The sequence below is a fragment of the Cyclopterus lumpus genome, chromosome 5 (genome assembly GCF_009769545.1).
Source record: "Cyclopterus lumpus isolate fCycLum1 chromosome 5, fCycLum1.pri, whole genome shotgun sequence".
NCBI lineage: Eukaryota > Metazoa > Chordata > Actinopteri > Perciformes > Cyclopteridae > Cyclopterus > Cyclopterus lumpus.
In genome coordinates, this window is record NC_046970.1 from 16286390 (window position 1) to 16390570 (window position 104181).

A 104181-nucleotide genomic window follows, 5' to 3' on the forward strand; every position below is an offset into this window, starting at 1 on the left:
AGATAATTGTCTTCTCCACTTTGAGAAATGACCCAAAATATATCTTCTGGAAGGGTTGGAGTAAGTAAGATATGGGCATTCCTTGAACTAGACTTGATGAAGTGTAGTCTGACACTATTATCTCTTGTAAGTCCTATCCTGCTTTATTAGAGAGCATTATGCTATCAGTTGTACCAGGCCCCCAAAGGCCCACTACTTATTCTAACAAGAGGATACAGAAGATGTAATAATGTGGTCCATTAATAGTTTTATCTAAAGACAAATGCTTTCACAGATACCGTATATAGCTCTAAAGAGCCTTCTCTGCTCTTGTAAACAATCTTCTCATGTATGACAGCATCTGTGACAGGAAGCCTAGTCAACACTCTTTAATCCAAAATAAACTATCCTCATTTGGAGATACAGTTCAGATATTGTAAATATTGCTTTAAGAAGGTTTACACATGGAGGTGAGAGTTATTGGTTTCTGCAATTTGAGGCTGGTGATGTGGGCCTCTGAATACAGCAGATAGTCGAACCTCATAGTCACTCTCCAGGTGATGTATTATTCAATCAAAATATTAGTTTCTGCCTCATGTGGTGAACTTCTCATTGTGTTTACTTTACATTCACATGGCTTACATTAAACTGGCCAACCTGTGTGGCCAATACAATTAAAGATAATTGTGTAAAAAAACTGTCTGTGATTTAACAAAGTCTTTTTCATGACTTAAACATACATTTAATGTGTTAATTGTTAATTAGTGTCAATATCTGGATTTTCTTCTCTTTGGACAGACCCAGGCTAGCTGTTTCCCCATGTTACCAGTTATCATGTTAAGCTAAGCTAACTGGCTGTCTTAATAATTTATTGTACAAACATGAACGTTATTAGGGATCTTCTCCTCTGATTCTCAGCAACAAAGTAAAAAAGCTTACTTTCCAAAATATCAAACTATTTCTTTGAATGGTCGACTGATGCAGAGGAAATGGAAAGGCAGTTATAACACAAAAAAACAATAGTAGACAAAATGGCTAAATAGAATAAAATGCTGCCTTAGCATGGAACAGTTTGGAGAGGTAACCATGACGGCAGATGCAAGAGCTGGTGCCATGGTGGGTCGGGTCTGAGCAGAGATGATAACCTGTAACCATAGCGTGTCGTCTCCACTCTGGACGCTACGTCTGCGGCTGGATTCCACCCAAATCACTTGGAGATAAGAAGTCTGAGGAGATCAAAACAAAAACCCAGATCAGATCTCTGTCAGGTCTGTCAGCATGACCAGAATGGCCTCAGATAAAGCCAGTCCATCATCCCGTAAAAAGCAACATCACTGAGCGGTCTGTCTGCAGGAGTCTGCTTTACCAGTTCCTCCGCCAGTAAATGAGCAAACAGATGAAAAGGCAGACAGCTTGGAAAGAGAAAAAGAGATGAACATGAACTACATGAACTACATTCACATGTTTGTTTTGTCATCACATTGAAAGCTTTTTTCAAGAGTATCACACTGAAGTTGGTGAGTTTGAGGCTCCCCTCTCGAATGTCCCCAACAATAATAATAACAATATCAACATCTCAGTATGAGAAACTCTGTCAGCATGAAAGAGCCTTGCGTGAAATGAAATCTGGGTGCTCCGAATGTTATCCAGGAGATCTAACTAAAATACCCCTATTCCCTCCATGCAACAACAAAGGGATGCTCTGCTGATAATCTGTATTCCGTGCATTGACAGTGAAAGGGAGTTGAAAGCAGCAGGAGCATCTTTAGCGGCTGTGAGACAATGTTTTTTATTTGAGGGGGGGAGTGACTTTTGTTTGAAGTGGGAGATAAGAAAGGCAGATCAGAGAGAAAAGGGATGAGAGTCCAGCAATAACCATGAAACAAATAGCGTGCAAAGCAATGGCAAAACAGCAATGGCATGTTCATCATAATGCATGAAGGTTAAATCCAGACATTAGACAAAGCCATAGGCTCTTTTCACAGCATCAATTTTGAAATGTCATAGCAGATTAAACGCAAGTGTAACGAATAAAATGTGTTATGGTCCGGTTCTATTAAGTGTCACAGCCATTATAGACAATACCAGGTCTGAGTTCCACCTAAATGAAACTGGCCTAATTGTTTACTAATGTGAGGGAACTTAGGTCATTGATTTAATTTGAGACCATCAGATACACTCACCATTGCAGGCCGTAATCTTAACGGTCGCTAGCTTATATGTTGATTGGAGGCATATTTCAGGAACTGGTGACACATTCATTTGTATTCTAATGAATACATCCTCATGAAAACACAATGTGTGAGGATTAAACAGATGATACATAACATGTCAATTAGTGAGATTTAGTAATGCTGAGCTAATTGGCTGCTGACTGTAGCTTGATATTTTGCTTACAGGTGTGAGAGTAGTATCACTCATTACAATCTCACCAAGTGTCATATCTGCCCTACCTCTCAGGTTATGTTTAGATGTTTAGTTGTTTCTTGTCACCCATTCATTAGTGTTTCCTGTTTTATTTTGATAACCTCTCTTCTCAGATTCCTTCACTTCCTGCCTCAGTGTTTTTCTACCTGTTTTGAACGTCTGCTCTGCCCCAATTAGTTTCACCTGCCCCTCATTAGCTCTGCACTCACCAGACCTCCTGCTCACCTGTTCCCACTTCCCAACTAGTCACTCACTATTGATACCAGCTTAGTGCCTCTCTTCTTTGTCTCTGTCTTTAGATGCAATAGGAGTTTAGTGTACCGTCCAGCTAAGACTGTTTCTTTAAGGAACGTATCTTCATCGTATATGCATGTCTCGGAGTCCGCACATGGCTCTGTCCTGCTCCTTGCACTGAAACACCAAGAAAGTCCAATTCCAAAAGTTGTATTCTTTCTGATTTCAAATATACATATGAAGAGAGCAATAGTTCATGCAAATCATAAGTCCATCACTAATCACTCCATTGTTACTGCCGTTGTTGAGTACTATGTTCCAATATTAAGACCTGACTGATTCTTAATGTACAGTTCCCTCAACATGTTACAATTTTCATCTAATCTAATCTAATGTGAGAAAAGTGGATGTGCTCCAAGTGACACTAAGGTTTTCCACAATATTATCCAGATCCCCATTAAAGCTGAACAACTGCTGCCAGAGACAAGAAAGAGCTAACGCCAAGAGAAAATAAAAGTCACTTTCTTAATGCTTTAAAGTGAAGGAAGGAGGACCTCAGAGCGGAAAGACCTAGAGAGTATTTGAAGAATGGATGCAGGGTCGTGGGAAGTTTCTGTCATCAGAGCAGATACTTTGGGACTTGAAAGTTTTCATGAAATATTGTAGCTGTTACATTGTGCAGATGCAGAAACAGACAAGTTCAAGGGCTCACAGAGAAATATTCTCAGACTTGAGTATTATTAACTTTCACTACTTTGTTTTGATGGGAGACATTCTGACTTCTTTTGAAGAAACACATGGAATCCATATTATTTTCCCCGTGGTAGGGGCGTATAAATCTGACTCATGTTTTGGTATGTTTCCAACTTGCAGGATGCTCTATATTTTATGTCATCATTGAATGGTTTTGGTAAAACAGTAAAATCCGAGGAATCCATATTGGATGATTCTGCACCTCAAAATGTACAGTATGAATTACATGTTCCGATGCCAATGCAGGAAGTAGTGTGTATATTATGTTAATTAAAGCAATAATTGTTTACCATAGATCTTTTATTTTGTCCCCCTACAGACCTAAAAGTGTCTTTTTATTAACCGTAACCACAATCATTACAAACATAAATTGGATAACCTCAACCATAATCTAGTTAATTTGGTATAACGGTGTTCTTTCTCTAACCTTTCTCTAACTACCTAAAAACATTGGCATTGAATGTAAAACGCATAGAATGTATTAGGGGTTTTACAGCATGGTCTGATATCACACACAATTTTAGAATAATATATTGTTCCCAATGTTGTAGCTTCACCTTTGTGTAGTCAGCAAAGTATCAAAGAAGGAAAAGCAGACACGATTTAGATTCATGGCCTTAAAATGTTTTCATGATAACTACAAAGAAAACCCTTTTTTAAATAGTTTTTAAACTTTTGATACAGTTAACACATATTTATCAAGGCCAGTTGAAAATATAAACTAATTGTTATTCAGCGGTTGTAATCCATCATGATTCAGTTTTCTTTCTTCATTCTTTGATGAAGAAGATGTCTAGGCTTCCAATATTGTAAACACAGTGCATGATGACACTAACAGTGGGGATCCCCTCTCAGGATTGGTCAAATGTATTGAAAATGTAGAAATAGCTTATCGATAATTAGAGAGACATGACCCAACATCAAATAACAAAAGAGTTTGTCCACAATTACAAATGAGGCTCCACTGTTCTAGGACCCCACCCCTGATTAAAAAAATCCACGTTGAATGTCCCTGGATGGAAAATTCAATTAGAGCCAGACTGTTAGCCTGAATAATTAATGGTTGTAATTTCTGTGTAGAGGCGTCGACTCACTTATTCTGAGAGGCACCCCTGCAGACAGAGAACTGGTATAGAGCCAATACAACACACACACTCAGAGGATACAAAGAGGATATTGTAATGGAAGCATTGTTCATTCTTCATAAACAGTAAATCATTGCGCTTGCCTTTATAAACACGTCACAAAGTAAACTCGGGGTCATTTTAAATATAAGAGTAATTGTATATCTCCCTCTATGCATTTAAATCAACAGAAGTGAACAAAATAACTTTTTAATTTGGCGTAATGTTTTCTCAGCGGTCATTGTGCTGGTGTTGTTTTGTGCAGTTTTTCTGGGCTCTTATTCAGTTTAACAAATGGGGCCTAAGACAATTGTGGCACTCGCTCAGCCTTGGCCTAGTTTTGCGGCTGCACAGGCTGTATATAATACCACAAGAGGGGATGTCAAAACACCCTGCCATAAAATGGTCGACCACCAGTTTAGTCAGTCTTTATTGGATCTGGCCTCCATTATAAAAGCTTGGTGAAACACATTTTTAAAAAAGACAGCGGCTGACAAGATGCTGGAGCCAAACTCAGGGCCAAATTTTAATTAAATTGTTCAATTGGAGTCGTTTTCTTTTCCAGGAAAATATTCATCTTTCAGTATGAAATGGCATTTGTTCATAATGGCCCACACAAAAGCAACGAGACAAACCATGTGTGTGTGTGTGTGTATCATTCTCTCACTTTGTGTCTTTGCGTTGCATGCCTGGCAACTATCTGTTTGCTTTGGTTGTGGCCCGGCTGTTGTTTCTCTCCCAGCTCACGCTCTGGAGATAAGGACAGGAGAGGAATTGAGATAACGCAGAGGCCCAGACAAACCCCCCTTAATCCCCGGAGAGGCAACACTGTGATAGCCTCATTCCTACCCTGATTTAGTGACTCTGACACTACATAATTACCCCGTAAGCACAGATAATCACAATCTGTATCAATGAGCAATTAGTGTAGACATGGGCTGAAGGCTCCCCTGGGGACGCCAAGTCGGAAGCTTGCAGGGAAGTTTGGACGGATGGTGAGAGAGGACCGGTGCTCTACTGGAGCTCTGACAGACCTTATGATGACATGTTGACACATAATAGAGCAACTCTGTGTCCCTCACATTAGCAGCAGCATCACTGTCCATATCCATTCCCACTGTTTTGATGCTCAAAGTAGTCCAGCAGTGTACTGCAAACAAAGAGGAATCTGGCAGGTTCTCCCAGGCTAATGAACTGCTGTTGAATGTGCTTCTGCAATAAATCCAGTGGCTGTGGCGCAGGGTCTATTTGTTTAGAGGCAGCCACGTCATCTGGAGGAGCATGAGAGTTCAATGGGGAGCAGACACCACTCGCAAGCCCCTCAAAACAAGACTCCTTTACATGTTGGAGGACCAGACATAACCCAATAAGTCTGTTTATTGCAGCGGCCAGAGGACATGTACACACACACAAAATTGGTTTCTGGAAACTGGAGATAGCTCTGAACTTGTGCAAGTGAGCCTGAAGGTCACCGGTGGATTAAAACATGATTTCCTAGAATCACAGTGGAGCTGTCAAAGTTACGAGTCTCTCCAAAGATTTTAATGTTCAAAAAGCTTTTACTTCTGTCTCTTTTGTCTTTGTAGACCAACGTTTCCATTATGTTTTATGGAGAAATCGTGTAAATTATCAAGTTTTGATTTTATTGTGCAAAATATCACATTAACACAAGTATTAGAAACTCTAATAAGGGTGATGATCCCCAAAATAATTAAGACTATAATTAAGATTCTTTATGGGGAAATTACTTTTAGAAAGCTGAATTCTTTGGAGAAGCCGCCTTGACCTCACCACTTGTTCAGCCTGCTAATAATGTGAGAACATGCATCTAATTGAGGCAACACCGAGCCACTTCTATGGAGCTGATGTTTCATGTGGACTGGCCCGAGGCAGAATCTGATCCCCGCAGCCTCTTAAGACAGCATAATGGAGTAGTTAAAAGAGGGCACTATGATAACCTTTGGCTTTATTATCCACATTTTATTTTCCAAGGGCATGTGTCAAGATTTTACCAGGCATTTTCCTTTCACTTGCATTCTATGAAACATTATAGTTTTGCAAAAACAATCTCATAAAGCTCCCCCAAATGTCAAAGTCTGATCAAAAGACGGCTGCAGTAAATTAACATGAGCACTCTTGTTTTGGTGTCATGCCTTTAAGTGCAATGGTTAGAAAGAGAGCCGCTGAAGTGTTTTTCTCCTGAGGTTTAACATTCCCTCCCTTCATCACCTCTTCTCCAGCATGTGTGTCCAAACGGAAAGTGGAGGCCTGTTAGAATCAAGGGCCTTATGCAATCATACTCCAACAGGGGCAAAACAATCACAACTCAGCACGGCAGAGAGTCAAAGTTCAAGAGAGAAATGTTATTCATTTTGAGAGAATACTCCAGGGTCTTCACAGCAACTTTGTTGGGTAGACTTTCTGTCAGGATTGCATGCCTGGCCATCACTGATGATTAGTTGTTGTTTTTCCTCCTGACTCCCCAAGAGAGAGGTTATCACTTCACCCAACCAACCACACATACCTGTAATTTTTGAATAGTTTTGTGACTGCATTGTTTCCAAACTTGTTCATTGTGTTATTCGCTATCTTTTAAAAGATGACAATATTATATATTTCAACAAATCCCTTTGATCCTAACAAGTACTACAAATATAGAATATTGCCAATGTGTTCCTAAACTGGAACTAACTAGCCCAAACTATGAAGTTACCAAATTACCCAAATGTATGAATGTGGACACTTTTGGCCATATACTGTATCATAATTCCCTTTTAATCCAACATTGCTCAGTGATTCCTTTGTATAATGTGAATCTGAATATCTGGCATGTCACTGTAAACATGAACTCGGCTGTATCGGACCTTTGACCTCATGCTGCAGGATGAGCCTCTGATGACACTGCAACAGCTGTGGCTGCTATTCTTTCAGCTCACAGACACTGTGTGACTGGAGCATCGTGTTTGAAGTGTGAGAGGAGAAAGCACGGACAGTATGCGGTGGACTCTGTAATTAGAGACCCTCAGTGCGCAGGGGGAGAAGTCAGTAAAGCTGTAAACACTTCCGACGAATATGCTTCTCCTTTAGACTCCTGCAAGTGCATAAAAAGTGCTACATTTAACATTGCTGCCCCTCTGGTTCCCAACAGGCTTCCAATAAACTTTCATATGTAAGTGCACACATGCTGTGGCGCTGTCTTGGCAGTTTAATCATCTTTAATTCCTGTTTCCTACTTTACACAAAAATGGGTCCATTCTACAAGGAGCTCCATCAACACTCAGTGAAAAGGTATTTGTTTGGATTTCATTCATGTGCAGATTTATGTGTGTGTGTGCCTGGGTCTGTGTCGCAAAGGTTGATTAATTCTGACACAGGTTGACAGTTCTCTTGCAGCGGTGATATATTTTACCACACATGTGCTGGCGATTGGAGAACATTTAAACTGCTCACCTTTCCCCTGTGAAAATATCCTTTCAGCTTGATAGCTGTGAAGCAGGTCTGTCTCTCCTAATCTGTCAGAGCGGCACTGAAACGGCTGTGATTATGGTCTAGTCAGGAGCTTAAATAATAATAACTGGCTGTGCTGAGAAACCCTGCTGGTTTTCCACTATCAAAACAATATGGCTCTTGGTTCACTTCTTGTCTTTTGCAATTACTTAAGGGATACAGCTTTAAATGCAATATTTCAATGTACAATGATTGTGTTTAGTGAGTGGGTGGTATTACAAGTTCCTTCTGTTCTGAATTTACTATGCTTTGTTTTGTTTTATTTTATATTATTCGATTTGATTTTATTGCAATACCGATTTTGGCCCCATCTCTATCAGGAACCAGTCAAGGAAAGCCATCCGACAACAGAATAATATTTTTTGGGGTAACTTTCTGATCACACAACCATGCTTCTATCCCCATGTTTTAATGCACATTTTGAGGTATCGCATTGAAAAAGATCTATTTAAACGGCAACATTTTATAAATCATCAGTTTACACTCGTTTTGATGAGTTTTTGGTCAAAAAAACGTTGATGCACAAAATGGGTTATTGAAACTTTGACGAATAAGTTCTTACCAAGCAAACATTTATCTCACATGACTAATCAATTGTTTCTGCTGTTGGCATCTTCTCCGATGTTCCCATAATTTGATAATGCTTGTCTTTCATCTCCCGACAGCATGAAACATGACCAATACTAGCTGACACAAAAGAACAATTAAAACTTACCCAATCGAAAAAAAATTCCTGAAGACCTCTCTCCATTTTCCTGTCATAGATGGGTTAGGTTGCCATGGGGACTTTGTTTGCAACCACTACTCCTACTACTCTATTTACTCGTGGATTAGCCAAACGCAGCCTAAAACCTTTATGCAGCGATTGGCTTGAAAGGTTGCGGAGAGAGATCGGGGATGCAGCGTTATGCAGCTAGGAGGTGGATTTTCTCCCTTCCTTTCAACATGGCCAAGCTTTTAGACGTGGTAAGGTGACACGTTGTATGTATGACGTAGTATGACGTTTGTTTCAGGCATATTAAACTTATCACATTTGGGAAAAGTTCATGTTGTGCAAGGTCATGATTGATCATTTAATTCATTAGTTGACCCTCCTCATACTGTGTATAGTTTGATTAACTGTGGTACGGTCACATTAAACCACTCTTGGTAGTCCTTCAATTAGCAACTGTGTTACAATTGTGATTGATAAATCAACATTTTTGGAAATTATGGGGCACTGACAGAAGTTAAATATCCATTGAATGAGGGCATCTGAATAATGTACCTACAGTAAGTTATGGTTATTATTCTTAGAATATTATGAACTGCACTATGGGTCACGAAGAGCTATAGGCTAAAGTAAAAAGTGCTCTGCATTGTAGGATCCCAAAGGTCAACAGCCAGCCAGCTCTGAGGTTTAAGCCTCCAGGTGGAGTCGGTGTGGACAGACCATTTATTCTCAAAGGAACACGGGGACTAAGTCCCTATAATCACATTCATCTTTTGTTCTGTGACACCCAGACCAAAGAGAGTAAATAGTAGAACAATGCCGTTGGTGATGTCCTTAAATGCACGAGGCAGCTCATTAGGCTTTGATTGATGGTGTTACTCTCAATGGGACCAAGGAAGAGGAGAGGAGCAGATTTACAGTGACAGCGGCTTGAATTAGTCAGAGTACTCGCTGGTAACACAGCAGCCTGGATGAAAGAGAATAGAAAGTTAAATATATTTCTGTGAGTTCTTAGTTTGGAATGTTTCAAGTCATCGTGAGAGAGACAGGTCATGTCTCCAGATAGAATATTTCCACAATTTATTAATATGATTTTTGTCCATTTTATGCTCCTGAAGTCAGTGCCACTGAACATATTTTAGTATTGAATGCACAGTAAATTAACACTGACAAGCCCGGGTATGCCAACACCACCGCCCGGCTACTCTTCCCCTACCAGGCTGCGTGTTGAATGATCCAGTGGGATTATGGGATGCTAGAAGCACCAAATAAAATGTCATCATGTTGACAGACACGTTAAGCTGTCTACATCTCTTGTGTAGCTGGGCATAAGTATCATATGTGAGGCAATGATTGCTCCTCGCAGGCTGCTGTGCAAAAAAAGGGAAAACACTATTTACAAACAGAAATGAAAGAAAGTATGAAATAAGAAACTGCGATGACCTGTACAGTATCGACACTGCTGCAGCTGTTAAACATGACATAAAGTGTGAACTGTAGAAGATAAAATATTTATAATGCATGAACATTTCAAACAAAAGAATTATGAGACTTTGTCATTATTTTTAAACAGAAATAGTCTAAAATAGTCTAACAGATGTGGATGGGGTGAGTCATTTTCCTCAGCCGTTGCTTATTCCCCTCGAGGTCTTGTGACCTTTACCTGGAGCTTCTTGTTGCAGCGCCTCAGACATTAATTACCGGCAATGCAAAACATGTCACAGAGCCTGAGTGGATCTGGAAAGGAAGAGCGTGCCGTTTAGGAAGTGGAAATCTCCTTACAGTCATCAGTGGTGAACCGTACAGTACGCACACATCTCACAAGCTGCCTGGAGGCTGCTCAACCCTCCACAGAGCAGATGGACTTCCTTTAAGGTGCAGAGGGCAGAGAGTTTATTGAGCGCAAATCCTATGGGTGTCTGACTTACTGAAAAAGGAAGAGTATATTTTACATGTACACACAAACACACGCACACACACACACACACACATACAAACTGGAGTAAACCACAAAGAGTACAGGGGGGGGCTATGGTTTTTAGTGTTGTGGCCATTGCACCTGGGGTCTGTCATCCCGGTTTGGAGGAGGGCCTCCATTTCACAGATGGTGAAATGGAGGCCGTGGGTTTTTGATTACATGACCTGGTTTCAGTGCTTGAGAAAGGTGTGGAATGGGCAAAACAGTCACTGTGACAATGTGCAGCTGGTTTTAAAAACAATGAATCAATTATCTCTGCCAGTGAATTAAAACATGTGACTGTAGTAACATAAAGCACAATTTTAACTGAGAATTATCAATTAATGAAGAGGATATTAGCTCATATATTTATAAGCATATGTTGACTGCAGCATTATCTGCTGGAGTGTAAGTGAATAATGACATCTTCATCGTTATTTAAAGTATAGGATTTTTTTATGTCAGAGATCTAATTCTGCAAGTTCAGATCATATAAACCGACCGCAGTGAGACGTACAGACTGGATGAGGAACTTTGTAATCAATTCAGCGTTTTTTTGGACATATACTCCGGAGGCCACTAGATTAACATGTGTGGCCTTATTCCATTAATGTACTTCACGAATCTACTCCCACATGTTATTGTTGACACTTCTAGATGACAAAATTAATACAGACATGACAAAGTGATTTAAATGGCTAAAAAAATAAACTACATAGTTATTATCATTGTTTCAATGTTGTTGGTATAAAGGATGTAATAAAATACTGCTAATGCAAACACCTTTACGATTTGAGATAATGTCCATCGTTCTTTATAGATGTCTCCTGTGACCAATCAAAAGTTTGAGGTGTTTGCTAGTTGAAAATGCAAAAAGTCTTCAAGGTCATGGGAGTCAGTGAAAATCCTATTTTAGCAGCCAAAGGAGCCATCTGCTTTATCTCCACTGCTAATTGGCTGCAGTTCCCTTCATTTACCCGCCTCTCTGGACACACAGATTTATGATTGATGAGGTCTGGTCACAAATGGAGGTTAGGAATATAATTTACAAATCTGTTTTTGAATGGTATATCTTAACAATTCACCTTTTAGTGAAGTAACTAATGGATACTTAGAACATTTTATTTTCATATTTTTTATTGCTGTGATACAGATGTGTTCGTGTCCACCGTAATAACATATAAGCTGCTTCCCATCACCTGCCCTTACCTTATGCCCCCCCCCCCCCCCCCTCTTTATATGTAAACACACACATTATTCGAAAATAATGATACATACACTCTGCCTCATTAGTGTGCTCGGTCTCCATGGAAACATATAACAGGTGACAGTATTCTAAAAGGGAAGGTTTTGGAAACTGTGTGTATCTTGGAACGTGTGTGTGTGCACGCCTCCCAGCAGCACTTTAGCGCCGTGGCAACCGGAACAGCTTTTCTCTCCATTTAAGTCTGCTGCATCCATCAGTTGACCAGTGGATGGAACAGTGGGACATGTGATGGTGGAGGTTGGGTTGTTTAGCCCCTCACTCAGCGAACCATGCAGGTCCAGCCCAAAGAATCACTACTCTTTTTTATCCAATACCTTGAATATCACAAGTTAATAATGAGCAACCCCAAACATGTTGTCTTGTGTCATTATTTATTGCTTATTCATATGTTCAATTTGTGTATTATTTGTTTATCTAATACTACCCCTTCTGCTCCTGGCTGATGTGCTGTCGCAGGAATATTCCGACTAACACAGCAACGGGTTTCAAATCATGTTAAGAAGACACATGTGTATGCAATGGAGGTTTTTTTGGGGCTGCAACTGCATTTTTCTGTGCACTATTACAATAAATTATACATTATCCCATTGTTTAAAATAAGTTGGGAAGTAAGCAAAGTAAAGTCATCCAACCTGTTGTACGATCATGTGAATGCTTTTTTCAAAAGGGCATTTTTCAAAAGTGCATTTTTCAAGAAAGCATTTTTCAAAAAGTGCATTTTTCAAAAGTGCATCTTTTAAAAGTGCTTCTTTTAAAAGTGCATCTTTTAAAAGTGCATTTTTTAAAAGTGCATCTTTCAAAAGTGCATTTTTCAAAAAGTGCATTTTTCAAAAGTGCATCTTTTAAAAGTGCACTCGCACCCATGAAGTGGACTGGTGACACTAGCTAATTCCAGTTGGTTTAATCCGCCAAGAAGATATTCCGATGTAAAGTCATGCTTGGATGGGATGGCATGACAGCAGGATGAATCCACAGTGGATAAGCCGATCCCTTTGTTATTAGCCCTGTTACCACAACAGATAGGATTGTTTATGCACATAAGGAGAAACAACCAGAGGGTGCTGTGCTGGAGTGGGTGCAGGGATAACCCCAATTCAGAGCATGACCAGTTTAATATGTAGGGCAGCCGTACTGTCATGCCCGTAGGTTGGAGAACAAAAAGGCATGATGTGCTGACGGATTTCATGTGGGGGTGCAGGGTCGGAGTTCATCATGCTGGTTGGGTTAGGAAATGCTGCTACGGTTAGAATGAGGTGGTCCATGAGACGCTGGGCTCACAGGGAAAATGACAGAATCAGTTATTTTCAGCAAATGCCTGAAAATTACCAGTTCAAGTGAGAAAACTCTCTTATGGACAGAGGAATTATGACTCTTGTCCATCTGGAGGAGGAAGTAAAGTGATGACAGTCCATAGGGGAGTTTAGATTGGACGGTAAAAGTTATTATTATTATTACACAGCTTCAAAGATCCCCAAGCCTTAATGAAATAGCCATTTTCACCCAAAATACAATGTTTCCCTAACCTTAACCTTAACCTTAACCATAGGCTTGTCACATCATAAAATAAATGATAAATGATGTGTTGCTTTAAATGGAACATTTTGACAAGTCATAGTAGGCACAGCTGTTATTAACATTAATATTAATAAGCCATGAGAGTGGGTGAGCCCGCTGAAGCAGCTCAATGGAATAAGCGATAAAAGCCAATAGGAAACCGTTTCTGCAGCATAATGACAAAAACTGTTTAATGTGAATCCACTTTATCTCAGTATATGTGCAATCCCGCTGTGCCTGTAGACTTGTTGCAAGAGAGCCATCCCACAGTGTTGTACAGTGCACATCGCCTTGGCAACAGAACACAGTTGGGACTGGAGGGAGGAGAAAAGTAGTCATGCATGTACAGTGGATTCAGATGCCGCTACAGGTGAACACACATCAACCCACATGGGCTCCGCTGCTTTGACATGCAGGGGCTTTTAGCTGCTCCACCGAGGGACGACATACATGCAGGGAGGGTGGAGGAGAGACTTAAAGCATCAGTGTGTCAGTAGCTCTTTCTCTCTCCACGGTGGGCTGTCAGACATGAACGAGGTCTCCCTCCCTTGCTCTCGTTCGCACAGTACGCTGCACTGCAGGTGAGTGTCAGGCTTGAATCTGCTGAAGCTTCATAAATATTACAAAATGAACCCAGCAGCAGGCAGCGTGAACAGCTGTGCCCTGAGAACTAGATGTGGGTGAGGCAGAGGGCTCCTCCTGCTGTGTGAATGGAGAGAATTATCATATGCAAAAGTCTGTGGGAGCTGGAACCAACAAAGTGCTGGTAAAGATGTAGGAATGATCTTTGTAAAGAGCTATAAAGTCTTAAGATAATTACAGAACAGCTAATGGCAGCAACGGTCACATCTAGGACACATCACTTTTTCTTTTCTTTTTTTAATGCCATGCAATAGGAAATACCCATAACTGCAGGATTTATTGCAAGTATTGCAAGTTTCACTGTCGCAGGGTCAGCCAGGTCCCCGTGGATATACAGTAAATGAGAGCCCTCCTCTCTTACCTGACTTCCTGTGTTAATGAGAAGTGACACTAAAGATGTGGCTGATTCCCTACATGGCCCTGGCGGTCGCTTTGCATTAGCAGGAATGACAGATGATGAAAGGGGAGCGGCAGAAAGTGGTATCTCGCTGAGTGACAGTCAAATGAGGGAAACGAGCAAGGCAACAACCTGTGAGAGGCAGGAGCTTCATTACTTGATCGCTCCCTCTCTGTGGCTGCTGTGAGTACATGCAGGCTCCCCGGCAAATGTTAATGAGAAAAAGATGCAGATAGTCAGGCTGAGTATCTATTAGCACTGGGGGGGAGGGAATGAATCTGGCATGTGTTATTATCTACGCAGCAAAGAAAACAACACTTAACACCTCAATCAGGAAAACATGTATCGATTTATTTGCTGTTAGAATTTTATTTATCTTTGTTTTATCTTTGTCATCTACGTTACTGATGTTGCTTGCTTATTTTTTTTAGAGGATACCGCCACAGCTTAATCTTCCTCATTTATTTTGTTTTAATTCCCACAGTTACCTTTAAAATGCAAACCTGTAGAACACAGTATTGACTTAACACACACACTCAGCAAGATCGCTAATTTGTTTCTTTCAGTCTGTAAAATCGCCATTTCCTGACATATGATAGTCTTTGTTTGGATAATAAGGGGATTCCACCAAACCCTTCACCCCCACAAACCTTATTGCTGCCATATTATCAGTCCAGATGGTCTTGGTGCCTCAGGAAGAGCTGTATGTGGGGTTTTCCATGACTGTTTTCAGGAAGGGATTAGTCAATTCATTGTGATAACCGTTGCATTGTCTTCAACTTCTCCTCTTCATCTCTTGTTGTACACAAAGCACCAAGGTCTGCCACTCCTCAGGCGTCTCGGCTCATTTGAATTTAATCCACATTATACTAATAACCTCAACTAATTAATTACCATGTTCCACACAAATGAACATGCCTCACCCAATCTTCAAAACATTTCAAAGGAAAACAACAAAGCATGCACGCCGCTTAACATTTCCCAGACATATCCGTTTACATAACATCGATTAGACAAGTGAGTACTGGAGAGGTGAGGGGTCGTGTCAGAGCCCAGTGACCCAGGTCCTGGGCATCTCAGGAGGGAAATTCCCAGCATGGCGTTCTGTAGTAGCTCATATTGCAAACATGTCTAAAAGTCACAATCCTTCAGAAAAAGTAAGCTAATATCATATCAACTGCTGCACACCTCTGACCCTTCAGTCAATTTGCCGTAGCCTTTAATGTCTTTATTTTCCCTAGTGACCTAATGATGCATGCAAAATACAGATCTGTGTTTCTCATGACACAAAACAACCCAGCAACCAGCTATCCATAGTTGTAATTTGGAGAGTCATAAATTCATTGCTATAGTGTCGTGATGTTTGAATGGTATGTTGCTGCGGCACCCGGACCTCTAAATATGTCAAACTTCTTTTTGGGGATATTTTAGTTGGCTTTGGCACACTAACATGATACGCTGACATTGAGTGGAAGTTAAGCAATTAATGCTTCATTATCCCTTCAAAATATATTGTAGATTGTAGGCTATGTAAAGCTGATAATGTGTTTTACTTTACTTCCTGTGACAATTGTGTTAATATTATAGTGTACTAAATACAAATTGTGTAATACTTCCATTTTGATCACTGTCTGTTAGATTGGTAATATTCATAAACCGAGTAGACAGAAGTCAACAGTCTGGCTCAGATTGCGAGGCTGTGGCTACCTCCTGGAAGCAGTCAGTGCAGACCTTTCAGTTGGCATTTGTTTGTGGTCAAGAGTGATGCTCTCATCAGAAGCCGCTGGGCACGGAGGATGGAGAGGACATCGTCTCATGTCGGTCATGTCTACCCTTGGCCTCTATAACCACGGATGCATCAAGCATGACACATTGCATACCGATAAGACTCCAGCATGGATTCAATGTGGGATACTTCATATGTCTCTGTGAGTTGTCACAAATCAAAATGCCGATGAGGGTTATTAAACACTGACGCATTTCGTAGCGCCCATCCTCAGCTCCGTAAATAGCCCAAATTATTTTCATCTTTTGCCAAAACTATTTTTTCAATTTTACCAGCCCCAGATTTAGATGTAATTCAAATGGACCTTGTATTACGTCGGCCAGCGTGTCAGAGATTGCTGGGAATCCTGATCTGCCGTGAGTAAAGCTAGCACAGCCTTGACTAGCATGCTTGTCAAAGTGAGCCATGCATGGCCGCAGTCCTGGGCATCATGCCACAGGTCTATTGCTGGAGACATGAACTCTTGGGAATGTTGGGATAAACAAGAGGTCACTGTATGATTACAGCGCATGTTCTTGTTCCTGTAAGACAAAAAGACAGAAAAAAAGAGACCGGACAAGGACAAAGGTAGTAGAAGTATACAGTTTGTTAATAGCATTCAAATCAAGTATATATATATTTTTTTCTTCACGATTAAATGTTTGTATTGCTTGTTCAGCATGCATAACACTTTTCTAAACAATAAACAAAGCAAAAAAAACATCACACAATATTACGCCTCATAAATGATTATGCGATGCATAGAAAACAAGGATGGGATACAGGAATATCGATTGACTCTTTGCTATCAACAGGTACTCTTTGGTATAATAGGTTTCATGTTTCAGATCTGATGAGATCTTCTCCATGTGTGTCTATGCCAGCATAGGGTTTCTAAAAAGTATATTCCCTCCTGTTTGAGCTTGTTCCATTGCTAAGGAACACATGTCTCTGATAGATCTGATTTAGATAACAGACTGAATATGGAGACGTAATGATACCAACCTAATGTTGGGCAACCCAGACCGCCCCCATCCACTGATAAACAAAAAATTGTCAGGATCTGTAGTGTTGTTTCGTGTTTCCTGTCTTATTTTGAAGTCCTTGTCTCTCGTGTCCTCTGTTTCTCTTCACTTCCTGTCCCTGTGATTGTCTGCCCTGTTCCTGATTGTTTCCTCCTGTGTCCAATCACCTGCACCAGCCCTCTGTATTTAAGTCCTGTTCATGTCATTCCCCTTTGTCGGTTCGTCTTGTCTAGATCGTGGAAGATCTTGTGTGCATGTTTTGTATCCTGGTTTTTTGGAATCCTGTTTTGGAATCCTGTTTAGCAATAAAAGTTGCTTTTCCATCGTTGACGGCGTTTGGGTCCTGTGTTTCAAGCTGCACATAACAGAACGAACCGACCCCGAATGGACCCAGCCTACAACCCCTTCGAAGGGACCCGCTTGGCCTATGGGGGCCCTCGTAGCCTCCAGAAGGGGAACTACAACCCCCATAGGGTCTCGGCACCAAACCCCTTCGAAGGGACCCGCTTGGCCTATGGGGGCCCTCGTAGCCTCCAGAAGGGGAACTACAACCCCCATAGGGTCTCGGCACCAGACCCCTTCAACGGGACCCGTTTGGCTTATGGGGGGCCTCGTAGCCCCAGGGGCAGAGGTCACCCAGGCCCAGCCCCGGAGTGGGGGGCGCAAACCTCCGGACCGCGTCGGTGGAGGGTTCCGGCTGCCGCCTCTGTGCCGCAGACTACTCCGGTTCCCGCAGTCGCCTCCGTGCTGCAGCCCTCGCCTGTTCCTGTTGCCGCCTCCGTGTTCCGGCCAACCCCAACTTCCTGGGACCTATTGGACTTCCGGCCGGCCCTTGCTTCCTTTGCCTTGTCCCAGGACGCTTTCCGGGACATGATGGAGTCCCTCCAGGCGTTAGACAGGGTCCTGCTTCGGCCGCAGTCCCCGCCGGTTCCTGCCGATGCTGTCCCGTCGTCGCCCCGGCCGACTCCAGCTCCCCGTGTCCCGTCGGCGCCTCAGCCGATCCCAGCTCCTCGTGTCCTGTCGGCGCCCCGGCCGACTCCAGCTCCCCGTGTCCTGTCGGCGCCCCGGCCGACCCCCGCTCCTCGTGTCCTGTCGGCGCCCCGGCCGATCCCAGCTCCTCGTGTCCCGTCGGCGCCCCGGCCGACTCCAGCTCCCCGTGTCCTGTCGGCGCCCCGGCCGACCCCAGCTCCTCGTGTCCCGTCGGCGCCCCGGCCGATCCCAGCTCCTCGTGTCCCGTCGGCGCCCCGGCTGACCCCAGCTCCCTGTGTCCCGTCGGGGCCCCGGCCGACCCCAGCTCCTCGTGTCCCGTCGGCGCCCCGGCCGATCCCAGCTCCTCGTGTCCCGTCGGCGCCCCGGCCGATCCCAGCTCCTCGTGTCCCGTCGGCACCCCGGCCGACCCCAGCTCCTCGTGTCCCGTCGACGACCCGGCCGACCCCAGCTCCTCGTGTCCCGTCGGCGCCCCGGCCGATCCCAGCTCCCCGTGTCCCGTCGGCGCCCCGGCCGATCCCAGCTCCCCGTGTCCCGTCGGCGCCCCGGCCGCCCCCGGTTCCCCGGGTCACGTCGCCGCCCCGGCAGACCCCGGTTCCCCGGGTCACGTCGCCGCCCCGGCCGACTCAGGCTCCCTGTGTTCGGTCGCCACCATGGCCGCTTCCGGCTTCTGTTCCTGGGGTTCCCCCGGAGCCCGTCTGTTCACCTGGTGGTCGCCCTTCTGCCCGTCCCCCGGAGCAGGTCTATCTGCCTGGTGGCAGTCCTTCAGCCCGTCCGCCTGGTGGTCGCCCTTCTGCCCGTTCCCCGGAGCAGGTCTATGTGCCTGGTGGCCATCCTCCTGCCCGTCCCCCGGAGCCCTTCCGTCCGCCTGGTGGCCGTCCTTCAGCCCGTCCCCCAGAGCCCTTCCGTCCGCCTGGTGGTCGCCCTTCTACCCATCCCCCGGAGCAGGTCAGTCCTCCTGGTGGTCGTCCTCCTGCCCGTCCTCCGGAGCAGGTCAGTCCTCCTGGTGGCCGTCCTCCTGCCCGTCCTCCGGAGCAGGTCAGTCCTCCTGGTGGTCGTCCTCCGGCCCGTCCCCCGGACTTCTTCTGCCAGGCTTTTGGTCCCGCCTCCGGCTCCCCTTCACCCACCCTGGGGGACTGTGTTGGGTCGTCTGGAATCCGCCCCTTGAGGGGGGGGTTATGTCAGGATCTGTAGTGTTGTTTCGTGTTTCCTGTCTTATTTTGAAGTCCTTGTCTCTCGTGTCCTCTGTTTCTCTTCACTTCCTGTCCCTGTGATTGTCTGCCCTGTTCCTGATTGTTTCCTCCTGTGTCCAATCACCTGCACCAGCCCTCTGTATTTAAGTCCTGTTCATGTCATTCCCCTTTGTCGGTTCGTCTTGTCTAGATCGTGGAAGATCTTGTGTGCATGTTTTGTATCCTGGTTTTTTGGAATCCTGTTTTGGAATCCTGTTTAGCAATAAAAGTTGCTTTTCCATCGTTGACGGCGTTTGGGTCCTGTGTTTCAAGCTGCACATAACAAAAATATGTTAATTGAAGGAGGGACTTTATAAGAAGATACTCATGGCTCTGTTAACCCAATTAGAGGAGGAGGAATATCCAGTGGTAGCATATTTAAAGTATGTATTCTTCCTTTCAATGAGAGACACAATTTTGACCAGTTTAGCAGTATATTTATATTTTCTAGTATGTCACCATTATGCAGCCTGATATCCAAAGGATAGTCAGAGCTCTGTTTAGGCAATTAATACTGTTAACAGTATAACTTGTGAATAATATTCATATTTATAAGTTATATTGCCATGATTTAGGATTATGGTATTCTCAACCACTTTTAAGGGATAGTTTGTTGGGAAAGGTGCTGATTTGTGTTCTTACACAGAGTTAGATTGATACCACTCTCATCCCTTTATGCTGATATGAAACCTGGTCGCAGTGACTTGGAGTCTCACTGCTCTTGGCCAAATAGTCCTGAAAACAAGCTCCCATGACACCACAAAGTGTTGTTTTAATCATCATAGTATTAATTAGAGATGCAGGGCGAGGCTTCCAGTCGTTATGCTAAGCTTAGCTGACCAGCCATTGGTACCCACTACATTTAGAGAGCCTCATTACGTTAAATGCATCACTTCCTGAACACCTTAACAAAAGATATCCAACTGTGTGTGAGTTGAATAAGTTATACTGTATTTCAATAATAAAGATGGACTGCACACAAAAATGGTGCTGGTCATAACATTTCCTAAATTTTTAGAACCTGTGGGAAGAAAACATTAAGGTTCTAGAAGAGCAATAGCGAATTATTACATCAGGTGTTCACACAATTATAGTGTAGAGTGTTCAGAGAGGGCTTTGAGACTGCAAAACAGCCTGATACACCAGGGAAAAGGTGGAAAGGAAAAGGTCTGCTGTCACCTGCCTTTTGACACAGCAGGTGTGTTTACTCTTTTGGATGTGCTGGTGGCCAGAGGTGAGAGGTTTGATGGAGGCTGCGGGGCACACATACGAGTCTGCTTGGACCCACTTGGTATGCTTTGGGCTCTCAAGGGGCAGAGAGGAAGGACGGGGGGCCGTCTGTCCCTGCTAATCTAGTTGGCAGATGACTGACGTCTCGCTGTCCATCAAAGTGTGACCTGGGGCTCACTTTTAATGAGATCCATTCCACATGACAGGCGCCACCTCTCCCTGGGCTGTCTGTCTCCTCTGTTCCAATCAGATGGCTGACTACATGTGTTGCTGCTTTATGTACAGAGTAGGAGGGACTGTGTGTCAATGTGTCTGTGTGTGTGTGAGTATCGCGTGTGGGTTAGCTGCCCAGTATGTCTGTTACAATGTCTCAGATAAGGTAGTGATGTCGATACCTCTGACAAAAAGTGAATGAACATGTCAAATTTAATGCAAATCAACTGCTTCTGTCAGCCTCCAGCCTTTGAGTGCAATGTTGTTTTCAGGACCAGCTGATTTTACTTTGAAAACTATAGCCAACTTTGTATAGCAGCACACGCTCATGTCCTTCCAGTTAGTACAGAACTCACACACACACTAGAAATGCTGAACAGTTTACATTTTGTGTCTCAGCGAAAAATGTGCCCCACGTTTGTGGAGGCGAGGGTATTTATTCAATAGAATCTGTCAACATGAACCTAGCGTTCATGTGCTAATGTGGAATCTATGTGCACAAGCCAACTTCCATCATACGCCAAGAAGAAGACTGCTGGAGCATCTACGCCTTGGTTGAACTAACGTGGCTTCTTGGTTTGTAACAGGAACATATTGGGAGGTTGTGCAACCTCTGCCTTACATCTTAAATTTATTTAAATCCTCAGATTTAGAGAGACTGAGACAGAAACAATGACATGCTACAAACAGTAGAGAGACAAATGGGAACCCGGCCCCTTCAGTATTGCCCAGCCAATTCTTTTAGGAATTATTACCCAACTTGAAAGCTGGTATCCATGTGGTCGAAGATAATACAATATATGTCTGCTCTATGTGAGTTACAAACAACAACGTGAAGGAACCTCCATTCCACAAAGGACAAATGCATACAAACTCTCACACACACACACACACACACACAGTCACAGTCCACTTTGTTACAGTGGACAACAGCAGCAGGTCAAAGTGTCTTTCTGTCAACATCACACAGAGAGAAAGATGAGGTTAGCTCACTTTGGCTAGCAACTGCTGGCACAACGGCTTTGACTGAGGGCTCTTCTTCATATTGCAGAATTAGGAGCCAGATGTGCCATTTAACGGCAGCTGTTTGAAGCAGGACACTGTCCCAAGAAGTTGACTATTAAACTGACTATTGTATATTTTTGATGTTTTTCTCTGTTTCGCTATCCGTTTCATGAAAACAAAGCCATAATTCAACTAACACTACAACAACCTTGCAAAGCTTGATTGGTAAGTCTGGAGGTGGGGGGAGGGAGGGCTGATGGCCAATCAGAAGGTGATAAGACGGAGGGCCTTTCTTCTGGGATTGAATGGGGAGCCACCCACAGTTGTGACATCCCCCCTACAACATTTTCACAGTTAATTAAATTGAAAACTAAGCCTCAGAGAAAGACATAGTTCAGAATATGCGCTTGATGTGCCGTACTGTCTCCAGACAACTTACAACAGGATATTTTACAACACAACTGCTGCTGGATCTTCTGGCCACAGATATCCAGGGAGATTCTGCAAAGCTGACAACAACTTTTATTTTATGCCATTGATGGAATTTTAATGTTACATAGAAAGTATTTCTTCTTACTATTGCAAAGGCATATTATTCTGGATAGTGTATTCTACTATACTCTTTCAACTAAGCTATACATAGCAGTCATGAATGCATTTGTCTTGTGTAAACCGTCCAATTTGTCATTGCTTCCAGCTCTTCATCTGTGTTACTTTAGAGCCCGGGCTTTGATTCAAGATGGATTTCATTAACTTTAATTCAATTAAGGTGTATTCTGTCAGAAGGCTGACAGTCTTGGCAGAGAGAGAAATCTGAAATAACTGTGAGAGAGAGCTGAAAGAAAAGTGGTAGCAGGCTGTGCAGAAACTTTCAGCAAAAACAACCAACTTCATATTTTGTTATTGTTTTTCTTTCTTCCTATCTCTTTCATGAACACACACGCAACATATTTCTCTGTTTCTTTCTCACACACACACACACACACACACACACACACGCACACACACGCACACAACTGTCTGGTCACCATCCCTCCTATGTCATTTTGAATTCTTGAGCCACCTGTTTCATGCATTTCAGAGCAAGTGATGACAGGAGGATGAGATGGGGGAGTGAGGGGAAGGGTGAAGGACAAGGGACTCAGCATAGTCCAGCTAGAGTTGTTGCAAATGGAAGGTACATTATTGATGCGCATTTTAAGTAATATTCTAGACAGTGTATGTTTTTATGAGAACACACAACCCTGTCCTTGTCAGCTGATTAAAAGCAAAGCTGTACTTGAGCTAAACACTAACATCAGCACGCTAACATGCTCACAGTGACAATGTTAACACGCTGATGCAAGTATAATGTTTACCATGTTCATCTTACTTTTGTGTGTTAACATGCTAATGTTTTCTGGTTAGCAATAGACACAATACAGTATAGGAAACATTTAGATGTGACGGTGACACCAGATGAAGGAAAAAAAGAGATCCCCAAAGTCATTCTAATTCATCCTGAGGGGGACATGAATGTGTGTATCAGATTCCACAGCAATCCCTCCAATATAGTTGTCAAAATCACTCAAAACCACAAACCTCACAGTGGCACTAGAGGAAAAGTCAGGGGATCACCAAAGTGATTAGGATTTATCCTCTGGGAACCAATGTCAATCCAACAGTTGTTGAGATATTTCAGGGGTGGTGGATTTACTGACAGACACTGCCAGCCACGAGCTAATACCTGGTAGAGGCCATTGCACGCTTCTTCTTAGTCTTTCAGTAGCTGAAAACAAACACATTGTTGAAAAATAAGCAAACAACTACTGAAAAGGTTCTCACTCTTTTTAAATAATTAAAGAGCCATGGTAAAAAACACAAAAGTCCCATGTATTCCCCTCAGACCACAGACAATATTACATTAAGTTCCCCTACAAAAGCTGACCACGTTTGAGTGCAGCGTAGAACAAAAAGCACAGTCATTTCCTCTTGCTGTCTTTCCCTCTAGCCAGAGACCTGCGGCTGGATGCTGGTGAAGACTGACACGGACAGAATGGACCCTCAGGAGGCCTGCGCCAACAACGCTGCATGAGAAAACTATTACACAAACCCCCCTCAACCAACTCGGGGCACGTTCAACCACAAAGTCATGCTAAATAGAAAAGCCATTGTTATTGTTTGCAATACAGTTTATTGTGTGGAGAAAAAAAAATACAAGGGCAAAAAAAAGAGCTGATGTAACACAATACATGCTCTCCTCTGGTTGATACTGGTGGAGAGAATCCACCAGACAGGCAGGGGACAGGATCAGACCCTGTGGAGCCTGTTAGGAAACAGCTTTAATTCATACCAAATCATCCCACCACAGCTGCCCTCCTCCTTCCATTTCCCAGGCAGGAGACATGTGAGCCAGATACAATGAGACAAACTTGTGTCATTTAAGAAAAAATGCAGCTGTCCCATTTTTAGCCCCGCAGAGCTCCAGCTGAGTCACAGTCAGCTACTGTGACAAAAGCCTGAGAGACAAAAACAAGCAGGAAAATGACAATCAATCCAAGCACAGGGAGATATGGATGAGAATAATATGCATGAAGAAAAGAGTGCCATTAATCTTGAGTGCAGCTCAAAAATCATGTCATGTGTGAAGACTATACTCATATATAATACATGCACTAAAGAGCATATATGTTTGGCTGATTGCAGATTCACGAGCAAGCAATGACACTGTCCTCTACATTTATTAACAGAGAGGCTATTGTTTTATCTTCACACTGTCTTCAATATTATATTGTTAAAGTCAACATTGCCAGCATCAAATTAGGCCAACATTTAGTTTGGGGTCACTCACAAACTAACAGTAGTCTGAATGGGAATCTCCAAAGTCTCTTCTCCAGGCTTGAATGAATACTAATAGACATTTATTGCTGTATTTGTTCAACAAAAACATAGAATTGTGGCTCTAATATTACAGCAACAATCAGAATCCGTGGAACTGGTTCAACAACAAGAGACTGGTCTCAGCATTTCCGTTTGAGTTTTTACATTCAATTAACTTTTGTATTGTTTAGCTTTTGAGCACATAACTGTGCTATAATAATAAAATAAATGTAACATACAATTTGAGGTTTGCAGCAGTGAATATTTAGACTTTCCTTTAAAACAACATCTTTTTTTTGTAATAATGCATTGTCCAAAGTTGGTTGTAGAATATGAGGTACAAAAGCATAAGTAAAAAAAATCACCCGTAATAAAATGTCACGTTCCACTCTCGGGTGTCTAAAAACAACCAAAGTTTTCAGGCCTGATCAAGTTTTCTTCTCTGTCTGCCAGATTTGTGTTGGAGGTATGACTCTGCGAAGTGCAGCGTTATCTTTTTCCCATTTAAATGCTAATGAGCATGCTGCCGTACTAGTTAAAGCGCTGAAGAAACAGTGTGAATTTTTAATATCTTATCACACCAAAAGGTAACAGTCTCCCGGTTAGGTGAAGGGATGAGTACATGATCCCTCATTAAATTCTTCACAAACTGCGGGCCTTTCTGTGTGTCACGGCATCCTTAGCTCTGTGTGCATGTGTGTTGCTGGTGTAATGTACATGTGGTCAGTTGCGCACACTCACATCTGTCTGTGCCACTTAGATGTGTGCGTGCATGCAGATGTGCGCAGCAGTGTGCTGGTGCACTTGTTTCTTCACCTCATCAGTACTGAACAGCTGTTAATTGCCATCATGTGGTGGAGCCAGCAGACAGAGGTTAAGGTTGTCACAGCCTGTTAATAATTACTTTCTGTGGAGTCATCGGTGACAAAAGGTGAGTGGAAAATTCATTGAATGTAATGAAACTCACATGAGAGAGTGACCTCTGCTCTTATACTGCCTGGATTTGTATTCCTCGCTGCCACCTCCATGAAAACCACCAATGGTCTTCCACGGTGAATGTTAATGTGGTGCATTATTTCCTTGTTATAGAGTTACAGTGGATACATAAATGTGTGTATAAATGATCAACTCTCCGAAGAACTCAAAGAATGATAGCAATATGCAGCATTGCGTTCATATCCTCCAGGAAAATGACAACGTTTTTAAATAGATATGTTCAACTTGGAGTCAAAGTTGCTACGTGGAAACTTGCAGGTTTAGTCTGATAAAAGTGAAGCATTAGAAGTGAAGTGATGTAATATATATATATATATATATATATATATATATATATATATATATATATATATATATATATATATATATTCATCAAACATTAACCTTCTCAAGAGAAAGAAGAATAAAGTCTCTCAGCAGCAGTATTCAAACTCAGATTTACAAACCTGGAATCTCCTCTGCAGAACAAAAAGGATGTAAATTATTTTTTCAGAATTCGTCTAAATGTGTTGCCTCTGTGGTCTGACAGGCGATGGTGATCTTTGGTTTCTCTATTATGTTTCACATTGTACTCGTCAGATAGCTGCTAGAGAAAGCAACGTGAGGGGGAAAAAAGAAAAACATGAGGGACTTTTATGAAGGCGGGCGCTCCTCAAAGCCAGAATTCAATAATTGCTTTCTTCTTGTCTCACGCAAGTGACAGATGGTGAGGCCACCAGAGGCCTAAAGATGGAAATAATATTGTTGATTAAAAAGAAATATAGGAAACAACATGCAGCTGTTGGCTGCAAGACAGAGACAAAAAAATAAAGAGTGAAAAATGGGAATAAAGCTGGGAAAGCAAAAAGAATATTGGTAATGACACAAATAAACTTGGCTGGCCCGGGCACATTTAGATTGGGGATTGTTTGAACTGCTGATATGTGATGTTTTGGAAAAGAGATTTTATTGTTTTACTGAATTATTGTTGGTGGGTGCTGAGGGACTGGGAGTTGTGTTCCAGATATTTATGAAAGTTGTTATTTATTTAGCTCTGCACCGTCTGGTGCTCAGACCACCCTTCAAACACAAACGCCCACCTGCACATGTGAAACTGAGTGAGAAAAAGAGTCTGATGATTTTTCAAGAACGTCCGAGATTCAGATGGACTAAAGCATATCCATATCTTCCACATTGTGTGTGTGAGTTCGTCAGCATGGGGGTAATTTTTTTCCCAGAGCTGTTTGCAAGTATCAGGGGAAATGTAACACTTTTAATGGCAAATGCTCCCTTCCTTCCTTTGCTCTGAGCTTCAAAGCCTGGAGTCACGCTGCTCAGCCTCTTTTGCATCCAAACTAATGAAACGATTGTCTTTCTGACATTATTCAAAGGACAGAAAACTCAAAGTCACAGCCAGAGATCCGATATCTTTTTGTTCCCATTTATCATGAAGGCACCTTTTTGTGATGAATCCAATTTATTCAACACAAATGTTGGATAAAGATAGAAAGTGTCCACGTTTTGGATAAAAATGAATGACAAAATAAACATCCAAAGTCATTCATCGTTAAATTGGTTTCATATGGAGCACACTAGTAAGTTTCAGTAAAATTACCACCCAGTCAGTTTTTACAGTGTTGCAGGTTTTATAGCTTGTCGCTGTAACATAATCTTTCCTGAACTAACACAAAGGAAACAGTAAATCAGCTCCACAGCCACGATTCAATGAAAGAAAGTCATTGTATCCTCCAAATTCATATTTGATTCTATATATTTCCGCTATAGTATATAGTATATAGTATATTTCCAAGACATACATGAAAACTACACTATACAGTATTTATCATTTATGGAATAATAAGCATGCAGACTGGGCGTCAGCTGTGTTGTGCGTTGACTGGATAAGAATCAAAATAAGCCACTGTGATCAGGGGAGGGATGGAGTGAGATTAAAAGATTTAAGGCTCCATTTGCCCATGAATATCTGATGCCTATCTGAGGCGAGAGCCAGTGATCCTCTGTCAGGTCGTCGAGGTGTCAGAATAAATCTACCTTATCTCCATCTGGCCACTTTTCAACTGTTTCGTAAGTGAACGTGTGGCCATATTCCTGTTGTGCCAAACATGCAGAAGCTGTTTTGCATCAAATGTTTCTTCTCATCCAAAATGATTGTCGGCTTGGTTATTCTCTCTTCTCTTTTTGAGTCAAAATATAGTATTCATGTCTCCTTCAGAAAGCAAACCCTGTTCCACACTGTGAGACTGCCAACACCAGGAGATACGGAACAATTGTTTGGCTCAGACCTGGCATCTGAAAGCTTCTCAGCACAACTCAATGTTGGCATCAGCAGGCAAATAAAAATCCGTAGCTGGCAGTCACAGCCTGATCAAGTTGTGAAATGACCTCAGTACTATTTTTGATACTCCAGCTTCTTTCAAAAGAAGTGCAACTAAATGCAGTGCTTTAAACCTCATTGTTGCTAGTTTGGACACAGATTGCATGGCTGGGAATTTGTCTCAGCAAAATATTGCTTCTCTGAGGCAAAATAATGTCTACATCACATTATCACAAGTCCCCATGAGTCCTGTATGACAGCCAGCGTGTGCATTTCACATTGTGTATTCTGCAATAAAGTCATTATGGGGATATTTCAATTTAGCTTTCAAAGTCATTATGATTGTTGATTGAGATTCTACACATATGCCTTTGCTTATTTTTATCTTAATGTATTTTTATTTTGATCTTAATATGTTCTTTTGGTGACAATGACAATTGTGAATGGAAACAAAGGCTTTAGGTTTCATTTCAGTATTTCATTTCAACAGAATCAACTTCAGGGAAACAAATGACAAACTATAACTATCAGCGCTAAAGTAGCTTAAATGCAACTGTGCTCCAACACTTTATAGGATAAAAACTGAATATAAATATATGAGAGATGTGATATGATAATTAGTTACATCAGTGAGAAATGTATGACAATGCAAGCGCAAATATGTTTCTGAATGCTTTTAAAGTAATTAAAACTACATTTAAAAACAAACTCTTTCTTATTTTTCTTCTTCTAATGGAAAGGTATATGCTTTTATTGTAGTATAACGTTTAAAATACCCCCCCTTCCTATGTTAAAGGGAACATCTCCGCCAGCTGCCTAAGTGGGTTATAGTTTGTTCTTCGTCATTTGAAGTGAGTTTACCTCTGTAGCCCCTGTGGAGTGGAAGAGGATGCAGACTTGCTTTGTGCTACATTTTGGGGCGGGGCGGAGCGCAGGGATGCTAAGGTAGGTCCCCGCCCCCATGGGTGTGTCCACTGTGGGGAGACCTCAGCCTATCCACCTGCAGAAGCAGCTTTCCTGCACTCCACACTTGAGCGCCGCTGCGCGTGCTAGACGCTCCTCTCTGCCGCCCTTCTCCGGGAACTCTTTGTTTCGAACCTCCTTCAGTGGAAAATACTGAATGTGTTGATACGATTTAGAGATCACTTCAAGTTAAGGCGGCTGCGTCTAGTTAATTTAAATCCAAGCTTTGTTCGGCTCTGGGGATAATCGTGCAGGATCTGCGGCGGATAGAGTCATACACTCACTCCTGCGTGCGGACAGAGGAGCTCAAAGGATCTGGAGTGGATGGTTTTAAATGTTGACCAGCTTTAACACAATATTCACTGGACGGAACTAGAAGGTATGTCATAATGCAAGTGATGTTTTGATACAAGTCCGATTCATTGTCTGTATTGAGGCAGATGTCCTTATAAAACAGTAGGAAGCCAGGAGTCCAAAAGAATGATGCATGCTTCATGTGCAAAATGTTGGCTGTAATATTTAAAATATATCTTAAATGTTCTGTCAAAATGTCTTATATTTTATGTCTGAATATTGAGAACAGTTTATTTTAAACAACAGACTTCAGTTGACCTATGTTTATGTGTTTGGCGGATCTTCTCTGGCGCGTGGGAGGTAGTTTTTAAATGATCTCAATCCTCTAAAATACACATTTCAAATACTTCAAATAATAGGTGTGCGTGTTTGGTGGACAACGTGCATGAAGCTCTGAAAGTTTTTGGCTGCACGTGATGCTGTATCTTCACAATCTGCTTCATGCTCAGTGATCGAATGTAGTCTAACTAGCACTCAACCTGACTTTTCACTATCTCAAATCCTCTCATAAATGGCACGTGGTTCGTGTCCATGTCCTCATAACTCAAAGCCCAGTCACGCTTTATTTTGGTTAACGGTCGGTCTGCTTTTGAAGTTGTGCCTTCGGGGGCTCAATGTGGAACTTGATCTTAAATCCTGACTGTCAGATTGACCTCAGACTTAAATCCACGTTTACGAGATGCGCGGATAATTGCATGGACAAAACACCTCGCGCTAAACTAGTTTATGTTCTCCAAACGCACGCGGTCAATTCATTGTACACGCTTCTTTTTTTTTTGGTGTTCTACAGTTGTGCCACCTCATCCGCACGCGGATAACGTCTTAAAATCCTTTTTATGAAGATATTATTAACTTCAGCTCCCTTTGTGGCTAATCTACCCGCATGTGCCGCGCACCAGGCTTAACGATGCGTCTGCGTGGTGAAATGCACTTCTTTGTATGTAATAGTGATATTATTTATTGACCAGGTATTTGTCTGCTTTCACAAACACGTTTTGTGTCCATGTGAAAAGTGAGTAGGGAGGTGCACGCAGCTCCTCCTTCTCCAGCTGGAAGGAGACTCCGTTCATCCATTGTGTTTGCTCTTCCAGCACACAGAAGCACACACACAAGAATAACAGCAGAGAAGCATTATTACAATGAGAGATTCATCATAAAACCTAATCATAGGGAACCAATGCTGAACCAGCAGAGTTTCTTTCCAGACTCCTACAACTGTCCGGTGTTATTGTAGAGGTTAAGTTACTTGGTCTATGGCACACCCTAATATAATTAAGATGTTAAGCCTGTATACCATCATTTACAGTACAAGCATGGCACCTATAAAAGGTTACATAACAGATCCCGGTTTTAGCTTTGTGTGTCTGTCCCTGCCTGATGATGTGTGTTGTTGGTGTATGACTTCAGTACCAAAAAGCTTTATTAAGACGACACAATGTAGCTAAGTGGCTGAAATTGGTTGCTGCTGTTGGCTTATTGACCGATGCTCATCGCCGTCTGTCCCTTAGCTCCTGGACTCTTCTTCTGCTCTGTTAACAAACAGAGGGACGATGTTGTGGGACAAACTGTGCTGGCTACTGGCCCTGCTGGCCTTATCGTCCGGGGCAGCGCTGCTCGCCTCCAACGAGCCCCTCTCCGCTCCCAGGGTCTTCCTGTCCTTCAAAGGTAAGGCCCTCCCAATACTTGCTACATCTGTGTTCTGTGCTTCCCTACACAGAGATGTAGATTTAATCACCAGAGTGATGGTTGTTTCTGTCATCAGCCTTTTAGTTCTTGGTCTTGTTGTGGGTAAACTATTGGCACTAGCTGAATTCAGAGCTTGGCAAGCCATGTCATTAATTCCTTTACTGCCTCACAGAGAGTTTGATTGTATGTCGTGAGGAGAAGGATGAGGGGATGTGCTGCTGATTGTCCTGATTATTCAGAACCAGAGAATATGTCTTCATTTAATCGCCTGGCTGCCATTAGTTCCTCAAACAGGCCTTTGTGCGACCTCGGCTCCCTTCTGAAATCAAGTCTGATTTAACACTTGGCTGGGCACACACACTCAGGGCAGATCCAGCATGTTATGAATGTTTACCAGTGCCACATGAGGCCCTGTGTGTGTGTGTGTGTGTGTGTGTGTGTTCGTGTGTGTGTGTGTGTGTGTGTGTGTGTGTGTGTGTGTGTGTGTGTGTGTGTGTGTGTGTGTGTGTGTGTGTGTGTGTGTGTGTGTGTGTGTGTGTGTGTGTGTGTGTGTGTGTGTGTGTGTGTGTGTGTGTGTGTGTGTGTGTGTGTGTGTGTGTGTGTGTGTGTGTGTGTGTGTGTGTGTGTGTGTGTGTGTGTGTGTGTGTGTGTGTGTGTGTGTGTGTGTGTGTGTGTGTGTGTGTGTGTGTGTGTGTGTGTGTGTGTGTGTGTGTGTGTGTGTGTGTGTGTGTGTGTGTGTGTGTGTGTGTGTGTGTGTGTGTGTGTGTGTGTGTGTGTGTGTGTGTGTGTGTGTGTGTGTGTGTGTGTGTGTGTTGAACTGTCCTGTTAAAATAGGTCTCAGTGGTGCGGTCTCCGGTGTTTTGTCATTCCAGCGTCGGTGTAGCCATCGTGTCCACTGTGTCGTTGGAAAGCTCTTGAGGTTTTACAGTAGGCCCACCTCTGAAGTAGATTTTAATAAGGATCCGTCACGAGGTCGCCAAACTGAAGATATCAACTCTGTGTTGAGTTTTAACATAGAAACACTGAATGGGAGCTGCTAATCATGGCATTGAAATCGTATATGTAAAATGTTTTTTTGTTTTTTTTCATGGCATCTACAATCTGTCATGTGTCTCTAGTCATATCTAATCAACACTGGAATAGCAGAAATAACTAACTAGCTTGCATTTGTTTGTTGTGACTTCATGTCATGGTCTTTTGCTAAGCTCTCTTGATCCGGTACATGCTTACCTATTAGTTTTCTTTCTCACCATCTTCTTCTCTCATCAAGATGGATTTCACCCTCCACTGGTCTCACATATACTTGGTAGAAGAGAGTTAATTTATTTTCTGCTTATTTTAATCGAGTTCCTTTTGGTTTTTAATTAGTTTTAGAGGTTACTTTATGCCTCACAGAGCAACTTCAGATAGCTGGAGAATAGAAATACACCTGAGGCTGTGCATTCCCTAATTGTATTGGTTTTGCACCGTACTGCTGGGAATAGCTGCGTAATGTGCTTTTATTAATTTTTTATGTGCAAGTGTACTTAACCAAATACTTGGCTTTAGTTTGTGTGATAACAGTCTAGTGCTGTCACACAGGTTTGCTGTAATAAGGGCCTTCTAATAACATATTCAAAGTACATTTTTAATAAGCATTACAATTTTGATAATAAAACGGATCGAGTAGACGAGCTACAAATGTAGTCTGCCAACTGTAACAGCTAAACGAGTATTTAGTTTCTTTAATTGCGTAGTTTGCTTCTGTCTGTGACCCAGCCTCACATATTTATGGTTATACAGTATCACTTTCATCTGATTATTTGCATTTTATGAAGCTCTTAGACAAGATGTTACTGCTTTTGGATGAAATTCAAAGCTTGTCTTTGCTTTTCAATTATTTGCCCTATATCAAAGAAACAGACAAGGGATTATATGCATGTAGATACACACATTTTCCCCAAGAGAAAAATATAATATCTCCTATGGCAAATACAGTATTATAACTGCATTTTAGTGTGATCATCTGCTATAAACCTTTACCGTAAATTTCCATTCTGCCATTTATGAATCACTACTTTCCATCTGTTTATTTTATACCGTTTGTACAGTTTTTCTGGAACTCTTCATAACTGAAAGCTAAATGATGTTCATGCATAAAAGCCTGAACAAATCAGATGATATGTAACATCACAGTGACACAGGAGGTGAAGAGGGAAATCCTGCACTTTGGTATTTGAATTATTACTTGAACCAGTAGTTATTTTCTATTTTGTACATAGTTGTATTAATATGAATTGTTCAATCATTTGCCCTTATTCAAAAAATAAGATGGAATATACTATAATGTGTTTTGCACTGTAGTTTTCATTGTTATTGTTTGTTAATTATTATTCAACATTTTAATTCCTTGTCTGCAGGATTCTCAAATAAAAAAACAAAAAAGCAACCCAGTAAGTACATTTTCACCACCAGAATACTTAAAACTAAACAACCATAAGCCACCTAAGTAGATACTTGTGTCTTGAGGTTCCTAAATTAGCTACTGAGTGTGTTTGTGATAAGGACGGAGTGAGCAAACAGGCTGAAACCAAAGGAATGTCCATTCAAACCTTGTAGGGATAGATCATCAACCCAGGCTTCAAAAGAGACACGCACACACACACACACACACACACACACACACACACACACACACACACACACACACACACACACACACACACACACACACACACACACGGAAATAAATTACTTTTTAAAATAATATAGCTATTAGATATATAGATCATATTCCATAAACAACCAGTCACCGTTATGTAGGTGTATTCTTCTTTCTCATAAAAGACTGAACGAGGCTGGCTTAGATCAGCTGCTGAGAGCGCCTATATTTACTTTAAAACAAGGTCTATAATCACGTGCTATTTTAGTGCGTGGGGCTCTGCGAGGTTGTGACCCTTCAAACAGAAGCCAGTCACACCCGAGGTTAACTGCCCTCAAACGGTGGGAGAATGGCACCATATTAACAAGTAATAGCTTGTTGCGCTAATCCTCTGGCCCATTTGAAAGTGTTTAACTTTGTTTTTCTCCGGCCTCTTTAGTCCTCAGTGGAACACCTGGGTATAAAGTTAGCTCTGGGAAGAAAGCCAGACAAAGCCAGGCAGTCCCGTGATTCTCAGGGACGATCTTAAGGTTACTCCAGCCTCTGCACTTTCCTCCACGCTCTTTGTTTCCCACGCAATGCGTCAATGATTGTCACGCCGGAACAAAGACTTCACTATCGGCTCATCTCTCCTGACAGTTTTCAGGGTTAACATCAGGAATGGCAAAATGCCCTCCACCAAGTAGGAGCTGCTACTGAGTTTGAACTTGACTGCTTGTTCTCTCCAACAATAGACCTAAGCTTCCACAGATTATGTTCTATAGGCAGATTTATGTGTGTATATATATATATATATATATATATATATATATATATATAGTGCACGAGAGAGGCCCTTTGTCTTCCTAAAGAACTATGAGTGTGGAGTTCCTCCATGTAGGTGGTCCTGTACTGTGGATGGCCTTTTGACTCCTCAGCTGGAATACAAAATATTTGTATTCATAATTTTCCTTGTCGTGCCCTGAGATATTACACCTCTCCAGACTTTAAGAGGTATACCAAAGTGTATCTCCTTGCACCTCACCCAGCCTCCTCACTTCTTATAGACGGTATATATTATTGGAGACGGAGCAAAGTGCCTCAGCCGAGCCTTGCCGCAATCAATGAGCTGCTGAAAGCTTATCCTGCTAGCACATGACCTCTGGCGACCCTGGATGGATCTTTAGTCTGGCCAGTGAAGTCCTGAGTGACAAGGTGCTCACCTGCAACAATCCCACAGATTTACAACAATACAATAAAAGCATTTTTTACAATTTAGACCCGTATCCCTGAGCTGCTTGGATTGTCTTCATCTGAACCAGCTACTGTGATATGCTAATTATCATGAATCATCATAAATTGCTTGTTCTCATAACCCAGACACAAACACTCCTGCTGTTCAGCAACAAAAATTGTGTCATTAATAAGCCATATTATCAGACCACGGTAAACATTACAGTGCATTATATGACATGCATCATCAGATATGTTAAACATAATGAGACATGCATTGCATGGTGAAACTTACTTTGCACTATTGAATCGTTAAATTATGGGTAATACACAATGATAATTAATAAGCAAATACAGTGTGAGATGCTTATGCTATTATGTTGCCTGATGGACATTCATATGCAGTATAGAGGTGGTCAACATGCCCAAACGTTGACATATTGACATGTTCTTTGTAAATGGACATACTGTGATCAGGAAGATGCAATGGGGCTATGGAAGAAAAGTAATGTAACAAATTAAAGCTTTGGGAAATAAAATTTCAAAAAACATTTATTCCAAACAAAATTATAAGTGTGCGTTTATGTTTGAGAAACAAGCCGAAAACCAGCAGCAAAATGGGTGTGTTTTTTCCACAAAAGCAAATAAGCTTTTTGCACTGGCTAAAGTCCATTGTGCACATACGGTGTTATCTAATTCAAATCCTCTGCGCCCCTCTACCTACCAGCTGTCCTTGTTTACTCCTTTCCCAGCAGATAATCATCATAGGTACATCAGTGTAGCACGTTTGTCACACCCTTTTACTGTCTCTCTCCTACATGTGCCATCCATAATGTGAAATTATGGATGGCGGAATGTTTTTTCCTAAATGTCTTTTGGTCACGTTGCCGCTCATTCGTACATGCAGTACTTAGATTCAGTTTGTGCTCTTGCCACGCATCACACACGCAACATTCTACCTGTTGGAAAACTAGTCCAAAGCTGCTTCCCTTCCCTATTATCTCCATTAGAGAATGTCAGGTCACTGCAAAAAATGTTTCCACAGAGTAATGTGTGGTGGCTGTGGCACGCAAGCCCGCAGCAATTATTACAATACTTTTGTACGTTCTCTCCAGAGATGATGCTGCTGATGGAAGAGGGGAGGGGGTGGGCAACCTCTACTCTGCAGGATGCATGCTGTCAAACTATGATTATTCAGGAGAGAAAAACAGAAGGCGACAGCTCCAGTGCTAAATATAGTGTCCTTCCTGTCTGTTTCTTTCTCTTTTTATCTCCCTCTGCCTCATCGTCCTACTCCTCTACCTTCACTCTACACTCACACCTACTCTATTTGCTTGTTGATAAGAGGTTGGCAGTGTGAGGTGAGGGACGAGAGCACCCGGTTTGCCGCCACAGCAGCTGATTTAGTACACTCAAAAGGGGAGAGGGGGGGTCTATAAAGTGCCCAGTTTTTCCTTGAGAGTAGGGCACACCGGTGAGGGGGCAAGGGAATTATAAGGGAGGTGTGGGTGGATACATGCACAGAAAGGTTTTGCCTCTGCAAACGTGCAGTAAGTGCAGTGCTCACCTAAATCAGGCTTGAAAGGAAATAATGTCTCCATTCACTGTGTAGGCCTTTTCTCTCAGTAAATTGCTGTTTCCCCACTCCTTAATGGTGTTGCAGAGCGACATGCACATACAAATCGTTGCTCCCAGTGAAAAGCTCGAGATCGAAATGACTTTTCTGCGATTTGAATATTACTTCTGAGCTGGCAAGCAGAGCCCATGCCTAAGCACTTGTTAATGCTGGAATCTCCCCTTGTGGTGAAAGGAATGCATTACATCTAAATGAAACTACTCATTCAGCCTCTTCAGAATAAACCTTTCTTCCACTGTGGGAGGTGTCTTAATGACTTGATATTGGTTTTTATCACCATGTGCTTCCTTTTATCACAACTCAAGTGACCATGATATACATAGAAGCGGCAGAAGCTTCTTGATTATGATTTTGTTTTAGTTTTTCTTTAGCACTGTAAGCATTCCCATATTGTTTTCTTCTTTTACCCACAATGTTCTTCAACTAGAAGCACAGAAGTCTTGATAATATGCCAACACTACAGTTTATCATATGTTTGAATTATTTCAACGTTGTTTCTAAGAACTAACGTTTCTTTCTTTGGTTTGATCTGGAGAATTAAGCCCGTTGCCATAGTTGCTGATTACATCTAAAATTGAGGCAGAATCAGAAACTAACCTGATCTAAACTGCTGCATGTTTTATCTATTATCTATTATCAACTATTATCATTAGCTTCTGCTTGCTGTTGGTGTTGTGTGCCCAAATTATGAAATGTTTAATTTTTAAAAGATCAGGACTTTTACTTTTATAACATTCTTTGTTAGTAGTTTTTTTTGTCAGATCATCTGTGTACATGATAAGTTACTTACGGGAGATGCTTTGGCAGGCTAAAGAAAATAGCCCTCCCAATCCCTGTCTGCTGTCTAAAGGGGGGCAACGCTCAGCAGGGTGTGACAAACACTATGGCGTGTGATAGACAGTGCATTCTGGTGTGTTTTTGTGTCTCTTCGTTGCAGCCATTTTCTAAGATCGAAATGTGTCAGACAGTATAAAAATAGACTTGAGCCACAGTGGTACATCAGACAGATGTCATTTCTTTCTCATGTTGGAGAAACGTGATTGGCTTGTGCAGTTAAAGTGGTTTTGTGAAGTCTGTGCGACTGTTTTCTGTCAGGCTTGTAACACAGCCCGTAACTGTTGAGGTGTGATTTTAATCATTATTAGAGGCAGATTATTATGCATGCTGTGATCAACCTCAGGAGGCCGGGGGGAGGACAAACGACGTGATGACAGTTGTGGTTAGAGACAGAATTAGAGAGCGAGTAATGGCTTTAAGAGGTGGTTCTCTGCATATTCAAAGTGAGGGGAAAGCGATAGAATCTTTTTATTATTCATGTCAAGTCCATATGGTTATGTCTGCAATGTTTGTGTGTATGCGTGTGCTCACGCGCTTGCAGATCTTCTGTAAAGCGCTACATATGACACACGCTTTGCTTTGGTTGCCATGGCAGGGTCTACCTGTCACTCCTCACAAACCCGAATCGGGTTCAAATGATTCACTCCATCGAGGAGATGCGGGACGTAATCACAGCATTGTGCTTATTTCCCCTGATGTCTGCTGTCTCTTCTTCTCTCAGGAAATCCTGAAGTAAAGCAGCGTGGAGGCTTCCAGGCCGAGTTAAGAAACACTACTAAATCAATTTGCTAAAACAATAGACCGTTATAAAGCTGCGGTGCACTCTTGTGAAAGTGTTGGGGAGGGTTTGAGACTTAAATGAGCGAATAAGTGGTGTTGAGGCTTCGCCCGACTGGACATGCTCTCCAGATGTAGCCTGAAATTAAGGAGACGGCAGGTCAAGGTCACCTCTCCACTTATTACTCAGACAGCTATCAATTATTATCATTTGTCTGTCAGCGTTGGATCCTGTTAATGCAGTGTCATTGACCTTGTTCATATGGTGGCGATTGTGAACACTTGGGTGGTGTGTGTGCGCGTGCGTGTGCGTGTGCGTGCATGTGTGTGTGTGTGCGTTGCAAAGCTACTTTGGTGTTGGCTTGAATCTAATATCTGGTCCAAGGTAATAAGTAGAATCAATGGTCATTTATTTCCATATTACGATATTGGTAGACAGAGAATATAATTGTTTACATATTATTTGCCCTGTCGCCATGAAGAAATGGTGGCATTGTACATTTCTGCAAACAATGGGCATGTTGAATGTTTAGGTTCTTGCATTCGGAGTGACGCATCAATTGTCGGTGACTGCCAAACTGGGTTCTGTCAAATGCAAGTACAAATACTGAATCTCTGATTGTAACTCTTTTAAATATAAAATAACTATTGTTAATTGTGTGGATGACGGTCATTTAGAATTTTCCAGATTTATTCATAAAGACTTCAAGTTACATTAGGTCAGCAGTTCTGAAACAATGTTTTTGGGAAGGCGATTGGATTGTTTCTCAAAGTGGTTTATCAAGTAAAAATGAATTGATGTTTATATCTTTACAAATTAAATACCACTTGGTTGTGAAATGATCAGACAAAACAAGCTGTTTTAGGCGTGTCTGACGTTACATCAGAGCAGACCGGCTGGAGGAGAGCTATTGTGGAGCTATTGTTGGTATCACCTGTCTAAGGGGGGGGTTTTGGCGGCCCCATCACATTAATGTTATCTGAATTGGACATGAGTTACTTGTTATCCTCCCTATAGACATGGACTGACATGTTGAACTCAATGAGCTTGTCTTGTTCCAACTCAGACATCATCCAGGAGGAAAGGAGAAAGGGAAGGAGACGGGGAGACAGTGAGACTCAGATAAGCAGTGCAAGAGTCAAAGTGAGGACTGTCAGGAAGATGGGGTGAGTGGAGGGAAATGTGAAAGGAGCAATAGAGCGGCGTCAGACGGTGCTCTCTGAGAGTGCTAATGGACTACAGGGCATCAGTGTCAGGTTTGCTATCTCAGCCAGAGTGTGGATAGATGGAAGTATTTGAGAAGGGGGAGAGGTGTATGTGTGTGGGTGCACAAAGGCTTACTCAGAACAAATTGTGTGTCTGCTTCCCATTAGCGGTGTATGAGTGTCGGTGGAGATGGTTCACCTCAGCTGGTGCCTGTTCAGCTCCATGCCAAAGCCCCGGCAATAACCTCGCACCGCAAGGTTTGATTTTGGAGTCAATGAAAAGTGCTGACTTTACTCACACTCACATGTTGTCATACAGTTTGTCTCGGCACCTCGGAATATTTGGACAAGCCCAAAGTGCGTTCTGAACCATACACCTATTCATAAACGATACAAAATTATGTCAAGCCAAAGATACAAATATTTCTTTTTGCAGAGTGTTTATACAATCAAAGTGCTGTAGCAGACTCTGTGCCAGTTTGGCAACGTTTTATGGGAAATGCTTCCTTTCTTAAATTAAAAGTCAAAGTAGTTTTTTAGGTAGAAGCTGGGCAACCTCAAACTTAATTTCAGGTGTGGGAGATTGAGACTCATAGTTCATCAAGCCGCTCTGTGTGAACAGTATATGTTGGATGAAGACCAAGGAGCTGTCTATGTGATTATGGGAGAAATTAGGCCTGTGGTTGAGCCTGACCATGATCCTGTGGGAGGGTAGTGGTGTCTCACTATTGGATTTAAGAAGCCAGAACATTCCTCTTCCTCCTCCTGCTCCTGTCAGAGCTGTATTTCATCTTTAGCCCTCTCCGGCTTTCGTACGCTCTTCATACATTCTCTCTACAGGATGCATAATTGGTGAAAACTGAGTACGCAGTCAGATGCTAACATCATTACAAAGCCCACCTTGAATGGTCAAGATGTAAATGCTTGGTAAATAGCAAAGCCTCCCTTGTCAGATTGATCTCGTTTGAATCAGATTTGTATTCCCCACGTTCCATTAGCTGCTGTGGCTTTGGGAAAGTAATGCCTGAGTTTGAAGGTCAGACCTCTGAGTGAGTTCCCTCCAGTGTGGGCGGGAACCCCCCTCATCCAATGCCGTCCTGGAAGAACAAGAGAGCCAACAGCCAAGCGGAGGAGGAGGAAGGGCAGAATGTGGTGGAACATGAGGTTTCCAGCCCTTGTTTTCTGGGTTCATGCACTGATGGGCTTCCTGATAATGTGCTGATTGTGGAAGGGAGGAGATGGCCTTTCATCCCTGATCATTGTGGCGGTTGCATTGACGTGATGCCAAGATTCTCTTTTTCTGTGCCTGCCCCGTTCACGCCCCTTTGCCTCCACGCTTTGTTAATCAGCCCTGTTCTCAGGAACCTTCTCTAGGTGTCCCTAATGGTATGTTGGCAGTGCTGTCCATCGTATCTGTGCCACATGTGTGTCTGTGTGACTGCATACATATGTATGAATGAGAAATAGGAGCAAGGGCCTCCTATGTTGCTGTTGTTATTGTTGTTGTTGGTGTCGACGCCTCACTCATCCCTGTGAATGGACTGCTTGGTCTCAATAGAAGAGGGGCGTTTGTGTGGGCTGGGTCCATCATTCATTTACTTCATTCATGTCCCTGGCGAAGCGGAGGGGGAGTGGCACATTGGCACAGCTTTAACGCTCAAAGCATCCCGGTCCGTCCTCTTCCTCCCTCTGCTCACTCTCTCTTTATGTCTCAACATTCTCGTCTCTCACTTTTCCTCCGCTTGGCACAAATGCTGAAACAGTCATCACTCAAAGCTCGGCTGTGATCCGGGGCTTTCATGTTCTGTAGGATTTCATGTTAGATGAATTGATGTGCTCCTCTGGACCATGTGCTCCGCTGCACTACAATGATGGAAGACCATAGACCGCCACGCAGTGAGCTTATAGGAAGCGGCACCTCCTGGCACATTTTTACTCCACGGCTGACGGATCGAGTTTTAATGTGGTCGACTCGTCTGAGAATCACAGAGGAAACAAAAAGTGTCTTTTGACATTGGGGAAGATCTCCCACCTAAATGATGCTTTGTTCAAGTTTAATCGCATTTAGAAAGTATAAAACACTTGGAATTCATTAGTCTGTGGCTTTTTATTGCACCAATGTCACACACATAAAGAACTGGTGCACAGCGTGAAATGTACCTTTTCACCACTGTGGCCAGATTACACTGTCCTATTAAACCATCTATGCATGATTAATTAGTCACAAGCCATTGTAATGCGTTTCAAGCTAATTGGACCCCAAGAACAGCAGAAACCACACCACACTGTTTGTTGGTATTTAACAGGATTGTTCTGCGTCACTAAAAGCCATATTATTTTTGTGGTAGCAAAGATATTATTATATCTGAAAGTGTGTGCAGTGACGTATGCTCAAGTTCTGCAGATGAGTTGTACTCTTACTTCTTGACCAACTGTCAATATATTCAAGCGTGCAGCATCACTGCACAGCTTTTCCAGGAGCATGAGGTGTGCAGTTCACTGGGTTTGGTGATACAGTTAAATACTCAACCTCTAAACATGTAAAGGCCTCAGCAACTATCGTCATGTCTGAAAGGGCCTCAATTTCTTGTTTAATAAACAAGGCACCAAGTAATTAAAACAGGGTAACGTTGTTGTAAAGGATATTTTCTTTAACTTTTGGGGAAACTAGGTGAGATGTCATCATCGTATTAGACCTATTTAATGCATCATGATTTGGATTGTCCTCGACACACTTTTGGTTTCACCGTAGTCCTGTAATCCAACTGGCATATTCAGTTAAAATAAAAGCCTTGTCGCCACATTTGTATTAATGTTTAATTGCGAGACGATCAACAGATAATTTCTCAGCACTCCCAACTCTTTCTTGTGGGACTGTTATAAAAGATTCACTGGCTCTTAAGATGATCATAAGCAGACGAATGCTGGAAAAGCTACAAGAGAAAATATGGCAAGCTGCAAACAAACAAGCCCCCAGGAGAAATAGAAACTTGTCTTCTGCTCAGATCTGATGAATGAAAAAACAGATAGCGAAGATGGAAGAAGGGAGTGTGAGAGAGAGCAGGAGAGGGCACTCAAAAAGGAACAATCTCTATCTCACTATTTCTGCTGTGGATCAGTCTGTTTGGTTGCCTTATCAGTGCAGAGCGGATGGCTAAGTGCTGATTTATGAGAAGGTATGACGGCGTAAGATAAGAGGGGTTTTAGCCTCCATGTGTCCGTGCAATCACCGGCCTCCTTCAACACCACATGTGAGGACGGATGGAAGGACTGTGACTAAGATTGCTTTCTGTCACGCATGTTGTCTCCTAACTGATGTTTTCTTCCTTTTTCTTTTATATCTCTTTCTCTCTCTCTCTCTCATTCTCCAATCAAAACGGGTACTTCCAGCTAATACACTCTTTTGTCAGAGCTATCTGAGCATCTTCCACCTGGATGTTTAGGTACAGAGGCGTTGCTTTTAGTAGTGCAGTGTAGTGTAATGTGAGCCTGAAGCAAATAGCTACAAATAGCTGGATCCTACTGTAAAGATGTGCTTACAAGACTCTGTCCTGTTGCCCCATGACTTTTTAACTGTTGGAAAAGTCATTTCAACAATTATCTATCTCCTATTGTGTGCATACTAAATCTCCCTGAGCCGAACTGCCAACAATAACGTGCCACAGAAATTACCATTTTAGATTTGCTGGTATTTGACTAGACTGAAATCTGAACACGGTGTCAGTCTTATTTGCCCATTTCATGCCTGGTGTGTAGAAATTGGCATGAAGAGTTTACAAGAACTAGATGCCTTGATGGGATTTTGTGTTGGGCAGACATGTCATATAGTTTTAGGATTTAATCCATATTTTACTATTTCTGCCTCTTCTTCAAAGCTTTTGCAATTTATGCCTCATTTGTCTGCAATACCTCATCATTCAACCCCACAATTACATTTGGGGAAACATATCCTTTATTAATATGAATTTCTTCTAACTAGTGCCATTCAAATATCCTTTCCCCACTGCCTCAAAGCAGCCACACTCTGCATACCGCCCCTTATGGTCACGGGTGAGAAGAAGGTCGCAGGGTCACGGGGTAGGATGTCCCACCTGTCCATCAAACATGAAAGCAGTCAAATCAACAGGCGCTGGTGTTTTAAATGGGAGGGGTGAGAGCGTCAGTCAGCGAAGGGAGTAAAAAGGCCATGGATTACACAGACAGACAGTAATCTATAGGTTTGTCGGCCTGTCAGTCAGCCTGACCTTGGGTAGCTTTGCTTTAATTGCAGGCTGGGATGAGAGAGTGGGGCCCGCCCGTAGCAGACAATTCACATTATCCATTTAAGTTGTAATGGCTGCCAACATGTTTCATCTTGAATGACATTTTTTTGCTTTCAAAGCACATTTTTAACCTATTGGAATGTAAATGGATGTTTTAGCCTGTAATTATTTTCTGTGAAGCCCACTCTAATGCAGGCCAGTCCTGCTGGGAAAGTCCATCACAGGCAACATTCCTCTGGTCACATTTTGAAGTCACTGTTTTAAACTCCAATGCTGATGGTGGTCGAAGCTGACTGCTGCCCTGTGAGATTACTCACTTCTGCACCTGTTTGCTGTTTTCTGCAACTGTGTGATGTACAGCTCCCAGCTCCGAAAAGCCCAGCCTTCACTTTGTCTAGTTATCACAAAGACCCTTCGACCGAGAAACAAGACAGATGGCATATGGTGATGAATTGCAAAAGTAAAAACAACCCATGAAATATGTTTCATCTTGCGAAAGCTCAAAGGCAATCCGAAAATAATTATATAATAATATTATCTTTTTACTGCAGTTATTACAGCTTGAATATGTTCCAAAATCAAACTATTTCCATAACAATGCTCTATAACGTTCTTTTCTGCCACCACTTCCCCCACTTCAGCCCTTTGCTCCAACTCCCTCCATTCCCTCTAACACCATCTCCCCTCATACAGCCACTCTCCCACTTAGAAAAGATGAATGCCCTTGACTGACAGTCATCATCCCCCACTTTGTTTTCTCCACTCGTCTGCCCCCATTTATGTCAAATAGACAGACAGACAGCAAATGGCAAGTTAACATGGACTCTGTCTCACAGCACCCAGGCAGCTTATTCTCACCAGTTGGTCTTCCTTCTCTCTTTTCGTCCTGCAGCTCTCACCAAACTTTCCTGCTGTGTTTGATTGAATGTTTGCATTAAATCTGTGTTTGTGTACATGGGTCCTTTTGTGTGAGTGTATTGGTATCAGGCTGTATTAAATGTCATGCTTTTAAATGTACCAAAATAAGAATATAAAAACAGCTACGGTTGAATGAGGTACTGACAAAAGATGGTTGTAATGAAAAGATCGAGTGTGATGCGGTCAGAATATCAGCTTGCAGTCATTTCTTGCACACCATGAAGCTCATCATGCTGCCAAAAGACTCACTAAAGTAAGACTCAGAAACACACAGATAACACTGCTGCTTGTTATGTGAAGGATTCAGGGATAGATGATACTTAGTATAAGCAGAGCCAGTGCTGGGCCCAAACCCAAAAAGTAAAACACTAGCAAAAACATCTCACATTTGTGGGGCTCAAGCTGCTCTCACCCGGGCTATAAGGAGAAAACATAATATTGTTTCTCGGTTGCTCCAAAGGAATAAGCTCAGAAGTTACCTGTAATAACTAGGCAGAGAATATCGATGTGTTTATTTTTGTTTGAGAATATACTCAAGAATCGTCAGAGTACATTGCTGGTTAATTTATTTTTCTTAGCCAAGCTTGGGATTGCAGAGCTAAAGTGACTGGAAATGCAGAGTTTGTGATCTGAGTGTAATTACCATCAGAATGATCTGCTGAGGTCAATGCCATATTGATCTGCTGGTTCTGCGGTGCACAGTCAGACCCTAATGGAATGGATTACTGGAGGAATTTTATGTTTGATTTGTTTGCAAAGAACTTCTCCTTAGGGAGTATGTTTTGAAAAATGCCTTCTACGTCCATGTAAGCGCCCATTAACAGACAGACTGGCAGACTGAACTAAATATTTATATTTTATTGGATATCTCTACAGTCCTCGTCAAAGACGGTAAAGAAGTAAGTTTAGCCAGAAATGATACCGTACCGTATTGAGAATAAGAAAGTAAGAGTCTGCTGCCATGTTTTCTCTGTGAAGCAAACATCTGCATGCTAACATGCTCACAATGACGGCAACATATCATTATGTTTAGCAGATATAATGTTTACCATGTACATCAACTTAGGCTAGTTACCATGTTAGCAGTCTTAACATTTGCAGATTAGCACTGAACACTAAGTACAGCGGAGGCTGATGAGTGTCACAAGTTTGGCAAGTTTTAGGTCATAAAGCAACGTAGTTTTTGCTACGTCATCCTGAAAGGGACATGAAGGATGTTTTATATTAATCCATTCAATAATTATTTTATTCAATCGGCCCTTTCACTAAAAACCACAAATATAAACCTCATGGTCGCTCTATCACCCTTTGTTCTTTAGTGTACATCCTCTGGGAACCACCAATGTCTGTACAAAATAGTGTGCCAATCCATCCCATAGATGCCGAATTATATTAAAGGGTAAGTAAAGCCTTGCTGATGGTGGTATCAAGAAAAGTCAAGGAATCACTACTTACTAGGATTCATCCTCTTGGGACAGTGAATGTACATACAGAATTTCATTGGGTTCCATCTAATCGTTGTTGAGATATTTTATTCTTGATTCAAGTGGTGGACCAACAACAGTGTTATGGTTATGCACGCCTGTCTCAGTCTTTGGTGCAAAACTCCCACACTTGTTAAGTGAGCACAAAGCCTGTCAGACAAATAAGCAGTTCCTCGCTGCAGGCCCGGACCCCCAACACTCCATCTGAGGACCATGCCACGCTGCTCAACAACCAGCCGCCTGATTGTTGAGCATTATCTGCTTGTCCCCTGCCTGTCATGTGGCATTAGTGCACGAGGCTCGGCCCAGGATCTGTGCTGACACGTACCTGGTTGGGGGTGACCCTGCCTTTTGTCTAGCAGCCTCGTTGGGTCAAGTGGATGTATGCAGCAGAAGAGCATGCAGTATTATTTCGACCGTGCAGAGGCAGATGGGCTTCTGGCGCTTGGCCATTAGCGACTTGTAGTAAGATAACTGCACAGATGCTCACGACCCTGATGCTCGACTAGCTGCCCTGGCTGGCCATTTGGGACAGGGAGAACGTTTATATTAACTTCACAAACGTCTTATTGACTCTCATTTCACTGAAAATATAGAATACATAAAAGGAAGGTCCTGAGAAATGCTATGCATTTCACAAATAATGCCATGTCTTTTATTGGCACATTTAACCTGAATGCTCCAGCTGAGCTACTGAGTGCATTTCCATTCAACTGTTTAATTCAAAAAATAAAGTTTAAAAAATAAAAATTAAAAGACCCCAAAAAGTTGTCTGTTGGCGAAGTTCAAAACATGTGCCCCGTCTCTTCAGGTGGCCTGTTAGTTGAAGAGACACATTACAAAACATCCCCAGTTCAGTTCCAGCAGTGGCCTTTGTTGCGTGTCATCCTGTCGCTGTCTCCAGGGTCGCTGACAAAAACGCCACATGGTGTGTGTGTATGTGTGCGGTCATTCATTTAAATAACATAAATGCTGTCTCATCTAGAAAGCAGAGTTATTGCTCCTTGTTTGAATATGTCCTCGAGTCGCTTCCTCTTCAGTTAATTGCACAACACTAGCTGATGGAACTTCATGACCACAATGATTTTATTTCGTCAACCTTTGAGATATTTGCCTGAAACTGCACATCTTGATGGAAGAATAACTGTTGAATCGCATTAGACGTGTCTCTTAACAACTCTTTCTTCATGCTAAATACTTTTAATGGGTGAATCACTGAACACATCATGCATGCATTTCCCCCATCACCCTGCTTCCTCTACCTGTGGCATAAAGAAGGAGCGTGTTATCTCAATAAGTTGGTATGCAGACGGGGGCTAGTGGTTGCTGGCAGGATCAGACAAGCTGAGGAAAAGGAAAGGTGTCAGAGGGCGATGAGACATTACACAGGCAGAGAGAGGGAGATTCAAGATGGATAGGGATGCTATAATTTTTTGGACAAGTTGCATGCATGACAACATGTTTTTAAGAATCAGTACAATGTTCTGGTTAGTGTGCTGCTGAAAATGGTGGTGAAGCTGGCGGAAATGCTCATAATCGTGCAGAGGTTGATGCAGGACAGGAAAGTGATAAATGATTTTTAAGATATTTGTTTTCTCATATCTCCTCACTGAAAGATAATTCCATTTTATTTTGCAAAACAGAGGAAGTCGCATTTTGGTTATCTGATTTTGTCCATCGCGTGCCGTGAATTGAAAATCCTCCACATGAATGGTTGATTGAGAAAAGGATGAAAATGTTTTTGGCCTGTTTTAATATCAAACATCTTTGGTCTTAACTGCAGTCACATCACACTATCAGATGGTGTTCAGCCTTATCTGGACCAATAGCACTTTGGGATTGAACCCTTGCACATAAAAGCACAGTGGTGTCTCTAGTTACTTACAGTTCCCCTGACACCAACTTTCATAGAGATCATCCTGATTAGCTGCACCTCTGGCTGTAAAAAGAAGTGCACTGCCTCAGACCGCTACTCATTCAAAATAATACGTCTTCCAGATTAAAAAAGGTCTATGCATGACCTTCAGAATGACACATAAGTGTTTTCTCATTGCAACATAATTTATCAGTGCCTTCCAAAATTAAATTAAAATTAAAAATTACCATTGGTGTATAACAGTGTTCTGATCTGAGACTGCTATGGCTAAGGTTAAGTAAGGTTTAGGCACAAAGAAGACTTGGTTAGGGAAACATCTCGGTCATGGTTAGAAGATGTTAACTGTCGACAGGAAACAGGAAAAGAATAGCATTAGTGTCAGAGTCCAACGATTTGTTGACCCATCCATCCACCTCGACTGCCTCCCTCTGTGGACTTTGTGGCTTTATAACATAAACATCTCATAGCATTCTCCTTTACTTAGTCGTAATTCCCATGGCTGGTTTTTGGGCATTTTCTTGGAGGATATTCTATCCAGGGTGTCTACCATAAATGCTCCAAAAGCATTGCACTAGTAAAGCTAACACCCCTAAAACACAGCCAATACACTGTTTGAATATATTCCCAGAGTGTTTAAACCAGCACAACCAAGTTTCTACCCAAAGGCCATTAGATTCCTCAACCCTCATCTAACACTATCATTTGAACAATTTCTTCTCGCCTGCTAGAACATGCCATTCTGCATCTATTGCATTTACAAAAATAAAGAGCCAATAGTGAGCATCTTGTATGTCTTATAGACTAGTGCCTATTTGCTGATTGCCCTATACATGCAGTGAACATGTAGCACATAGCTTCTGGATTGCAGGCATGTGCCATCTATTTAACATGTGAATTTGTCTGTAGATACAATACGCCAAATATCGCTTCCACATTATTCTACCAACCTTCGCTTTTCTGGGGTAAACATGACTTTTGAAAACTTCTCTCTCCTCTCTTTGCCCTCCTGCCCTCTACCTAAGCTGGCAGCTGAGATCTCAATCAGTGTTTTTCGTGTATTTGGGCACACAATCAAGGTGTTTTGTCCTCCAACCCATGATTAGAATACACATTGGAGAGCCTCTCTGTGCCTTTTGTGAGCTGTGTATTTTACCCCTTCAGCAGCAGTTGAGGGGATCTCAGCCTCACTGAGTTGGCTGCACAGAGGAGCACTCTCAGAGTTTGACTCAGAGTTTCCATGGCTCTCTCCTGTCTGCTTTGATAAATGAAAGTTCTTAGGGTTGCTGTCAGGCTCCTCATCCCTCGAGACTCCTCCCTCCATTCTCACTCTTCTACCATGCCATTTGCTGTTGTGGGTGAAAAATGACCTCAGGGAATGTAGTGGATGGGTTGGATCACCCAAAGAGGGTAGAGCTGGCTGTATTCCCCAGTGGACCCTGAGTCAACAGTTGCTGCTAATGGTCTCTCTAAATTTACCTCCTAATTACCCCACTCTTATTGCCCCCAGCTAGCAACACTGTGGCCATGACCTTGATACACGAGGAAGCAAGAGGGCATGCTTAAAATGATGATTCGTTCAGTTCTGGTTAAAGTCAGTGGAACAAGAACTGATTTATCGACATCTTGGCTCAGGAACTATGCAAATGTAACTCTCCCAATCGAATCGAGGATTAGAAGAAATCCATAAATAAGAATGAACAGACTCCTCAGAGAAAGCATTGTGCATCTGGGGGTGTGTTGGTGCAGCTGACAGAGAGGGAGAGTATTTGTTCTGAGTGCCAGGTTAGAGGTCAGCCAGGGAGAGGAGGGTTTTTTACTCATTCACACCAGTGGTGTGAGTTATTCAGCCCTTTCCATAATCCCCCAAACCTGTGTTGTCATCGTTGACCACCTTAGCCGCTCCGACCAGCTCGCTGCAAGCGACCGCACAGCTACAACAACAAACACGGCTTCATCATCATTACAGCAGCTTGCAGCATCTGCACAGCCCCAATGCCACACACCAATACTCGTGCATACAACAGCCAGCCTCGGGCCCAAGCAGCACCTTGGGTAAGGGCATTTTATAAACAAAGGAGCCAACCAGTGTTTTTTATGCTCTCCAGAATCCAGAGATTAGATTATTGTTGTAAAGGAATAGGCAGGGCAAACCTGCACACTGATTTCCTGAATGGTATGGCTTCATAGTATTTACAGCTCTGCATAAAATGGATTTCTCTTGCCACCTGGATGTTTTTTTTCTGTGAAATGTGAAGGTGTGCGTAATAATTATAAATTGTATGCCTATTGAATGTATCCAACTATACTTATTTATGTGTAGGCAAGAAAATGTGATTTGGAAAAACCAGATTAACAGCTTGCTTTGTCTTTTTGTGTAGCAGTGAACGCAAACGTATCGTATCTCAATTGAGCTGCAGTTACAACAGTGTTTCTTCCCCCCTCGCAGACATCTCTAAGGGGAGGGGGGCATTTTTCCATTCTCCCTGTGCTCTCCTCAAACCATCCCATCCCCGTATCCCCAGTATCATGACCACCCTGCTCTCTCCTGACCCAGCTTGGAGCAGGCACCCTGCCTGACCCCTCCAGAGATAATCCTTATTATGCTGAAGTGTGTAAGGAGGCTAGAGATGAGCTTTCACCCAAGACCCCTTGTGTCCTTTAACCTTTCACCTGCGACCCTGCAGCAGGGCTTTTGAGGGCAGCTGTCTGTGGCAGTGTGTGTTAAGGGGAAAGCATTGGTAGTATTCACATGAGACGCCTCAGGCTTTTAGTAGTCATACTGCATTGGTTTTGGCAGGGTCTTTACTGAATATATATCAAAAGGACAATGCACAAGATATGAGTTTTTTTTAAAAATAAATCTATTTGTTATCTTTGTTTCTTGACCGTTATTTTAAAATTAAAGAAGATTCATTTATTATAGTTTATTGTAATTAAATGGCATCTGCGTCCCCTCTCTGCATGCCCAGTACACTGTATCCTATTCTGATGACAATGTACAGCATAGCATGAATTTAATGAAGGTTGGGTTTGCAGACCAGACACACTTGGATAAAGAAACTAAAGTGACCTTTCCTGTCAGTTGAACCGGAGTTCCTCATCTACTCCCTCGTGCTTTAATTAACCTTAACTGTGATCAGAAACAGCAGAAGTAGATTTGTTGTAATCTCTAGTTGCCACTCAGGAAGCGAGCTCACTACGTAAATCAATCTTTCTCTGCTCTTGATTTGTGCAGTGGGAGACAGGTGTCACTGTTTTGATGCGAGGATCAGAGAGCTCTCTATGTACACACACACACACACACACACACACACACACACACACACACACACACACACACACACACACACACACACACACCGTCTATCAGTGGCAGACGAGCGTGAAGAGCATATGAGTGACAGCATCCGGAAGCTCAGAGATAAGACGTAATCTGGTGCCAATTATTTGTCCTTGACAGGCACAGGTAAGCAGCAATCAGCTCCAGTGACATGTGTTCTGAGTCAATAGTCCTGGCCCCAGTGGGTGGTGAGAGGCTGATTATGAGGTGCTGAGCGGAGGCAAACACACAGCTTGGGCTGATAAGGCTTCCCACTGCTGTTCAGCCCCTCTGATATCGGCAATGACCTCCCTCCTGTGCGCTTACTCTTAGAAAGATACACCAGTTACTCTGTGTTCACTTGGGATTTGCAGTGAACACACACTTACTCTCAATCCTTGATTGTGTACAATACAGAAACTGATCCAAATGTCTTCATACCTAAACAACTGCGGAAAGGTCTGCTTGGGTTTAGACAACGTGTGGATACAGTTAGGGGAAGATTATGATTACGGTAAAGTAATACTTTGACATTTTGGGAAATACCAGTCATGTGCTTTAAGTATTAGAGCTAGAGTCCAAATGCTATTGGATTAGTTTAGTATAACAGGAAGCAGTGGGAATCTATCCATTGTTTTTAAAAGATGCCTCAGCACCTCTAAAGCTCCCTGATTACAATGTATCATGTCTTTTAAAAGAAACAGAAAAGGAAAATTGTGTTTTTTAAGAAGAGTTGCATGCTGTAATTTCTTTGCAAAGAGTGGCTCAGTGACTTCCTCCCTATCAAACCACAATTTAGCCCTTTTACACAGTTTTCAGTAAGTTAATTTAGTGAGCTTTAGAGGTGCTGGTTGCTGTATTTCCTTTACTTCTGAGAGACCCAGGATACATCTTTCCTTTTCTTTTCTTTTTTTTTTTCTTTTCCAGTCATTATGCTTTAGCGCCATACTTAATGTACAGCCACAAGAGGGGAATTGATATTCTAATCATGCGATGATATATAAATGCCATTACCAGCACAAACTTTACTTGTTTAACAAATAACCAATGCTGTCTTTATTCTGGTGAAGAAAGTCCTGATATACAGTATAAGCTATGTGCACTCACACTTGATAAAGAAAATCCACATAGAGACACATCCGTGCACACTTGGCTGGAGACAAGCCGCAGCAAGGTGGGTCCACACCCTTTTACTTTATGAGAAGGTGAATATGAGTAGATTGTGGAATTCTGACAACATGCCAGGGATGCCTGCGCAGGTATGTGGGTTTTTCTGCTGCCTGCTTCCTCCGACCCCCCCCCCCCTTATCTTTTCACCCTTAACACACAGTGACGGGAAAGATCTGTGAGGCTGATAATGGCACGTAAAGAAGTGGCAGCGGTGTCCGAGTGCTGCCTCTTTCAACATATCATTACAGATTAAAAACAGAGGTCCCCTAAGTCCCTTTGAGGGTGACCCAGGAAAACTACGCCAAGGTGCAACTCTTGGCTGAAAGGCAACATACCTTGGCTGCAGACCAAAGCAGAAAGTGACAGTGCAAAGGGATCACATCAACAGGTGGACAGGTCCAGTTTACCAGCAGATGTCATTCATATTCTGGCGCAGTCGTAGGAACAGATTGAGTTTTATCCGACAAAAAAAGATTGTCAACAAACCAAAGACAATTTTCACACACACTAAAAAGAGAACGGCAATTTTAGATCTGTCTGCCTGTGTGTCTGGTAGTGATTACAAAGACATTGCTGCAAAACTTGGTGACATACACCATATCCTGAGATCTGTACCCTATGATTTCTGAGTTTACCAACTGGTTATAAAGTCATCCGTTTAACACGCACGGTCAAGGCTGGTTTTTGTTTTGTAACATTTTTCTTGGCTTCCGTGGCATACTCAATTTTGGCAGAGCTGCAACACAGGAATGCTTCTGAGAACATGAATTTGTACAGACAATAGAGGGTATGAAGTGGACTGTTATCATGCCTTACTCCTTATCTCACCACGCCTCAGGCATTATTTCAAAGAAAATGTGTTTTAGCATGTCTCATCTCGCAACGGTGGAGCATTTCTCCTGATTGCCACTTCATTTTCAAAGATCAAAATGGCATGTTGAATAGGGTTTATGTGCAGTAGAACTATAATAGAGTGATTGTACTTCAGAAGGGACATGTAGTATTTATGTAGGCTTTAAATGTACTTTGGAAGGAGTCACATTTGCTTTGGACGCAGTCTATATATGATTATATGTTTTAGGATTATGCACTATGATTTTCTACAATGCAATTTGATGTAGTTGAACTGCATACAAAAAGTATCATATCCCCCACTGACTGTTTTTACACTTTGGCCAGCCTTCGCTCTTTAGATTATCAGTTCATTACATTTTGTCATCAGGGATTTGCAGAAAACATTCCATGAAACATCAAAATGATTAAAGGTTGTCCAAAGAAAAAAAGATGATTATTTTTTAATTCATGTATTAAACACAGTGTATTTGAATATCATTTGTTTTAATAAAATATATATATACTTTTTTTAGCAGTTATGTCATAGATACAAAATATTCTTTCCAAATTGAAAGTACAATATGTTTCTATGCATTCAGTTTGATAAAGAGTTGAGTTTAAACCTCACATGCTTCTGTTTTTCACGAAATGTGGTCTGCTCCAAAAGTAATAGATATTGATCCAGTGATCCTGAATGGAGCTAGACTTGAAGAGAAGGAGAAATATGAAAGGCTGTCAGACAATCATGTGATTTGATGAATGTTTATTTGTAACATAGTAGGTTATCTGTCTAGTCTGTCTAGTCTGTCTAGTCTGTCTCATCTGTCTGTCTCTCGTTGAACTTTTCGGTGACCTAACTGCTGTCGACTTGTGACAGCCAGTCACCACCAGTGGGCTCCCATTCAGATGTCCCCGAGTGTGAATCTGAGTGCAGAGGTGATGAATGTGGGATGTCAGCTGGTGATGTCTGGTGTCCCTGAAGCTCCAGTATCGTCTGCCAGAATAGCTAGCTGGCTTAGTGTGTGGTGGACAAGCAGTTAAGGATGGAAAATGAGACGGGACGTTCATGGAGAAAGAATGGAGATGTACAGTTTTAGGATGTTTTTCTGTGTATGCGTGTGCTGTTTTTGCGCAAACATAGATTTTGACGTAGGACATCCAGGGTCTGTGATTCATCATCTTGTTGTTGTCACTGTCTGCACCTGTGTCCTACTTTAGCGAGCTCATACATGTGCTCGGATCTAGGGCTGGGTGATACGATTCAAATCAATATTAATTAAAGTTATAATCGTTAGAATATCAGTTCTGGTTCATATGGCAATATCCTTCCTTGCCTGATGTTAAAAATATGGCAGTTTAATATTAAGCAAACACTTTTTTGCGATTGTTCTGTCATCCTCCATGACAAATATATTCTATTTCCTAAGACTTTTTCACAATAAAAGTAACACCGTATTTCGCGAGTTGAATGTTTTAATGTAAATGAGCTGCGAGTAAGAGATGTTTGCATTTCCCCGAAAACTTGCCAGGCAGTGGCGAAGTTCATTGATAAATTTCGGGCCACCATGGCAGTGTTCCCAAACTTTAATTTGTGAGTGAACAGTAAACAGCGAGGCTGATGTTAATGAGATACGATTATAAACAGTGTTAGAAGTGGTAGGTTGGTTAAAGTTACACATTCTCCTTTTCCTTAACCATTTTGTACAGGTTTTTTTTTTTGTTCAGACATAATATTAATGGTGTGTGGTTAAGCTTTGGCCAGCATCCTGTCAAAAGTCCTAGAAAGAATCCTGTTGGACAGAATAAATGAGTTCATTCACTCCTCGGATAACCAGTTTGGCTTCAAAGCCAAACATGGCACTGACTTGTGTATATATGCCTTAAAGGAAATTGTCAACAAATATAGAGGTCAAAACTCATCCGTTCTCATGTGTTTTATTGATGCCTCCAAAGCTTTTGACCGTGTTAATCATGGAAAGCTGTTTGTAAAATTGAGTCAAAGAGGTGTCCCCAAACACATTGAGAGAATTCTGTCTTACTGGTATGCCCACCAGACTATGCAAGTTAAATGGGGCCAAAGAGTCTCAGCCTCATATGGGGTCCGACAAGAGGGGGGATCTTGTCCCCAGTTCTTTTTAATCTATATATTGATAATCTGTCCAAGCAGTTGAAGGCCTGTAATACTGGGTGCATGATTGGCAAAACTTTAGTTAATCCTATTATGTATGCAGATGATCTTGTGATTCGTAGCCCATGTAGTGCTGGTCTACAGCAGCTCCTTACTGTATGTACTGTATGGTGTGGAACATGATATCAAATACAATACCAGTAAGAGTGCTATCCTGATCTGTAGAACCAAAGAGGACAAAAGTGTCAAATTCCCTGACTTCAAATTGTCTGATAATTACCTCCGTGTCTGTGAGAAGGTGAAATATCTTGGATATTTTATTACAGCACAGATGACTGATGATGAAGATATCTATAGGCAATGTCGGATGATGTATCAACAAGCAAACATTTTGTCACGCAGGTTTAGTATGTGTACAGATGGAGTGAAGATGTCTCTGTTTAGAGCATATTGTACACCTCTCTACACTGCACACTTAAGTACAAAAAAGCAAGCTTACAGAAACTTCAAGTAGCTTATAATGACGCTATGGGAATATTACTGAAGAGACCGAGATAGTGCCAGTGAAATGTTTGTTGCTACAGGAGTTAATACTTTCTAAACTGTTAAGAAATCTAATGTATACATTTATCTGCCGGGTTAATGACTGAAAAGGAAATAATCATGGTTTTATCAAACATAAAGTTTAGTTCTACGCGCTACCAGTCCCAGCTGTGGAGACAGTTGTCTATTTATAAGGCATTTGTAGTTCTATGTATTTTACTTGTGATTTTGTATGTATTTTATTCTATTTAATGTGTTGTACTATCTGGACCTTGAGTCTGAAATAAAAGTTTGATTGATTGATTGTGTGTTGATGATAGGACATCAAGTGCACATTCTTCCAGTGGAGCTAATGAAATGATTAGGCTCGGCTGTAAGATTCTGAAAGTACAACTCAGGACACATTACAGCTTCACACCTTTCCATCTCCCCTGCAATTACTCTGAGCCGCATGCATGGCAATAAATTACAATATAATAAGTATCTGTTAATAATAAGTAAGTTGTTCCTCCAATACTTATGTTTGACTTGCAGACAAACTGCAAGACTCATGTCTTCTTCACTCATGCTGAAGAACATCCACACCGGCAACTTGTGTGTGGCTGTGACTGTACTGAGAGTTGAAACGAGTATTAAAGCATATGTGTGTTTAGAGGCAACTAATGAGAATGACATTGGTGACAGGCCTGTCTATTCCTATTTACTAACTTATTCACTCCACTGCGTGCGTGATGCTGCAGCGTGACTGCAGCATTTCACAGTTCCTGAAGGAGCTCGGAAACACCAGCAGCTGAGAAGCTTTCTGGCAGAGGATTCAAGTCAGTATTTCAGTGCAGTGCAGGTGAAGAACATCATATTGCCTTTTATTCCCAGGAAATTAACAAGACATTTTGCTTACTCCTGGTCAACAAATGCTGTTTTAGGGAGTCTCAGACTTTGTTGAGGAGAACAGTAGGAGCATTTTTCTGGTCCCATTGACGTGGAACATGAACAGGTCCTCTATCTGGTCCTCTAGTCCCCCCCGTAAATAGAACAGCACAAGTGGAGGCTCAACTTTCTCAAGCTCCACTTTCCCAAGCGTAGTTTTGAAAGAGAGCAAGAGAAAGAGTGTCCTCATATCAGATTCTCTTATAAGCTCAGTAGGTAATGAGACTAGCAGGAGAAAAACTGCTTTCCGTACACCAGATCTCCATTCATCTCCCAGCACACCCTGAATGTAACTTAAACTCGCGCTCACCCACCAGGGATCTGCTCAGAGCAGTATGTGAACCATTTGAGAAGTTTTATGTTGAAATGGTTATATGGAGGAAAGGATGTGGCAATGTGCTATATATGATATGGTGTGAACAAAGCCTGGGAGTAGTCGGCATCTTCTCTGCTGCAGTTGAAATGGAGAATTTGCGAGAAGGGATTATAGTGAAAACTTCTCAACCACAGCTCCATAGAATACAAGACTGCCAGGTCCTGAATATGATCTATTTGGCTTTTTTTAATGGAAGCCATGTTATGTAATGCAGCTCAGGATACCAATAATGACGAAGCATCCTGTGTGGGGGAAAGAACCTGCCAAAACGTATGGTACTTTTTAGTTTTCTTGACACCTTAATGCTGCCATACGTACATCAGTGAGTGATTTATGGTTTGTCTGTTGACATTCAGCTCTGACTCCTGTGAGATTTAATGTTTTCCTCCTTGCTTTTGTCAAACCTGCATAACTAAATTAAGCATGTCCATAACCTCATAATGGCAGGATGTAATTGTAGGAAAAAAAAGGAAAAAAAGAACAGCTTCTGTTAATTTAATTTAGGAGAATCCGAGGGAAATTTTGGCACACCACTATCATACTATCCTGACATCAGCATTCACGCATGTGTGCGGTTTAGATTTGTAAATGAAATGGAGAGAAGATCACCTAAGTGAAAGAATGAAATAACTTTGGCAAACAAAAAATGCGTCTGTGGGCCAAAAGTGAGCCGCCTACACACTTCTCTTGTGGCCATGTCTGGGGTTTCTGTTTCCCAATTGTATTGTATGTTTTTCTACTAGGCACTGCTTGAAGAAAAACAATATTTCTTTCTGTCTCTTTATAGAGTTAAAGTCTACCGGCACAGCTCATCACTTCTCCTTTTTGCTGAACTCGACTGACTATCGCATCCTTCGCATGGATGAGGACCACGACCGCATGTATGTGGGCAGCAAAGATTATATCCTCTCTCTGGACCTGCACGACATCAACAAGGAGCCGCTCATTGTAAGAAATGTCCCACACAAAGAATAATCCTGGCTTAGCTTTGCACAGGTTTATATCTAACCAGCTTGTTGGTCTCTCCCTGTCAGATCCACTGGCCTGTTCCCTCCCAAAGGAAGACTGAATGTGTCCTGTCAGGGAAAGACACCAATGTAAGTATTCAAATAGTGTGATAAAATGGAGTGCTGAAACAATTGATTTATCAATGACTCAGTTAATTATTTTACTTTTGTCCTTTTTCAAAAAATGGCAACATTTCAAGGTTCCTGTTTCTCAACTATATGGATTACATATTATATTAAGGATTTTAGATTTGGATTATTTATTGTTTTACTATTTTCTTAGATATTATGGACTAAACAATGAATCTACTACTAGCCCAAAAATAAATCACATTTTGTAGATTTTCATACATGCTTTTCAAGCAATTCATCAAGACCTGTAAGAGTTAGACCCCCGCCCCCCATGTTTCTCCCACTGATAAAAGCACAGCTGTAAACCCTTGTCCCTTTTTGACCTGCTTCACATGAAACATAATTTTATCTGGTGATACCCTGGTGTTAAAATACAAGTGTTTTTGTGTTGGTGACATTCATGATTTGAATGTGGCACTGGGGTCAGTGGAGGATATTTTAAAGGTCCTTCCAATGTGTGATTTGTTGTGAAGCTCTTATTCACTGTCTCTTCATCCCTGATTGCTGATTGCATACAGCTGCAACCAATTAAGCTTTGGCAGGAACCTGCGACATTCAGTCAGTCATCTCCCTCGAAGGCGGAAAACATTCTACATGCACCTCCCTATATTTCTCGTACTTGTTATACATGCTTCTAATTAATATTTTAACATAATCTAATTTTCTTTTTTTGCACTATAATTATTTTCACCCTGTGTTGTCCAGGCAGGCAGACACAATTAAGCAGCCACTGGAAGCTACAGGCCTGTCTGAAGTGTTAATACGATTCTGACGTTCAAACAAAGCCACCGCCGGTGCAGCCCGCACAAGGAAACTCATATAAAATTCATATAAAAACCAGATCCTTTTCTTTTGATTTTATTCACACATTCGATCCCGAAACACTCGTCTCACACATGTTAGGGGTGCTGGCAGGGGCTTTGGCAGGAGCTCTGGCAGGGGCGCTGGCAGGGGCGGTGGCAGGAGTGCTGGCAGGGGCGGTGAGCACCGACAAGGTGATGAGGCTCTGGCTAATAACCCTACTCTCCCTTGCTGGTCGAGAACACAGGCTGCTGTTTATCCAACTGGAATGTTCATTTATGCGTGTTTGGTGACCCGCGCCTCTCACAGCCTCTGGCTACTTCATATTGACGGTGTGTGTGAGTGTGAGGTGGGTTTGAAATTTCATCACTAAAATAAGAAATACAATTTGCTACCGGGAGACATCTTAGCAAACCTGTCCCAATCTTTAGGGAATGACAGATGATGACAATTCAAAAGCAATTCGGAGGGGATGTCGGTTCAGGCAGGAGGTCAAAGGCAATCATCCCCACTGTGCTCTCTGTGGGGGAGCACAACTGTGCGCTGAATAATACACACAGACCCACATGCGTAAATCCACACACAAAAAACATCCTCTCAAACCTCTGACTTGTGCATCTGTCGTTTTGCAAAGATCTGCCAACATGGCTCATCCCCCATACTGCATACAATCTTTTTTTTAAATTTTTCTTTATGCTTTGTACATCTTTTCTTTTTCGCCACCTGTCACTAGTGTCTGACATGATGGATAAATCTAAACATATATCATTGGCCCGTACATTTCTGTTGTTGAGAGTTTGGATTTGGGTGGATTGAGACCAGGAAGGCAGACAGCTGGTTGGACAAATAAGAGATTAGAAAGCTGCAGACCTCAAAAGCACAGAGCTGTGTTCACCAGCAGCACCTCTTTGTCTGCAGTCGAAAAAGAGAAATTGTCATCTTCTAAATTCACTTACCACTTAGATAATTAAATATAGAAACAAACCACATCAGTGGTGAGATGTTGTTACTTTTCTTTAAAAAAAAAAAGAAAATTGAATTTTAGAATCTTTGTTTTATAATTTTTTTAATTTTTGGTTTAAAAGACTTATTGGGTCGAACCAGAATGTTTTTTTTCAAGTCCGACAGAACGTTTAATTGCGTCTATCCTCAGTCCCCATAGCAAACACATAGCTAAGATGCACTGCTTTTCTTGGTTTCTGCCATACTGTTATATATTGTTTGGGAACATTTTCCCTCCGACAGTGTGGTCCGACACAGAGCCAGGGACAAAAGCTGCCAAACACAAGCCATCCAACAACGGAAAACGATAGCTGTGATGGTTTTAAGCCAGACAGGGAGGTTATTAAACATCAGTAGGACATTATGTATTATGTAACCCTTTTTCCCATTGCATTTTCGTAATCAGAGTACTTTTTTTTTTAACCTAAATCTCTAATCCTGTTTTTGCTCTCCAACAGGGAGAATGTGGAAACTTTATCCGTCTGATTGAGCCGTGGAACCGGACCCACCTGTATGTGTGTGGAACAGGCGCGTACAACCCCATCTGCACCTTCGTGGACCGAGGACGCAGGTCACAGGTAACCAAAGATGCTGCCCGACAGCCGTGGAGACATTTTGACCTTCACTCTCAGGTTCTTTTAAGAACCTATCTGTCAATCAATCTCGGCTCAGAGAATCTCCTCCTGCTCTTGCTCCTCGGTTTCACGGGCTCTGCTTCTCTTTCATGATTTTCTGCTTCTTACTTCACCAATTTGCGTGGTTTCACGGTCTAAAAGGCTCAAATGAAAAAGTTCATGGCCAGTCCTATCTGGATCTCTATTATTGCAAAATTGCTGTTGGTGAGATACCTAACTGCCACCGCTTAGAGATTGTTGAGACACCAATCTTTTCTTACCGCTGGGAATAGCATGTTGACAGTACTGTATATCTGTTGCAAATCCCCTTCCCTGTAGTCCCCTCCTCACCTGTTTTATACACAGCAGAGCCTGTGGCCTGTCTTTCTATCTGGCTGAGAGCTTCTGAAAGGCCATCATTACTGATGGAGCCTCTCATCCATCATCAGCCTTGTAGCTCAACCCTGCGTCCCTCCCTCCCTCCCTCCCTCGCTCACTCCCTCCCTCGCTCCAGCACGGCAGCCATGCAGAGCTGCAGCAGCTGCTGGCCCGGCTTCAGTCCATACACTTTCACATTCACCACTTTGCCTGTTTCGTCTCACTGTTCAAATGGAGGGTTCATATTTCAATGTAAAGGTCAGTCCAGCCTCTTGTCATTCAGCTTCTCCCTTAAGGCCCAAATGCTATGTTACTTCACACTGTAAAGATTTTCAGCCAGCAAGAGGTGTAAACAGAAACCAATTGTTCTGAAATTCTTCCGCTTAGTACACGGAGGAGGGCTTCACGCACTTTCATTTCTCAGTCAACTGCAAACTTTTTTCTTGAACTGCATCAGTCTTCCTGCGTTTTATGCTGTGAGCTCCTTTTGCAGGGTTTGTGTCAACCTGTTGAGTTCTACATTAAAAACCTACACATTTTGTAAAAATGTAAACTAGACTGGTGTGATTCAGTAGTGTAATTTGTTATCGATATTAATGTACCTTTGTTCTATCCTTCACTTTATATAATGTGAAATGTAATGTCCTTTCTTCCCAGTTTGTCTCAGTTCGTTGCATTTGCTTTTCTTTTTTCTTTCCCAGCACTGCATGATTTATGCATGGAGTTTGCAGCTGTGTTTGCGTGACACTGATTCTAATCCAACATGGTTACTAAATGATGAACGTCACCCACCAGGCTCTCGTCACTCTCTACTTCGAGCACTTTATTTCATTTTTCTTTTTTTTTTGTTCTTCGAGCCGACTTGTTTTTTCCGCTCCTTCATTTTTGCACTTTTCTATTTCCGTCTTCTGTTTCTGTCCTGGTCATCGTCAAGTTAAATACACTTTGTTCTGGGCTGTCGAATGTCGTAATGAGATGGCCCACTGTGCCATGTCTCTGTTTTAGGGGTCCCACTACCTACAGGCAGCCCAATCTGGAGGGAGAACAAGTCGGGCAGCAGACTACGGCACTACGTCAGAGCCTTTGGAGGCTAAGGTGGGCTGAAGGGAGTTTTGTAAAGGCTCTTAAGTTTGGTGCCCACCTGGAGTACTTTTTCAGTCTCAGTTGGAGTCATAGAGATGGCACAGCTATCCAAATAGTAACTGGTTTTCACACATCTTACTGCAACAATAACATCAGGCTGAATCTCCAAAAACCTTTCAAAATATGAATGTGACTATATATTTGTTTGCAAAAAAAGAGAAAAAGGATTGCTTCCCTCCAACAGCACTGAACACAAAAGAATGCTTTGTAAAGTTACTATTCTTGTGCTAATCCAGCCTTTTCCATCAGATGTTACTGAGTGATGGGATCCAACATGAATGCAACATTCTCTGCCCATGTCAGAACTATTTTGTTTTTTCACATGAAATATATATATTTTTTTGTCTGTGCTTTTAGTATAACATATGGATATTTTTCACCAAACATTGACTTTTAATGATGCTTGATTTTCCATGACTAATATAATGAAATAACCTCTTTAGAGGTTGATTTGTTTTTTCTAAATGATAGTTTTCCTCCAAACATATTTTTCTTCTGTTATTGAATACCACGGGTCAAAATGAACACAGTTTTGACATTATTCTGCTTTCCCTTACATATTTCCTACCTGTCAGACATCAGCTTTGAAGTACCTGACAAAACCCCATGTAGACACATACCCAGTGTTGGCGCAGATGTTCAAGATGTCCTCTTGCTCTGTGGAATAATTCATTCTTGTTTGAGCCACTAACATCAGACGCATGGTGGATGAGTTTTGGATTACTCTCAGCATTTTCCTCCACCTCCCCGTCTCACAGATAACTGGCTTTTTGTTCCCCTCAGCAGATCCAATATTGTGAGAGAAACTGCTTTTAACATCCAAGTAGACTTCAAAGTGCCTTGTACATGCTGCATTCAAAGAATAACCTTCCCCCACAACACACACCAATGATTCCTTAAACACAATACATCTGTTATCAAATAGAAAAGGAAAAACATAATGAATAATGTTCTTGTTTTTCCTAATGCTTTACTGTTTTATAGGAATATATCTTCCGACTTGAACCTGGTAAAGTGGATTCTGGGAAAGGAAAATGTCCTTATGACCCCAAACTGAACAGCGTCTCTGCTTTGATCAGTAAGTCCCTGCTTGTTTATTTCCCCCTCATGTACAGGCAGCTTTAAATTTAAAAAGAAAGTTCCTAAATATGTCTCTTGTTTTAGTCTGTGAAACTCTGCATTAAAATATTTTCTTTAAAATGTTGTAAGTGTATACTTAGACGATCTCAGTTGGTTGTTACAGTAGCTGCTCATAAGGTAATGCACTCTGATTGAGTTTCTGCACTGATGTACAATGTGGGGTCTGCATCTAATTTCATTATCAATTAATCTGCCCATTATTTTCTCCATCAATCATTTAATTGTTTTGTATATGTAGGGAAATTTAATTATGAAAAAAAAGTAGTATTTTTCTTAACACAATGAGATTTTTGATTTGTTTTTATTTGTTTTTTTGGCCGACTTACTGTAAAAAATACAGTCACTTCACAATTATATGAGAGACAAATCCTCACATCTAGAAAGGTGCACTTATGGTTTCATCAATGTGTTCAGTCAGGCTGATGTGTGTGCCTTCATGTGGATGGGTGGTCTTTTGTTGTCAGCAGCTTACAGGTGGTCAGACATGGCAGTTTATCTGTGACCTCCTGCCCTGCTTGCGGTTGTGCGAGAGTGAAGGATAAAAAGAGAGACCTCGCTATGTCGGCTTAATTCCAGCTGACCTGAACAAAACTGTAACACCAAGAAAATGAGCTACAGGCTGTCCCGCACAGCTGGCAGGGCAGAAACATACCACACAAGAACAACAGAGGAAGCTGGAGTTCCCGGGGTTTAGGCATTTTTACACGTCCTACTTTTCTTACCACCTATGACCTCAAGTCTGATGTCAAACTTGATACAATTGTGTAAATCCAGCTTGTTCTTTGGAATTTCACTGATTGGCCTAATTAATGTAATTGCAATATAATTGAGAGGTCAAAATGTTCAACCCAGACGTGACATTTCTGACACGAGTGGACTGGGTTTGATGAGATTTGTAGTCTGGTACATCTTGGCACTGTACTGTTGTTTATAAAGAAATTATAATTATCATGCAGAGTAAAAACATCTTAACTCTGAATGGCCACAGCTGCTGTTCGTGCCACCAGTCTGATTTTCCTGAAACCTGGAGGGGTTGATACAACTATTTAATTAAGTTTCATACGAGACGTGGCAGGCAACATGTTCGTGTCTGAAACCTGAACATCTTTCATCTGTTGTGGCTTCACCTCTGCAACAACCTTCCGTCTTCCTTTGTGACTGACAGATGGAGAGCTGTATTCAGGAGTCTACATTGATTTCATGGGAACAGACTCCGCTATCTTCCGTACACTGGGGAAGCAGACCGCCATGAGGACTGATCAGTACAACTCCAGATGGTTAAATGGTAATGTCTCAACTCACGGCCTGTTCCGCAGCCGGCATCATTTCTTTCACTCATCTCTTTCCAGACTGTTTCTAATTTATTCCTCGGCTCTTCACTGCTGTAATGATTCTCGCATCTTCCTGTATGTAGCTTCAACACTGCCCTACATATACTGTCCTGTTCCTAGATCTAGGTGGTCTAGGAATGAGATTGGTGATCTTTCCAGCACATGATCATTTGACTGGAAGCATAAATTGTTGACTGCATGCCTGCAGAGCTTGACCACAAGGTCAGTAGTGTAGTAGTAGGGGCAAATTACTGAACGTCAATAATAGCTCAGAGTAGCCTCCGCTCTCTAATGAACCGTGATTGTGACCGCGTTATAAATGCTGTTCGGGAGCTTTCGGTTGATGTTGCCAAATCAATCGCGGCCTCCCCCGGCGTCCCTGGCGTTCAGATTTTCCTCTGACCCTGTTGCCCTGACAACAGTCCCCTGATAATGGTACACTGAATCGGGACACCTGAGTCCTGCTAATCAGCCATGTGGAATCCCTCGGATAGTTCCCCCTCCCCCAAAGCACGGCTCCTGGTTATCCCCCTCCTCCTGGTTTTGGTTTGTCCTCATTTGGGACCCGGGTCAGTCACAGTGAGGGGGGGCACCCAGTGGTGACCCACTAAATCAGCCAGTGGGAGCGTACCGTGATGCCATATTAAGCATTGTCACTAGGAAGAAATAAAAGGCTGGGTTCAGGACAGTTAAAGTGCTATTCTTGGCTCCAGGCTACTATTATTTAGGTTACAGCAGTAATGATTCTCAATAGGCCTCTGCCTAATCCAGTTTCTCTGTGACATATTTACTGTTGTCAAGTTAGTGAGTGTTTGTCCCCAATAGGCTAAAATAAGCTATGAAACAGGACTTAAAACCTCACTTGTTTTCATGAATATGACTTAAAGCTCCTGATCATTTCTTAACGATCTACTTACTGCTTTCAAAGACTCTCAAAAGATAGGTCCACATTTGTTTGTCTTTCTTAAAAGAATAGTCATTGAAACTGTTTTTTGCTGGCTATAATAAGTTATCCTGTTAAGGCTGTCCACCAATTTAAGTGGTGTCAAAATCCAGCGACCTATTTCGGTTTAAACATGCATATCAAAGTTTCAAACAATATGAGGCTTCAGCATTCCGAGTTACTGTTAACTGACAATACTTAACACTAACTTAACAATACAAAACGTAAAAAAAATCTGACTTGGAGGATATTAATTGTACTCTTCTCAGTCAGACAGCTGATCATTTTCACTGGAAGCATGTAAATGGATATTGGACTTGTGTACATGTTTAAGACAGACTTCAAAATGTGAATATATGCTTCTTTTTTTTAAAGGATATATACAATAAAACAAATGGCGCAAGTTGATATGCACAACTTTGATTTCTTTAGTTGGTTGTTATTACATTCCCCCCTCAGCCTCAGCTGGGGATCATCACACAATAGCTGGTCTGGGTTTTATTTCCTTGTTTTTCCATTATTTCCATTTCTTCTCTCTTTTCTACAGATCCCACGTTTGTCCATGCACACCTCATCCCAGACAGCGCTGAGAAGAATGATGACAAGCTCTACTTCTTCTTCCGGGAGAAAGCCTCTGAAATGGGCCAGAGTCCCATGACCCAGTCCAGGATAGGGCGGATCTGCCTGGTGAGTTATCGCACCAGTCAGCAAACCTCATGTCGATCGTCACGACTGAAAGGTTTATATCTCCGTAGTCTGATGCCTGTTTCAAAGTATCTTAGAGGCCCATAAAGAAAGTTCCCCACGATCATCAGTAATTGCTGAGCACGAAACGGTAATGCAAACAAAATACCAATTACACAATCTTTGCTTTTTGCCTCAACAGCTAAGTTTGGAAAGTGTTGTTATTTTCTTTTCCTCTGCACAAAATGTTTGAGTGGCAGAGTTTACTTTCGTCCACATCTGTATACACTCGTATACGTCCACAGAAAGCCAAAGCTGTGTTCACTCAGCGTTGTTTTTTTTAACCGAGGATGTACAGATGAGGACGCTGTGTCCAAAACTTAGAAAGTATTGGGCAAAAATTAATTTTTTACCGGATTATGGTGCGAGATGAAAGATCAGGAAATTCTTTTTTTAATTACAATTTGTCCTCTGGGGTCTATGAATATCTGTACCAAAGTACAAAACTGTCAAGCTCATGATGGCACTAGAGGAAACGTCAGTGGATCACCATAGTCATTATACGACTGAGACTATATAACCGTTAATATCTGTACAACATTTGGGGCCAATCAGTAAAGGAGATGTTGATGTATTTCACTGGCCTGAGTGAAAAGCCTGACCTGCTGGTGGCAATTTCATGCCCATCCACCTGACAGCTGTCAAGGTATTTAACTACAGACCACATATGTCAACCTGCTGGTGGTGCTAGAAGACAACTCAGAGGGATCACCAAAATGAGGTGGTTTATCCTCTGGCCACCATGTGTGTGTGTGTGTGTGTGCATACAAAATGTCACGGTAATCCATCCCGTAGTTGTTCAACAAGTTCAGTCTGGACCAATGTGGTGCACCAACTGACCGACATTGCCACCCTAACAAAATGAATAAACATTTCTATCTGTCTCTGGAATATATTACAACATGTAACCCTTTTACCACAAGAAACTTTGAGAACAGGAATTTTCCCCATGTTATGTTACAGTAGATAAAAAAAGACATCAAATGTATTTCTTCCAGCTTTGCAAATTCTTTGGACTCCATAAAATGTGTTGAGTCCAAGCCCATGAATCATTTCCCAAGTCTCTGAATCTCAACCTCCAGTAGAAGTTGGCTGACTCCTGTGCAGATGGGCCAAGCTGAAAGACAGAGCAGATCTTTATTCATACACGCCCAATAACAACAGACCCAGTGCAATCGGTGTGGAAGGTCGCTTCAAACAGCTGTTAGTCAGACGTTGGGCAGTCTCTTTCCATGGAGGCGGCTGGATGACTACTGTCTTTTCCCTACAGAATGATGACGGTGGACACTGCTGTCTGGTCAACAAGTGGAGCACGTTTCTGAAAGCTCGACTCATTTGCTCAGTGCCTGGAGCTGACGGCAGCGAGACACACTTTGATGAACTAAGTGAGTTATTATTCCCCTGTTTAAGTGTCTCCCTCCATCACTGACCCTTTCAGAGGATCTATGGTGCTTTCTTTTATCTCTATCTCTATAAACCCCTCCCCTTTCCAGGTGTGTCCTGTGTCCATCCCCTGTTGATCATTTAGTCAGTGTTTGTGATCTAATTATTAACTTAAAAAACAAATATTTAAAAATTACAGATCATATTCCACAACTCGGGGACCATAAAATGCATCTGCTTAGAGTTGGTGTGAAGCGCGTAATGAATATGTGGCAGATGGAAAGTGGGAATTCTTACGTGAATGTGTAACTACAATCCAAAATGAGGGTCTCCAGATGGACCTCATTGGCAGACTTGGTATCAACAACTTTCTCATTTACAGAGGTCCCTTCACATTTTCTCCTCCCTTTTGCTTTGCATATTTTCACCGTGATGTTACAGTTTTAAGGCCGTGTGTGTGTGTGTGTGTGTGTGTGTGTGTGTGTGTGTGTGTGTGTGTGTGTGTGTGTGTGTGTGTGTGTGTGTGTGTGTGTGTGTGTGTGTGTGTGTGTGTGTGTGTGTGTGTGTGTGTGTGTGTGTGTGTGTGTGTGTGTGTGTGTGTGTGTGTGTGTGTGTGTGTGTGTGTGTGTGTGTGTGTGTGTGTGTGTGTGTGTGTGTGTGTGTGTGTGTGTGTGTGTGTGTGTGTGTGTGTTAGAAGGACTCACACTCGGCAAACCAGCATTTCCATTCGCATGTGTCTGCTTATGTACAGCAATGCTGGGAAAAATCTCATGGAAGCTGCAGCTTTAGATTAACGTATCACCGACTCATACATGTTAAGCTTGACATGTGTATTCCTTTGAACATCAACATGGCTCCAGTAGGTAACATCCTGAAAGGTAACATCCTTACTGTGATCGCTCTGTGCTCCAGCATCATCCACATGTTTTGTAGAGAATTTAAAGAAATTGAAAATACAAAGCGATTGAAAACCAAATGTACACACGTGCGTACAGAGTAATCAAAGTAGAAAGCAGCTGGCATCAGTCCCCCCCCCCCCCCCCCCCCCCCCCCCCACCCCCTGGATCATCCCGGCCTGTTCATCATTTACATGACTGACGGGATTAACGAGGGATTTGTAGTATCCTTGAATGACTGGTGGTATGAGCAGCAAATCTTTTACTACTTTCCACTGGTTTTATTTTTTTGTAGAAAATGTGCTCACTACACAAAATTCAATGATGGAAAACTTGATTTATTGTGATTTCAACTGCGAGCTTGAACCTCACTTTTCCCGACGAGATGGATTCAAGTTGTTCGTCTGTGGGGCGACTGTGGGTCAGTGGTTAGCATGCCCGTCTTTCAATCAGGGGGTTGGCAGTTCAATCCCCGCCTTAGTCGATGTGTCCTTGAGCAAGACACTTAACCCTGCATTGCTCACATTAGCTGTGTCTACGGTGTATGACTGTATCATGTAAAGTGTCTGAGTATCTAGAAAAGCGCTATATAAATTAAATGTATTATTATTATTATTATTATTATTATTAAACTCGAAAGGATAATGCTCAATCAAGTTGATCTGCAAGTCTTCTGTAAGGCAGCTTTTTAGAAGATGGCAAAAAAATAAAGTACTGTTGGTGCCACTGAATAAAGCTTATATATTAAATATATTTTAGAGTAACTGACTATAATGTCATGCACCTTTCTAAGAATTTTTTCATTAAACATTTTTGTTCAAAATAGAATAACGTTTAGTCATGTAGTATAATGTTGTGGCACTAAATGCTTGTTATGGGACAAATACTAACCACTGCTACAATGTGGTGATTGTCTAGTTCACCTTACTTAAATACAAGTTTAAAAAAAAGGCTAAACAGAGGTTACACCACCCAGAATATTCTTGAATTAGTGTACAAGAATCTTTTAACATGGCCGTGTGGTATGACCATTAAAATTTAAAGGGAAAACGACCGCAGCAGGCATGTACTGAATACCAAAAAGAAAACTCTCGATATAACAAGTGATCGGTCCAATCCATTAAAAAAATCCAACGCTTATTAAATTATGAAATACATAGTCAATCACACATCTTTTAAATTAAAGGTGCACAATTTAAAATTCATAATGCACTGCTCTCATACCGCGATTACAGCTGACGACCGCGTTGTCGCATAACTGTGCATCCCCCACAGTTTTGAGCTAGATGTAGAGTAGCATCTCTTCTTCCTGCTGTGACGAGTTGCAAATGTGTGTTCTGCATTAAGAGCTCTCGGTGTCAGTGACAGAAAAGAGTTGCTGCACTTCTAGTTGTGTCTCCATAGCACAGCAGGTTTTCGTGGTGAGGTCATTGTGAGCCCTGAGGTGCAGCGTAACATCCCACAGCTCTGTGGTCAGTCTTCCCACAACCACAATGTATTCTGTCTCCAGTCCTGCTGGTCCTGATGGAGCCCAGTAGAGGCATCAGAGTGGTTGAATGAGGACACGAGGGAGAGAGTGGAGTCGATTCAGATGGGGGAGGCTGACGGAAGAGAAAGCATTCAGTGTTGTGCCGAAGACGACGAGGAATATAAACGCAGAGGAGAAGACACGCAGACGCTAGAGAGATGAAAATGTCTGCCAGACAAAAATGAGAATGAATGTGTGGGCGATAAAGTTTTAGTGCCTTTTCTGAGATTTAATTATGAGGGCAAACATTGTTTTTTTATGGAGTTCTGTTGCACTGTAGTCCACAAATGCCAAAATCCTTTTCACAGAAATAGGTCCTTTCTGTTATTTCTTTCAGTTTTCTCTGTAATTATTCTTAGTGGACATTTAACCAACATATATTTTGGCAGCACATCCTTGAAGGTGGGCGTCAAGGAGGTAATGATTTACTATCTGTCGGGATTTGACAGTTCATCTTCCAACCCGTGAATATTCCCTGAGTGTATCATACACTTTCTCTTGTTTCTACTTTAACCCTTTTATCCCCTCTCTCCGTGCTCACGGCAACCAGAGATGTTTCTCTGCTAATGTGATGTTGAGACTGTTTCTGATCTCTCACATCAGAAACTAAAGTTGCAATGACGCAACTTGTTCTAGTTCTCTGCTGATTTATTTCTTTTCTCCTTCAATGTGCTCGTTCTGCAGCCAAGAGGTCTGAAAAACTGGCGTTGGATGGGTTATGAATTTCTTCTTTGTCTGCCAAAAGTTAATTTTTGCTTTTAAGTGTGCAGCCATTACCTGCCTTATCATGCCTTGGCATGTAAGGAGGTCTTTTTTTAATTATTATTTCAAACTCGTGATCAAAAGAGTTAGATTTTACGACTTTGCAGAGTCAGAAATGTTGTTTTTACACAAGCCATGGGAATTTAAGCTTGTTTATTTGGTGCACACTAGATAAAGCAAAGGCCATGAGAATCAAATCATGTGTTGGCACATTCCACCCTCAATTCTACATGCATAATTGTGGATTAACATTTAGTTTATTTACTTAATGCTTCTTAAGTTGATTCAGGTGATATTTGAGAGACACGTCTGAGTGGCCGGCTCTACATTCTGACTGATGTCTTGCTTCTAGCTTCATGGATAACCATGAAAAAGATCTCATGGTATAAAAGAGGATGGGGTTGTAGGTCTCTTTATTGTAATTGGTGTTTTCTAATACTTTTGACTATAGGTTATTGTTGTCCTTGTCTTTTCAAGGCATTTTAAACCTTTCCACTAGTTTCCCATGGATGCAGAGCATTACGTGAACTTGTGGGTTCAACTGCGGATGAAGTGTTATTCTACTCAACTTGTCTACTTTAAATGTATTCCAGTTTTCTTCCATATTGTTTTTCCTTGCACTTTTCTCTCGTTAAGCGATCAAGAGGATACGCAGGGTTCACAACAGCCTCACCCCGTAGTCAGTGGATGCATATGGCTCCTATTAAAGTCATGTTTCACAGAGATCTCTATTTCACTTATATTCCCTGCTGAGAGTCAAGAACTGAAGTTTAAGCATCAGAAGAGTTTGGATTCAAGATCTCATTGAGGCTCTGCTAACCGCAAATCATGACGTCTCCCTTATATGTTACAATTAGTATGGGTTGGAACCAGGTGGCATCTGGGAACTAATAACGCCTTGGATGATTGGATACAAGACACAGACCCTAATATTTACATAATACACCATTTTTTCTTTGCGTTTTCTGCTTATTTAAACTTCTACTTCGCTACATTTCAGAGGAATATATTGTGTTTATGACTCCACTATATTTATTTTTACAGCTGTAGTTACTAGTTTCTTTTGATTTTAGAGACAAAAACATATGAAAAGCTTGTTTAATACAATGCATAGTTGCTCAATTAAACCAGTTGCTCTCAGGCTGTTTGCATTATGTTTCAGGCTTGGATGAGAGAGTGATTTCCCCTTTTTTAAATGTCAGTTTTTTTTAAATAATTGTTTGAGGCCCAGAAGAGGTCAAATAATCCAATATTTCACAAAAACAGCAACGATTAGAGAGTAGTTCCAAAATATGTTTTTGAATTGGTTTTTATTTAAATTTTTTTCTCTACCTGTTTTCATCTCACAACCCTTCATATTTATCTTATAGCCTTTTGGTGGGAAACTAAACCACCCAACAGTAAAGTAAATAAATGTAGCTACAAATAACTACCAACAACTGCACTGATTCATCAGTATCCACGATCTAACACTGCCAGGTATAGTAATGTATGCATCACAGGTACAAAGTAGTTATACTTTGTATACTTAAGCAATAATAATAATAATTCTGTTCTTTTATTTAAAGTTACAATGTTGAAGATATCCGTTGTATTCTCTTTGGCAGCACCTATGGCGATGAGCGTTAATTGCAAATGTGTTTTTAGATTTAAGAGATCCAAACAGTGTCTGTCGCCCGTGTGACGTCAGTAGTTTGTGAAGTTTTCATCTGTTGACGGTTTACTCGCAAAGCTATCAGAGACGGGAAGAAAACAGTACAGCGTGTCGCACATGAGTGTGTTGCTCTTGATCTCTCTAGCGACCACCCGCTGCTGGGTGATGGAAAACACATCACAAGCACCGCTCGTCACTACAGACACCCAGTTCGTAATACTGCAACTGCGAGGGCTTTCCCCCGTGGGCCGGAGGCTCTGTCACCATCGTGTTGCCTCATTCGTTCATTAAAATGAGAATCTTAAAGATTATTTAAGTAAGACTTTGAATGCACAGTGTTTACTTTTCTGATTGCTGTCAATGTACTTTCACTTCAGGATCTAAGTACTTCCACCACTGCTTTTCATGGTTTATGACTGGGTCTAATTACTATAAATGATGTCTTTTATCTTTTAGGGGATGTGTATATCCAGCCAACTCAAGACAATAAAAATCCTGTCATCTATGGCGTCTTCTCAGTTTCAGGGTGAGTGACTGACGGCTCTCTCAAACTTTCATGCAGTTTGGAGGAAAAGTGTATTTTGGTTTCCTCCTGCGGCTTTTGTTCATTTTCAGTCAGCCTGAAGGTGTCTGCGCTCCCTCTGATATTGAAATGCCGCGTTGCGTATGGCCTGTCAGATTCAGGGTACAAAGGCTGTGAATCTGGAGCCCAGAGGGAGTCGCGCTCGTCTGAGCGACTGAGTGAGCCTAAAGTTCCTCATAGGTCAGGCTTGATAGCAAGTTGTCATTCAACACACCGCATTAAAATTCAAGGAAATCAACCAGACATAAATTGAGATTCTGTCTGCGCTCAAGCAGGGAGAGGTGCACACCGAGTCATAATAAACATGTCTTGATTAATGTATTTGAGAAACAAATACTGTTATTGTCCCATCCTCCCCTTAGGCACCAGCCACGTTTAAACCCAGCTGATAAAAACACATGCAACGCTAATGATAGATCCCTGTGACAGGAGTTACAAACATGGTACACCCACCACACAGCAGCAAGAGCCTGAGCTCTGGCGATTCACTGCAGCATGTGGGTGTTTGTATGTCAGTGTGTCAGACAGCTTGACTCTGGTTGAGTGTTTGTGCGTCATCATGTTTCTTTTCGTTTGTGTAAGAGGCCAGAGTATGTGGGAAGGAAGTAGATTCTACCAGCCGCAGAGAGCACCCGTAGTAATTATCTCAGAGAGTAAGTTTATCTGTATCCCGCTAGCCACTTTCTCAGTGTGTTAACCCTTTTTTCTCCTACCCTCCTCCAGAGCTGTGTTCAAAGGCTCGGCAGTGTGCGTCTACTCAATGGCTGACATCCGTATGGTCTTCAACGGGCCTTTTGCCCACAAGGAGGGGCCCAACTACCAGTGGGTGGCGTACACTGGGAAGATCCCTTACCCACGACCGGGCACTGTGAGTAATAAACAGTAAACAATCATGAATACACATGCCTCCTCCCACACCACACACAATTGTGTGTCATCCTTTTATAAGAACAGGTTTTCACTGCAATATTGTAAATTGCTGGGCTCTTAGTTCTCTATATATTTATTTGTATTAAATGTGTTCATCAACAGTGTCCTGGAGGCACTTTCACCCCCAACATGAAATCCACAAAGGATTACCCAGATGAGGTGATCAACTTCATGAGAAACCACCCCACCATGCACAATGCCATATACCCTGTGCACAAGCGCCCCCTGGTGGTCAGAACCAACGTGGACTATGAGTTTACCACAATTGCAGTGGACCAAGTGACAGCTGCTGACGGGAACTACGAGGTGCTCTTCCTGGGCACAGGTCGGTGCTCAAAGCCCTTATTTGACATTATGTGTTGATTGTCCTGTGATCTAACAGTCAGTTTTCAGTTCTCTGTCTGTCACATGCAGCACAATCCTGCTTTGCCTTTTAAGCAGAGATGGGTTCAATTTAGGGAGTTCTAAAACCAGTTTTCTGGTCGCCAGACATCTGAATAGATGGATGGAATGAGTGCAACCAAAGTTAAGGTCAACAGTTGAACTCCTATCATGTTTTACAGATCGGGGGACAGTCCAGAAAGTGATTGTCCTGCCTAGAGACGACTTGCAGACAGAGGAGTTGGTCTTAGAGGAAGTGGAGGTCTTCAAGGTCAGTCTTCTGAACTTATTCTATTTACTACTTGTCTCTCCGTCCTCAGTATCTGTCCTCTGCCAGTTTGTGGTCTGAGATATAAAAATAGGACAAAGTATTTCTTGTTTGCTCATTTAAAGCTGTTAACTGTGTCACTGCAGGTTCCCACGGCAATTACCACCATGAAGATTTCCTCAAAACGGGTATGTTGCTTTGATGTGGCTTTTAAACGTGGATTGTTAAAGAAATAAGTAAATTGTTGCACAGCAATCAGACATCTGAGAAAAATAACTCTTATATATCATTAATTCAATGAGAGAATTATATAATGTTGGTGAACATTGTCATAATTTACAACAAAATGTGGGAACGCTTTACTTTTTGTTCTCATAGTTTCAGTGAATTCATAGGTAGGTTATTGGAAAGATGTGTCATTTAGTGCTTATTATATGGAAAATGGACATGGTGTTAAAATTGTAGATTAACAGGTTACCATTTTAGTTCTGCTTTATGGCATTGAGCCGGCCACTCAGACGTATCTCTCAAATATCACCTGAATCAACTTAAGAAGCATTAAGTACATAAACAAAATGTTAAGCCACAATTATGCATGTAGAATTAAGGGTGGAATGTGCCAACACATGATTTGATTCTCATGGCCTTTGCTTTATCTAGTGTGCACCAAATAAACAAGCTTAAATTCACATGGCTTGTGTAAAAACAAGTTGTAAAATCTAACTCTTTTGATCATGAGTTTGAAATAATAATTAAAAAAAGACCTCCTTACATACCCTGGTATGATAAGGCAGGTAATGTGCATACATGTGGAATTTATCTTAAAGTACAAATACTGTACATGTAGCCTGGTAATGTTTCCAATAATGCACTAAATTAATAATTGAGGTTCAAGGAAATTCCTTGGGAAAACAACTACTGCTTATAAATTCAACAAAACTTCTATTACATAGTTCCTTCATTTTTAATCTTTCTAGTAAATCATTAGGAAATTGTAGAACTGTATAGTAAAGTAGTATCCTAACAGTTTATATCTTTTTTTTCTTCTTTTTTTTAATAGCAACAACTGTACGTGGGATCGGTCTTGGGGGTGACCCACCTCGCTCTCCACCGCTGTGACGTGTACGGTGAGGTCTGCGCTGACTGTTGTCTGGCCAGAGACCCGTACTGCGCCTGGGACGGCAAATCCTGCTCCAGATACTCTTCCTCACAGAAGAGGTGATAATTAAGATAGTAAACACTGGCATGCATTGGTTACCCTACTTGTTTGTCTATTTAGAACAATTTACTTTACTTACCTTAGCACGTAATGTTCAAAATATGTTGACGTTATGCTTTTTATTTTGTATTGTTGATCTGACCCCTCTAGACGGAGCCGTCGGCAGGATGTAAAGTACGGCAACCCGATCCGCCAATGCAGAGGTTATAACTCTAACAGTGAGTATCAGGACAACTGTGTGTTAAGCCCAGACACTACACACACACACACACACAATGAAAATATAAATGTTAAATGATTATTTTCCCTCTGGCTGGTTATTTTGGTCATTTTTTTACCATCCATCCATCTATTTCATATATTTTCTCATACATCAAACACATTCTCCATATTGTTTTATAGCCAATAAGAATACTCTGGAGAGTGTTCAGTATGGGGTGGAGGGCAGTACGACGTTCCTGGAGTGCCAGCCCAGGACTCCTCATGTGTCCCTCAAGTGGCACCTGCAGAAGGAAAACAGTGACAGGAGAAAAGAGGTGAGCAAAGCTTAAACTGTAAAGCAGTTATTTCATATGAATGAATGCTGTTCAAATTTCAATTTTCACATTCAAATAAATTACAGTTTTTGAATAACTGCCCTTCTTTACAGATTCGCTCCGACGGCCGCATCCTGAAAACAGAACCAGGTCTTCTGATCCGCTCACTGCAGTCCTCTGACAGCGGCATCTACCAGTGCACATCCACAGAGAAAAACTTCAAACACACGCTCGTCAAACTGCAGCTCGTGGTCCTTTCCAGTCGCACGGTCAACAGCGTGTTGGTGGAAACGGGCAGTCCGGCCCTCCCTCCACTGCAGTCCAGTGCCTGGACTCCGAGCGCCGGTCAGTATAAAGACCTGCTGACCATCCTAAGCCAGCCGGAGATGGGCCTAATCAACCAGTACTGCCAGGATTACTGGCAGCTTGGAGACGTCAGCCTCGGGGACAACAAAGCCAAAAGCCTAAAGGAGCTGAAAGAACAGAAGAAGCCTCGCAACCGTCGGCATCATGATGAGCTAACAACTCCGACTGAGACATGAGAAGCTGGATATACACCTCATCACACACCCCCCCCAGTCTCCCTTCCCCACACCTCCTCCAAAACACTGCAACCAGGGGAATGACTCCAGTTAGAAAGATGAACTGATTTTAATGGACAAGGCAGATACTGCAACTAAAAGCAACGGCATCAAACAGTTTCTATGTAACTGTCGGGGGAAAAACACACAATATTTATTGTAGGTTGTAAAAAGTCATTCTTTGTACCTACCTAGAAAACATGTTTTTTTTTTGTGAATAGGTATATTTGTGCAAATATTGTTGTAATATTGCTAGTGTTATTGTTTATTACAATGTGTTGTTATGTTGAGAATATCTTTGTTTGGTGTTTTTGAGAAACGGCAACAATAACCGGGGACTTTGGGAAAAATCACAGATGGACGTGGACCGATGAACATGTATTCAGAAAACTGTTAGAGGCGACCATGTTGGATCACTTGACTGCTGGCAGTATTCAGTGTCTAAGCTGGAAGTCGAATCGCTGGTTCAGAGAAATTCTCGAACTTCCCTAAACTTCCTCACCAGAACATTCTCCTGTATATCTGACAGTTTTGTTTCACTGCGAGATATGAATGATCCCCGCATTTCTTGGGTCATGGAAGCATAAAAGAAATGCCAACAGACTGCAGCTGTGACAACATATCGGGGTCAAAAAGTGGCATGTTAATGAAAGGCCCTCTGTGGCAGGTAAGACTAATGTCTGTCGCCCGGCCTCAAGTAATGATGTGACATCACCCATCCAAACTCTTCCAAAATCAGTTGCTGCCAAGTGTTTTGTTTATGTGAATAACACATCTCAATGTTGTATCCTTAACAAACGTGATCTCTGTAATAAAGCTGTGTTTTGGGGGGGAAAAGGGTCCTTTAACGGCACAAAAGCTGAAAATATAACATTGCCTTCTCTTGTCTCCTTTTGAGATAAGAAATTCCAGCAGGCAGCTATATGTGAGTGTGTGACAGTTTGTGATTTAAAAAGAAAAAAAAAAAGAAAAACGTAAGACACAAAGCACCTTCTGTTGCCAAATTGGTAATCTTGATAAAACGGTAGATTCTTCACATGTATCTGTGGCATATGCAGTATATTCATATAAAGCAGAGCATGTAGTTTGTATGCTCAAAGGGTTGTTTTGGCTCTCAATGAATCTAAAGGTTGCATTCCTGCCAGTTTCATGCTAAATATTGGTTTCTCTAAGTGAATATGTATCATTAATCATGTAAACAATCTACGCTTCTATTAACTTAAAGCCACAAATGGTTCTGCATCAGCTGGTTAACACCAGTCAGCTACTTTCTTCAATCCAATGCAGTGCTATACTGCTATCACATGTGCCACAGACTTCATATAAAAGTTCCATACAGTAAAACAAAAGTCACAACAACCACTGACACGTTGGTCACCACCAAGCCTGAAGAGAAACATGTACCAAAATCTTCAGAAGGTGGCTCTTCATTGTGCATGGCATGTACAGTGTAATGTATATGGTATTTATCTAAAATGCTACGTTACTGTGGATGTCAGTGAATGTCTTTCTCGTTGTGGGAATATGGAAATACTATCAGTGCAAGAAAGATGCTGAAAGTACAGAAAGGTCAGATTGTGCTTTTAGATTTAAATCTCTCGCTCGCTCTCTGTGTATGTCTCTTGTTTTCCTCCTCTTCTTTTTTTCTCTCTTCTCAGATTTGCATATATTTCCAAGATGTGCATCTATTTTATTTTATCGGTTTGGCAAACTTTGCTCTGGGTCATTGAGGTAAAGTAGTGTATGATATAATGCACAGTTGATGTTATTGTAATGATAAAAAAAAAAAATACCATCTTCCTCATCAATGTTGCTGACTAATAAATTAAAGCTCTATATTTTATAATAAGAGAGGTTCTGTTCTGTTTGCTAGTAGTCTGACGGGTTTGTTATGTGATATGTAACACGCTGACTTCAGTTCTGTGTGTGTTAGTGATCCAGTGTTGGAGGAAGCAAACCAACTACTAAAGTAGAAGTAGCAGTACCACACTAAATATGCCATTACAAGTAAATGTCTTGCATCGTTACTTTATTTAAATAAAAAAATATAATTATGAGCTAAATGTACTTGATTATCAATGGTAAAAGTACACAATAAAGAAAAATGGCCCATTTGAGTGATCTATACATTATCACAAATAAGATAATTATTTATATAATACTATAACCTTCGCTGATCAAGATCAAGTTGTTTTTAAAACGTATATGCATTGTTCTATAACATGTTATGATGTTTTATAAGATCATCTGTTTTCTATTTGTAAAGTAACAACAGCTGTCAACATTGCACAATATTAATCTGAGGAAATATAATGGATAATAAGTGGAAATATTCAAGTAAAGTATTTGAGTAAATGTACTTAGTTGCATTCCACTTCTGCTGATCTGCAACAGTGTTTTCATTCGCAGTTATGAGTTGTGAAGCCTAATGAAAAGAGGGTGGTAAATTTAAAATGATATATTCTCAGAGCGTTTACAACAGACAAACGATAAAAAACGAAAGTTGTGCAACGCTAACATGCAGTTACTTTACCGCATACATACATAATATAAAGTGAGTAGATTAGGATCCCTAACCAGCTTCAGATTGAGGTTAATGAGATCTGTCAAGTGAAACTGCAAAGCTCTTTAAGCACTTCAGAGCTCACCCTTCAGTCTGCACTATATTATGAGAAATGTCAGTTTGTCTTCATTTTGGCACTGGGAGGCGAGCGCCTGGTTATTTATTTAATTTACACCATTTGCTGTGAATTTTTGCTGAGTGTATTCTTTTGTTGTAATCACTTTATTTGACTTCTTTGCAAACACGATACATTCAAGACCACACTTACTCCCACTGGTTTGTTTTTATTTTGTTGCTGATGTTAGATGAATCTAGTTTGGGGAGCTGGGTCCCCAGCTATCGACATAGACAGTTATTTAGCTTCACATGCTTCTCTTTTAAAGGCACTTAAGAACAGCATAGAGAGATAAGCACTTGAGCCGATGTTCATCTTCCGCTGAGCGCAGCAAAGTCCCCCTAAAGGTTAGATCACTCCTGCACTGATGTATGTCCGCTTCTCCTCACACCTTTGGCTCTGCCCTAAAACACCCTGTCCTTGTGTTCCATTGGCCCTCCTCAGTCAGGTGGGCAGAGGATGCCCAAAATCCTCTCCTAAGACAATACTCAAACATTCTCCAGTGTTTGCTGCGGCGCAGTTGACAGCACCGGTCAGACTAGGAGGCGATCAGCTAGGACCTACTTCCTTTTGTCCTGATACTTGGCTTTTGAGCAGAGGGGCCCAAGCCGGGAAGAAAGTAGGATGGGGGCTGGAGCGAGCGCCGAGGAGAAACACTCCAGAGAGCTGGAGAAGAAACTGAAAGACGATGCCGACATGGATGCGAGAACTGTCAAGCTGCTGCTGCTAGGTAAAGACGGTCAAGTTGGATACCATATCAGGAAACTTGGGTAACCCCCATGGGGACACATATTTAAGGGCCTCATAAGGCCCCATGGTGAGGCTATACTTTACCTTAAATCCAGTCTATGGGACATGGTTGTAGCTGGTGCATTACTTTGTCTCTTGTAAGATCTTGGTTTAATCTTCTCACACTTTATTTCTAAACTATCAACACAGGCAGATCTTGTGCGACGCAACTTTGTTATGGATAGACCATATGAATCTGACCGACCTTTAAAATGTACTTCATTGCATAGTTTCAAAAGCCTGTTTGTTTATATTAATGATGATGAACATAAACAGGATGTTTGAGTAAAGTAAAGACTTAATAACCTGTGACATTGAATTAGACACTTTAATAATCACTCAACTCAATCCCTTGTTAATCCTGAAGCAACGGGTCCTGCAACACAAAGGGCTTAACCCTGAAGGACACGGATACTCTACAGCCCAACACAAACAGGGCCTGTGGCTGTAGCATTCAAATACAATAACCTGAATAAATCACAGGCACTATCGAATTAGGCGATCAAGGGGAAAAATTAGTATGTTTTTTTAATTAGGTTAGCTTTTTCTTTTGTATTGAAGGAGTAACAATTTAGTTTACACCCAAATATCTTAATATTGTATAAAGCAATGTTTAATTATACTATACTGGTACAGTCAGCTCTATACTGCTCTGAATATCTGTCCGGTTACAGATATTGTTTCACACTCAGCTTAATCATCTCATGACAATGTAGGTCAGGGCCAGGAAAAGTTCCACCTGACATCAGCTTTGAACAAGATTAGACCTGAAGTAAGAAGTATTTAGACCTGTTGTGATCCTCTATGACATCACCTGCAGTTAATATCATTGTGTGTTGGCCATTTTGAAATAAAGTTTGGAATAAAAGCATAGATGTATTATTAATTCCAAATAATGTAATTTAATGTTTTTCTACTTTCATATAGGTGCTGGAGAATCAGGCAAAAGCACTATCGTCAAACAAATGAAGTAAGATATTTGACTTTTGCACCAAAGCAGTGTAAACGGTAAATCACATACTAAGGCTGTATTTCTCCCCATCAGAATTATCCACAAAGATGGTTACTCACTTGAAGAATGCTTGGAGTTCATTGTCATCATCTACAGCAACACCTTGCAGTCCATGATGGCCATTGTGAAGGCCATGAGCACATTCAATATGAGCTTTGGCCACGCTGATCAGCAGGTAACAGCTGAGAGAGACTTCAAAGTGTTCAGTGTAAATATATTTCCGGTTGGTGGCAGACTACTAAATGTTAACTGTATGTGTCCCGGTCATCTTGTACCTGCCCTGCAGGACGATGCCAGGAAACTCATGCATCTCGCAGACACCATTGAGGAAGGCAGCATGCCTAAAGAGTTGTCGGACATCATTATCCGTCTGTGGAAGGACTCTGGCATACAGTTGTGCTTTGACAGGGCCTCAGAGTACCAACTCAACGACTCCGCCGGATAGTAAGAAATCACACAAACTGAGATTCAGAATGACCCCTTTTTTTTGTTATTGAATGACTTTCCTTCCCCCTCAGCTACCTGAATGATTTGGAGCGACTGGTCCAACCAGGTTATGTGCCTACTGAGCAGGACGTGCTGCGATCAAGAGTGAAGACCACTGGTATCATCGAGACAACGTTTTCACTTAAAGATCTCCATTTCAGGTGAATCAATAACATATCCTCAAGAGGAGGGCACCAATAACTCATCATCTGTGCTCCCACTTGCAAAAAGCTTGCAGGATAACATGTGGGCTTCTGTTTCCGTGCAGAATGTTTGATGTGGGTGGCCAGAGGTCAGAGAGGAAGAAGTGGATCCATTGTTTTGAAGGTGTGACCTGTATCATCTTCATCGCTGCTTTGAGCGCCTACGACATGGTGCTGGTGGAGGATGATGAAGTGGTAGGATAGCAGTATTCTAAACAATCGGTCTCTTTTCTTTTTTTTGGACAATCAATAGATGGTTAATTTGAACGGTTCTTCGTTGGGATTTGGTAAAAACACAAATCCTTTCTTTCAGAATCGAATGCACGAGAGTCTACACTTGTTCAACAGTATCTGCAACCACCGCTACTTCGCCGCCACGTCCATTGTACTCTTCCTCAACAAGAAAGATGTGTTTGTTGAGAAGATCAAGAAGGCTCATCTCAGCATGTGCTTCCCTGAATACGATGGTGAGGTTCATCAAAACCCTCAATTTCAGCACATTTGAGGACTTTAAAAAGAGGCAAACTGTTTAATGCGCCTCTTCATTCTGATTTCTTTCGCAAAGGCCCCAATACTTTTGAGGATGCCGGCGCCTACATCAAAACGCAGTTCTTGGACCTGAACCTGCGTCGAGATATCAAAGAAATCTACTCTCACATGACCTGCGCCACAGACACGGAGAACGTCAAGTTTGTGTTTGACGCCGTAACCGACATCATCATCAAAGAAAACCTGAAAGATTGTGGTCTCTTCTAAGAGCCATGCTGAGAAACCCAACGAAGGTGAGTGAAGTTTGCACCGTTATTGTGATGATCGTCCAGATTCAAACTTTTGGACCCACAAACCTTCTTTCTTTGTATTTTACAGGGTGATGTTTAAGCCCTGTCACATTCCACAAATCCCCTCTCAATTCAAACCGCCGTCCTCAAACCACCGTCCTCAAACCAGCGCCCTCAAACCAGCGAACACAAAAAATAAAAGAAACTATTTGCTGTGTTCAAAACTAAGTTGTAGCTTTGACCAAAGACTTTGAGACCGGAAGGCAGCTCTTCAGTCAGAAAATCCTTTCAGATGAGTTGAATTTTAGTCGAGCTAACTTTTCTCTTGAGTCTTTTGAACTCATCTTTTGGAGGGCTATGCAATCTGTAGTTAAGACATCAAAAGCTTCTGTCAGCATAAAGTGATTTCTTCTCACGTACTAATGTGAATAGATGTCAGGCTAATGCATCGTTGCATAAGTAACTGGTCGGTATACAGACAAAAAGAAAACAAGAGGGCCTCGCCACCTGCAGACGCTCTTGAACCTGTTAGAGATGTTAAAGAACGTGTCACTAGAAACGGCTTTTATGTACAGAAACTCTGCAGCACAATTTGAGACACAATTCAAACAGTTAAGAAACAGAATTTTTAAGATTTAGAAAATTTAACTTTTTTGCAATAGTTGAAAAGGGCCAGTGTAAATAATGAAACTGTTTTCTATTGGACAGTTCAGGGAGTGTGGTGATACCACGTGGATCTGTAGAGTGATAGATAAACTTTACCTTCAAATCCTTGTCTAAACATTATTTGAATCTGCAGGCATTGGAGCCAACTATCCTGTACAGAAACACACATTTGTAAACCTATTAAAGCTTCTGTAGAAAACTGTAGAGTACTTTCCCATTTTTCATCAATAAAAAAAACAACACTTATCTTGATCATAATCTGTTATTTAATGTTTGCATTATGAAACCAAGTAAAAGTAAACAGCCTTTACCTTCAATTTCAGACAAATTAAAGGCATAATTTGACATTTTGGGAAATACACGCTTTCTTGCCCAAGGTCATGTGAGAAGATTGATACTTATTTCATGTCTGTCAGGTACATTCTGCATGCAAGACGATAACGGGTCCCAAAATGGCACAAAGTGGAAGCGACCATTTCGTCTAGCTCCTAGCAAGAAAGCATAATCCCAAAATGTCCCACTGTTTCTTTGAAGATAATCTGAGACAGAGCGGTCGGGGTTGTTTCAGCCAAATTAAAAATGCTGAGAAATCATTCCTGTGGCCTGGAGCAGTTCAGACAAAACTTGACAATATGAACAGCTGTCTCCTAAAGCCAAAGAAGATGCCGATGCTGTGATGTAATCGAGCCATGCAGCCTGAAGCTCTGCTGCGCCTTATAGACACTCCGGTTGTTTGGTAACATATGAACCAGCCCAGAAGAGATGCTTCAGTAGAGCTGTACACAAATCAAGTTCAGAAGACATCACACAGGTTTCTGTATGTTTGGAACAATCATGAATATTCACAGTACAACTGTACTTCAGTTCAGTGAGGTTATTTGTTGACCTCAGATAACCAAGTTGGAAGATTTGCAATATAATTACCGTAAACCATCCTAAAACATTGTCGGCAACAACATGAAAGCATTCATTGATTTGAGTTTTTCCTTTTAACCCTGAGTTCTCACCACATGGCAATTAATGGGTATGATGATGTACAATTAAGTGACAGAGAAACAAAGAAACAGCAAATGGAAACTCCCATCTACTCCAAACAATAATAAACTATGAAGGAGAGACTGTGTCCTAATACACCTGACAGACAAATGATGGGAAACAAACACGTGTTTGCGCATTAACATAAAAAATACATTTTATGGCTTAATTTGTGTAAAAATAAAATTAAAAAAAAGAAGGAACTTAATGTCATAATCAGTGTAAAACAATACATACACATGGAATGACATCTATGTGCAATACCGACAATGGCCTCAAAAAATAAAATTTTCATCCAGAAATAATATGCACTGTTCCGCATCCAGATTAAGAAAACATTTAAGGCACTTTAAAACAGCGAGTCATCCTGAGCCTATTTCCCCACTGTCAATGTTTGTTAATGTGCAGCCCTTATTTAAAAAGCACTGATATAGTCAAGTGAATCCACTGCAAAGAGGCACTAGTCATCATGTTTCAAGAGAGATGTTGTTTGTGTAGGCTATACGTTGTACATGTGTGGCTAGATGGCACTGATTCACAGCTCAGCTGTAATAACAAAAAGCCACACACGCGCGCACACACACACACACACACACACACACGCACACACACGCACACAATCTAAAATCCACTTGCACAATCTCAATTCGTCACCAGGCAAACGTAAGGAAGCATGACTCCTAATTTTACAGCACAAAAGCTGTTCACCTTTGTCGACCACATGCTCACACACACACACACACACACACAGTAAGTTTTAAGTAATACAGCAAGTGGTCCAGCTGCTTTCTCACGTTTCCTTTAGTGTCAGTTTCCTGTCTGGATCCGGAGCAGCGGAACAGATGGGAGGAGGATTTTGACAGTGGATTCTTTTTTTGACCTCACAGCATCCACACCTGGGGGAGTGGAGGGCTGAAGGCCTGCTCATGCATCCTCCAACTCAGAAAAGGCCCACCATGTGATCGATCTGCCTCATGTAGACACTCTTCAATGGTAGAGTGTACCGTCGCTCCTCTGGGATCCTGTTGCACTGTTCGAGAGAGGAAAGTAAGACAGAATATACATGATGGTGAAAAGTGCAGAATATTGGGGGCATTAAAGGCAAACATGCTGACTGAGCTCTAATGCTGCGTTCACACCAAAAGCGTTGTGATTTTTTCCCACGAGTAGATCCCATGCAAAGTCAATGGAAAAATTCGCCAAAATTGGCCTGACGCTGAGTTGCGAAAGCCAATCAGTGTTGAGATGCTCCGCCCGTCATCACTGACGTTGTGCCGTTGTTGAATCTAACTGGCTGCTGGTACTCTAGTACCGCTGGAAGCGGAAGTTATCGAGACGTAGTCGGTGAAATTCACCGAGCTGTGTGAGCCTACGGGTGATGTTATGAACCCAAACACGAGGGCGTTAGATGTTCCGACATTTGTGGGATGTCCACAACAAGTTTAAAGCAGAACTAGTGGTTATTTATTCCATGGTGGATGGCAGAAATGACAACTGTTTCCACAGAGATAAGCCACGCCCCCTCTGAGGTGCGAATGAAGCGAAATGAAACTTGTGGGGGCGGCTGTAGCTCATGGGGATGAGTGGTCGTCCCGCAACCAGAAAGTACCCGGTTCGATCCCCACTCTCCCCATTAGTTGCATGTCGAAGTGTCCTTGACACTTAAATGCAGAGGACAAATGTCATACATGTATATGTAATATGTATATATAATATGACAATAAAATAGGGTTTTCGGTTTGCGAGTAAACGCAACATAACAGTTGAAGGGGGAACTGGGGAGTGGCCGTGAGCTAACAACTGGGGCTCGCTCCCGTGCACTAAAAGCACACGTGGCTATATTTTTACACTATATCTCTACATTTAAATCGTTTTTTGCTGCTCCATTAATGCTCTGAATGTCATATATTTCTCCTTAGAAATGCACGATATTGTGACATGCACCTTAAGATTATTATTTGTATAAATCACAACAGTAATTTGGCGAGGAGGGTGGCCTTACATTGCTGGCGTTGCTTGGTGGTGGCCGGTTGTTTGGCTCTAGTTCTGCCAGCACTCCCTCTTCACAGGGAAAGTCGTTCCACTGTTTCTCCCTGAAGCGCTTATCTACCGGCACAACATGGCCCTCTGTAGTGAAGATGTACTTGTTGTCGGATTTGTGAAGTGGGTTGTCCTCATCAAACAGCTGCAAGATAAGAGTCAGATTTGTGTTTTTATGACCTTATGGGAAGTATTCTGACAATGGCTTGGTGTTGCCAGCAAAATCAAATATGATTTGTCAATAATATTTGTGATTCCAGCTTGTCAAATGCTGGGATTTTCTGCTTTTATAGTTACGATCATTGAAAACTAAATACATCTGGGTATGCAAATCAGTGTTTGAACAAAACAAGTAATTTGTTGAACTGTGGGGAAAGAAATCAGTTTTCTGACATTTAATCCATTGATTAAAAAAAACTAATTATTATCATCTATAAATTGATCTAATAATGAATCTATAAATACATATACATTCATTGCAGAAATTATTTTAAATATAAGAATATAGAGTAATTAGGTAATAATGAACATTTGCAAAGCTAGAACAGTCTAGTTTGTTATATTGTTCCAGTTAACTCGACTCCAAACTTTAAATCAAGGTAAAGATCTATCAAAACTTTACAACATATCTAGAATGAGATATATGACAAAGCTCTCTCTCTCTGACATGCTCAGGCCGTTACCTACTAAGTAAAGGTATTTGCAGGTCTCACTGAGGAAGAAGCTCTCCATGCGATCCTCTTTGGATTTGTCCACGACGTGGTGGAGAGTGGCGTACCCACATCTGCAAATGAAAAGCTCCGGTCAGCTTATAGTATCAAATCATTGTAAACTTCCCAGAAAATGTATATATTACACACACACACACACACACACACACACACATCCATCCATATATATTAATTCCACACCTGACTTTGGTATTTTTTTCAAGGCTCTGAAGAATATCCATTCCAACATGCAAATAGAAAGGATTTTTGGTCGCCTGTGGGAAGAGAAGAAAAACAGCTTTTGAGTAAAAGAAAAGCAGCCGCCACCACCACCACCACCAGTGCTTTGTTACACCAGGTGCCTTTACCTGGTACAGCAGATATGTTGACTCAGCCAGCTCGGGTCTCAAGGGGTAGAAGAGCACGTCAGGAGCCTGCAGCTGCCAGTTGTATCTCTCTGGCAAAGCCCCAAAGCGCTTCCAGATGGCATAGTAGAAGGCGTGCAGGCAAATTGCATTATCGACATCCCCATTCAGCACCTAGTGCACAGAGTGGCAACGCATTACTTTAGCTGAACACAATAACACATATTTTACACTTGTTTATACGACCGGTCATGTGTGTCATCTAACCTGCAGGCCAGGAAAGAAGGCCTGAAGGGAGTCGATCCAGGTGTTCATTATTTCACCACTGAACATGTTCACATTAACATAAAGGGGTGGGTCCCCCTCTCCTTCATTACATGACTCTCTCCTGGAAACACACAGAGGTAGAAGAGGTTTCACATTATGACACATTAATAAGTTGAGTGTGTTTGCTTCCCCCCCCCCATCAACATCCAAATATATATATTTTTTCTTGATACACAAGCAACCACAGCGCACCTTCTGCAGTTTGACAGTAACCAGATAAACTAACTAATACTGAAGGTAGTGTCCCTTACTCAAGGGCTATTCATTAGTGGTTATTAAGGTGGAAGTAAGTGTTACGGTTCTTCAGAATTCAGCTTCCTACATCCACCAGTTAGAGCAACAATACAAGAAACCATCACGTTTGGTCAATCCTAACAGAGATTCATTTGCATAGCTGAGATAACTTCCCGTCTCAGGTGCGCCATCATGTGAAGCTCCCAGTCACATTCACTGTCACCCAAATACACTCTGTGTCATATTCTTTCAGTGTGGGACTCACCCTCTCCTCATGTGGTTCTGAATGCTCTCATAGGCAGCTTGGAACATCCTGTGGTCCTCGTTCTCACCAAATAGGATGTACGATTTCAGCAAATACTCATAGAAGGAGTCCATACCAGCTCCCAGACCGCTCTGTTTGCCAACCCACTGGCCTGTTTGGATATTAACTACATTCCCTAAAGAATTACAGGAAAATGCATTACATGCTATGATAATTGCAGGCATCATATCTACATGTAGACAGAACCATGCAGAGTTGTAGCTTTAATTAAAAAAGAAAAGAAAACAAGAAAGCAAATAAAAAATAAAAAATAAAAGAGAAATAACTACACTGCTGTACTTACCCAACAGACCGGTTTCGTTGCTCCGCAGGTTCCACAGAGCTCTAACAGCTCGCCTGGCCACCCACTCAAATGTCGAATCTCCAATCAAGCGGCTCAAAATCCCAAACTCCACCAGCAGGGACCCAGCTCCCGCCGTACAAGTCTCATTGATGCTATCAGGAGGAACTCCAGTCTTCAGGTTCACCTGAATTTTAGATACAAATCCATAAAGATGCTGAGTGACATGTCAATCTTTACAGTAGGGTTTCCAGGAGGACATGCAACTTCCCTCACATGATAACTCATAGCTCTGCCTAAAGTAGTGATCGTGTGAGTGAAGTGACACGACTACCTTATGTGTACATTAGCAGGCTTCTTGTGAAATAATTTACCCTGGGGTAAGGGATGCCTGTGCTGGTGTTCTCAAAGGCCGGTAGTAAGCGGACAGCCAAGTCATGAGCCAAGTGAAGCAGCTCATTATCGTAATCATCAAAGCCGACCTTGCCGAATGGATGTTTCGGGTCCGTCAGCAGGATGTGAGATGAGATCAGGCCTCCCAGGATCCTACAAAGAAAGAGGGAATATTACACTGGGGTTCCACACAGAAGCAGGTTCTGAAAAAAATGTTTGGATGGCAATATGAATTATTCATGCAGTAATTAAAAAGTCCAATTAAGTTGCTACAGAAGCAATTGTGTTTTTGCGTTGAAGATTTGTATGTACACCAAGCTGGGTTGTTTCTTCTTGTGAATGATGCTGAAAATAGGAGCAACATTTGTACCTGATGTTTGCCTCAAACACTTGCACTGTAGAGTCCTTGTCAAAAGACACAGTATCTATAACCAGTTTGACAGCCTTGTGGAACTCGGTCACATTGCCAAGCACCTGTAGAGAAAAGCCACATTATGTAACCGCATTGTACTCCATCAACAACTTTATCTGATCGCAAAACTACTGAATGGCTGCCAGGTATCTTGCTCAAATTCTATAGCATGTTTATGAAACTGCAACTTGTTTCTGTATAGAAATTATGTTGTTGCCTTAGGAGACAGCCAGGACTATTGGCTCCACCATGTCACTAGACGTTTTGACTGTGGCAGAAAACACTCAACTTACAAGGCAGGAAGTGCTAACCACTGCACCACCGAATGTTGTGCAAAACAAGTGATGTTAGGACCATGGGGAGGGACAAACTCAATTTTGTTGTCAAATGGATTAACCTGCTTTACAACCTGTTATTTAAAATTAATACATTGCCAAATACCAATACTAATCAGTGGGTAAAATATTATAATCAATCCTGCACAGATTCTATTTTCTGTATTTTCAATTCTGCGCATGAGAAAGAAGAACTCTGGAGACTTTCAGGACATTGTTTGACATAAGGACAGAGCATAACTCACCAGTAAGGTGTCTAAGGTGTCAATCAAGGTCAGGGAGTAGTTCCCCAGGACGTCGTTTATGTTGATGTTTGACCTGAAATGAAACAGACGTGGTTTCAATTAATCAGTGGTGTCATTGCAAAAGAGGGCGAAAGAATTAACAGATCACAATTGAGATATGTTTTAATCCAACAACAAAGTGGACTGTATAGACGTAACCTGGAGGATGGCCATACGGAGACCCCAGGAGTACCGTCGGAAGGTGGATGATATTTTAGTGTAATTCTAGTCTTTCTCTTTTAGTGTTCAGCACAGGAGAATAACATGCACAGGTGTTTCAGGTATACTTTTACACACTGAAAAAAAAATGTACTCCCCCGAGCAGAACATAATAACTGAGTATGTGGGTATGCAAACACATGTATTGCTTTCTGGATTTCATTTTGCCCTTTTTGTCATTAGTTGAGTGTGAGGTTTTTAAGAGATCGAGAGAACTTGATTAACCAAGTAACTAATCAACAAGCAATAAAGCAAAGATTATTTGGCTTGTATATTAATCATTAAAGTCATTTGAAGCAATTTCTTTAACAAAAAGATGTTTTGCTGGTGTTCTTAGACTTGTGTCAATAAACGGATTAGCAAGCGATTTGATGATGTCACCTATAGGGCTCTGGGAAATGTGATGGGCTTCATTAGATATCCAATTTCCACAAGGTCTAATAGTAATTTCAAATGAATGAGGTGATGAAGACCAGATCCTTAATGTGAGATTCCCCCCCCCCCCCACCCCACAACCTTTTTATGGATATCAGTTTACTGCACTGTGCCAATGCAAAGGTGTCTGAAACATAAGCGGTGCACTGAGAACAGTACCAGGCTAATACGACTATAAAGTACATGCAAATGGTACAGTTAGGTTGTAACAGTCCTGCAGCCTCCTTCCTGTACGTCACGTGAGGCCAACAGGTGCCTGACAGCCTGAAACCACCATCACTAACAGCACAGCAATGAATACACTTGTATTGAAGAACACCTTGACCTGCAGGTGCAGGTAGTCAGGATCAGCTTTGAATGACTCACGGGTTTAGCACGTCTGGTCCCCTCCCTTCACAGTCAATGGGATTCAGTTCGTCCTCGGGAAAGGCATATTTCATGTAGTTGTCATACCCGAAATAAAACATTTCTTTGGCCATGTCCTTCATTTTGGCTTTAAGTGCATCCGGGAAGGAGCTGTATTTCCGGACGTACTCGTCCTTGTTGCCATCGAAGAAGCTCAGGTAGGAGGATCTCTTGGGGGACTCCTCTCCAACCTTTGCATAGGTGGTCGCCGCCTCTTCATGTCTGTGGCCGGGTATTCTTTGAGACCACGAGTTACCCACCGGATCGGTCCCCTTTTCGTCCTTGAATAATGAGTCTAATTTGTGCAAACTGAAACTAAGTGGGAAGTTGAACCCCAAGCTAACTTTAGGTCCGAGTCCGAAAGCTAGCCACAGCACACAGCTGAGAGAGAGTCTCAATACGACCAGACCAACCACTATTGACCTCCATTGCATATTTGCCCCGGCTGGGTCTTTAAACGCATAATTTAAGTCCACACACGTCTGAAAGATGAACGGCTGTGAGATCCTCTGTTTGTCAGGCTCCACTACAAGCACAGATAGGCTGTGGTGATTCCACCCCACACGCTTCCTGTCAACAGACCGGCCCCTCCAAGATCCTGGGCTGTGATTGGGTCTTCCTTTGTTTCGTTATGCGAAATAGCGAAACGAGCTCGTCCTGCGATTGGCCGCAGAGCTGTAAATCTCCTGGTTGCGTTTCGTGGCAGTCCTGACGTGTCTCAATTCAACCTGCGCCAATAGAAAACAGCCACAAGAGTGAGACGTTCAGGTGCACAGAATTTGCCCACTTACACATACATATACTGGTATATCGGAACTGAGCACTTGCACATGCATGGATACTTTCCTGCATAGACATACAGGTGCAGGTATAAATATATACTATATATGCATGAGCTCTCAGGGCCATCATATAACACTTGGCATGGCTCTAACCAACCTCAACCTGAGAAGTGGCGCTTCTTTTAAGTGGTTAGTATTAGTAATCTTTTGTATATGGTATTTTATTTTCAGACACTTGACTTGACTGTAAAACTGACCATAGAGACCAGTTCAAGTCAAATATATATATTATCACAATTAGATCATAATAGGCTTACTGTACTAAAAGTCTCCATATACAATGGTATTGTTTAAAAGGTTGGTGTACAAATAACAGGACAATGTCTTAATTAAAAAGCATGCCTTTTTATTATTTTAATATACTGAAGTGGTGTTTGTTTATTTGACTCTTCCCAGGTAGGCACACCTTGCATGCTGCTTTGCTTCAGAGGTGAGAGACATTGCACAAGGCACTTTGAATTCTGCCACTCTCTCAGCTTCGAGGCAGCACAAACGTCATCCCACTGAGGCTAATTACAAACAGAAGCCAATACGCACCACAAAACTCCTTTAGTACATTCAGACTTTAAATAAAATCATATTTCCATACACGCACATCTCACATCAGTAAAAATCATACTAGCTTGATATTTATTTGTACAGACTAAATGCAGTTTTCTAAAACATTTTCACGAAAGAAGAAAACCTGACCAAGCGAAGGGTGACAGCTGAGCTCAATAGCTGACTGAGTAAATAACGTCTTGATATTTGAGGCCTATTTGACAGTAACAACCATCCTTCAAGAGAACGTTGTTGTATCCATAATTAGTGTTATAAAAAACACTGGGTATGATTAACTGGGTAATGCCTAAATGGTAGACCGAAATTATGTTTCGCCTCCAAGTTAAAGAACAGCTTTACAGGACAAATAATGCCAACAACATTTCTTAAATTTGGTATCAGAGTCACATCTTTAGTAGTGCATTATCAGGGTTTGTGAAAGAACCACAAGGTGAAAAGAGGGAAAATACATGTGTGTCACGAGCAGAACAGAGCAGCATGTGAGTTTCATTGTGAGTCGGGTTGAGGGGCATGACAATAAAATGGCTGCGCAACAACTCAATTTTCAGCTCCTCCTAGATTTTGAGTGCTGGATGAGCCACTGAAGTGTGATGTCTGCAATCAAAGAAACATGCTGGGTCAGTCTGAGGATCGGTTTATGATTCAGGCATTTCTAACTCACTAGCAACACAAGACATGATGATTGCATACATTTGTGGTAAACAGCTACACAGAACCCCATGAAAATAGAATCATAATCTTATTTAATGCTTGCCATAATTATTACCCCCCCCCCCCCCCCTCATACTACACGAAACACAAGAGTGTAGGTTAACAATGAAACCTGATGTTCTTAAAAAAAAACTAAAGTCAAAGAAACAAATCAATGAATCTAAGAAATGATCAACTACATGAATAAATACTGTGTAATTTGTTGCATTATTAATGTACTAACCAACTTAATATCGTGTAGTTTACTTAACAGAGCCCTTTGAGTCAATAATTGCAACTCACCAATGTTGTCTTTCTCTTTGCAAGAAATTGAGTAGCAGCATATCTCTCGGTCCTGAATAGCTGCCAGATTCCTTTAAAAGGGAAAATAAGGTGCAGGAAAAAATAAATATGAGAAGTATGCGTTCAGGCTGATCATAAATCTCACTCATCAGCAGCTTGTGGGCCAGTTTATGAGCACAAATGTGTCTGTCCTGACAGCAGAGGGAGCCAGTTCCTTTTAGTAAACTACAACTTAACACAACACCGGTGATAACAAAAGAAATGGCCATCATTTTTATCTTTAGCTTAAAGGTGGTTCACCTGATATGGAATTAAAAAAAAAAAATAGATGTGTTTAATATGTATGGGCCAGACATAGTTTAAAATAATGGTATTCTCATATTAAATCCCAAGTTATTCCTCCAGTAAACCTCTGAACAAGAATAAATTGGCCCATTTTTATGACATTAAGAGTCTACAGTGCACTACTGCCCATCAAAAAAATGACCCATCTTTCATACTTACATTTTCTCAATGAGCTGCTTTTCATCTAGAGCATTGGGAAGATCCCTTTTGTTACCGAGAACCAAAACCTAGAAAAAAAAAAAGAAACTTAGAATCTTGCGACTGCAGAACCCACACAGTTTTGCATGCCTGGTGCAGAAATCACACTTACAGGAATTCCTTGCAACTGAGGTTTGTCTAATAAATTATGGAGCTCGTTTCTAGATGCCTCCACCTTTTCGCGATCTGCTGCGTCAACCATGTACCTAAAAATGAGCAACCACAAAATTATTAGTTAGGTGTTTTACATACATGTACAGTACATCCAGTTCAACGCCGAATGCCTATTAGATTTCTTCTCATTTGTTTTTCAGACCAACTTGAAAATCGAAACTGAGATACTCACACGATTGAATTAACTCCCCGACAGTACCGCTCCCACATGCTCCTGAACCTTGGCTGCCCTCCTATATCCCAGATCTACATGTACAGAATTAAGGGCACATCATCAATAATCACTATGTCCTCGTATACCCAGCGTCCTGGTTTGATTTAATTTATTAGTTACACTGTGATAACAACAGAAGTATTAAAATACCTTGATGGTGACGTTTCCTTTAGTGACCTTTCTCATATTGAACCCAACTGTAGGGATCATGTCTTCACTGAAGTGCCCAGACTGAAAGGAAATATACAAGTATAAGTCCTTTATAATAAAGCTGCATTGATACAAGTGTGGGTGGATAGGCATAGATGCATATGTACACAATTAATTAAACTAGTCCCACAGTACATCCCACTTCACACATTTCTAAATAGCCATCGTACATTATATTCTAAGAGGACCATAGAGATGGAAGTGGACATAGGACATTGTAATCGATGACTAAAGCTGTATCATACATCTGTACTAAATATAAAGGAAACCGTAGGAGTCATATGTGCAGCTGTGTCTAATTATTTGATCAAATGTAATGATGACATGCTGCTTGGGATCTGTTGTACTTTTACAGTGACACATACTTTTAATAGTTTGAATTATAATACTGCTCACTATACAGTATTTAAAATTTAAATATACTACAAAAATTGTTATATATGCTGCAATATATGACTAAAAAGCTTGTTTACTATTTCCAATCCTGAGACTGGCATTTGTAAAAAGCAAAAATGTTCTCTTAAAACTAAAACAACCAACTGAGTAGGCCTAAATATTTTTTCACCAAAATGACAAACAAGCCAAACATGATCTATTCACATGTTCCGGCTTTTGTGAATGCTCATTGATGCAAACGGAAGTGAACGAAAAAAAATTAACCTCAGCATACAGAATCAGTGGCATTCCCTCTTTAACATCAAACCTCATAAACTGGGACTATTTCTTCTCCCTGCTTTCTTAAACCCACGATCATGCATTGTCTGCTGTACGCACTTTCCACAGCACATGACCTGCTGGAGTCAGCTGATGAAGCTAAGTGGAAGTGAGCGCAGCAGTCTTATGACTGGGAAGGAGGACCCCCCCCCCCCCCTCGCAACAACCATTCATGCACTCTTTTGTGTTGTGAGAAAGAAGGATCTGAGTTACATTGAGTTACCCAACTTCCTCCTCAGGCATTTGCCTGGTTACCTGACGACCAGAGTGCAACGAAATCCAATTTAACAAACTGAGAACTTTTCTGTCAAGACGTCACAAGCTGGTGGTTTGCTTTGTCCTGAACACTTACATCAACATAAGTAGTAAGAGCTTCTCTGGTAAAAAGTGACACCAGTGAAATCCGATTGTACTTTTGATATTTTCATTGAAATTATTTTCTTACAAAAAAAATAATTACTGATTAATACACCGATTGTTTGTCCTTTTAAATGTCTAAACATTTTTGAATTAATGTCTGCCAGTGTTCTAAAGCCCAAAGAGACATCTTCAAATGGCTTGTTTAGTCCAACCAACAATTCAAAACAAATATATTCAGTACATAAAGATATGAAACACAAGAAAAAGTAATTCAAAGTAATTATTTTTCCATCAGTTGATTAAACAATTAATAAATCCATTGCTCTCAGCTCTATTTTGAGATATGTAACACAATTAACCCAAACTTAAACCCCTAACAATCCAGTTGAAAATACTTTTTACAACTTTGTGAACTACTGAAATTGCAAAATGTCATGACAGCCATTTTCACAATATTCTGTTAAAAACGCAGTGGCTGTTGAGTGATTAACTAATGACAAATTGGTCCACCAGAAAACCACCAGTTTTGAGAAATCTCAAAGTTGCATCAAGTTGCTCAAGATAGATGGCTTTCATAAAAAAAGACCACAAAAGCCTCCAGCCTCAGTCACAGGATGTTACACCAACAGATAAAACCTGTGAGTGTGAAACACTATCACAATGTTACAATGTTCATGTAAAGCTGCTGCAGTCGGAGTCGAGTCAGATGGAAAGCATCCATTTATGTTCATGTTACACATGTAATTGGTTCATGTCAAATGGCCACTTGTATTCTTCACCAACAACAACTAAGGCAAAGATATATTGTTGTAAATATGTCCACAACAACAACAACAAAGTATGCACAAAATGAATAAAAACTGACCCATTCAGTCAGTGGGTCACCTCCAGTTTGACCTCCATGTAAAATCCTCCTAAAACCTTGAGAACACTTAGATTATTTAGTGTCAACTCGTTCAGGACACCGGTGACTTCTGTCCTGTGCGGGACGAGGCCTGCGTGCACCGGTTGTTGTTATGGTCCACATGTGTGGATGTTCACTTCCTGCTGGCTCTCGTCTTTGAACTCTTGTATCTACGACCCCCCGCCGGTTTGGAAGAGATAACATTTAGTCACCATAGAGCCGATATGTGTGTGCTGCGTTCGGGTTTAGCTTGCCTAACAATCACAACACAGGAAGAACTAGCCGACAAGGATCCAGCAGCAGCAGACGAGTTAACGTTAGCTCAGCTGACTTGTTGACGCGAGTCCAACAACGGACTGGTTTTAAGGTTCTTTGGAATGCTGCTGTACCAACAGAGTAACTGCATATCGTTTTTGGACCCGAAAACCAGACCTAGTTAGCTTAACTCTTATCCCATTATTAGCGCTAATAGTATTAGCACTACCCCCGAGCAAGGTAGCTAGCAGCTGAAGACTTACAGCGATCACGTTTACAAATGTGGTCTTGCCCGAATACTGGAGGCCGACCAGGGTCAGCTCCATCTCCTCCTTCCAGAACAGAGACTTGAACCAGTCCAGAAGCCGGTTAGCGAGTGCCAGCATCTTGACGTCGGGTGTTCACGCTCCCTGGTTGTGTCTGTGTGGCTCCCTCTCCCCAGTTGTCAGATGTGGCGTTTTCCCAGCGAGGAAGGGAAGTGGGACTCAGGCAGCTGTCATATGATCAAGTCTGCAGAAACGCGCCCGACAGCGCCCCCGCTGGAGTATGTAGGAAGAACATCCAATATCAAACGCAACCTAAATACTGTTGGGATTTATTTTAATTAGTGATAAATAACAACAAGAAATACTAAAAAAATAAGACTTTTTAAATCAACAAAAATCTACTACCCTAAATGTTATACAGGATCCACCTTTTCCCACTTTATTTTTTTAACTAACATGCCAAGAGAGAAAAGTACACATACAGTACACATACGGTCACACCTTTGATATACTGCTGTCCTAGCATGAATACATATATAAATAACAAAAGAAACTAACACAAGGGGGAGGAATTCACAATACAGTACCTATACATGAGTAATTCCTGCCAGTCTGTCAGGATAATAACCCACGGCCACAAACTACAGGGCTACCAATATGTGCTATCCTTAGGTGTATATGGTCCCAAATGGTTGTTGGTTTGTTTGTTTTTGGTGTTTTCTTCGTAGATGCAACAGGTTATTAAAACTGTGGATTATTTGGTTAATACAATTACCAGTATAATAAACCATAAAACATTGCATGTGTTTTAGAATTTAGAATATTAGACCATCAGTCACTTTTTAAGAAACGTGTCCTAAAATAATCAAAAAGTATTGCCATAAGCCTTTTGGGTAGTCATTATTTAAATAAAATAATGCAAAAGAACAATTATAATCCAAAACTTAGTACGTCTAAAATGACATATGTTTGACCATTTCAAATGTTCCTCATTAAACCTGTCGGTCAGACAAATGCTGGTCTTTTACCTACCCAGAGACCTTTTATTCAGTGTGCATCTCACGGCCCGTAACAGGTTTTTCTATATTTAAATGTGTGCTGATAGTAAGCGAGATGCTTTGTACCATTACATTAATATCATAGTGAACTGACTCATCATGTCATCTTACACTTGTTATCAACAAGACTTTTTACAGATGCAGAAAGCCCAGACTGTTGATGTTCTTGGATTCATCCTGCACAATGAGCTCGAACCCACTCTCCTCCTTCGACAGGCAAAAGTCACTGGCTTTGGTGGAGACTGCTAAGACTTCCATAGGATTATTAACTGAATAAGAGAATAAATACAAACAAAATATTTTGAAATCAGTAGCATCATCACATTGCAGTTATGTATTAATTGTATCCATGACCTAAACTCAGATTTTCACACCCCGCTCTTAGTTTTGATCTATGAATGTTGTGATTTAATTTAATTCAAACATAAGATATTCTTCCCCATTGATGTCCCTTAATTGCTGATTGTATTTGTATATAATGTGTACATGTTTACTGTAGGCATTGTATATGTGTTTGTTTAGTTTTTATCTTAACTAAAATAATAATATTGTATTTTTGAAAAGTTTATTGCCTACATTTTTATATTAAAAATACCAATTAACGGAGAAGAAGAAGAAATGTGAAATATTAACACCTTTTTAAAGGAAGTGGAAACATGTGTGATCCTTAAAAAAAACAGTTTGTATGAAAATCAGGTCATCATGTTCATTATATGCATTTCTATTAAGGCCCACTTACATTCTGTGTGCTTCCTCAGCTTCTTTATGAAGGCATTAGATAGAAACACAAGGAGGGTGAGAGAAAGCAAAACAAAGCCGATGGCAAGGATCAGATGAATGAAGTCTATTCCTTCTTTGTCCGCCTCTGGTGAAACATCAAGTCAAGTTAGTTCAACTAAGCTTTATTGTCGTTTTATATTTGTGTAACAGCATGGCAAAATGTATATTTTACTTCCACTTACTGCAGATACCCTCTTTAACATCAAAGTATGTGTTATAAGGGCATGAAGACTGAGGCTCACACGTATATGAATACTGTATCAACCTGTCAACCACGGCACTGTCTGCAGAGACAGACAGACAGACAGACAGACAGACACAAACGTGAGTCCAGCACCATTTGTTCAATCAAAAAGTAATCTTCTTTATTCGTGTAATATTTTTCCACATTTGGTCTAGACTGAATTTACTGTCAACAACTTAGATTGCCATGAAGTTTTGTACAGACAATCATAATGCCTAGAGGATCAAATATAATGTCCCGTTGACATTTTCTCTATCGCATGAGGTTGACATTTGTATTTCTTTGGGAAATATGTAAAAAGCCATTTTAAAATGTAACATGTATATTTGTTCTAATTTTTAAAAAGTACAATCTCACCTGTCCTCTTCAGTTTCTCCCCCATGACGCATTTGTTTTCTTCACACTTTGAACAGACATTGTCGGAGCACAAGAAATCCAAATGGCACTTGCATTTTGCATTTGTGGTCGGTGTACATTTCTCAACATAATCTGTAGACAGACACAAAAATAGAAACCACAGGGCTTATAGGTGACAACAGTGTCTTGATTGAAATGCATTGGCTACATCAACTGGTGTTTTGATAGAGATCCACAGAGAGCAGGAATATCATTTTTCTTTCTAATTCAAAATATTGGCCATTAATTACAGTCTTACCTTGTTGGCACACCCGACATTCATTACATCTGTCAAACACGGTATAGTTGTCCGAGAAGTAGCCCTCTTCACAGGGGCTGCAGTCTGTTGGCTGCTTTGGACAAAAACCTTTCCTATATGTACCTTCAGAATAAGAGACAAATTAAATCAGTTACTCTCAAGAATATGGTTAACATTCACACACTTAGATGAAGCAGTTTGACAGATTCATATAAAACACAGTCAATCTTATCTTAAAGAATATAATTATCTGTTTTACCTGGGAGACACAGGTCACAGCATTGCCCGTCTACCTTCTCCTGTCTCACACCACAGCCTGCAGCTATAGTCCAGAGACTCAATACACACATTACTGCCAGGGAAAGGCTCTGAGGAACCATTATGACCAGTGCCCTGCTCGTGCCTTGGGGTTTTATAGTGGCTGTTTGCTGACGTTAGAGTGTGATGTGAGTGTGGTTAGCTCACCGAGAGACACTGTGTGAGACATCTAGTTCAGGAAGTGAAAGACCACCTATATATAGCAATAGTATAAACGGAATAACAACATTATTTTGTTTATTTTGTTTTTGAGTCTGTTGTTTTTTTTAACTGAAGATGTCCATTATGATTTTATTTAAATGTATAATTGTATTTCATATATACAAGACAGGACTATTTAGCTTGGCTTTAGGAGGGAAGCCGGGTGTTTGTTCATCAAAAGCAGAGCACATATGTAGCATACATGTGGGACAGATGTATAAAGACAAAACAGAGACATCAGCATGTCTTCACTAATATGGATCTGCATTCTAGATGCTTTCCTATAAAGCAAGTGTTGGTGTTGGAGATGTTGTTTCAGGTTTTGTTACGTCAAACACTTCTGCAGAAACTGTAGAGTTTAACCACCTTTCCGAACACCCAGGGACCACAACAGAAACAAGAACACACTCCACGATGACAGTGGCTGTTTACATGATCGAAAACATGGTCTCCTTCTCTCCCTTTGAACATTTCCAGGTCCATACAGGTTTCAGGTTTGGTCACTGAAGTACGTCATCGGCTCGTCTCTGATTTCCGATGTTGGCTATTAATCTGTGAACGATTCTTCCCTAAAAAGCCAACCTATAAATAAAATAGTACCTCAACATGTTTGTAAGACCTGGAAATACATTTGAACTAGTTTTACTCTTGAAAATCTCTTGAAACTAGAGTATATGTTTCCAAATTGCTAATATACCTGTATTTTAAGCGCTGAATCTAGAAGTGTTTATGTTGTGGCTATTTAAGGGACGAAATATCAAAACAAAACTGACATCAAAAGGCCACTGATGCACCATTTCAGTCGGATTGTAACTCAGACAAGAATTCCAATGTCTAGTCGTGATTTGCAGTTTAAGTTGATTTTATTGTTGTGATCAAAAGCAAACATTCCTTGTGCAGTCTCTCTCTTGCTCTGGTAAAAAAAAAACATGTCCCCTCCTGCTGCATCACCTGACACTGACACCTACTACCTAAATCCCTTCACCTAGACAAGTGCATGACCTGAGCCCCAGTGCCAACAAAATGTAAAATACGAAAATAACAAATAACATAATAAGCTAACTAATGATATACATCCAACAGTTTATAATATATCATCTTTCTCTATAGCAAACAGATATGGATTGGTTCATTAATTCTTTATCATCAATCTTTTAGTTATTATAGGTTATTTGTTTCTTTTCTCTTTGGATTATTGAAAACTTGAGAGATTTTGATTGGGATTTAAAAGCATTCAAGTCTGATACTAGATTCAGAGCAGATGTCATCAAAGCAGCTGCCCGTTTCTGATATGTTCACAAATGGAGGCATGAAATCTGAGGTTTAAATCAGACAGTGCAGTGGTTACAGCTGATGTGTTAAAAGTCATCTCTCTCCATTCATACTTCTGAACCGTTATGTATATAATAGTTAAATGGAAATGAACAAACCATTTGTACAAGCAAGCTCATCTCTTATCTCATGTGTTCCCATTGTTAAGGAATGGTTTGCAACATAAGACATTAACTCAGCAGTGATCTTCTTTTTCTAGACGATATAGTGAACTTGACACTCGACCATAAGCAATTTCAATATTCTGAATATGACTCAGTTTGGTTTCTGGACAACCCGAAGCCTATACAGGGTAAAGACACAATAAAAGCAACCTGCATAATATAAGTAAATGTCAAACAGGTCTAGAGATTCACATGCTGTAAATATTTCAAAGTGTGTGAATCTTTTTTTCAGGCTTATCAAAAGACATCGACAGAGTTTGTTTTTTTTAAGTTTGAAAGGTGGTTAAGATTGTGTTTGTTGTTGTTGTTGGTTTGCAGTTCATTGTGCGGTGGAAACATCTGATTATACTTGGTGGTTATGTATAGCGTCTAAGATGTAGAAATGCATTTATTATTTGTGAAGAATTTACTGCTGCAAGTGTGTTTCGGCTTGTTGGCATTTGGTGCGGATGGAGGGACTTTCCTGGCAAATGCAACACAGTGTTGAGTAGCGCTGAAATGAGTTTAATTGAAGTTTATTGACAGAAATTAAATCATCAACAATTTGGAAATCGATAAAATGGTTTGTCAGTTATGAGCTATCAAGCAAACATACTTGATGACTCCTTGCTGAGTCAAGGTCTGGGGATTTGCTGTTTTTTCTCTGTTGATTGCACCAAACAATCAATCTGGAGATGTAAAACAAAATGCAATATACCATACTATCAATCATGTAATTATAGCCCTACTGTTGTTGTTGAGCTTTATCCAGGTGTTGTGGGCACTAGAGTCAATGAATAACTCTGTTTATGTGTCCACTCTGACTCCCTCTGAACGCTTGCTTCAGTGAGGGATTAATATTGATGCATGCCTTGTGGTCCTGTACATTTCTTTTTTTTTTTGCATTTTCAACAAAACAGAGCAATCCTTGACATTTAAATACATAAACACAACAAAACAAACAGCGTACAATCAAAACAGTAGTATCAGTACCCATAATCCAGCCCTCAACGAGTATCTCCACATACATGAACATCTACAACAACAAATGCCCACACTGACACACAGCCATCCATATATCCACATACACACACAGCCATCCATATATCCACATACACACACACAACCATCCATATCCACATACACTCACACAACCATCCATATCCACATACACTCACACAACCATCCATATCCGCATATATACCCGCATAGCATTCCCACATGTATATACTTTTACACATACACTCCACGAGGAGGGTTCAATGAGGAGGGAGGGAAGGACTGAATAGTTCAATTGAGTACAATTAAATTATATATGCAATAAATATTAAATTAAATAAATAACTAAAGTAAAATTAAAGACATTAAACTAAGTTAAAAAAAAAATCTATATATAAAAAAAAAAAAGAAAAAAACACTGACATTCATATCAGACCAGGATTTACACGTTTGCTTAGCATTGGTATTCTAGTGGTACAGCTCGGTTTTGTTACCTCAACCCCTCTCAGTTGTAAGATCTATGTTTAATGTCGACACTAGGTATAAAGTAACACAGGTCCATCTTCTAAGGTATCTATTGTCATTTGTAATTTTCCAGTCATTTTTTCCATTGTATGAACCTGATTTAATCTCTGTCTCCACTGAGTTATGGTTGGTGGTTTTGCATCTTTCCAGTTCAGAGTTATCATTTTCTTAGCAGTTATTAAAAGTATACGCAA

At 41.4% G+C, this 104181-nt stretch overlaps 5 protein-coding genes across 8 annotated transcripts; 2 read left to right on the forward strand and 3 right to left on the reverse strand.

The window, feature by feature from the left end:
* The first annotated feature begins 29200 nt into the window (after nt 1-29200).
* Nucleotides 29201-79191, forward strand: sema3fa (sema domain, immunoglobulin domain (Ig), short basic domain, secreted, (semaphorin) 3Fa). Its single transcript, XM_034533683.1, has 19 exons — nt 29201-29521; nt 31005-31161; nt 58116-58276; nt 58363-58425; nt 60729-60848; nt 62268-62357; nt 63390-63483; nt 64711-64830; nt 66367-66506; nt 67834-67948; nt 73243-73312; nt 74093-74237; nt 74402-74624; nt 74863-74951; nt 75095-75136; nt 76009-76166; nt 76318-76385; nt 76570-76703; nt 76817-79191. Exons 2-19 carry the CDS (start codon nt 31047-31049, stop codon nt 77243-77245), a joined length of 2376 nt encoding a protein of 791 aa, XP_034389574.1. The 5' UTR covers nt 29201-29521; nt 31005-31046; the 3' UTR covers nt 77246-79191.
* A 1395-nt stretch (nt 79192-80586) lies between these two features.
* gnat1 (guanine nucleotide binding protein (G protein), alpha transducing activity polypeptide 1) lies at nt 80587-83208 on the forward strand. The gene is made up of 8 exons (XM_034532369.1): nt 80587-80692; nt 81679-81721; nt 81797-81938; nt 82050-82207; nt 82282-82410; nt 82518-82647; nt 82766-82919; nt 83018-83208. Exons 1-8 carry the CDS (start codon nt 80587-80589, stop codon nt 83206-83208), a joined length of 1053 nt encoding a protein of 350 aa, XP_034388260.1.
* Nucleotides 83209-84145: 937 nt separating this feature from the next.
* Nucleotides 84146-92386, reverse strand: edem1 (ER degradation enhancer, mannosidase alpha-like 1). Of its 2 annotated transcripts, none has more exons than XR_004609513.1 (12): nt 91658-92386; nt 90599-90671; nt 89977-90080; nt 89588-89759; nt 89217-89400; nt 88874-89048; nt 88315-88435; nt 88051-88221; nt 87884-87957; nt 87656-87756; nt 86935-87117; nt 84146-85962 (listed from the first exon to the last, which is right to left on the reverse strand). XR_004609513.1 is itself a non-coding variant. In XM_034533345.1 (12 exons), the coding sequence occupies exons 1-12, from the start codon at nt 92128-92130 to the stop codon at nt 85873-85875; spliced, it is 1917 nt and encodes a 638-aa protein (XP_034389236.1). In that variant the 5' UTR covers nt 92131-92383; the 3' UTR covers nt 84146-85872. The 2 variants fall into 2 exon arrangements, 1 of the variants encoding a protein (XP_034389236.1); XM_034533345.1 differs by having other exon boundaries at nt 87660-87756; nt 91658-92383.
* Nucleotides 92387-92863: 477 nt separating this feature from the next.
* arl8ba (ADP-ribosylation factor-like 8Ba) lies at nt 92864-97964 on the reverse strand. The gene is made up of 7 exons (XM_034532859.1): nt 97730-97964; nt 95174-95254; nt 94982-95055; nt 94748-94841; nt 94597-94664; nt 94093-94163; nt 92864-93693 (listed from the first exon to the last, which is right to left on the reverse strand). Exons 1-7 carry the CDS (start codon nt 97850-97852, stop codon nt 93644-93646), a joined length of 561 nt encoding a protein of 186 aa, XP_034388750.1. The 5' UTR covers nt 97853-97964; the 3' UTR covers nt 92864-93643.
* On the reverse strand, nt 97922-100894 carry LOC117730849 (tumor necrosis factor receptor superfamily member 5-like). 3 transcript variants are annotated; one of them, XM_034532857.1, is made up of 7 exons: nt 100729-100894; nt 100470-100592; nt 100172-100303; nt 99753-99854; nt 99530-99655; nt 98902-99059; nt 97922-98005 (listed from the first exon to the last, which is right to left on the reverse strand). In XM_034532857.1, the coding sequence occupies exons 1-6, from the start codon at nt 100847-100849 to the stop codon at nt 98923-98925; spliced, it is 741 nt and encodes a 246-aa protein (XP_034388748.1). In that variant the 5' UTR covers nt 100850-100894; the 3' UTR covers nt 97922-98005; nt 98902-98922. The 3 variants fall into 3 exon arrangements, with proteins under 3 accessions (XP_034388748.1, XP_034388749.1, XP_034388747.1); XM_034532858.1 differs by having other exon boundaries at nt 97964-98051; XM_034532856.1 differs by lacking the exon at nt 97922-98005 and having other exon boundaries at nt 98146-99059.
* Nucleotides 100895-104181: the final 3287 nt, after the last annotated feature.

Excerpts from the sequence above, each read along its gene's own strand:
- arl8ba (XM_034532859.1), bottom strand. The coding sequence starts at position 97,852 with ATGCTGGCACTCGCTAACCGGCTTCTGGACTGGTTCAAGTCTCTGTTC. Across the intron at positions 94,665-94,747 it reads CTCAGTTGCAAGGAATTCCT|GTTTTGGTTCTCGGTAACAA; the intron begins GTAAGTGTGATT and ends TTTTTTTTCTAG. Across the intron at positions 93,694-94,092 it reads CAAAGAGAAAGACAACATTG|ACATCACACTTCAGTGGCTC; the intron begins GTGAGTTGCAAT and ends CTTTGATTGCAG.
- sema3fa (XM_034533683.1), top strand. The coding sequence starts at position 31,047 with ATGTTGTGGGACAAACTGTGCTGGCTACTGGCCCTGCTGGCCTTATCG. Across the intron at positions 58,277-58,362 it reads TCAACAAGGAGCCGCTCATT|ATCCACTGGCCTGTTCCCTC; the intron begins GTAAGAAATGTC and ends TCTCCCTGTCAG. Across the intron at positions 76,704-76,816 it reads ACAGTGACAGGAGAAAAGAG|ATTCGCTCCGACGGCCGCAT; the intron begins GTGAGCAAAGCT and ends CCTTCTTTACAG.
- edem1 (XM_034533345.1), bottom strand. The coding sequence starts at position 92,130 with ATGCAATGGAGGTCAATAGTGGTTGGTCTGGTCGTATTGAGACTCTCT. Across the intron at positions 90,081-90,598 it reads ACACCTTAGACACCTTACTG|GTGCTTGGCAATGTGACCGA; the intron begins GTGAGTTATGCT and ends TTTTCTCTACAG. Across the intron at positions 87,757-87,883 it reads GAAAAAAATACCAAAGTCAG|ATGTGGGTACGCCACTCTCC; the intron begins GTGTGGAATTAA and ends TTTCATTTGCAG.
- LOC117730849 (XM_034532857.1), bottom strand. The coding sequence starts at position 100,849 with ATGGTTCCTCAGAGCCTTTCCCTGGCAGTAATGTGTGTATTGAGTCTC. Across the intron at positions 100,304-100,469 it reads ATGTCGGGTGTGCCAACAAG|ATTATGTTGAGAAATGTACA; the intron begins GTAAGACTGTAA and ends GTCTGTCTACAG. Across the intron at positions 99,656-99,752 it reads TGTTAAAGAGGGTATCTGCA|AGGCGGACAAAGAAGGAATA; the intron begins GTAAGTGGAAGT and ends ATGTTTCACCAG.
- gnat1 (XM_034532369.1), top strand. The coding sequence starts at position 80,587 with ATGGGGGCTGGAGCGAGCGCCGAGGAGAAACACTCCAGAGAGCTGGAG. Across the intron at positions 82,208-82,281 it reads CTCAACGACTCCGCCGGATA|CTACCTGAATGATTTGGAGC; the intron begins GTAAGAAATCAC and ends CTTCCCCCTCAG. Across the intron at positions 82,920-83,017 it reads GTGCTTCCCTGAATACGATG|GCCCCAATACTTTTGAGGAT; the intron begins GTGAGGTTCATC and ends TCTTTCGCAAAG.